Source organism: Lithobates pipiens, unplaced genomic scaffold (assembly GCF_037356315.1).
Source record: "Lithobates pipiens isolate NorthernLeopardFrog02 unplaced genomic scaffold, aLitPip1_a1.2 Scaffold_8, whole genome shotgun sequence".
NCBI lineage: Eukaryota > Metazoa > Chordata > Amphibia > Anura > Ranidae > Lithobates > Lithobates pipiens.
In genome coordinates, this window is record NW_027507903.1 from 54530377 (window position 1) to 54661358 (window position 130982).

The 130982-nt window shown below is 43.8% G+C and overlaps 2 protein-coding genes across 9 annotated transcripts; both read right to left on the reverse strand.

The window, feature by feature from the left end:
• Positions 1 to 570: 570 nt before the first annotated feature.
• Positions 571 to 23845, reverse strand: STARD5 (StAR related lipid transfer domain containing 5). Its single transcript, XM_077473105.1, has 6 exons — positions 23667 to 23845; positions 17941 to 17990; positions 12782 to 12914; positions 5457 to 5574; positions 2566 to 2659; positions 571 to 957 (listed from the first exon to the last, which is right to left on the reverse strand). The coding sequence occupies exons 1-6, from the start codon at positions 23754 to 23756 to the stop codon at positions 810 to 812; spliced, it is 633 nt and encodes a 210-aa protein (XP_077329231.1). The 5' UTR covers positions 23757 to 23845; the 3' UTR covers positions 571 to 809.
• A 10937-nt stretch (positions 23846 to 34782) lies between these two features.
• On the reverse strand, positions 34783 to 118485 carry LOC143963178 (pseudouridylate synthase 1 homolog). 8 transcript variants are annotated; one of them, XM_077472751.1, is made up of 9 exons: positions 118418 to 118484; positions 105711 to 105782; positions 86650 to 86684; positions 81424 to 81458; positions 75311 to 75413; positions 66574 to 66738; positions 56184 to 56315; positions 46012 to 46117; positions 34783 to 36681 (listed from the first exon to the last, which is right to left on the reverse strand). In XM_077472751.1, the coding sequence occupies exons 5-9, from the start codon at positions 75404 to 75406 to the stop codon at positions 36038 to 36040; spliced, it is 1143 nt and encodes a 380-aa protein (XP_077328877.1). In that variant the 5' UTR covers positions 75407 to 75413; positions 81424 to 81458; positions 86650 to 86684; positions 105711 to 105782; positions 118418 to 118484; the 3' UTR covers positions 34783 to 36037. The 8 variants fall into 8 exon arrangements, with proteins under 8 accessions (XP_077328877.1, XP_077328875.1, XP_077328878.1 ...); XM_077472749.1 differs by lacking the exon at positions 81424 to 81458; XM_077472752.1 differs by lacking the exon at positions 105711 to 105782 and having other exon boundaries at positions 118418 to 118468.
• Positions 118486 to 130982: the final 12497 nt, after the last annotated feature.

Sequence of the window (130982 nt, forward strand, 5' to 3'; positions counted from 1 at the left end):
TTCTAATGCCTCGTACACACAATCGGACATTCAGACAACAAAATCCTTTTTTTTTTCTTGACGAATGTTGGCTCAAACTTGTCTTGCATGCACACGATCACACAAATCTTGTCGGAAATTCCAAACGTCAAGAACGCGGTGACGTACAACACGAGAAAAACCAAGAAAGAAGAATCAAGTTCAATAGCCAGTTCGGCTCTTCTGCTCGATTTCCGAGCATACGTGGAATTTTGTGCGTCGGAATTTTGTACACACAATCAGAATTTACGACAACAGATATTGTTTTCTGAAAATTTGAGATCCAGATCTCAAATTTTGTGTGATGGAAATCCCAATGGAAAATGTCAGATGGAGCCCACACATGGTCAGAATTTAGGACAACAAGCTCCGATCAAACATTTTCCGTTGGAAAATCCAACCGTGTGTATGCAGCATTAGTCATATACCTTTCCATCTATGTGTATTGTAAAAGGAAATATAACAGATCTTCGCATTAGAGTTTCAGTTCATAAATAGATCTTTACACATTGACAGCCCATTAACACAACTGAATAAACGTGATACACAATATCTAAAATATGTTTTTATTTTACAAGCATTTCTTTTGAAATCATGTTGAACAGGCATAATTTTTTTTATAATAAAAAAGGTATAAACTATGTGGGTAAAAATAAATATGCATAGAAATTCTTGAACAACAAGTGCCACTGTGTCACAATGGAGTAGTGCAGGTTTTCTTATACAGGGTGTAATTTTTTTAAATCTCTAAACTCATCCAGACTTTATTTTATAATAGGCCATGCTGTGTGTCATATATGTAATGCTTTAACAGCCTTTGCTAAATTGTTGTAAAACTGAGACATGCTGTATGGAAAAAAAGACTCCACCACAGATTTGGGAAGGTAGCCACTAAGATCCGTCTGGAAGAAAGTTAAAACTTGAGTTTTCTCTGGTTCTCTGAAATAAATATATATATATATAAAAAAATGAATACATGGAAACAATAATGAGCGTTGCAATCATTAAATTTTAGCTGCAGTTTGACGAAGACTGAGTAACTGGTTACTGTAGAATACAAGATAATGTATCTCTTGTTTTACTTAAAGTATAACTAAAACTAAAAGTTTTTCTTTTCATTGTAAAGTAGGGAATGGTTGAAACGGTGTCACTTTATTCATCATGCCATACCATCAGAGAGATGTGTGATTGGCCCCAAATTTATTCTGCAGCAGGGCAATGACCCCAAACGTACAACCAATTTTATTAAGAAGTTTCTTTCGGGTAAAGAAAAAAAGAGTAGTGGAAGTCATGGTTTGGCCCCCACAGAGCCCTGACCACCATTATTGAGTCTATCTAGGATTACATGAAGAGACAGACACAGCCTTCATCCACAGAAGATCTGTAGTTTGTTCTCCAAGATGATTGGAACAGCCTACCTGCCGAGTTACTTCAAAAACTGTCTACAAGTGTACTTAGAAGAATTGATGCTGGTTTGAAGGCAAACCAAATCACACAAAATATACTAAATAAAATTAAACAGGGGTATTGACAGTTAAAAGCCTGAGTATACAATTATCTTACAGACAGGGAGGCTTAACTGGAATCTTCAAGGCCCTGGTGCAAGAAACCATGAAGGGCATCCCTGACCTTGGAGACCTTTCCTCTGATCCCGGGGCCCTTACAGAGTTCCCCCTTTACAGTACCTCAGAGTCAGCAGGGTTCCCCTTTACAGTGCAAGGGGGAACTCTGCAGACCCTGATGTAAAGGGGAACTCTGTAGACCCTGATGTAAAGGGGAACTCTGCAGACCCTGATGTAAAGGGGAACTCTGTAGACCCTGATGTAAAGGGGAACACTATAAACCAAAATGTAAAGAGGAATGCTGCAGACTCTAGTCTCCAGAGCCCCTCTCACATCAGAGTTCACAGAGTTCCTCTTTACCTCAGAGCCCGCAAAGTTTTCCCTTGCTCTGTAAAGGTGAACTCTGCCGACTCTGATTTAAAGAGGAATAGAGGGAACTCCGATTGGGGGGAGCTCTGTTTACCAGAGACCTCTTTATATCAGATTTCCCCTTTACACGAGAGTCTGCAGAGTGAAGACACTAAGGTAAAGGGGTTCACTGATGTAAGAGGGGAGTGAAGACACTGATATAAGAGGGGACCCTTATATCAGAGTCCCCCCTACCTTAGGGTCTCCACTATCCCTTACATAAGTGACCCCCACAGGCTGACTGACTTCCCCACAGACTGTTTGTGGTCTAATACTGTCACATATTGACCTCCTGTAAGTCTTTTGGTCCTGCTCTCCCCCACATGCCCCATTCTTGCAGTCGTTTTCAAATTCACCTGACCAGTGGTCCAAGCCCAGCCCAGCCCAATGTCTGAAAGAAAAGGGGGGGGGGGGTTGAGAGGAGGCCTGGGACCCCTTCCACAGATGTCTATGTGCTGTGAATCTTTGATCAAAGTGCAGAAGGACTATTTGGTTTCTGAGTTGCAGGCTAAAAGTTCTTTTTATTCAAGACAATGTAGTGTACAATGACTCATGCTAGCAGACATGTCATCCTTACCCAGGTACAGGAACACAGAAGCAGCCACAAGAATGGTTAAAGCCTCTAACAAAGTGCTGCTGGGGAGGACAGCTTTGGTGTTCAACATTTGTTGCTAAAATGAAAAGAAAAGAAAAATTAATTAATATGAGCGTTTCCCAAACTTAAGTTGCACCGCCATCAAGACTAGGGATAGGCGAGTTTCAGAAAATCTTCTTCTCCAGCAATATCAATTAGATTAGTGTTTCTCAACCTTTTTTTCAGCCAAGTCCCCCTTTAAAGTTATGATGTACCCCATTTTAAAATGCAAATGACTAAACTAAAAGTTTTACATAATGCACATAATTGAAACTTAACATGGTGATTTATGGTGAACAAAGGTGATTTATTTTTACACTGCTACTTACTACTGTTTATCTTCTCCCTCCATTTCTTGCCCTCTTGTAGCTAACAAGACCTCAGTACTGACACAGAGGGGTAGAAGTGGGGCAAGCAAGGATGCTGTGCAGACATTTGATATCACCTGATACCCACATTGTGCCCAAGGTTGTAATGCTGCACAAATAAAACCTGTGGTTTTGTGTAACAAAAAAGGCAAGCTTGATCCACATTGTTGACAATTTGTGTAACAGATGGAGCCCCGGAGGCCACAGCACCCTGTGTGAAAAAGGCTGAACTAGATAAAGAGGTAGATAAGAATGACATGGCTAAGTAACTAAGCTTCCTGCACTATTGTATTGTCATGAGTGGTGTGCGCCACATTAACTAAGCAAATAGACATGTTTCAGGTCTCTACACCAGTTTATATTTTAGAGTGAAATAGAAACTAGTGCAGGTCTTCCCCTAATTAACAGAGGGGCTGTGCCAATTTTCCATGGAGAAAACTGCCACAGATTCCCAGCATATGTGACCTGTCATATGGGATGTGAGCGGTCAGCAGACAGACAGCTCACATCCATCTCTCTGCTCATGCAGTGATTACACTACACCAGCAGAGCCTGTAGGGTTATCAACTCTCTTCCCTGCATTCCACTCTGACCGGGGAGGGGGGGATGGTAGAGAGATTGGAGCTCCAGCTCTCATATTCTCTGCACTGTGTCAATCAGACACGGCAGAGCAGAAAACTGATTTCTCCGAAATAGCAAAGAGGCTTGTGCCCCCTTTGTTAATTAGGGACAGAATCTGTTTAATTTTTCATGCTGTTTAGAAGAGGAGTGCAAGCTTGTGCTTGAACCACTCTTTGTTAAGTCCCCCAGAACGTTAGAAAAAGAGGTCCCCAGCCCTGACCTCCAGAGTTGTCTCCCCCATCCTCCGTTTGTGTTACTGACTGCACATCACAGCTGCATCTTCCATTCTTAATCTTCTTGATTATAAACCATATTTGTTTGCCTGCCCTTGGCCTGTGTACTGTAAATGTGTTTGACATCGTATCAGCTTCAGATGTCTCTGCATTATTTAGGAGGTGCTAAGGTTACCACTACCTTTGTGTAAGTCTGTTCACAGGTGCATGAATAATTCATACACACATACTAATCTCCCATTGTGACATGCAACATCTGCTCAAGAGATTTCACACTCCAAAATGTCTTTTAGAGCTGTTCAGTCTTCACTTTCAGTCTGTAGCTTAAATTGGCACATTCCCTCCAGTGGCTGATAACTAGATAGTTGTAATATCTCAATTCACAATTCTTTGTTGGCCACCCAACAGTATGATGTTTATCTAAATTGTGGACCTAAAGTGTTCTCTGCTATGGGCTCCATCCAGTCCTCTTTGTCAAAAAGTCCTACCATCTACCATCCAGACAGAGCACATGTAATCGCAAGGGTATGCTGTCCGTTCCTTGGAAACACTATTGTATATGATACTGAGCGACATATTAGCATAGATGTCACACCACTTCCTCAAACTCAATCTTTCTAAAAATGGAGCTTATAATATTTCCTCCTCCCCAATCCCCTCCCCGTGACTTTACTATTGAAATCAAAGGGATAACCATTGGTCCCTCCACACATGCCAAGGTGCTGGGTGTAATCTTAGACTCTGATATCTCCTATAGCCTCCACATCCAATGACTGGCTACCTCTTGCCGCCTTAAACTCCACAACATTTCCAGAATTTGCCTCTTCCTGACTAACAACACCACAAAAGGACTTATTCACACCTTGGTTATTTCCTGCCTTGACTACTGCAACTCCCTCCTCACTGGCCTACCTTTACACAGGCTATCCCCCCTTCAGTCTATTATGAATGCTGCTGCTAGACTAATACCCCTTACTAACCGATCCGTGACTGCTGCCCCTCTCTGCCAATCCCTTTACTGGCTTTCCCTACCCCACTGTATAAAATTCAAAATACTAACCACAACATACAAGGCCATCCACAACATCGCCCCCATCTACATCACCAATCTCATCTGCAGATATCGCTCAAATTGTCCCCTCTGCTCCTCCCAAGGCCTCCTGCTCTCTAGCTCCCTTGTCACCTCCTCCCATGCTCACCTCCAGGACATCTCCAGAGCCTCTCCCATCCTCTGAACTCTCTGCCCCAGTATGTCCAGTCTGCCCCTACCTGTTCCCTGAAAACTCACTTATTCTGGGAAGCCTACCCCACCTCCACCTAAGAACTGTACTTGAGTCACCTCCATCAGATCATCCCCTGCAGCTATTAACTTTTGTACCACCTCCCCTTCCCTTTAGATTGTAGATACCAGGGCCCTTCTATGCCTTCTGTATTGAACTGTATTGTAATTGTACTGTCCCCCCCTCTACATTGTAAAGCAATGCATAAACTGTTGGTGCTATATAAATCCTATATAGCAATCCTGTATAATAATACTTTGTTAATACATTGTTATAACTGGACAGTGAAGTCTCAGTTATTTCCTATCAATTATTTATCCATAGGTGCTCACCATTGGATGCTATAGAACCATCTTCATAACTCTTGATCAGTACTACATCTATAAAGTCTCTAGGTGCGATAATGCCCATAGCTGCAGATGGTGTTACTGTTCGGCAGATAGAGATATCCTGTAAAAGAAACAATAACTATAAGATTGAAAGAGAAAAAAATCGACACCGTTTTTTAATGACGGACTAGAACAATGGACCAGAAGAATCTAAATAAAAAATAAATTTGCACTTCATTAGTGCATTATAAATGATTAAGAGCATCAAATTACAGAATTATATGTGATAAACTGGGCTAATTGGGCAGAAGTATAATACAACATGCTCACAAAGTAGTAACATTAGTCAAGGTAAGAAAATCAAATGATGGATTGCCGGTGCCCAAGTCTCTTACTAAACAATATACAGTATATACACACACACACTCACACATACTGTATATGGGGAAATTTGCCCTTTATTTCTTCAGCTCAAGATGCCCAAAAGCAGACTGATTATTATGTAACATAGCTTAATTTCAGACCTAATGGGGTTGATTTACTAAAACTGAAGAGTGCAAAATCTGGGGCATTTGTGCATGGTAGCCAATCAGCTTCTAATTTCAGCTTGTTCAATTAGTCTTTGACAAAAAAAAAAAAAAATATCTGATAATAGATGATTGGCTACCATGAACAGCTGCACCAGATTTTGCACTCTCCCGTTTTAGTAAATCAACCCCAATATGTCAATATTTATTTTGTATAGAGCAAGAAAAAAAAAACTTCTCTAGAACCGGGGGTTCCATGGAACTCTAGGGTTCCTCCAGAGGTTGCTAAGGGTTCCTTGATCAATGAGCATTTACTGCCTCTCAGTTAAGTTCCCATGGACACCATTGATCCTTTGAGCTATCTGTAAGGGGGTAATTATTCCCAGTGGCCACAAGTGTAAGGATCATTCTTCCCATTGACCATCACACTAATGTGACATGAGTTGTAGATAATTATTAGCGGGGGTTACCTGAGATTGGAAAGTTATTTCAAGGTTGAAATAAATTAGACTGAAATAAGTTAGCATAGTAAGAATCACATATACCGCTCGGGCACAAGACCCCTGAGCTCTGACTGATCCCGGGAGCCAGTTCCTGTAGTCCTAGGCTACTCACGTACCAATGAGTAAGCTCCTGAAAATTGTTAGTTGGATTTACAAGTTTTTTGAGGCTTTTATTTGGTGAGCGTTTCCTTTTGGAGCTTTGTATAGATAGTAGAAATGTGCATATATTAAAGAGGAACTTGACACCCCCTGACCTATTTTTCTATCCTATCTTACCACGTTCACGAGTTGTCATTAAAAAACATATTCAACTGCCCAACTAATCCAGCATTGTCTGCTGTAATCTGTGGCTCCACCACTGCACTCCATGCCACTGCCATCTTCTCTTCCTTTGTTATCAGGGGGTCAGCTACCTCTTCCTGTTGACCCCTGTTAAGGTGCCATGGCACATGTGAGCTTTGTGTTGGATATTTCCCAGTGAATTTATAGTGTGCAATGTGTCCAAAGCCTCCTGGTATGCATGACGTGGGTATGGCAGGAGGCCAAATGCACCATCTGACACAGTTTGAACATCTTTGTATCTACAGAAGAGCATCCCTGAAGAAGAGCAAATAATTCTCTTTTCTCTTTTCAAAACACATTGGATGCCTCTGTAACTCATGTACATAATTTTGTTCCGGTATTTCTGCTGTGTCCAATATATACCGTTCAAGCTACAACTGTATTTTGAACCTATTTTTATGGATTGTGATAAAGACTTGTATATTGTATATTTAAAAAAAAAAAAAAAAAAAAAAAAAAGATTGAGAGCTCATTTGTGTGTAGTGTCATTACAAAGTCCCTCACTTCCCTGGAGGGTATTCTGTTTTCAATTACGAAAGGTGGTATTTGCTGGTTTTATGAACTTTTCCAATTCAATCCACTATTCCCTAGACCTCCGTTCATTTTGAAGTAGGAAAAAAACTTAGGCCAAACATTCCAAGATAAGGAATGGGAGAACACAATTAGATAAAGTTATAGGGCTACTCATTGTTTCTTCCACTGGGAAAATGCCACAAAGGTCTTGTATAGATGGTATATGACCCTGTATATATCAAAAATATTTCCTCAAACATTTTCGAGCTTCTGGTATAATTGCGTTGCGCTACATGGGTAATATTCTACACATTTTATGGCATCATTGGAAATGAGTGTTTTCATTAATATCTACTATTACTGAGATTTTCACTACTCCATCTCCGCAGTTAGCCCTACTTGGTCATTTTTATGGATCGATTCCCAAAATAAAAGCCCTGTGAATCAACCTAAACTGGGTCTCCTGCCAGGTTTTATTGATTAGGTGTTTGCAGACTTTTAAATAACCTTCTAGGATCTTATCTCTAAGATCATCCTCTGAGAGGTTCTTGTTTCATCAACCCTGTTGGAGAAGTTCCCAGCCTCGTGGGCTATTGCCCCTTTTGGGCAGTTTTGCTAGAGCCTTCCTCAAGGTCCCAGCTATAGCAGAGCTGGGGGCCTCTACCTAATTACCTTTGGAGCTAACTAAGCAGAATCATTTATGGATGTGGTCTGGAGAACTCATTGAAAAGTACTTGGTGAAAGCTAATAGGTGTGTAGCTGCACTGGGACATTGTGAGTACTGACCTGAGTTCATGATCCTAGTGACTGTGTGACGTTATACTTTTGAGGTGCCAGGGGTAGCCCTCTCTGAGACAGCTACTACTACAGGGTCTCAGTTCTGGCCTTCCCTTTTGTTTGGGGCTTAAAGACTTTTCATAGAATTTTTACCTAGTGAAGTTTGGCCTCCTGTTACAAGTCAGCATTTTTGCATGCCACCCCAACCCCTCTCCTGTTACAAGTTCTACAAGCAATAAACCTTAAAAAAAATCCCCTAGACTGTGTAATGGAGCCAAGGTGAATGGACCATTGCCTGTGTATTTGGTAGCCTCTGCACTGTTTGGGGAAGAACCAGTTAAGATCAGAGGCTCCTGACCTGAGCAGCACTACATGGTTAATGAATGATATAGTGTTTTTTTTCTATATAAAGTATCTCACAAAAGTGAGTACACCCCTCACATTTTTGTAAATATTTTATTATATCTTTTCATGTGACAACACTGAATAAATTCCACTTTGCTACAATGTAAAGTAGTGAGTGTACAGCTTGTATAATAGTGTAAATTTGCTGTCCCCTCAAAATAACTCAACACACAGCCATTAATGTCTAAACTGCTGGCAACAAAAGTGAGCACACCCCTAAGTGAAAATGTACAAATTGTGCCCAAAGTGTCAATTTTTTGTGTGGCCACCATTATTTTCCAGCACTGCCTTAACCCTCTTGGGCATGGAGTTCACCAGAGCTTTACAGGTTGCCACTGGAGTCCTCTTCCACTCCTCCATGATGACATCACGGAGCTGGTGGATGTTAGAGACCTTGTGCTTCTCCACCTTCTATTTAAGGATTCCCCGCAGATGCTCCATAGGGTTTAGGTCTGGAGATATGCTTGGCCAGTCCATCACCTTTACCCTCAGTTTGTTTAGTAAGGCATTGGTCATCTTGGAGGTGTGTTTGAGGTCGTTATCATGTTGGAATACTGCCCTGCTGTCCACTCTCCGAAGGGAGGGGATCACGCTCTGCTTCAGTATGCCACAGTACATGTTGTCATTCATGGTTCCCTCAATGAATTGTAGCTCTCCAGTGCCGGCAGCAGTCATGCAGCCCCAGACCATGACACTCCTACCACCATGCTTGACTGTTGGTAAGACAAACTTGTCTTTATACTTCTCGCCTGGTTGCCGCCACATACGCTTGACATCCATGTCCTTAGTCTGCTTGTCTTCAGCAAACTGTTTGTGGGCATTTTTGTGCATCATCTTCAGAAGAGGCTTCTTTCTGTGACGAAAGCCAAGCAGACTAATTTGATGCAGTGTGCAATGTATGGTCCGAGGCACTGACAGGCTGCCCACCACCCCTTCAACCTCTGCAGCAATGCTGGCAGCAATCATACATCTATTTCCCAAAGACAACCTCTGGATATGACGCTGAACACGTTCACTCAACTTCTTTGGTCGACCATGGTGAGGCCTGTTCTGAGTGGAACCTGTTCTGTTAAACTGCTGTATGGTTTTGGCCACCGTGCTGCAGCTCAGTTTCAGGGTTTTGGCAATCTTCTCATAGCCTAGGTCATCTTTATGTAGAGCAACAATTCTTTTGTTCAGATCCTCAGACAGTCATTTGCCATGAGGTGCCATGTTGCACTTCCAGTGACCAATAAGAGTGAGAGTGGTAAGACCAAATTTAACAAACCTGCTCCCTATTCACACCTGAGAACTTGCAACACTAATGAGTCACATGACACCAGGGAGGGAAAATGACTAATTGGGCCTAATTTGGACATTTTCCCTTAGGGGTGTACTCACTTTTGTTATCAGCGGGTTAGACATTAATGGCTGTGTGTTGAGTTATTTTGAGGGGACAGCAATTTTACACTGTTATACAAGCTGTACACTCACTACTTTACATTGGAGCAAAGTGTAATTTCTTCAGTGTTGTCACATGAAAAGATATAATAAAATATTTACAAAAATGTGAGGGGTGTACTCACTTTTGTGAGATACTGTATTGTATGTCGTCCTGGCGAACTAAAACTATATGATCTTGTATGGTGTGTTGTTTTGTAATTTGTAATATGTAGATTGTATACTTCATGTTCTATTTTCCTGTTCTCCTTCTGTTATAATTATCCAAATCTGATTTTTTTTGAAATTCCTATTGGCTTGCTGATTATATGCACCAAACGCAGGAATGATACCAATGCAGTTAATATTTTACACTGTAAAATGGTTTAACATTTTATTGTAATCTAATATTCCTGTGAACCGAATATTGAATTATGTATGCCGCTCAGGTTCTGAGGGGTTTTAGTCCTGTGCCCACCACCAGGGAAGGAGCCCTTCCTGGCTGTAAACATCAAATGTAAAGTAGAGGAAATATCCCATAAGTAAAGTATGTGGTAGTCTCAGCCTGGGCTCCCTCCAGGTCATGCCTCCAACGCTTTTCACTCCGACCTTCGGAGCTTCAGGAAATCGCTCCCCTCTGCTTGGAATCTCCATCCCCATGATTAAGCTCTGAGATTTGGAGTGAAATGCATCGAAGGGGTGGCCTGGCAGGAGCCCGGGCAGAGACTGCCACATAGTTTACTATAGCGATTTTGCTTCAATGTGCAGCTTAAGGGATACATCCTCTGCTTTAAATCGAATAGGCCTGCAACATAGTAGATTAGTTAGCAAAATTATATTTTTTAATAAAAAAAACCCTGAAACATAAAGCTGATCATTGTAAGCACCCCTGGTCATTAGTAAATGGTTTGTCTCAACCCTCTAAATGCCCCTCTTTCTGGACAGCTCGAGCTGTTAAAGAAAGTTGTAAAATAAAAGGCTAATACCGGCCATACATGATTCCAATTTAGAAAGAATTTTCTTTCGAAAATCGTATCTAAGAATTTTTGTATGAATTTCGTACCATTAGTGGGCTGCAGCAACAGCCGATTTTTGTGCGGAAATTAAATTTGAGGAATCGGATATGTTGGAAATTTTTTGAAAAACAAACGATTTTCTAATCAATGATGGGAGAATCGTGCGAGAAATGTAATAAGAAAAGAAAATTTACAGAGAGAAAAGAAGATTCCCGGCCACAAAAATTCTTTTCTGTAGCAACATGTGGTGAAATTGAAGGCTTGGTCGGCCGAATTTCGAAAATCAATGGTGGCACCATCATTGGATCACAAAAAAATAAAACTTTCTGATTTTGAAAAGAAAATTTGTTTGCAATTCGACCGTGTATGGCCTGCATTAGTGGCCAAATCACCAGGTGAAAATGAAAGAAAAAGGAAAAATACCTAAAAAAAGAAAATGACCCCAACGCCACATCATTTCCAGCATATATGCATTGTTTTTCATGGCTCACAACCCAAAAGATAACTTAGCTGTTCGCAGCTGGGAATCTGATTTATCCTTGACATTATCGGACTCAGAATGGTTGAACATCTTTACACATATCCATAAAGGCTCCTTTAATGTCTCTGTTCAAGAAAACAATTTCAAAATTTTCTCCATGTGGTATCTCACGCCGGTTAAACTTCACAAACGGTACCCCTCCACCTCTCCCTCGTGCTGGAGATGCTCTGACGGGGCAGGATCATTCCTACATATTTGGTGGGCATGTTCTCGCATCCAACCATTCTGGGCTGAGGTTCATCGCTTAATATGCCAAATTACTATGCTCTCCATTGACTTCTCCCCTGCTATGATGCTCCTGCACCACTCTACCATCCCAATGAAAACCTACCATCGCTCACTGGCACAACATTTGTTGAATGCCGCGAAAATGTGTATTCCCCCCCTATGGAAATCATCCACACCCCCTTCAATTTCAGATTGGATTAAGAGAGTCTCCAATGTAGCGGACATGGAAAACTTAATTTCGCAAACCAAAGACACCCCGTCCAAATATTGGGCCACTTGGGCTTGTTGGCTCCATTTCCGTTCATCGGATGAATGCTCTCAACTGGTAACCGGAGTCCCTCCCACCCCTAGACCCTGATGCCTTTCTTGATCACTCAATTAAATTTTCAACTAATGTTTTTTCTTTTTTTCTTCTGTCTTATCTACCCCCCTTCCACACCCTACATATTCACCTTTGTTCTTAAATCATTCACTTCCATATCGATAGGAATTCTTACTGTCCACCGAGTACTTCCTTACTGTATGATACTTCCCTTTCATATATCTTCCCCATAAGTCCCACGGCTAAGATGACCCTTGGAAGCAGTTTCCCGGGTGGTTAAGGAGTTTGATTGCTAGAAGGCATATCCATTTTTTGAATCTCCTTGACCTTGTTTTCCCTGTTTAAGTCTTGCAACTGGAGCAATACTCCGAGTCAACATGTTTAATTTAACCTGTGCTGTTGTATACTCATCTTGATTCAGAAACTAAACCTTCCTGTTGTTTAAACTGTATACAAGTCATTTGTAACTACTACAAAAGTTGTATCACTATTGTACTTTGTTTTGATGATGTTATGTACCGGATTCCTTTCTTGTGTATTTTGAATCCTTCAATAAAAGCATCTTTCTTTGGAAAAAAAAAGAAAAAAAAAAGAAAAGGAATGCAGCTACTACATCTATTAATTGGTAAGCTGCAGTATAATAATTTCTTCTTTTTGAGTTTAATAAAGCTTTAATTATAAGATGTGGTGTATTATGATCCCCTCCCCCATTCTTACTAAAGATGATACACCTACCTCCGTTACTGTTTCTAAAAGTTGAAAATCATCCACATTGCTGTCCCATTTCACTCTCAATCCACCCGGCTCTGGTTTTAAACATTGCCAAACATCTGCTGGCTTCCCAGGCACAATGCCTTCACCTTTATATCTGAACACAGAAACACATTGCTGTTTGATAAACATTTCCAGTATAATTACATTATTTTATATTTAACATTAAAATTATGTTCAATAAGCAGTGTGCAAAAATAGGTAGAGCTGTCAAATGAATCGGATCATAGATATCATATTATAGTTATCACATTATAGGTATCATATTATAGTTATCACATTATAGGTATCATATTATAGTTATCACATTATAGGTATCATATTATAGTTATCACATTATAGGTATCACATTATAGATATCATATTAGAGATATATTATATATATCATATTATAGATATCATATTATAGGTATCATATTATAGATATCACATTATAGATGTCATATTAGAGATATCATATTATATTATAGGTATCATATTATAGATATCATATTAGAGATATATTATATATATCATATTATAGATATTATATTATAGATATCATATTATAGGCATCATATTATAGATATCATATTATAGATATCATATTATAGGTATCATATTATATATATCATATTATAGGTATCACATTATAGATATCATATTAGAGATATATTATATATATCATATTATAGATATTATATTATAGATATCATATTATAGGCATCATATTATAGATATCATATTATAGGTATCATATTATAGGTATCATATTATAGGTATCATATTATAGGTATTATATTATAGACATCATATTATAGGTATCATATTATAGATATCGTATTATAGGTATCATATTATAGATATCTTATTATACGTATCATATTATAGATATCTTATTATACGTATCATATTATAGATATCTTATTATAGGTATCATATTATAGATATAATATTATAGATATTATATTATAGGTATCATATTATAGATATCATATTATAGGTATCATATTATAGATATCATATTATAGATATCATATTATAGATATTATATTATAGGTATCATATTATTTATGGGAGAGGGGGGGATATATACCCTAATGTGGAACAATAACACCTTGATAAAATATAATGTTCTTTAACAAACATATCGAATGAATTAAAAAAAAATCAAATTTCTTCATACATTTAGGCCAATATGTATTCTGTTTTTTATACTAGTAATGGTGGAATCAGCAACTAATAGCGGGACTGCGATATTGCGGCAGACAATATAAAGCCCCATACACACTATCAGATTTGCTGCTGATTTGTTCCTTCAGATTTACCAAAAACCATATAATATGAGGTCATTAATAGGAGTTTCAATTTGTATGCAATCAGTCAGGCCCTTGCACTACATGATTTTGGTAAATATGAAGACAAAAATCAGCAGAAAATCTCATAGTGTGTATGGGGCTTGACACTGACACTTTTGACACTTTGTGGGAACCAGGGATACTAATACAGTGATGAGTGCTAAAAAAAATGCACTGTCACTGTACTAATGACACTGGCTGGGGAAAGGGTTAAACATTTGGGGCGATCAAAGGGTTAAATGTGTGCCTAAACAGTGTTTTTGTGTACTATGTCTGGTGTTTTTACTAAAAGATGTGATGAATTTTATTTCCCTGCACTTCAAGGAAAGAAAATCCATCAGATCCCTGCTGGCAGATCAGAGCTCTGCCTTGTTTACATAGGCAGAGCTCTGTTCTGTGTTTCTCATTGCCAATCAGCGGATGTTGGCGGACATCCTTTGGGGGGCCCCCGCTGGTCTGCTTGTGCTGTGCCTAATCATAGCACAGCCGTGGCACGCGCCCCCTCCCCGGAAGTGCTGGAGTATGTGATCCAGCACAGGAGAGCCGCCTTGCCTGGGCATATCTAAGGCTGCATTCACATCTGAGCGTAGCGTTTTCAAGCAGAAAATCATGCAAATTTACCGCGATTTCGCAGCGTTTTTTTAAGGCGTTTTGCTGCGATTTTATGCAGGGCAAAAGGTTACCAATGTAAAAAGAAGAGAAACGCCCAAATCTGCTCGATTCGAGCGACAAAAAAGGGTCCAATACTTGTTTGAGCTTCAGGCGTTCGGCTTCAGGCAACATGGAGTGGAGATGTGAACCATCTCCATTGAGAATAATAGATTTTTTCCCCTCTAGCGTTCTGTAGCTTCAGGCTTCAAGCTACAAAACGCTCAGGTGTGACTGGGGCCTCGGTGATGCGGTTGGCAAGTCGTTAAGAGGTACACCACTGACTCCATTTACATGCCAGACACCATCTTTGCAGGGATCACACTTGACAAGGCAGCGCCTCTTCACAAATATTTGCAAATGTCGTGCAACTAAAACGATTTCAAAGCAAATTGTTAAACATCATAATCTGCTTATATTTGTAGACTAGCTGCCAAGTGCGTTGGAAAAAACCTTTGTTTTGTTTGCTATGCAAAGTCAATCCAATTACACCTTACTTCGAAAGCTAGTTATAAATTGGGGCAGTTGCCACTTTTTGGCTCGCTGGAGGGTGGCGGGACACAATGGGCACCTTTATCCGCCATTGTACTGTGCTGGGCATCTTGAATGGTGCTTTTTTTTTGTGCTGCATCCAAAACCCATTGAACGTGGGTTACATGGTTTTCAATGGCATAGTTCACACTAGTACTTGCAGTTCTAGTGTGTTCTGGTTCTGCACAGAGCTGTACTGGAACGTGACAAAATGCATCAAAGACACACTGAAAAGCATAAAAAACGCACCGGGACCCAATGCAGTGAAAAAACGAAAACAGAAAAAAAGAAGAAAAAAAATCATCTGGAACATATCTGGAAATGCATCAAAATGTGTTAAAAGCAGAAATGCATCTGGAATGGATCTGGAGTGCGGTTTTTTGTGGTGTGAACCGGCCCTGCAGACATACCCGCCCTTAAAGAGGAAGTAAACCCTGATGAGTTAACTTCCTCTTTGATTCCCTGCAAAGGTAAAGCATAATGGACTACTATGCATCGCATAGTAGTCCATTATGTGTCACTTACCTGACACAGGAGCCAGCAAAGTCACCGCTGTTCCCTGTAGTCCGGCGCATCCATCTTCTCGGTGGGGTCTCGCAGCTCCGTCGCTGTCATTCGGCGAAGCCGCGATGACGTCACTCCCGCGCATGCGCACGGAAGCCGACACGCGCGGCATCTTCGTTGTTGACAATGCCGCGCTCAGTGCGCCTGCGGTGGCTGTCTTCGGGCAAATATCTCCTAAACCGTATAGGTTTAGGAGATATTTCTTGGACCTACAGGTAAGCCTTAATCTAGGCTTACCTGTAGGTCAAAGTGTGTTGTAAGGGTTTACAACCACTTTAATGTATTCATTGCTCTATATCCTCCAACAGAAGACATGGGAAGGAAAGGCGAGAAAAGGGAAGGGAAGGGAAGGAAAGAGGAAAAAAGGGAAGGAAAGGGGGAAAAGGGAAAGGGAGAAAGGGAAGGGGAGAAAAGGGAAGGGGAAGAGAGAAAATGGAAAGGGAGGAAAGGGAAGGGGAGAAGTAGGGAAGGTTAAATAAGAGTAGAAAAGGGTAAGGGAGAAAAGAGAAGAAATGAGAGGGGAATGGAAGAAAATGAAATTGAAGGGGGGCAGAGGGAAGGGGAGAAAAGGGAATGGAAGGGGAGAAAAGGGAAAGGAGGGGAGGGGAGAGAAGAGAAGAAATAGGAAGGGAAGGGAAGGAAAGGGGAGAAAAGGGAAAGAAAGGGGAGAAAATGGAAGGGAAGAAAAGAGAAGAAAAGAAAGGTGAAAGGAAGGGAAGGGGAAAAATGAAATTGAAGGGGGGCGGAGGGAAGGGGAGAAAAGTGGATTGAAGGGGATAAAAGAAAAGGGGAGAAAAGGGAAAGCAGGGGGAGGGGAGGAAAGAGAAGAAATAGGAAGGGAAGGGAAGGAAAGGGGAGAAAATGGAAGGGAAGGGAAGGAAAATGAGAAAAGGGAAGGGAAGGAAAGGGGGAAAAGGGAAAGGGAGAAAGGGAAGGGGAGAAAAAGGAAAGGGAAAAAAGGGAAGGGGAGAAATAGGGAAAGTTAGATACGAGTAGAAATGGGTAAGGGAGAAAAGAGAAGAAAAGAAAGGGGAAAGGAAGGGAAGGGGAGAAAATTAAATTGAAGGGGGGAAAGGGAACTGGAGAAAAGGGAATGGAAGGGGATAAAAGAAAAGGGGAGAAAGGGGAAGGGGAGACAAGAGAAGGAAAGAGGAGAAAAGGAAAATAAAGGGGAGAAAATGGAAGGGAAGATGAGAAAAGGGAAGGGGAGGAAAGGGCAAAAAAGGGAAAGGGAGAAAGGGAAAGGGAGAAAAAGGAAAGGGAGAAAAGGTAAGGGGAGAAATAGGGAAGGTTCGATAAGAGTAGAAAAGGGTAAGGGAGAAAAGAGAAGAAAAGAAAGGGGAAGGGAAGGGAAGAGAAGGGAAGGGGAGAAAATGAAATTGAAGGGGGGGGGGGGGGAGGGAAAGGTGACTAAGGGGAATGGAAGGGGATAAAAGAAAAGGGGAGACAAGGGAAGGAAAGGGGAGAAAAGGGAAGAGGAGAGGAGCAGTTAATAATGACAAGTAATTAAAATGAAGTTATCAGAATCAAATCTCTTTTTTAGCACTTGCAGCATTGTTAAAAGTGATGCATATCAGGGTCTCAAATGTTTGGAATATTTCTTCAAAATGATTCTTATCTTGAAATGTCTAAGCCCTCTCAGGGATCCTCCACTTTTAAAAACACCCCACAGAAGTTCTCTCTGAATGTAAAATGACTGTCTGTGCCCCTATTTATAAGTTTTTGTCTCCTTCTCGTCTAAGTGGCCTTATTAGAGAGAAACAAAATCTCCCCAATGGCAGCTGGATCAACAATAAAAGCCTGACAGGTTCTAACCCTTCCCTGCTCTGTACGAAGCATGTTGGGTTGGAGTTGAGCATTAAAGAGAACCCCACACCACTGCTGGAAGCGCGCTAAGCTGGACATAATGTATGACGATGGCAACTCACTGACGCCGAAACTGCTGGGAAAGTATTTTAAAGCAGATTACCGATTAACTCCACAATCTTCATAAAAATACATTAATAATTAAATACTGTAAACGTTTTTGGCTTCATTACTTACAAGCTACCAGTGAACTCGGATGAAGGTCTCCAGTACACAGCTACTTTATCCTGTACAGCACATAGATGAAGGAAATAAACTGTCAGCACATTTATCTCAGTTGGAACGATTATTTCAGTTTGCGGAATTGATTTCAGTGTCACAAAGTGATTATAATATTTTCATCTTGTTAACCATTAACATTAAATCCTGAAGACGTGGAAGACTAGGTACATACCTCCCAACATTTTGAGATGGGAATGAGGGACACCTACTAGCAAACGTAGGTAGGCATAGGACACGCCCCCTGCCACACCCCCTTAAAGGAGAATTAACCAAAAAAAAGGTTCATGAAATCCACAAGTGCTTTTTTTTACCAATACTATTCCTTTATATTGGCTTTTAAAATTTACAAATGAAGCAATTTAGAATTTGGATGAAAGGTTTAGCACTGGGAAACACTTTTTGAAAGATAAAAAGTGCATTTTATATACAATATATGGATCAGACCAAAATGAGGGACAATGGAGGGGGAAAGAGGGACACAGGGACAGTCCCTCCAAATCAGGGACAGTTGGGAGCCATGTAGGTGAGTGATGTGTAAGTCACAGGACCTCTCCTTTCACACTGGGGCGCATGGCAGGTGCTACAGCACTAAAAATTTTTTTTTTTTTATATCTTACAATATAAACAAAAAAAGATGAAAAATTCTGAAAAAAAAACACGTAACCCTGATGAAGTCACGTGACTGGTGACGATACGCGTAGGAATACAACAGAGATAGGAGGACACATGAAGTGACGTCCGGAGCATGAGCGCGGCGCTCGTTTTGTATTACTTATTGTTTTGTTGCTAAATGTGAGTACCCAGGATGTTTTCCTTTTTATTAATAAATGTGAATATTATTACATACTTCACTATTGGAGTTCCCTCTTCCTTTTATGGTAACCACGCTATACTGCCTGAGTACCTAGTGGGGATTTATCTGCAGTGTTTGCAGCAGTATCCAGCCCATATCCCTGGAGTTACTGATGCTGATTACCTTACAGCAGTAAGGTAAGAGGTGGCCACTGCACCTATTGTGAGACCCGCTAAGGAATTGCAAGATCACCTTTTGAATCACTTACCTTTTCACGGATTTTCCTAGTCTCGGCACTGTGTGGACTCACAGACTGCATGATTTGATGTACATGGTTTGCTGCTGTTGTGGACTTTAGACACATCAAACTTTAATTGGACATTCTTTCATTTTATTTAATGTGTCACATATGCACTTTATGGTACATGGTTATCAGTCACAGTAAGCTAGGAATGTGTCTGAATAATGTGTTTTATTAATTAGTTATGTTAATGCACTTTATTGGATGTTCTTGATAATGTTAAGGCACGTATGCACTTTAGAGGATTCATTTATAGGAAGCGTCTTGTAATCAGTATTGTAGCACATTTTGCACTATATATTTTTTAAAGGGCATAATTTAGGACATAGGCACGCTATCTTTATTAATTATTCACTTATTTATTATTTTTACTGAGCATTGATATGTTTACCTAGTAGCAATATTGTCTGCATATTTGGAGCACAACACCATATATTGATTTCTTTCTATGCTAGGAGGTTGCTGCACGATATTCTATTACAAACATAGGAAAAGCAAAACTATGAACTGAATTATGAGAGCACCAATGAAAATGACTGATGTAATGCACTGATTTTCATTGGTTCCCTCATAATCCCCTCCAAAGTTTTGCTTTTCCTATTCCGTCTTGGGATGTGGCACCAATAATATTGGGCATATCCGATCAATTTGATCTGTTCTCTTACAAACATGTTTGTTTTTTCCATTTCCCGCACTTCTTTTTTAATCTGTGTCTTTGATATCTGCCTGGAGCTTTAAAGATGTAGTACAGATATTATCTTAATTGCATACATACATTTGTCCATGTTGGCACAAAGAATGCATATCTCATACCTGAAGGTACCATGTGCTGAGTGGCTGCCTCTCTGTTCACTTGGGTCGCTCACTTGGCACTGCTGCCATTCACAGAACACCTTGCATTTTTGTAAGTGAATCAGGGGTGTAACTACAGGGGTCACAGGAATTGCAATTGCAACCCAGCTCCATGGTCCAACGGGACCATGCAGCCCCCTTTACACCAGGATAGTAGGGGCAGCATCAGTGGCAGCTGGTGGTATATTTTTTGGGGAGCGGCAAACAATCCACATGCCGCCACCCCCCCTTGGTTGGTTGGGTCACAGGTACCCACCACCCCCATTCCCCCTCTCTCCCAGTCTGTCGGTCATCAGCCCCGCACTTACCCCATCTAGATCATGGGCAGCACTTCACCTGGGCGGCGTCTCCTCCCCCTGGTGCTTCACAGCAGCTTCCCCTGCGTCTCTTCCCTCCTCGGCAGCCAATAGGATCGATTCTCCTCTCTGCCAATCGGGTGACGGGTCTCAGTGACCCGCTTCCTGATTAGCCAATATTAATTCACTATTATCACACAGCTGGGTGGGCTTGGAGCGCAGTGCTCTGTGCCCCTAGTTCACCCTTTTTTTGAAGCCTATTAGAGCCTCTGGATCTAATCATGTTTTTCTAAAAACAAAACAAAACACTGGAATCCATGTGTCCAGCGCCCCGCGTGTAGATTAGGGAGCCGGATGCATGGTTTAGGGGGGTGGCGCCTGCATTGCCACCACTGGGCGGCATATTGAGAAACCAATCCCCTCCATTTTCCGCCCATAGCAGCTCAAAGCCTGCTTCTCTTTTTCTCCACCTAGCAGGTTTTCAGCGCTGCAGGAGGAAAATGGAGGGGATTGGTTTCCCTGCATGTCCCCCCCCCCCCCTTATCCAGGTCCTGCTGCCCCCCCCCACCTCTCCCCACAGTGCTGCCAGTTTCCCCCCTCCCCTCTCCTGCCAGCTGCTGCAGGGGATGTGTCAGGATGGAGAGTGGGTAAGGGGACGGTAAATATGTAATTTACTGGCCCCATCTTTTTCTGAATAGACAGAGTCAGTGATTGGTACTGATCACTGACTGTCCATTCTAAACTGAAGCATAGTAGACATTGTTTATGTCTTTTGTGAATGAACGGAAGCTTTCGTTTGTGAATGATCGGAAGCTCTGAAGACAGCTATTCCCGCCCATTCACTCTGTATTGCTGAGATTAGTGTCCCTTATTTCCTTTCTCTGTCCATCAGAGGTCTGTTAAGACCCCTAAGATTCCACCAAAGTCCCCAAACAGGGCTCCTATAAAAATGCTAAAATGTAATAGAATGGTAATAAAAAAAAATAATAATAATTAAAAATGGTAAAAAAAAGCATAAAAAAATAAATAAATACTGACACCAGTAGTGGAACTACCAGGGTTGCAAAGGTTGCACTTGCAACTAGGCCCTGGCATTCCGCCACCGGGCTTAGAGGGAAGGGCCCCTGGCGTGGGTCATGGTGGCCCTTCATAGTTTCTTGCACCAGGCGATGAAGGTTCTAGTTATGCTTCCAAAGTGTATACAAGATGTTCTCTGATTGGACAATGTGGAGATCACGGCTCGGGCTGTGGATCATCCTCCAGCATCATCACATAAAATGTACAATTAGCTCTGCACTGAATGTAAAGGAAGCAAGAGTGTGACTGCGAGTGCCTTAGAGAGGTGGATTTCTGGACTGGTCACAGTGTTGGGGGAGCCTACAAGAGCACAGAATAAGGTAAGTATTAGTCCTTATTCCTGCATTCCTAGGCAAAAACAGGCATTTTATCCTTGCAGTGTGGGAGAAGGGAAGGATCACTATTTATTAGTGCCCGGAGTTAAGCTTTAACCTTTTACCTGCCACTAATGTATGTCATATGTTGGTAGCAGCGAGGGAATTTACGCACACTCCTGGTGGCTACAGAGCTTGTCACAGCTGTCAGCTTTTAGGTGACCACCGGTGGTTCTGGGAACCCCATGGCAGTTGTCACTGGGTAGAGGGGAGGGAGACCAGCAAATGTCTGTTTGCTGATCTCCTCTACCAAGTAAGAACCCAGAGACAATGGTTTCTGTTGTCACTTGGCCAGAAAAGAAGCTAAAGGTTTTCACACTAGGAACTGCATGTGAATCGCACAGGAACCGCACAGTGTCAACTTGCAATTCACATGCAGTCCCTAGTTTGAATGGGCCCTACATTTTTTTAGCTTCTTTGAATAGGCTGAAATTGCGCCGTACTGCAGCAAAAATAGCCCATGAACTATTTTGCAAGCGCACTAAAACTGGATCGCACGGTCATTTTGTACCATGCAATCTGATGCAGGCAAACGTTTTTTGTTTACTTTGCACTGACACACGCTGCCGATCACAAGAGCAGCGCAATTGGAATGCGGTGCAGGAAACCGGCACAGAGCGTTTATTTCCTGCACAGCATTCTACTGTGAATGGGTCCTAAATAAAAAACAAAAAGTGTAAAAAAAATTAACCCTCCTCCCCCCCCCACCCCAAAAAAAAAAAGATTAATCCCCCCATACAATGCACACGTCATGCTGAGCATCTTTTTCCTTGCTGCAATTTCGTCTTTTATATTTTCCCAAAAAAGTGAGTGATATATTGCATTTGTGTGTCCCAAGATGAACTTGAACTAGTGTATTTTTTTTTTTTTTTTTAAATATGCCCTTGATATATCGTTGTGCCAAACTAGTGTGACATAAAAATTGTAACTACTACTGTTTTATTCTCCAGGGTCTCTGCTATATCATGCTTTGGAGGTTTTCATTCAGCTTCAGGTTTAAGGCCCAGTTCACACTGGTGTGCAAACAAACTTGCCCCCCCCCCCCCTCACTCGCACCAACCGCCACCCCCCCCCTCTTTCCCGCAGGAGATGGACAGGAATCAGAAGTGTTGCGAGCTCCTAGAAGCTGCCCCCGGCCCTCTCGCGGACGGGTCGGACGCCATTCATGTCCTTACCTTAGGAGGTGGTGCTGGTAATCTGGGGGTGGGGCTTCTGGAAGCTGCCCCTCCACCTGCTGCACCTTGCTGTGACACTGGGCTGTTAGTTCTAGGAAGTGGGTCCTAAGACCTGATTAGCCGGGAGTCCTAAGACCCGCTTCCTGATTGGCCAGGAGGAGAATCAGGAAGACAATAGCGATTATTAATTCCCTATTGTCGCACAAGTGGGTGGGCTGGGGGGGGGAGGCAGTGCTCTGCCCCCCCCCCCACCCTTTTTTTAAGCCAATTAAAACCTCAGGCTGTAATCATGTGCCTCAAAAAAAAAAACATTTTAAATCCATGCGTCAGGCGCTTGGATTGGGGGGGGGGGGGGGTAGGGCACCCATAATGGAGAGGCCGCCACTGTGTTCTAATATCAAATGTTAGCAGCTACAGTATTTGTAGCTGCTGACTTTTCATTTCTGGATGGGATCCGCTTTAAATGCATTTTTAACTGTTAAGCATAAAATGGTTGTTGCGCTGAAAGGGTTAAAGATTTCCTACATAGAAGTATGAATGGAGGAAGTGATAGATGATACAATGTAATGAGAAGTGTCATCTGTGATGAATGATCGGATACATTGTTACAGATGACAGTCGCAGTGATCATCATCTAATGACAGGAGGTGGGGGAGGAGAGGTGTACATCACCCCCCCCCCCCCCCCCCCCCAATTCTATAGAATAATGACATTAGAATCGTCTGTGTCCTCCATCACTGCTCTGTATACACAGATCCCCACCCTCTATCAGGAAGGACCCCCCTCCATTGTCTCATCCACACACACACTTACAGATTTCTTGCATTGCTTCCAGCCGCTCGGATCCCTCCTGTAGGACAGTAGCTTATCGGCCGCCGATCGGGCGATCTCGGTATAGTCCATGATTGCAGTAGCAATGATGATAAGGAGTGAGAATTGCAGCAGAAGGTGACAAGTATTCCTGTGTAGGTGGGAGGAGCTACGTGCTTGTCCCTCCCCTCACCCCATCATCCCCCCTCCCCTCTGCTGGAACTACACGTCACTCCCTATGACAGAGGGACAGCCTGCCCGGGGATTGCTCTGTCGTCACACCCGTCACCGGAATTCAATGAATGAATCAAAGATTTGTATTATTTATACCGACAATTACTGGAGAGCCCCACACACCATACAACAGCATGGCAATAAAAGGAACAGTGCTACCCAAATATCCCCCCAAACATTCCATAAATAAATACAAACCTAAAATACATTATAGAGTGTAAAACATAGCAAGTCCCTTACCGATCCAAATCTCTCTATACATATATATATATATATATATATATATATATATATATATATATATATATACACACACACACACTATAGTGCACTCATAAGGGTCCATACACCAATCAATAAATGCCATGGGTAAAAGGAGGCTGGTGATATATATTTATTTTGGGGGGCGGGGAACAGTGCAACCGCAGTCACCCCCCGCGGGGTCACCCACACATGCATGGATTAGGGAGGCGGTGACTCTGCTCCCCCCCCCCTCCATGGACGGATCACCAAATGTTCACGTCCGATGTGATAAAGTGCCCTCGCTTCTTTACCCCCCAATTTGTCTGACCACTAGTTCAAATATGGTCAATCAGGGCAGAGTCCTGTCGGGTCTCGTTCGCAGGCGTACTATGAAGGGTGTATGCCAATATAACAGCCGTGTGGGTGCAGGGCTACAAACAAAGTGGGTTGATTTACTAAGGCTGGAGAGTGCAAAATCTGGTGTGGCTGTGCCTGACAGCCAATCAGCTTTTAACTTCAGCTTGTTCATTTAAAGCAGAGTTCCACCCAAAAATAGAACTTCCGCTTTAAAGGGGTTGTAAAGGTAAGAGTTTTTTCACCTTGCATTCTATGAAAAAAACATCCGATAATACCAGCCCCCCCCAGTTTTACTTACCCGACCCCTTGAAAGTCCCGTGCTCGCCCCAGACATCCTCTTTATCGCTCAGCCTGGCCGTTCTTTGGTTACAGTGGATGGATTGAAAGCAGTGCAGCCATTGGCTCACGCTGCTGTCAATTACATCCAATGACGCGGCGCACCAGAGGGGCGGGATGAGTGATACAGTGAGCCGCTATGGCCGCAGGCTGTATCATGGGAGCGCGCCCAAAAGCACTCCACACCATGCAAGGGAGCTCACATGAAGGTGTTGAGTCATTCCGGGGGGGGGGGGGGGGGAGCAGAGACAGACACAGAGGGACCCCAGAAGAGCAGGTTCATGTAGGTTAATTGTGTAGGTAAGCCTTAACACCAGTCTGGCCAGGCCATGTTTGAAGTTCTGCCTGGTCATGTGAACGGTGAGGTGCACATGCCAGGCCAGAACCAAGTCTGGTTTGATGTTTGGGTATCGGCCCTCTCGGAGCCAATCAGCGGGAGTGCCGGGGGCCCGCTGAGGAATCTGGGAAGGGGTACTTAAACAGGTGTGCGTCACATGTTCGGGGTTTCCGGAGTTGTTTGTGAGGCCCATGGGGTCTGTTCTGGTTCCAGGACCGGGGTAGCCCCGTTAGGGGTCCCGGTCATGGGGTGTTCGACACCCTGCAACATGTTCCTGTCAGTGGCCCCTGAAATACCCGAACGGTCTGGGGTTGGGATATGTCTGTTCCTGAGTCTCGGACCTAGCTGGTCCGAGGCGCAGTAACTGAGGGAGGATTCAAAGTGTCTTGGTGTGCTCTCGGCTTGGAGGGACACCGCAGCTCATGGAAGTGACCGGGGAGGACTCTTCGAAGGAGGGCCAACAAGTGGCATCCTGAGAAGTGCCTGGTTACTGAGTTGGGAAGGACATTGACGAGTCCACACTTTTCCAGTACCACAAAGGAGACGGGAAACATTCCAGGTACGGAGGAAAAGGGTTACTGTTCACCCTTAGTTGTTTGCTCAAGTTTTGAGTCGATGTGCTGACTGCCAGGATCTCTGGCTAGAGGTCTGTTCAGCCATGAAGTGCCCAGCTGCGAGTGCCTACTCTCTGGGTGGAAATAGAGACTTTGTTAAACCTGCAGTTCAAGGTACCTGAGTTCTTCACCCGTGCCCGCTGTTCCCGAAGAGACTGTGTTTGTGAAAGTTCTACTGCAAAATAAAACCTTTTGAAAGAACTTTATCTTGTCAGTGTACAAGTCATTGGGTATCAACCCTGGGAACCCCTAGACGTGGAGGAGCAGGCCAGGAGAAGGTAACCGGTAAGCCCATTCAGTCAAAGCCGCTCTGCAACGGGTTATGTTCGCTACATATAACATGTTTATTTAAAAAATATATATATATATCTTTAGTGATCCTTTAAGGGCGGTGACCCCCTGAAATACCACATTTGGCATGTGATTTTTTTTAGGGGTGGGGAGCGGATAACCTCTTTTTAGAGGGTCCCAGCTCCCACTTCCTCCCGGCACACCGCGGCACCAGAAGGGAGATGACCTCTCCCCCCTCCCTCTTGGCAATCATCTGGGACACGTGACAGGTCCCAGATGATTACCCGGCCAGTAACAGCGCACGGCTCGTGCATGTGCAGTGGGTGCCCGGCTGTGAAGCTACAGCCGGGCACCCACAATTAAAATGCCAGCACTGCAGAGAGGAGGGGAAGAAGAGCGGGGGCTTCGTTCCCACACATCACTGAACCCCGGGACAGATAAATGTCCGATTATTAAAAGTCAGCAGCTGCAAACTATTTTTTTTGAAGCAGAACTCCGCTTTAAGCTTTAAGAAAAAAAAAAACCTGGAAGCCGATTGGTTTCTATGTACACTGTTTGTAGGCGCACACCCGCATGGCTGTCATACTGGGAGCAGCGGCTATGTCCGTGCAGCTGCTCCATCCCATTTGACATAAATGGGTCTGCCTGCCCGGGGCGCATAGAACACCTGTAAATCCCCATGTGGATAACCACAGCCCTCCCACCGATGTATAAGACACACATGTGAACAAGGCCTTAGGCTCACTTTTCTCTAGTTGTGTCCTTTACTATGCCCTGAAAAGGGATCCACAGTGGATCAGGAAACGGTATTGCCAACTTCTAATGCCTGTTTTTTGTTTTATAATTGCTGTAAAGCAATCTTACAGTGCAGGACCTTGCTGTCACTGTGAGCCAACCATTGAGCTTGCAGTTTGGCCTCATTTACTTACATGGGAGAATTTGAAAGGCGGTACAGTATACTGCTCCAAATAGCACCATGTCTGCTTGTAAGTGAGCGGTAAAAACTCGGATCAGCTGCCTGTTTATCCTTTTTTTTCTTTAAATCCGGCTTCACATATGTGTGAATTGGGTGCGGGTTTCACCGCATCCAATTTGCATGACGTGAGTGTGACCGGCTCTTAATGGAGCCAGTGTTCTGACGATTTGTGCCCTTGTCGAAAAGTGCCCTGCGCATGCACAGAACGGAAGGGCACGCCAGCGGATTTCACGATCAGTGGGCGTGATATCACCGTTGGGCATTCGCACATCACAGAAGGCTTTTTGACGGGAGATACCATTTCGCGATTAAATGCTATGCAAACAGCGGAGGGACACTGTATTTGTCATATTGTCCCCCGCTGTTGCGGGTCAAGTTTACAGTGTTCTCTAGGTCTGATTTTGTCGGTGTTGCAGGGTGAGTTTGGCGTGTTGAATGGCAGCTTTTGCCTGTGTCTAAGGGCGGGCTGCAACATAGACAAAACCCTCCCTGCAATAGCGAGGCTCCATCTGACAACTATGGTGTCCCTCAGCTCTTTGCATTGTTTTCAGTTGTGCCCATGAAATGGTATCCCTTGTCGGAAAAAGCCTCCTACGATGTGCGCATGCGCTATGGTGACGTCACGCCAGCTGATCAGGAAATCAGCTGGAGTGCCCTTCCATTTTGCACATGCGTGGGCATTATTCAATGGAGGGCACAAATCAAAAGAACACAGGTTCACACGTGTCAAGGGCAGCTGCGGTTTCCAAAAGGGTCCTGTGTGTTCTTGGGTTCGGTTCAGATGCGCATTCAGGCAAAACCTGAACTTGGCCTTAGCGGCCTGGCAAAAAGAGGTGGATAAAGGAAATTCCCCAATTAAAATGTTGTATTCTGACAGTGCATTAAGATAAAAAAAACCTCTGTGTGTGGCAGCCCCCTTAATACCTACCTAAAACCCATCTCCATCCAGCGATGTTGCACTAGAGCAGGGATATACAATTAGCAGACCTCCAGCTGTTGCAAAACTACAAGTCCCATCATGCTCTGCCTCTGGGTGTCATACTTGTGGCTGTCAGAGTCTTGCTATGCCTCATGGGACTTGTAGTTTCACAACAGCTGGAGGTCCGCTAATTGCATATCCCTGCCCTAGAGCCTCGACTGTACAAGACTCTCCTTCACTGATTAGCTGAGACACAGCAGTGGGCACCACTGGCCAATGAGAAGAGGGGGTGGGGCCAAGAGGCTGCTCTGTGTGTCCATTCAGACACAGAGCCCCGGCTGGGGTGCCCCCCATAGCAAGCTGCTTGCTATGGTGGGCACCCGGCAGGAGGGAGGGGCCAGGAGCACCGGCAAGGGACCCGAGAAGAGGAGGATCTGGGCTGCTCTGTGCAAAACCAACTGTAAAAAGGAGGTAAGTATAGCATGTTTGTTATTTTTAAACAAAAAAAGCCCAGATTTGAATATCACTTGAACATGCAGTTGGAAGTTTATAGTGTCTCCACTGAGGGGATTTCTCCTTGGCTCCTGAGTTACTGAAAACAGACAAAATACCACAATCAAGGAAGGGTGGTTAGAACTACTGTCCAAATGTTACTACTGTTTTAAATGGCATCAGTTCCTGATAACTTCCAGTGTATGTGGCATAAAGCAGAACTTCACTCTCCCAATCAACATTGATTATTCTTAATCCTCATGGTGCTAGCTCTAGTCAATAGAAAATATAATATTTACATGTTTTAAACATTTTCTTTTTTTTGCATCTCTTAAATATCTTCAGGAGGGGTTTTTCTCAGTTGTGCACATGTCTCCTGCCTGTTTTCCATCAGATTCAGGGACCCGTCAGATTTTGTAACAGAAGCAACGTTTATCTTCGCATTCATACACCCACTAGCAGGTTGCCTAATGTGACAGAACACTGTGGTCAGAAGAAGGTGTCAGCGGACATCTTAGTACACCCAGCTATGTTTTCAATTTAAGAATAATTTTTCCAATAAAGTCAACATATATAAATAAATATAGTATACTGACATCTGTGAGGGTTATTTGATGTAAACATTTGAAACAAGCTGGACAGCAGCAGTAGGAAGGTGGCGGAGGCCATGTTGGTACACCCCGCAATGCTGAGTGCTAAAACTTTAGGCTCACAAAATGTAACATCAAATAACCATGACAGATGTCAACACAGTAAGTGAGCACATCCCTCAAATTTTGTAAATATTTTATTGTCTTTTCATGTGACAATACTGAAGAAATAACACTTTGCTACAATGTAAAGTAGTGAGTGTACAGCTTGTATAACAGTGTAAATGTGATGTCCCCTCAAAATAACTCAACACACAGCCATTAACCGGTTCCCGACCAGCGCACGCCGATGTACGTCGGCAGAATGGCACGGGCAGGCATATTGGCATACAGGTATGTCCAATCTTCAATGCTGCCCTGCCATCGCGAGTGCACCGGTCGGGACCCCCGTGAGTCCGGTCGTGGGTCCCGCCGACTCGATCGCCGCGGGCATACCCGCGATCTTCTCACGGGACGGCTGAATGGAGGAAATGCTGTGTAAACAGCATTTCTCCATTCTGCCTAGCAACTAGTGATGCTGATCTCTGCTCCATGTGATTGGAGCAGAGATCAGTGTTCACTAAATGAAAGCCCAACCCCCCCACAGTTAGTAACACACCCCTAGGAACACTTAACCCCTACACTGCCACCCACTGGTTAACCCCTTCACTGTCAGTGACATTTATACAGGAATCACTGCATTTATATAGCAGTGATTATTGTATAAATGACAATGGTCCCAAAAATGTGTCAAAAATGTCCGATGCGTCCGCCACAATGTCGCAGTCACAATAAAAATCGCTGATCGCCGCCATTACTATTAAAAAAATAATAATAAAAAATTATTAATAAAAATGCCATAAAACTATCCCTATTTTGTAAACGCTATAACTTTTGCGCAAACCAATCAATAATCGCTTATTGCAGTTTTTTTTACCAAAAATATGTAGAAGAATACGTATCAGCCTAAACTGAGGGAAAAAAATGTTTTTTTATATATTTTTGGGGGATATTTATTATAACAAAAAGTAAAAAATAATGCGTTTTTTTCAAAATTGTCGCTCTATTTTTGTTTATAGCGCAAAAAATAAAAACCGCAGAGGTGATCAAATACCACCAAAAGAAAGCTCTATTTGTGGGAAAAAAAGGACGTCAATTTTGTTTGGGAGCCACGTCGCACGACCGAGTGTGCAATGTACAGGGATAGGGACAATTGTAGACACTCACTCAGGTTGAACTGGATGGACTGGTGTCTTTATTCAACCTAACTAACTATGACCGCGCAATTGTCAGTTAAAGCGACACAGTGCCGAATCGCAAAAAAGTGGTCTGGTCTTTGACCAGCAAAATGGTCCGGTCTGTAAGTGGTTAAAGGATTTATAAAGGTTATTTAAAAAAAATAACAAACATGTCATACCTCCACTGTGCAGCTCGTTTTGCACAGAGTGGTCCTGATCCTCCTGTTCTGGAGTCCCACGGCGGCTCTCTCGACTCCTCCCCGTGGAAGCTCTCTCCCGAGGGGGTTGCCTTGCAGGTGCGCTCATGTCTCATACCCTCTGCATCCATAGACACAGAGTATATGTCTCGGTCCCGCTCCCCCCGTCATTGGATTTGATTTACAGCAGTGGGAGCCTATGGCTGCGCTGCTATCAATCTATCAAACCACGCCGAGACTCCATGGAGAAGAGGACACCCTGTGTATTAAGGTGAAAAAACGCGAACCTTTACAACCCCTTTAATGTCTAAACCGCTGGCAACAAAAAGTGAGTACACCCCAAAGTGAATATGTCCAAATTGGGCCCAAAGTGTCAATATTTTATGTGACCATCATTTTTTTTCAGCACTGCCTTAACCCCCTTGGGCATGGAGTTCACCAGAGCTTCACTGGTTGCCACTGGAGTCCTCTTCTACTCCTCCATGACGTAATCACGGTGCTGGTGGATATTAGAGACCTTGCGCTCCTCCACTGTCCGTTTGAGAATGCCCCACAGATGCTCAATAGGTTTCAAGTCTGGAGACATGTTTGGCCAGTCCATCACCTTTACCCTCAGCTTCTTTAGCAAGGCAGTGGTTGTCTTGGAGGTGTGTTTGGGGTCGTTATCTTGTTGGAATACTGCCCTGCGGCCCAGTCGCCAAAGGGAGGGGATCATGCACTGCTTCTGTATGTCACAGTACATGTTGGAGTTCATGGTTCCCTCAATGAACTGTAGCTCCCCAGTGCTGGCAGCACTCATGTAGCCCCAGACCATGACGCTCCCATCACCATACTTGACTGTAGGCAAGACACACTTGTCTTTGTGCTCCTCACCTGGTTGTCGCCACACACGCTTGACACCATCTGAACAAAATATGTTTATTTTGATCTCACCAGACCACAGGACATGGTTCCAGTAATTCATGTCATTAGTCTGCATGTCTTCAGCAAACTGCGGGCTTTCTTGAGCATTATCTTTAGAAGAGGCTTCTTTCTGGGACAACAGCCATGCAGACCTTTGATTCCATTTTGCCGCCTTTGGTCTGAGCACTGGCAGGCTGACCCCCTGCCCCTTCAACCTCTGCAGCAATGCTGAAGAGGTTTCATAAATCTATTTCCCAAAGACAATCTCTGGATATGACACGGAGCACGTGCACTCAACTTCTTTGGTTGACCATGGCAAGGCCTGTTCTGAGTGGAACCTGTTCTGTTAACTACTTGCCGACTGCCCACCGTTGATTTTTGGTGGCAGAATGGCAGGCGCTTTAAGGAGTACAGGGGTTGCGCCCACTGTGTCTCTAAGGAGCTGATGCATGTGCCTGGTGGCCGTGATGTCTGCCAGGCAACCGCGATCGCTCCTGGGAGTGAGAACGAGGATTTGTGTGTGTGTAAACACACAAATCCCCGTTCTGTCAGAGGTGAGGAGACTGATCTGTTTTTCCTAGTATATAGGAACCACGATCGGTCTCCTCCCCAAGTCAGTCCCATCCCCCCACAAGTAGAACATACATTGAGGGAACACATTTAACCCCTTGATCGTCCCCCAGTGTTAACCCCTTCCCTGCCAGTGAGATTTATATAATAATCTGTGCATTTTTTTTAGCACTGATCACTGTATAAATTCCACTCAACATGGTCCCAAAAATGTGTCAAAAGTGTCCGATCTGTCCTCTGCAATGACACAGTCCTGATAAAAGCATAGATCACCGCCATTACTAGTAAAAATAAATAAATAACAATAATAGAAAAAAGCCATAAATCTATTCATTATTTTGTAGATGCTATAACTTTTGCGCATCCCAATCAATATACGCTTATTGTGATTATATTTATTAATTCGATTATTATACTTAAAATTGTCGCTCTCCTTTTGTTTATAGCGCAAAAAGTCAAAAAAAAAGGCAGAGGCGAGCAAATACCACCAAAAGAAAGCTCTATTTGTGGGAAAAAAAGGATGTCAATTCTGTTTGGGTACAACGTCTCACCACCGTGCAATTGGCAGTTAAAGCGACGCAGTGCCGTATATCAAAAAATGGCTTGATCAGGAAGGGGGTAAAACCTTCCGGGGCTGAAGTGGTTAAACTGCTGTATGGTCTTGGCCACCGTGCTGCAGCTCAGTTTCGGGGTCTTGGCAATCTTCTTATAGCCTAGGCCATCTTTATGTAGAGCAACAATTCTTTTTTTCAGATCCTCAGAGAGTTTTTTGCCATGAGATGCCATGTTGAACTTACAGTGACCAGTATGAGAGAGTGAGAGCGATATCACCAAATTTGGACATTTTCACTTAGGGATGTACTCACTTTTGTTGGCAGTGGTTTAGACATTAATGGCTGTGTGTTGAGTTATTTTGAGGGGACAGAAAATTTACACTGTTATACAAGCTGTACACTCACTACTTTACATTGTAACAAAGTGTCATTTCTTCAGTGATTTCACATGAAAAGATTTAATAAAATATTTACCAAAATGTGAGGGGTGTACTCACTTTTCTGAGATACTGTATATACGTTAACTTTATTGCGAAAATTACTGTTAGATTAAAGTCGGAGCTGAGTGTACTAAGATTTCCGCTGTCATGTTCAAACTACAGCAGACATCTGTCAGATTAGGCAACCTGCTAGCGGATGTACGCATGCGCAGGTGACGAAACATCACTTTCATGACCAAATCTGACGAAACATCTGCATACTTGAGCTACGGGCAGATGAATTCTAGGAAGTACATGCTACATGAATCATCTGCCCTTACTCAAGATGGCCATGGCCAGAAATGCTATGGGGGTGTTTATCAAAGTGATTCCTTAACAAAATAAAAAGCAGACACATGAATGGATGGGGGAGTTTTCTTTGAATATTAAAATTTTATTAAATTGTGTTTTTGGTTTGTGGTGCTCAGATGCTGTGAAGATCTGCTTTAATCCCCCCCCCCCCCCCCCAGCAAGGACAAAACCAGGCAAAACAAAAAATAAAGACTGTCACTATTCCCTATTGCCACCACACTTTAAAAAAAAACTTTGCCTGGAGTCAGGCTTTAAAGCCCTATTCACATCAATGAGCTTTGCCTGAAATGTGTGTGTTTTTAATGCATTAAACTGCAGTTAATTATTTATCAGCGTTCTATATTTTATGCCCACTATTTTGAGAAAACATTTCAGACGTCTGTCTGACTGTGACAGTGCACAGTATGTCAAATTGCACTAAAATATGCATTAAAGTGTGTTAATGTGCATGCGCATGTAGACATAAACGTAGAAACATATCCTGGTTGTAAACTCTTGACCTGTGGTGTCTTCAGACAGAATTTAACCACCTCAATACTGGGCACTTTCACCCTCTTCATGCCCAGGCCATTTTTTTAGCTTTCAGCACTGTTGCACTTTGAATGACAATTGCGCTGTCAATTAACAGCGTACCCAAATTATTTTTTTGTAATTTTCTTCACACAAATAGAGCTTTCTTTTGGTGGTATTTAATCACTGCTGTTTTTTTTTTTTTTATACAAAGAAAAAAGTTTTTCTTAGTTTCTGCCATTAAATTTTGTAAATAAGTTATTTTTCTCCTGATGTGACCGATAGTCTGCACTGAAGGGCACTGATTATGTGGCACTAATATGCCGCACTGGTAGGTGGCAGTGGTGGACACTGATGGGCAGCCTGGATAGGCAGCACTGACTGGCATCACTATGGGCACTGATTGGTGGTACCGATGGGCACACTGATGGGGCTTTCCTGTAATCAGGGCACTGATGATCAGTGCCCTGATCACTTGCCCAGGTCTCCCCTGCGAGGAGATGCCGCCGATTGGCACCCCTTGCCACACACTCTGTCAGTGTGAGGAGAGCTGATTCACGGCACTTCGGTATTTACATGTGACCAGCTGAGATTGGACACAGCCGATCACATGGTTAAAGACCCACGGCTCTTTACAGAGATCAGGGTCATGCTGTGTCTTAGCAACATGACGTAGCCAGGGTCGCTAAGCTGCGCCCCCCCCGACGCACGATGGTGGCCGTTCCGGGACGCCGTCATATGACATCCTCCCAGAAAAAGATCCGCACTGTCCCTCCATCATCTGACAATAAGCTCTTTTCAATTTACATCAATAAGCATGAATATCCAAATCAAAAACATTAAATATGGAGAGGACTTTGTTTTTAAAGGGTTAGTTCACCTTTACCAAAAAACGCTAAAGAAACAGAAGAATAAAAGAAGGCTCCTCTAAGCGCAGTACCATAAGATTTATTAAACAGAATGGTTAAACACGCTCTTATCCGCATATGCCAACCAGCAGCTTAGCGGAGAATGGAGTGACTGGGCAAAGTGGTCGGCATGCTTCCTTAGCCAACATGGAACACATGCCCTTGGAAGAGACGTCAGAGGGGCGGGATGCATTTTGGGAGCAAGGCACGGTGCTCCTTTATCAACCTTATTGATATCTGCTCCAGGTTTGCTTCTATCTCCATGAAGTGTTGCCAAAGTGTCTTCTAGGCATCTGCCCAGCTGCTCTTCCCCTTTTATCTCTTTTGATTGGTTGTCTATTCTATAAGACACCACCAGAGGTCCTCCTCATACAGAGCACCCTATACTCCTCTTTATCCTTTACCAAAAAACTGCTTATGCAGGTAAGGTGTTCATGTAGATAAAATAAGCTGTGCAGCTTTGACTAAAGCTGGGTAATGCCTTTGATATTGTTGCAGGCCATTTATGCGCCTCCCAAAGGCTTGCTGAAAATCTCCAAGACAGGAAATCATCTTGTTCTGTTGCTAGGATGTTGCTAAGACACTCCCAGCCATGACTGCTCCTCCACACCATCTGGGAAGGAATCCCTCATGCCCATACCAGTGTAGTTCACCGTCTACCACTTTCAGTTCAGAGCTATTGGGAATGGGAGCGAGTGTGCATCATGTGATGTGTGCAACATCCAAGGAGCAAGGCAGGAATGGATGATGCCATCTCTAGGAGTGTTTCAGTTAGGCTTTGGGGGGGGGGGGGGTTCCGCAAATGGCCTACACCTTTAGCAAGGGCATTTTTTAACTTTGGTCAGGGCTGCATAGTTTGTTTTTTTATCTACAAGTGCCCCTTATGCTGGGTACACACTTTTCATTTTTTTTTTCATTCAACCCAGTGGGCTGAACTAAAAAAACTGAAGAGCCCCAGAGGAGTCACTGTACTAACTATGCAATGTTAATATGAGCTATTGTGTTCGGACAGGGGATGGGAGGCCCCCGCCAGAACAAACCGGTCAACTCTTGCAGCCAATGGCTGAGAGCGCTGATTGGATGCCGTTTGGCAGATGTCGGACAGTTTCTGTTGAACCAGGCAATATTTGGCCCATGTGTATGGGGCTTTGTCTGCATAAGGAACTAACCCTTTAATGTTAAAAAAAAAAAAAAAAAAAAAGAAAAACGTTACACACATACATTACAAGTTTCCATTGTGATAAGTCTGCGGATCATACTTCTTGTTTGCATCATTCATAAAATCCTTTGCAACCAGTAACACATAGAAAGATCTTTCAATTCTGCTTCAATAATGGCCGGCATAATCTTCTCCTCCCTGATGGCTTCCCTAACAGGTAAAAACTCTTCCCAGGTTATTGGGTCATGTAATGTGCGGTCATGGAAATGCTGATTGTAGCAGTCAAAGTGCGTAAACTCCAGGACCAAGCCTAACCCTGGAGCTTGAGGAATCTTGACCTTGTCCATCTGCACAGAATGAGGGAGAAGGTCAGGAGAGACCAGGCCTCGTGCCACCATAATAACAAGACAAACCATTTTCCGAATCTGGTGCTGCATGAAGCTATTTCCCTTTACCAGGATACGTGCGAATTCCACACCATGATGAAGAAATGGCTCTGAGCAACAGACATTCATTATATGTCTAAGGGCACTCTTGTCGGTGGCCAATTTTGAATTTGTAAAGTTGTGGAAGTTGTGTGTTCCTTTATAGAAAGAAAGAAGCCTATTAATGACATGGAAGTCTTCTCGAGGTAATCTGAAGCTGGAGTCAGGAGAAATGCCACCACTTCTTGACAGTGCAAATGTAGGCAATGTGTAAGAATACGTCCGAGCATTACACATATCCTTGGCACTGAATCCCCTGGGCACTCGATTAATGCCTGATCATGAAAAAGAAATAGTCAGCATGGGAAATGGAAAGACATGCAAGCCATGAAAACACACCCATTACCCAAAGAAGATCACATACTTCTTTCTCAGAAATACAATATTTACTATTTATACTAAAAATATATGTGGAAGAAACACGAAAGGCAAGTTCACACCAGAACGCGGTACTGGGAACTTGCGTCCCGTGCGCATTTCCCACATTGTGTTAAAATTTGCATTGCACTTGCAATCTGCAGCGGGTGTCAGTGCAATGATAACGACACCCCAAACACAGGTCACAGACACAGTGCAATTGCCTGCACCGGATCGCATGGTACAGAAGTATCATGCAATCCAGTTGTTCTGTGTTTTTGCTGCGGCCCAGTGCAATTTCATCCAGACCGCAATGAATCCTGTGTCATCCATGGAGATAAAATGGTCCAAAAGGGGTGTATTTAAACACCTGACCTCCTTTATGACCAGGCCATTTTTTGCTATTCGGCACTGTGTTACTTTAACTGGTAATTGCTCGGTCATGCAATGCCCTACACAAACAAAATATATATAATTTTTTTCATACAAATAGCGCTTTCTTTTTTCTTTTTTTTTCTTTTTTCATCAAAACCTTTTTTTACTCACAAGAATAATGGGTAACTGAGTTACAATAAGAGGGTAAAAATATTCCCCCACAGCTGAATTGTACACAGAGTCAACATGTACATACATATAATGCAGTTACCTAGTATTAGGCACGTATAGTATTGTTTTTAGTAGAACTTAAAACAAAACTCCTTAAAACAATAGAAAAATAAGACAAAATAAAGTAAAATAAAATAATATAAGAAATAGGATCCTTCCTCCAGGCTTGTCTGTAGGCCATTTTACCGCGTAAGTTACCATCTGCACAGCGTATGCATTGTTGGGGAGGGCCTTAAGCTCAGGAGAAGATCCTATCATCAGCATTAGGGTCTATAACTGCAACAGTCTATCCATTAGTAGCTGAGGGGGAGCAAGGTTAGGGTTGTCCAACCAGTTCTGCCATATAAAGGTCAAATTGTTTGGGAGCATTTCGGTGTTGGTATGCCAACTGTTCCCTAAGAAAGCATATGTGAGCGTGTGTTGCCCTTTCACTGCATCCTCACCAACATAGTGGGGAAGTCTCTGGGAAGGTTTTACGTAGGACCACCAGCGTGTAGTGCCACCTTGTCATCAACTTATAGTTTACCTCCGCTGCTTTAGAGGCCATTGACGATGTATGTGCCAGTTGGAGAATGGTGGCCGTTTGGGTATCCGTTAGATCTTTTTGGAGGTCTTTTTTCCCAACTGAGTAAGAATGTAGGTTTGCTGGTGGTTCCTGATGCTTGTATGGCGTGGTAAAAATAAGAGACAGGTCTCTCAACCGGTTTGTCTTCACTGAACGCCAACTCGATGGGCATTAATTCTGAAGTAATGCGGATAGGTTTTGGAAGTGATGAGACGAAGGCTGAAAGTTGTCGGCATCTCCAAACGTCCATGGGAGCTGCGGATACTCGATCGAAGAGTGTGGAGAGGGGCACAACGCCCGATGGGGTGGAAACGGGATGGAGCCCAGTGACCAATAATGGGGTTTGGGGTTTATATTCCCTGGTGGGAAGTAGTTGTGTTCCGTTAATGGCATAAGTGGGGAGTTGTAGGCCCACTTTTGTGCCTTGCAAAAAGAGTCCCATACCATCAGGGATGAGTGTGTGAGTGAAGAAGTAGTATAGGCTAGGGACCTGAATCTTTTAGGTATCCATAGTGGAGTGTAAAGGTTTGCTTTAGTTGGTTAGCTATTTTGTTTGGGACCATGATGTTCAATATTTCTGACTTATTCATATTGATTTTAAAATTTTAAATGGTACTAAATGTCGAGAACTCAGACATAAGATTGGGAAGGGTTATCTGGGGTTGTTGCACATAAAATAGTATGTCATCTGCAGCGTATTTGTGTTTTACTTTGCCTACCGTGACTCCCTGTATGTTGGGGTTTTGCCTAATTGTTGCCAGGAACGGTTCCAGGGATATGGCAAAAAATATGGGCGAGAGGGGGCATCCCTGGCGGGTACCATTATACCAAATAGAGATGGCCTTGTGGTTCACCCGGCGGTCGGTTCGTGGTGAATTTTGCGTGTTTGTGATTCGCCAAACCGGCAGACTTCTGACGCTGTTCGCACGGCAGACATATGTGTTTACATTGTAAAAGAACTTTGACCCATGATGACACATCCATCATGGGGTACAGGACAGCCAATTGAAACATTTCAGCACATGGACAATTGGACATTCCCCCTACCTTATAAATAGACCTGATGTGGCGACCATTTTACATTCTGTCTTTTGTCAGTGTAGGGAGAGGTTGCTGTGTGGAGCAGGGACAGACTGTAGTGACACAAATCGCTAGCTATTAGGCCCACAAAAGTCCTTTTAAGGACTGGTATAGGTGTACAGTATATAGGGTTCTGGTGCACTGCTGTGCTGCTGATTGCTGAGTGCACTGCTGACCGATTCTGCAGCCGTCTTTTGTCAGTGTAGGGATAGGACGCTGTGTGGAGCAGGGACATTCAGTTTAATCATTAGCTATTACTATTAGGTCCACAAAGGTCCTTTTAAAGTGGTTGTAAACCCTTACAAACCACTTTGACCTACAGGTAAGCCTAGATTAAGGCTTACCTGTAGGTCCAAGAAATATCTCCCAAACCTATACGGTTTAGGAGATATTTGCCCGAAGACGGGCACCGCTGTCTACAGCGCATGCGCCGTAGACAGCGGCGCGCAGGTGCACTGAGCGTGGCATCCTTGATAACGAAGATGCCGCGCAATGCCCGCGCGTCTCGGCTCCCATGCGCATGCGCGGGAGTGACGTCATGGCGGCTTCGCCGAATGACAGCGGCGGAGCTGCGAGACCCACCGAGAAGATGGATGCGGCGGACTACAGGGGACAGCGGTGACTTCGCTGGCTCCTGTGTCAGGTAAGTGACACATAATGGGCTACTATGCAATGCATAGTAGTCCATTTTGCTTTGCCTTTGCAGGGAATGAAAGAGGAAGTAAACTCATCAGGGTTTACTTCCTCCTTAAGGACTGGTATAGGTGTACAGTATATAGGGTTGTACACATATAATATACTTTCTTTCAAATATAGAAAGCCTATTATACTTGACTGCTGACCAATTCTGCAGCTGTCTTGTCAGCGTAGGGACTGAGGGACAGTCTGCAAATCCCTAGCTACTAGGTCCACAAAGGTCCTTTTAAGGACTGGTATAGGTGTACAGTATATAGGGTTGTACATGTATAATATACTTTCTTTCAAATATAGAAAGCCAGTGCTCTCTCTCTATCTTGGTGCTGGTGTGGTGTCAGTGCTCTCTATCTCGGTGCTGGTGTGGTCTCAGTGCTCTCTATCACGGTGCTGGTGTGGTCTCAGTGCTCTCTATCTCGGTGCTGGTGTCAGTGCTCTCTCTCTCGGTGCTGGTGTCAGTGCTCTCTCTCTCGGTGCTGGTGTCAGTGCTCTCTCTCTCGGTGCTTGTGTCAGTGCTCTCTCTCTCGGTGCTGGTGTCAGTGCTCTCTCTCTCGGTGCTGGTGTCAGTGCTCTCTATCACAGTGCTGGTGTCAGTGCTCTCTATCACGGTGCTGGTGTCAGTGCTCTCTATCACGGTGCTGGTGTCAGTGCTCTCTATCACGGTGCTGGTGTTAGTGCTCTCTATCTCAGTGCTGGTGTCAGTGCTCAGTCTCTATTGCGGTGCTGGTGTTAGTGCTCAGTCTCTATCTCAGTGCTGGTGTCAGTGAGGGAGATAGCAGTGGAGAAGGCAGTGCCAGCACCATGGCTGAGGATCAGCACTGGACTGGCACCTACGGACCACCGCAGTGGAGCCCTGCATAGGTGGGGGTAAGGGCAGGGCAGAGGGAGGGGCTCAAGCACAGGTTGGCACACTGGGACACTGGCATAGGACTGTGCTGCCCTGACTGTGGCTCTGATCTTCATAGCCTGGCCTGACCCTGCCTCTCCTCCATGGCCTTCATGCGCTCCTAAATTGTCAAAATTTCACAGATAAAAAAAGAATGCTTATCGTTGTCGCTCCCAGATTCACTTAATACTTTTGTTATGTCAGTGTCCATGTTGTGGGACTATGTGTGCACAGCTAGTAAGTATTTTGTGGCTGAAAATATGACCTGGAGGTTTTTAAGGTTCGCCTGCCATTAAAGTCAATGGGGTCTGCCGCAAACTTTGCGGTTCGCAAACTTTTGGCCGCGTTCGCGAAACATCCCATCGGATGTTCGTCCATCACTAATACCAATGCCATTAATTCGGAGTTGAAGGGCAATTGTATAAGGCAGAAATTTGTAACAGCAGGGAAATGTTTATTCCTAGATGGGACAATGTTGCCATGAGGTACTCCCAGTCCACCCTATCAAACACCTTTTCAGCATCTGTTGACAGCAGAAGGGGGTGCTGGGAGGACCCCCGCACAAAGTTTATCAGGGACAGGGTTCTGAGGGAGTTATCCCGCGCCTCGTGCCCTGGTATGAATCCTGTTTGATCCCTAGATACCCATTGGGGGAGCAAGGAGAGGAGCCTGTTAGCAATTGCTTTGACGTATAATTTGGTGTCAATATTCAACAAAGAAATGGGTCGGTAACTCCCACAGACACTGGGGTCCTTTCCAGGTTTAGGGAGCACCGTAATATGGGCGTGGAGTGTTTTGGGTCGGTTTCCACCTGAGCGTGTGGCATTAGCATAGGAGGTCAAGTGAGGAAGCAAAATATCTGCAAAAGTACGGTAGTAGGCTACCGTAAAGCTGTCTGGCCCGGGTGCCTTCCCGTTGGCCATATCCTTCAATGCTAAGTGCATCTCCGTAGTGGTAACCTCTGGCCTGGGCCTCTTATGAAAGCTTGGGTAGTTTCGCCTGATCCAGATAATTCTGAATAAGCGTAAGCCTAATATTGCGATCCTCTATGGTCGGGTGGACTTTATAGAGCTGCTGATAGAACGCCCTAAACTCTGCAGCAATAGCCGTTGTTTCATGTATCAAGCCATCCGAAAGGGGTTTTGATTTTAGTGATAAAGGTAGCATTTTTTTTTCTGTTGTAGTGAGCGAGCCAACATCCTGCTGGGTTTGTCCCCCATTCATAAAATCTTTGGGATACTAGGCGATATTGTTGCTTATTCTCCAAATGGAGGAGGGCCTTTAATTCCTCTCTTTTCAATGTAAGCCTTTGAAATACTGCCTGGGAAAGACTGGCTTTGTGTTGTTGTTCTAGGGATTTTATATCCTTAACTCAGATTGTAGGTGCACCTTCTCCCTTTTCTTTCTGGACCCTAGTTCAATGAGTTTACCCCGGATGTGCGCTTTGTGTGCCTCCCAGAGTACTCCAGGTGATACTTCGGGGCATGTGTTGGTAATAAAGTATTGGGAGAGCTCTTCACCCAATAGTTTCTTAGCTTCCTCAGTGCCAATGAGCGTTTCATTAAGATTCCAATTGATCTTTCTAGAGGGCAGCATGGTAATTTTGATCCTAAGGGTAATTGGGGCATGGTACGAAATGGGGGAGGATTCAATATGTGCCTTAGGTGAAAGATAGAGGTGGTGATGGTCTAGAAAAAAAAAAAAAAAAAAGAGGTCGATCCTGAAATAGGAGTGGTGTACTTGTGAATAATGGGTGTAATCTCTCGCCCGTGGGTGCCCAATCCTCCATACGTCCACAAGTTGTGCATCGTGCAATCACCTGCGGATGTACAGCAATTGCCTGTGCGAGAGATTTGATCTCCCCTGGGATGTGTCAAGAGTAGGTTCTAGTGATACATTAAAGACTCCGGCCAGGAGTATGCACCCGTGGGCGAAATCTAGTAATTTTTTAAGGGTGGAGGTTATAAAACTTGCTTGGTCTCTATTGGGTGCATACAGTGTAGCTAGGGTGCACGACATACCGCCCAGGCTGCCCCTCAGGAACAAAAATCTACCATTTGGATTATCCAACATAGCATCAAGTAAAAATGAGGTACCCCTGCGGAACCCAATGGCGACCCCTTTAGCCTTATGTACATCTGACAGACTGTAGTACCAGGTGGGGAAGTGTGCAGAGTAGAGTTTCACAGGAGGTAGTTTGTGTAAGATATGTTTCTTGTAAGAAAGCGACATCACACTTCAGGCGTGTTAATTCCCTATAGAGGTTATATCATTTACAGAGGGAGTGGAGGCCCCTCACATTAAAAGATAGTAAATTGACCATCACCATTGGATCCATCAGAGGGGACTCATGTACAATATTAGACACCATAGACATACCGGAGGCGGAAAGGGGTGGACAGGAAGGGAAGGGCTAGGGGAGGGATGAGGCAAAGAGAGGAAAATGAGCAAGCATAAAGATTTAGAAAGAGAGAAAAGGAAAAGACCATGAACATATTGAAGTATGCTCAGTAAATAACTTTCCTGGGGGTGTTCCACATGTGCATGCATTCATCTGCAGTGCGTCTGAGGGGTGCCCACGAGGCAGGAGGGGGACCAGGCAGGGGCACGTGGAGTTCCGGGGGACCCTCGTACGGGGGAGCGAAAGAACCTGGACATCGAAACCACTACCACCAGTAAGCAGCAGTTGTGTCCCCAAGCTCCGAAAAGTACAGTAATCATTAACCCCTATATATATATATATATATATATATATATATATATATATATATATATATATATATATATATATATATATATATATAAAACCATTAGCTTCCCAACTACAAACAAACATCTCAAAAACCTGGGGCCACCAGTGTGAGTCAGACTGACTAAACCCAGCCACCCACATATGAACAGCTACTGTTGTCTCTATCTACTGTGCGCAAAAAACAGTTGTACACATGGGGGGCTAGGAGAAGATACCAGGTAGTGGGGCAATATGGAATACTTGCGGTTCGCAGAATGTCAGTAGGCCTGAACAAGAATAAAGATATCGGGGGAAGCTGCAAAAGGCTTCTTAAGCTTCCACTCGTTAACCGAATTGGTGAGATGCCCCAACAGTGGGGGATGAGCGCTGTTTCCGGTCCACCTTCTGCTGCCACCTCGGTTCCGAGTTACCCGGGAGAGATGGTAGGGTGTCCTGCCATCCTGCCATTTCCGGGGGAGAAACATCCAGGTCGTTTCAAAACGTATCAAGCTCCTCTGGGAACCGAAGTACTGCTGTCTTGCCATCTCTGTTAGCAATCAGTGCTGCTGGGAATCCCCAGCGGTAATTGATGGAGGCGGCTCTCAATTTTTCTGTCAACGGCTTTAGGGCTCTCTGACGTTCCAATGTCTCCCTTGTCAGGTCCAGGTAGAACAAGAGTGAGGCACTGTCAAAGTCCATGGGGGCAACCTCCCTGGCCTTTTTCATGATGAGTTCCTTTTCAGGAAAATTGTGGACCCTGCAAATCACGTCACGGGGAGTCTCTGAGGTTAGGTTGCGGGGTCTGAGGGCCCTATGTACCTGATCAATTTTCAGCAGGTGGTCAGCCGACCGCCCTAGCAAGCTATTGAGAATACCACAGACCGACGGGAGCAGCAGGGAGTCCTCTGCTGCAAATATTATTCCGCTTGGTACTGTGTTCCTGGTCTTCGAGTCTGTATAGCAGCATTCTGTGTGCAATTGTGAGGCTACGAGTGGTGGCCTGCAGGCTTCGGATGGCCGCCACGTGGCGGTCCAGGCAGTTCTTCGATTCTTCCACCTGTTTCAACACCTCCGACAGGTCTGAACACACAGCGGAGACCTCCTTTTTTATGGCCTGCTCCAAACTCGAGAGCATAGACGCCAGCTCTGATTTCATTGGAAAGCCACAGACTATGGCCGCCACCTCCGACTGTTTGGATGTGCTTTCCGCGGAAGATGCAGGCGAGCAGGGTCTGGAACCAGGCCGATAGCGGGAGGCGGGGACTGCACTGGAGCCCACGCCACGAGGAGAACGGCCTAGGCCATCCATGTCGGCCAGATCGTCCGGCTCCGCAGCCAGAAAACGTGTTATAGAGCCTGCAGTGGTGTTTTTCTTCGGCTGAGACTTGCTGCTTTTCCACATCCTTTCCAATGGAACGGGTAAGGAGAGTAGTTGTTTCAGGGCTTAAAATGTGCTATCAAAGCCGGAGCTCTGGAGGCTTGCGTCCCCACCGCTGCATGTCCAGACTGCGCCCACCTAAAACATGGTTTTAAAGCTGAATTCCAGGAATTGGGCAAAATGTACCCTTGCAGTGCCCCCTTCCCCCACACTCTTGCTTTGGTGTGTATGTCACTCTGAGCAGCAGCTTTTTTTCACTTAAATAATTTTCCTATTAGCGTTTTAATTTCCATTTATCTTTTTTGTATGCCTTTCACTGATGTTTGTTATTTAAAGGGACAGCATACTTTTAAATGTCTCTCATTTTCTATATCAACGGGCCTATCAGTGGTCATGGGAGAGAGCCGATCCCAATGCTAATGTTCTAACTGACTTTTGTGTTCGCATATTAAAAGGACCAAAGTGCTCAAAGGAAAATGGCATCACAACCATGCCCAGGCCCAAATGTGGCGTTTTCGATGTCCTGCTTCTCAACAAAAGTTACGGTCAAACCAGGACCTCAATAACCTTTATGACCCCAGTTTGAGTCAAGAACCACAAGCTGTGCAGTTTTAGCATTTTGGTGCCAGAAAAATAGCAAAATGACAACTCAATCTCCAGAAACAGCACATAACATGGGCCCTGGATCTGAATGAACAGAGCTGGTGTCTTCTACTGAAATACTGTATTTATCGGCACGCTTTTTTCCCCTTAAAATCGTGGGTGCGTGTTATATGCCAAAACGCTGCCTCGGAGGGGAAGGAGGGAATGAGCGCCGCCGAAATAGACAGAGCCGAGTGTACTGTGTACTCAGCTAGGCTCAGCTCCACTCGCAGTCACGCCCAGTCCCACCTCCTAGCATTTACGTCCGGCCATTGGACTGGTGTTGTGTCCGTCATAGGAGCTGGGCCAAGGCGCAGGACTGGGCGGGACTGCGAGATGAGCCAAGAGGGGACAAGTACACAGGACATTTGGCTCTGTCTATCTCAGTGGCAGTAACATTTAAAAACGATCATGCTGCAATTTTGGGCAAGGCTGCAGATGGACGCTGATCCTTCTGCAATGATGGGCAAGGCTGCAGATGAACACCAATAAGGCTGCATTGATGGGCATTTAAAATGTAAGTTTTTTCCTTAAACTTCCCTCCTAAAAGTTTTTTTACCTTAAACTTCCCTCCTAAACTTAGGGTGCGTATTATACGCTGGCACGCATTATATGTGGATAATAAAGGCAATGTTTCAGTGTTCTAGATGTGTGGTTTGATTTTTACCTAGTATGCGGATTTCTGGTGGAAGGTAGGAATTGATTTTCTCTATTGGATTTGTGCAGGAATTGAAGAGCTTCAGTGAAACAACTTGAGCCAACGCAGAAACACTCTATAACAAAGAAGAAACATTGTAACCAGTTAGTAAATATTTGAAGTGCTTCATTAGCGTGGAACTAAACCCTCTTATCCTTTACAGCCAAGGTAAGTGCCACCTTAGCCTTTGTTTAGCTCAGCAAATGCCATAGTGCTCCATATGTGATCAGCTGTGACACCAATCCATAGGCACACCAGCAATTGTGAGTTATCACCCGATGCATGCCTTGAATGTAATAATTTTGGGAAATAGTGAAATGAATGGGTTTAGTCCTGCTTTAACCACATGCCAACCACCGCACGCCGATTTATGTCGGCAGAATGGCACGGGCAGGCAAAAGAGCGTACCCGTATGTCCCTTTGAATTTCCTGCCTAGTGGGCACACGCATGCCGCGGAGATGCTTATGTAAACAAGGCATTTTCCTGTTCTGCCTTGTGACATGACAGATCTACTGCTCCCTGTCATCGGGAGCAGTGATCTCTGTTATGTTGTAGTGAGCCCCCCCCCCCCCACAGTTAGAATGGCTCCCTAGGACACACTTAACCCCTTGATCACCCCCTAGTGTTTAACCCCTTCCCTGCCAGTGACATTTATACAGTAATCAGTGGCTATTTTTAGCTCTGATCGCTGTATAAATGTAAATGTTCCCAAAATAGTGTCAAAAGTGTCCATTCTGTCCGCCGCAATGTCGCAGTCAGGATAAAAATCCCAGGTCGCTGTCATTACTAGTAAACAAAATAATAATAATAATAAAAATGCCATAAATGTATCCCCTATTTTGTAGACACTATAACTTTTGTGCAAACCAATCAATATACTAATGTACACTCAAGCGGTTAAGTGGATGTAAAAACTGATGTAAACGGATCCGTTTTTTCTTTGAAAAAATGTGACTGAACCAATGAAACAAACTGAAGAATGTGTGAAAGGGACCTAAGATGGCAGCTTCCTTGGCTGAAAAGGAATGGAGGGTTTAGTTTCACTTGAAATGTCTGCACATCAATACAGTATATGATAATGTATAGTTATATAACTGCCACATACAGTATGAACGATTTCTAGAAAATTTCTTGAATCAATGTGAGAATATATATGTAGAAACCAGTTCTGCGTAGCTAAAGAATGACTTGGATTACAACAATGGAGTCCATTACTATGTTTCTGTCAAGTGACAGGGAAGACATGCTTAGAAATCAGTTCTATGTAACCTCTGTGCTCCAGAAGATATATATATATATATATATAAAAACAACAACACAATGTCTTGGCACAAGCACACAGCATATTTTAGAACTCTTTGGGGGAAATTAATAAAGAGTGGTCCAGAAAAAAAAAAAGCCTGCACAACTCTTCTTAACTGAAAAAAAAAAATGTGCAGATGCTGCTCCTAATTAACAAAAGGGACACAAGCCTTTTTCCCTTTTATTGGTTGAACTTGACTGACTTGTGTCTTTTTTCAACCAGACTAACTATATAACTATGGGGGTTATTTACGAAAAGGCAAATCCACTTTGCACTACAAGTGCAAAGTGCACTTGAAATGCATTTGGAAGTGCAGTCGCTGTAGATCTGAGGAGGATCTCCTGACGTCAGCAAGGAATTCTCAGCCCCGCCAGCCCCTACAGACAGCGGGCGGGGCTAAGAATTCCCCGCTGACGTCAGGAGAGACAAGAGACGCGAGAGGATAGGGGCGGGCCAGGCCGGGCAGGGCAGTCACATGAGTGGAATGTATTGTATTGTGAAATTCGGTATGATGTTCCATATTTTTTTTTTTTTATCACATACAGTGGGGCTCTTCATTGATTGTAACACAGAATTTATTAAAACACAGTAATTTTACCAATATGCTCCGAGCGCTCTCCCAGGAGGGGATGGGCGGGGCATGTCAGGATGATGTCCCCTGGCAATTGATTTTCTGGTCGTATGCATTGATGCTGCATCAGGGACACCCGAATCGCGATGCAGCAATTAATTTCAGCCCGAAGCCTCCGTTATCTCCCCCTTCTCTTCGTGGCGTCCACATTGTGAGTGTGGGCGCCTGGCTGTGACAGTTTGCGGCTTTACAGCTGGGTGCGACTTGCGCTGCGCTCTGTCAATGGCCAGGCAATGTTATAGGACCTGTGACGTGCCCTAGAACATTGCCAGGAGGGAGGGGTTGCCTAGGAGTCTCCTAGGCGGCCAGAAGTCGGAAGTGGGACAGGAAGTCCCACTCCACACCAGGTAAAAAAAAAAAATGACATGCCAATTGTGGTCTCCATAGCGCGGTATCGCAGAAGCTGTGGGAAATGTTCTAGCTGCAGGAAGGAGCAGGGCATCAGGTAAATATATCTCTTTTATGGTTCCACTAGACATAAATGAGCATTGAACCCTTGCAATGCAGGCAAAGCCCCACTGCAAGGAGTATTTATTTTATTTATTTATTTATCTGAGGTGGTTTCTGTTCTCCTTTAGACACACATGTATGGTGATCTGACCTTTGGAGAGACGATTCTAGAGGGGATATCAAGACTCAGCCAAACCTTTGTGAAGTCTGTTGGGAACCTGACAGTGTCTGGTCGAAGACTGAATGTGGTTAGACAGCTTATAACTTGGTGGTCCATTTCTGAGGGTAAGTAATCCTTGGTGGAGGATCTTTTTACCACTTATAGAAGTACTCTTGATATACACCTGGGATGCTCTCCTTGGATTTTTATGGATCATTTTGAAGGACTTTTATACATTTAAAAGCACTGCATAACATTTCTAAAATTTTATCTCCCCGAATTTGGGTTTTATATTTTTATATGACTTGTACATTAGTGCAAACTTGTTTTTTCATGTTTTAGTTATTATATTAAAGTGGTTCTAAAGCCTCAAAGCCCAACTCCAGGCAAATTTTTTTTTTTTCCCTATACAGTAAGGCTGTGCCCGCACTGCATGGGTAAACTGCTCATTTTGTCTAGGGGTGAAGAAAGAGCCTACACTCGCCCGATCCTTCAGTAAACGGTGCTCTCCCACGTCCAACAGTTGACTGTTCCTGATGTCTTCATGTCCAGAGCCAGTCTATGGGCATGGTGATGTCAGGAACAGTTCACTGGACTGCAGGGGGGGGGGGGGGGGCGTTGAAAATGAGATAAAAAGACCGGTCTTGCCCTGGGATAAATCATAGAATTAGGAGGGTATAGCTCGGCTCTATGAATCCCTAGACCATGGGTGCTCTCAACCTGTGGCTGTTGTGGAACTACATTTCCCGTCATGCCTCTGGCAGTCATGCATGTAACTGTCAGCCTTGCAATGCATTATGGGACTTGCCTGAAACAGCTGGAGGGCCGCAGGTTGAGCATCCATGCTGTAGACCAAAAGACACAGTTAGCCTACCTAAAAAATAAATTGCCCTGAGTTCAGCTTTAAGGTTTTTTTTTTTTTTTACCTTAATGCATCCTGTGCTGTACTGCAGGCACCCCCCCCCCCCCCCCAATTCTTACCTGAGCCTGATCTCGATCCCTTGCAGTGCATGAGAGCAGCGGCTCTCTCCCTCTGTATTGGGCAGATCGATAGCAGCAGAAGCCATTGGCTACCGCTGCCGTCAATCAAATCCTGTGACAAAGGATTGGGGCTGAACTACCCTGTCAGTGTCCAAAGAAAGACACTTTCTATGGGGGGAACTCGGCAGGGGGTGGTGGGGGTGTGCTACCAGAAACGCCAACGGGGGAACCCAGAAGGAAGAGGATGGGGGCTGCTTTATGCAATACCATTTATTATTTTAAGAAAATAAAAATATTTGAATCTTTATTACCACTTTCCATTATTACCACTATGGAGATCTGTAAACTAGCCACTAGAGAGACTTCAGTGGCCCAGATCAATTACCCTGTGACCCCCAGTTGTTACAAACTTTTAAAGACAAGATAACAGCCACACATAGTTTGCTGAAAGCCGGAGAATGAGCAATTATTGTGTGGCAGTGCAAATAGACATATAATTACTATAACTATACATAGAAAGAGTTTTTAATACATGAACACATTTTCATAAGATAATTCATGCCACGTCTAAAGCTTTTGCATAGTTACATGATTACACATTCCTTTTACATAAATAGCTGTATTAAAAAGCTGACAGCACACTCCTTTTACACTAGAACTTGAGCCTGGAGTGCTACCTGGGGGCCCCTTAAGTCTTTTTACTTTATATGGACCTATCAGCAGGCCTGAGCACTGAGCTCAACACCTATGCTGTTAGTCAGCTGTTTAGTTGATCCCCGAGGTTCATTAAACAAATAAGTGTACATGCGTCTTACAACCATATGTGTGGGGGGGTCTTCATTTTGGCAGAAATCCTCTTAACCCTTAAAAGGTCAGACCATTCAAAATGGATATTGCAGTTCTTTGTAGCTGCTGTTAACCATTTGTTTTCTGCATCTCCCACAGTCCTCAGGGTGAGATCTTTGCACACATTCCCAGGTCTGCAGACCTTTCTTGTCTAACAGCATGGAGAAGTGAAGGATTGGATAAAGTAAATGTCCCCTAGACCCAAAATTTTTATGTTTCACAGAGTTGGGCTTTAAAGCGCACCTTTAAGACCATGTTACATCCATATGTAGGGTTCAGCATGTAACATGGTGCCAAGCGGAGATCTGTGAATGAATGAACTACAAGTCCTGTCTTCCACCATGGCAGATGGACTTGTAGTTCTCAATGAAATACAAATGCAGTGATTACTGCACTCATAGTCCATTGGTACTTCCTTTAGCACTGTAACCGGAAGCCTGCACCGTGATACACATATAGAGCTGGAGGAAGAGTCAGCAGGAGCATTGCATTGCACAATTCGATCCTTGGACTGCGGTTGCAAGACTTTGCAGGCTCATTTTTCAAAAACGGTAATAAAGTAAAAAATTTTCTGTAAGTATATGCACATTTTATTGTTATAATGGTTTTGCTTTTTTGCAAAAGGTGAACTTTTAAAGTAGGGCTTTTTTTTTTACCACTAGTTTCTACATGATACAAGATGTCAGCCGGCGGAATTCAGAGGTGGAACTCACAGATGGAGTAAACCTTTAAGACCTATTTTTCAAAATCAAGTAATGTTATGTTAAAAGAAAAGTTTAGAATGAAAAAAAAACAATCATACTCGCCTATGTGGCTGCAGCATCAAACCGATGCCGCAGCTTTCCCCTGCTAAGCTCTAAGACAACCAAGCAATCACGTGACCGCTGATCACTCTGTTCTCGGTCTTCACTGTGCAGAGAGTGGTGATTGTCACCGGATCTCTGCTCTGCCCCTTCAGAACTCACTGGAGAGCCAGGCTTGCACACTGAGAAGTTGAGCCAGCTGTCGATCAGGCATCTGGATGGATCCTGACATTAAAGTCGGGATCCTTGCAGAGCCTGGACTTGCTCTGTGATGATCAGTCAACAGCAAACTTTAGCTGTTGGCTGAATCTGGGTCACAGGAGTGCAGAAATAAATATATTTGTGACCCAAATATATGAATATTATATAAATACCCTGTGACCCACATGAGAAGTATGGCCCAAAAACCTTTCGCCATACTACTCTTAATAAACCAGGGTGAGCAAAATCTTTTAATTTAAAAATATTTCAGTTAGAGCGTATGGAGCTTCCTGTTCACTAGCACTACAACACTGAGAAGTGTATAGCTGCCAAAGTAGTAAACCCCAAAAATGAACAATGGTATTATCCTTATGTATTACATACCAACTAAAATAGGATGGAAAATGCATGCAAGAAGTGAGTCAATCGTAACATAAAAGCCAGGAGATTTGTAAAGAAACAAGGATGTGGATTCACTGGAATGTGTTCTGAAAAATGAGATGCTGACACTTTTTGCACAGTTCAGCACTCCTTATCAACACAGGATTGCTGCAGGAACCGTCCCCATTCATCTCTAATGATGCTTTTATGTACACACTGCATGGGAGTGTTTAGCTACAGATATTATTCACTGACAGAGATGAACAAGGCCTGTCATTAATACATCTGTCTTGGAAGTGAACTGTTGGGAGCTGAACCTTCTGTAATTGCAGCAAGCCCTCAAAGGCAATGGAAAGACTTACACCGGCCATACATGAATTGAAATTTGCCCGGTTCAGCAGTGACTGGCCGAATTTTGATTCATGTATGGGCAAGGTTGACTGTACCCAAGTCAATCCATTGATCAACTTGGGTACTACCAGCCTGTTGGATTTTTCTACATGCGATTAGTGCCAGCAGCTATAGCCGCTAGGCAGTAATCATTGCACAGTGCATTCGGAAAGTATTCACAGCGCTTCACTTTTTGCACATTTTGTTATGTTGCAGCCTGGTAAATTCATTCAATTTTCCTCAAAATTCTACAAACAATACCCCATAATGGCAATGTGAAAGATGTTTGTCTGAAATCTTTCCAAATTTATTAAAGATAAAAAACCAAAAAGATCACATGTACATATTATTCACAGCATTTGCCATGACACTCAAAATTGAGCTCAGGTGCATCATGTTTGCACTGATCATCCTTGAGATGTTTCTTCAACTTGATTGGAGTCCAATTGCAGTAAATTCAGTTTATTGGACATGACATGGAAAGGCACACACCTGTCTATATAAGGTCCCACAGTTAACAGTGCACGTCAGAGCACAAACCAAGCCATGAAGTCCAAGGAATTGTCTGTAGACCTCCGAGACAGGATTGCATCAAGGCACAGATCTGGGGAAGGGTACAAAAAAATGTCTGCAGCATTGAAGGTTCCAATGAACACACTGGCCTCCGTCATCCATAAATGGAAGAAATTTGGAACCAGCAGGACTCTTCCTAGAGTAGGCCGCCTGGCCAAACTGAAATATCGGGGGAGAAGGGCCTTAGTCAGGGAGGAGACCAAGAACTCGATGGTCACTCGGACAGAGCTCCTTTGTTTCTCTGTGGAGAGAGGAAAACCTTCCAGAAGAACAACCATCTCTGTAGCACTGCACCAATCAGGCCTGTATGGTAGCGTCCAGATGGAAGCCACTCCTCAGTAAAAGGCACATGACAGCATGAGAAACAAAATTCTCTGGTCTGATAAAACAAAGTTTGAACTATTTAGCCTGAATGGCAAGTGTCATGGTGGTGGCAGCATCATGCTGAGTGGATGTTTTTCAGCGGCAGTAACTGGGAGACAAGTCAGGACCGAGGGAAAGATGAATGGAGCAATGTACAGAGACATCCATGATGAAAATCTGCTCCAGAGCTCTCCGGACCTCAGACTAGGGTGAAGGTTCATCTTCCAACAGGACAATGACCCTAAGCACACAGCCAAGATATCAAAGGAGCAGCTACGGCACAACTCTGTGAATGTCCTTGAGTGGCTCAGCCAGAGCCCAGACTTGAACCCGATTGAACATCTCCAGAGAGATCTGAAAATGGCTGTGAACCGACACTCCCAATCTAACCTGATGGACCTTGAGAGGTCCTGCAAAGAATAATAGGAGAAACTGCCCAAAAATAGGTGTGCCAAGCTTGTAGCATCATACACAAAAAGAATTGAAGCTGTAATTGGTGCCAAAGGTGCTTCAACAAAGTATTGAGCAAAGGCTGTGAATACTTATGTACATGGGATTTTTTTTGTTTTTAATAAATTTGCAAAGATTTCAAACACATTTCTTTCACATTGTCATTATAGGGTATTGTGTGTAGAATATTTAGGAAAATAGTGAATTGAATCCAATTTGAATTTTTAATTGAATTTTGGAATAGGGCTGTAACAGAACGTGAAGAGCTGTGAATACTTTCAAGATGCACTATATTCTTGCCAGCCATGAGGCATTCCCACGCCCCCGGCAGAATACAATAGCGCTGTGGTTGGTCAGTGTTGATGGAGGGAACTGAGTGACTTGCTTAATCTATGGCTTCCCCTAAGGGCTCGTTCACACTAGCGGTACCCCCTTTAGCTGTAGAGGCAGCAGCCAGAGGTATACCAATGCCACAGCCAAGATGCTTTCCTTTGTGCAAGGAATTATACCCCCTGTTGCTTTCGGCAGGTGTAGCAACGCATACGGTTGTGGTGTGGTAGTGTAGCATGCAAGGGTTAAATCAGGTGATGAAGAGGCAATACGTCTCCTTATCACCTGTCTAATGTGAAACAAAGCTCCATGAAATGAGCTCTAAAAAAGTATTATGAGGGCAGAATTTCTTTACTCATTGTCTACATGCTTTCTTAGCCCAGAAACAAATAATAAGCTGATCATTCTACACAGAAGATTTGTCCAGCAAAAATAACAAGCATTTTAGTACTAATGGCTATAAACCTCCTGCTTACTGGGCACTAAAAACCCCCTCCTGCCCAGATCAATTTTTAGCTTTCAGCGCTGTCACACTTTAAATGACAATTGTGCAGTCATGCTACACTGTACTCAAATTACATTTTTATCATTTTTTTCACACAAATGTAACTTTCTTTTGGTGGTATTTAATCACTACTGGGTTTTTATTTTTTGCTAAACAAACAAAAAAAGTCATAAATAAAAAATAAAAAAAAATAAAAAAACAAAACATGTTTCATAGTTTGTTATAAAATTTTGCAAACAGGTCATTTTTCTCCTTCATTGATATTCGCTGATGAGGCTGCACTGATAGGCACAGATAAGATGGCCCTGACGAGTGGGACTGATAGGTGTCACTGATTGGCACTGGTAGGTGGTATTGATAGGCAGCACTGGTGATGAGACACTTATTGGTGATATTTATAGGTGGCACTGATGGGTGGTACTGGTGGGCACTGGTAGGTGGCACAGAAGCATCTGCAGAGGCTCTCCATGTACGGGACTGATGTCCCTCTCACAGCCGCCGGTGATCGGCTTTTTTTTTTCTCCTTACGCTACAAGCCGATTACCAGCTCTGTTTACATCACATGATCAACTGTCATTGGTTGACAGCTGATCATGTGGTAAGGGGTCGGGATTAACCCCTTACTCCGATTTGTGATCAGCCAAGTCTCATAGACTCACTGATCGCAGAGCGCACCGCGCGCGCCCTGCAGGGGGCGCGCAGGCCGCTTGAGCATGGAAGGAAGTCTATGGAAGCCCTCCCGGCAAATTAGGTCCGCGCTGTAGCCGTCTTTCGGCTATAGCATGGACGGGAGGTGGTTAAAGTACATCTAAAGGTAATTTATTTTCTTAATTTTCCATAAGCTGCAGGTTTTATTGCTGTGTGTGTCCGCGGTAAGGAGATTCACCCACTCAGTTTGTCCTTGACACCACTGAGACAAAAAGTGATGGGGAATCCAAAAGATTACTGTTATAGAATAAAAATAAAAGGAATATCTTCTAAAGGGGACATTTGTTTGGGTGACAACTGCCTGAGTGCTTTTCACTCACTTTGGAGCAAGTTCCTCTCACTTCCTGTTGTGTCTTCAAGACAGGGAGTGAAGAAAAAATCTCCACAATAGGATAAAAAAAAAAGAGCAAAAAAACAAACAAAAATAAACAACAATGAATGCACAACATTCAGGCTAGGTTCACACTGAACGCACAGCAATTGCTGCGTTTCACGCTTTGCACCGCATAGCAAACGCACTGTTGCTCATGCGTTCTGCTGCCAGTGTCATATAAAAGTTAATGTCACCTCTAAAGCAGGTCGCAGAATCAGATCGCATGGATATGCATGAATCGGATTGCACGAGTATGTACACCCATGTGATCTGGGTCCAGTACAGCAAAAAAAAAAAAAAAAAAAAAAGTGCCTACACCTTTTTCGTGTGAATGTGGTGCAATACAAGCCATAGAAAATGATGGGCTCAAATTGCACCACACAGAATCACATGTGATTTGCACAGAAATATGGTGTGATTCCTGTGCGAAGCACATGTCACAGGATAGTTTGAACCAGTGTTGTACCATATAGTGTCCGGCCATGATATAGGCGGCGTTCATCCTCGGAATCTGTGTTGCTGTGTACTGCGCATGCGCAGTACACAGCGGACACTATCGGATGGAGGACCTTATATGATAAGACACCGGCCCTTAAGGTATAATAGAGTATGTGGAATAGGATTAATACCCCAACTGCGAGTCTTGAATTGCGAACCCAAAATAAACCTGTGAAATTATTACACATTTTTTACCTTGTCAGTGCGAGCACAGCGCTGGAACCGCAATTCCTTAAAATCGTAAAAACACTTCTCTGGGACACACTCCGCTTTTATCAGTGCCGAAATCAGTGTATTTTCAATAGTTGGAAAACCACACTTATTCATCTGTACAAAACAAAATAATAAAGATTAGCGTAGATACTGAAATGCTTTTGGACCCCTAGTTGAATTTGACATCATTCATTTACATGTAAATAAAAAAAATAAAAAAAGACCTAAATAAAAAGTTTATGTCCACGGATCGAACTTGGGATGTCCCGATGACCTGCTAATACTTGTAGTGCCGCTCTAAGCAAGGGGAACGAAGGGGAATGTATATAGTCCCGCTGGTGCTCAGAAATAGAGTGCCGATGAAAATATCACCATCCAGTAGCGCATTGCATACTTAGAAAAACCTAAGTCCTGGTGGGTGGGATGACACATTTCAGAGGGCGTGGCTTGTAGAGTGGTGCAAGACTCATGCATGTTAACCACACAGACTGGTTTGGGGTGCCCTGATGTCCCTTCCCCTCACCCAAGGGCATTGCTAGGTGGCATAAAGAGCAGGTGCTTCAGCCCGAAGTCCGAACCCGGCACCGTGTGGGAAATGTTACCTACCTGACACGCACTGACCTACCTGACACGCACTGGCCCACACTGACATGCACTGACCTACCTGACCAGACTTCAGGTGATGTGACCTCCTCCCGCAGCTTAGCTGTAGTGTGTGGTGCACCCATCACAGTAGAGTAGTAGACAGAGCCCATCATGGACATCTCGCGGTCCCGGCATTGGACCAGTGGGACGTCCATCATAGGCCCTGCAGGCTCCAGAAGGCGGGACCTGCGATGTCACTCAGTCACGCTCGGGGTCAGAACGGTCCCTGCTTGGCAGTGGCACTTGGGCTCGGGGCTAATAAAAAGAATTGTACATGCCCAAGCCTCTGGGCTTTTTGGGGACCCACCCGGGGCTCCAGCCCTCCTCAGCCCCCTTTCCCGACGCCACTTCCCCCACCCCCTTTTATTCCAAGTTCCTAGACTTTGGTCTTTACACATTCTCACACTTTTATCCTTTTATTTCCTCTACATCTTCTATTCTTTAAATGTTCCCCTAGTTTTCTATAACAAGGACTTTTCCAATTTCTTGTCTCTTCCTCCTCTCAAAAGTGGACTATTGGACTATGTCCCTCAACTGGTTCTGTTTTTGCATTCTGGGCAGTCTCTCACCAGCCATCTTTCTTTTTAAGTACCTATGGGCCACTTTTGTAACTAGGACTCATTGGTCTGGGTCCATGAATGTGCAATCTTCTTTAACATCTCATTTCAATGCCAAAAAAGCATTAAAATATAAAAACAGTTACCATACATGTGTTTTTGTCCCTTTATTTAAAGTATATGTAAAGCCAATAACTAAAGCCTCTTATAAGATTATTGTAATTTCAAAGGTTATTGTCAATATATATATATATATATATATATATATATATATATATATATATATATATATATATATATATATATATATATGTCTCAGTGTCTGTCAATTGAATATACAACTCCTTAAGGGTGTCCTGGCCCTAACCCTCTTCCCCCCAAAAATACAAAAAAGGACTGTTAAAAGAAATAAAACCTTTTTTACATCCAAGAAGTGTCTGGTGCACAATAACTTTCACCATCTTTGCATCCACTATGCCTCACAACTAGAGGTCGACCGATATATCGGCCGATATTTGCCGTTTTTTAAATAATCGGCATGGCCGATTGTGCTGATAAAAAGCCGATATAGAACTGCAGCGGGACTTTGAAATTACTTCTGTATAGAAGTCAGTGTAAGTTGCCTGAGTCGTCATAGCAACACTTTCCTCCTCTCTGGGCAGACTGCCAAGAAAAGAACAAAATGATACAATGTTTACACTTGAATGAATGAAGTCATCTCTGTGTGTAGAAGTTCTCAGTTTAACCATTTAAAGACTTAGGGCCGGTTCACACTGCAGGCGAGGCGAGGCGACTCCGACTTGCCTCGCCGCGACCTGCCACGGCCTCAGCGGCGACTTGCAAATGACTTCTGTATAGAAGTCAATGCAAGTCGCCCGAGGTCGCCCAAAAGTAGTACAGGAACCTTCGGAGGTTCGACTCGAGTCGGAGCGACTCGAGTCGCTCCTCTCAGAACGGTTCCATTGTACAGAACGGGGGCGACTTGCGAGAGCGAGGCGAGGCGAGTCGTGTCGCCTCGCATCGCCCGCTGTGTGAACCGGCTCTAAATCTATTCTGACACTTGTTGCTTACAAGTAAAAATCCTGTATTTTCTGCCAGAAAATCACTTAGACCCCCCAAAAATTATATATATATTTTTAGCAGAGATCCTATGGAATAAAATAGCGGTTGTTGCAATATTTTATGTCACGCGGCATTTGCACAGAGGTCTTTCAAATGCATTTTTTTGGGAAAAAACTACACTATTTAAAAATAAAATAAAAACAGTAAAGTTAGCCCATTTTTTTTTTTTTTCGTCCAAAAGTTTTGACTACCTGTTTTTATTTAATACATAGGTTTTTTTTTTTTTTTTATCTAAATCATACATACAAGTAAACTGATTGGAGGTTTGTTTTGTTTAATAAATGTTTAAATGTAAGAAATTTTCTGTATCACTTATGAAGGCTGCTTTCACACTGGAGCGTTGATGGTAAAACGCAAGTTTTAGCGGCTCTTTACCATCATTTTAGCGGTGCTATTTGGCTGCTAGTGGGGCACATATAACCCAGCTAGCGGCCAAGGAAGAGGTTAAATGCGCCCATGAAGCACTGCTGCCAAATCGCATTGCATGCGCTTCGGCAGTGGTGCCCATTTATATCAATGGGCAGGAGAGGTGGAGGAGCGGCATACACCACTCCAAACGTGCTGCTTGCAGGACTTTTTTTTAAGATCCTGCCAGCGCATCGCCTCAGTGTGAAAGCACTCTGTCTTTCACACAGACTGCAGGGGAGCCATTTTACAGGCACTTTACAGGCGCTATTTTTAGCCCAAAAGCGCCTGAAAAACGCCCCAATGGGAAAGGTGTGTTAGATCAAGGGGGATTAAAAAAAAAAAATAATAATAAATAAAAAAGGTAAAAAATAAATAAAATAAAATCGGCCTAACATATCGGCCCAAAAAAATCGGCATCATATATCGGCTATCGGCCGCCATGATTTCTAAATATCGGCATCGGCATCGGCCAGAGAAAAACCCATATCGGTCGACCTCTACTCACAACCCACTACATATTGAAGGATGTCAGCTATCTTGGGCCTTGGAGGTCCTCATTAGACTGGAAGAGGCTAAAGACTTTGCTACATTCATATAGACAGGAAGTGGCTGAAGGATTTATAATATATATATACATACACAGTGCTCACCATAAATAAGTACACCCCTTTTAAAAAGTAAGATATTAATCGATATCTCAATGAACACAAGAACAATTTTAAAAATTTTGGCAAAACTGAGTTCTATAGAACATTTATTTAGCTCATTACATGAAAGTAATGTTAATAATATATCTTAGATGACAAAATTTTCAGTTTTACCCAAATTAGTTGATGCAAAAATGAATACACCTCACAACAAAAACTACTACATCTAGTACTCTCTATGACCTTCATGATTTGTAAGGACAGCACCAACTCTTCTAGGCATGGAATGAACAAGTTGGCGACATATTGCAACATCTATCTTTTTCGATTCTTCAAGAACGATCTCTTTTAGGCTGGGTTCACATTGCAGCGATGCGGGAACGCCGCAAATCCGCGGCGGGTTCCCGCATTGCATGCCTCCCGGCGGCAGTTCACACTGCCCTATGCGAACTGCTGGGAGTGTTAGTGAAATGTTAATGACACCCCCAGATCAGTTCGCATATCGCAGTGCGATCTGCAAACTCGGACAGGAATCGGATCGCATGGTGTGAACACCCAAGCGATCCGATTCTGCTGCGGACCAAAAAAAGGGTCCTGTGCGAGTTTGGGGCGGGTGCGATGCGAATTCAGCCATACTATCTGTATGGCTGAACTCGCATCGCACAGAGATCGGATGTTATTTGCACTGCAGTGTGGTGCGAATCACATCCGGTTCTCGTAGCCGCAGCAATGTGAACCCAGCCTTAGAGCCTGGCAGCTGGATGGAGAATGATGCTCTACTTGTCTCTTCAGAATTTCCAATAGTTGTTCAATTGGGTTCAGATCAGGAGACATGCTTGGCCACTGAATCACTTTCATCCTGTTCTTCAGAAATGCAACAGTGGCCCTGTTGCATTCTCATGTTGGAAAAGTGCAGGATGACCAAGGGCATGGAGTGATGGTAGCATCTTCTCTTTCAATATAGAGCAGTACATCTGTGAACACCATCAATGAAATACAGCTCCCTGACTCCACCAGCACTCATGCAGCCCCACAGAAGGACATATCGTCTACAAAATAGGAGATCGATTTATGTCTTTTTTTTTTTTTTTTTACTAGTAATGACGGCAATCTGCGATTTTTAGTGGGACTGCAACATTGCGGCGGAGAGATTGGACACTTTTAACACTTTTTGGGACCAGTGACACAGTAGGCACCATGCATTTTTCTTTGAACTCCTCACCTTTGTGATGTCATACAGCTTTGAAGCCATCAGTTCCAAAAACATTTAGCTTAGTCTCATCACTCCAGAGTACAGAGTCCCAGTAGTCTGCACGGCGGGGGACCTGATGCAGACGGCCAGTGGGCGCAATGTCTGCCGGCCACCCGCGATCATGGGCACGAGAGCCAGAACGGGGATTTGTATATGTAAACACATAAATCCCCGTTCTGAGAGGAGAGACAGATCTGCTGTTCCTAGTAATATCAATATGTCTCCTCCTCCAGTCACCACACTGTCCTCACAGTAAAAAACACACACAAGGGAACACAATTAGCCCCTTGATTTCCCCTTAGCGTTAAACCCAAAATTGTCTTTTTTTGTTTATAGTGTAAAAAATAAAAACAGCAGGTGATCAGCGGTGATCAAATACCACCAAAGAAAGATCTGTTTGTGGGGAAGAGGGACATCAATTTTGTTTGGGTACACCGGTATGACCGCACAATTGTCAGTTTAAAGGGTGCAGTGCCGTATTGCAAAAAACGGCCTGGTCATTAAGGGGGCAAATCCTTCTGGGGCTGAAGTGGTTAATGAATAATTAGACTGTAGTTGAATTCTTGTTAATTAGGGTTTTGTTGTCTAAAGTTTAGCTTTGCTCTTAAGACTTTCTTTTGGGTGTATTCGTTTTTGCAACATGGTCTTGAATGAATTTGTAAGGACAAATTTTTTTTTGTGTGCACAAGTTAACAAATCCTGGTTGCAATCAATGTGGTACACACACACACAATTTGTATATATATATATATACACACACACACACACACACACACACACACATATATATACACAGCGGGTAAAATAAGTACTGAACACATCACCATGTTTCTAGGTAACTATATTTCTAAAGATACTATTTTTTTTTAAATCAGATCTTTTTCATTCTATATGCAAAAAACATTAAAACAATACAAACAAATTATTCAAACAAAATCACATTAAACCAAACACAACCCAAAAAAACACAGACCACCCACACCCATCCTGTTCTTGGAGTATATATATATATATATATATATATATATATATATATATAGATATATATATATATATATCTATATATATAAAAAAACAAAAAAAAAACAGTATCTAGTATAGCAAAATACATAGTACAGAGATTGGTTTATACTGATGCCAGAGGCATGGACTGAAGCCACCTTGACCAAGTAGCATCAAGCTTGCTCATGGAATTCCTTAGGGAGTATGTATGATTTTCAAACAAAATAGTCCTATTAAGATCTGTAATCCAATCAGATACAGTCGGCGGATAGGGAGAGGTCCACTTAAGAGCAATCTGTCTACAGGCAGCAAAAAGTGCGTGTATAGTGTTACCAATAGAAGAGGTATACGTAGACGTGTCACAGTAGCCCAGTAGACATGTAAGTGGTTCAACCGAAATGTTAATATCCAGTAGCCCGTTTAAAGTACCAATCCCCTCCGCCAAATATCTTTGGAGTTTGGGGCACCGCCACAAAAGGGGTATTACCGTACCTGTGTTACCACACCTAGCAGAGGCTGGCTCAGATCTCAGTCCAATTGCATACAAAAATTGAGGCATTCTATAGACCAGTGATGGCGAACCTTGGCACCCCAGATGTTTGGGAACTACATTTCCCATGATGGTCATGCACTCTGCAGTGTAGTTGAGCATCATGGGAAATGTAGTTCCAAAACATCTGGAGTGCCAAGGTTCGCCATCACTGATATAGACCATATGGTGGATAAAAATCTGGGCCAGTCTGTGTGATGGAGAAAGAGACAAAGGTGATATTGACATGAAATTTTGACCACATGTCGGTAACAACCCATGCAATCCATACACACAAAGAAACCAAAACAAATAATTCAGAAATGAAGTTAAGTTATGTGTAATAAAATGGAATGACACAGGAAAAAAGTATTGAACACGCTTAAATGTATTTAATATTTTGTATAAAATCCTTTGTTGGTAATGACAGCTTCAAGACGCCTCCTGTATGGAGAAACTAGTTGAATGCGTTGTTTGGCCCATTCTTCCATGGAAACAGTCTTCAAATCTTGAAGGTTCCGTGGGCCTCTTCTATGAACTCTGATCTTTAGTTCTTTCCATAGCTTTTCTATTGGATTCAAGTCAGGTGATTGGCTGGGCCATTTTAGCAGCTTTATTTTCTCGTTGAAATCAATTGAGATATTCCTTGGCTTTGTGTTTGGGATTATGGTCTTGCTGAAATGTCCACTCTCGTTCCATCTTCATCATCCTGGTAGATGGCAGCAGATTTTTATCAAGAATGTCTGGGTACATTTTTTCATTTATTCTTCCTTCAATGATATGAAGTTTGCCAGCACCATATGCTGAAAAGCAGCCCCACACCATGATGTTCCCACCTCCAAACTTTACTGCTGCTATGGGGGTGTTTTTGGGGCGATTTGACCATTCTCATCTGACCAGACTATATTCTCCCAATATTTAACAGGCTTGTCTAAATGTTGTGCAGCAAACTTTAAACGAGTTTTAACATACGTTTTCTTCAGCAATGGAGTCTTGCTTGGTCAGCGTGCATTACTTATTGTCTTCTTTGAAACAATTGTACCTGCTAATTCCAGGTCTTTCTGAAGCTCTGCACAAGTGATCTTTGGCTCTTGGACAATTCTTCTGACAATTTGTTGCACTCCACTATCAGAAACCTTGAGAGGAGCACCTGGTGGTGTCCAGTTTATGGTGAAGAGATGTTCTTTCCACTTCCAGATTATGGCCCAAACAGTGCTCACTGGCTCAGTGCTCACTGGAACGTTCAGAAGCTTAGAAATCCTTTTGTAACCTATGCCATCAGTACGTTTTACAACAAAAGAGATTGCAAAGGTCTTGAGAGCTCTTTGCTTTTACTCATCATAAGATGTTTCTTGTGTGACACCTTGGTAATGAGACACCTTTTTATAGGCCAAACTGAAAAAGCTGATATTAATTTGTACAGACAAGGAGCAGGATCGCTTTCTAATAACTGATATATTTCAGCTGGTATCTTGTCTTTTCATGCCATTTTGCACCTCCCTTTCTTCATGCATTAAAGCGGATGTCCACCCTAAAGTGGAGCTTCCGCTCATTGGAACCCTCCCCCCCTCCGGCGTCACAATTGGCACCTTTCAGGGGGGAGGGGGGTGCAGGTACCTGTACAGTACAGGTATCTGCACCCACTTCCGGCATAGATATCTGCAGAATATACGCCCCTTTCCGCAGATATCTACACCCCCTTTCCGAAGGTCTCCCGCTGTCTGCTGGGAAACACACGGATCCCAGAGACAGCGGGGACCATCCTTATTGCGCATGCGCGAGTAGGGAACCGGGAAATTAAGCCGCAAGGCTCCACTTCCTGATTCCCATAGCCAAGATGGCGGCGGCAGCACCCGAGAGACGATCGAGAGATCGACTTTGGGTGCCGACATCGCGGGCGCGCTGGACAGGTAAGTGTCATTATTTTAAAAGTCAGCAGCTGCAGTATTTGTAGCTTCTGGCTTTTTAAAAAAAAATTAAAAACGGTGGACTCCCGCTTTTCCCTGTGTACTTTTTTCCCCTGTGTCATTCCATTTTATTACACATAACTTAATTTCTGTTTTGGTTTCTTTGTATGGGTTGTTAACGAAATGTGACAATAGCACCTTTAGAAATACACTATATTGTCAAAAGTATTGGGACACCTGCCTTTACACCCACATGAACTTTAATGGCATCCCAGTCTTAGTCCGTAGGGTTAAATATTCAGTAGATCTATCACAGTGTTAATCAGAGTCAAGTTGCTATCTGTAACAGGAGTCTGTTACGTTGTCAATCTTTCAATTGTTCAATTTTTCAATCAAGCCCACTTTGTATGTATTGGCATGTATATATAAACCATTGTCATGTGTTCAAAGATTTAGCTATGAGTAAGCACCAGTACTTATGCTATGAAACATTTTAGCAATCTACTTCATCGTTTGCTGTATGGATTTTCACCAATAAAGATATTATCGTTGGAGTGCAGCCATCCGGATTCAATCTTTCTTATTAGGGTTAAATATTGAGTTGGCCCACCCTTTTCAGCTAGAACAGCTTCAATTCTTCTGGGAAGGCTGTCCACAAGGTTTATGAGTGTGTCTATGGGAATGTTTGTCCATTCTTCCAGAATCACATTTGTGAGGTCAGGCACTGATGTGGATGACAAGGTCTGGCTCGCAGTCGCTGCTCTAATTCATCCCAAAATCGTGTTGAGGTCAGGACTCTTTGTAGGCCAGTCAAGTTCCTCCACCCCAAACTCCCTCACCCATGTCTTTATGAACCTTGCTTTGTGCACTGGTACACAGTCATGTTGGAGCAGGAAGAGGCCATCCCCAAACTGTTCCCACAAAGTTGGGAGCATAAAATTGTCCAAAATGTCTTGGTATGCCGACACCTTAAGAGTGTCTTTCACTGGGACTAAGGGGCCAAGTCCAGACCCTGAGAAACAATCAAACACCATAATTCCCCCTCCACCAAATGATTTAAACAGTGCACAAAGCAAGGCCTATAAAGACATGAATGAGCGAGTTTGGGATGGAGGAACTTGACTGGCCTGCACAGAGTCCTGACCTCAACCCAATACCTTTAATAACCTTTAGGATGAATTTGAGCGGAGACTGTGAGCCAGTCCTTCTCCTCCAACATCCGTGCCTGACCTCACAAATGTGCATCTGGAAGAATGGTCAAACATTCCCATAGACCAGTGATGGCGAACCTTGACACCCCTACATTTCCCATTATGATCAACTACACTGCAGGGTAAATGAGGTCTGGGGTGCCAAGGTTCGCCATCACTGCCACAGACACACTCCTAAACCTTGTAGACAGCCTTCCCAGGAGACTTGAAGCTGTTATAGCTGCAAAGGGTGGGCCAACTCAATAGTGAACCATACAGACTAAGACTGGGATGCCATTATAGTTCATCCACCTCCAAACTTTTGACAATATAGTGTACATAGGACACAAAAGAATGAGGATTTCTTTTTTAGGGAACCAATGGAGGATCATTTTAGTGTTGACACTTAGTTCATGTCACCACACAGCGGTGAGCTGTGTTGCGCTTCCATCCAGTGCGCTGTGATAAAATGCAGCTTGCCTGCATTTTATTGGAACGGCAATGGTTTCCTATGTGCCACAGTGGTGAGTGGTGTTCTTTCAGTGTCAGCCACCACTGTGGCTATATTCACTATAAGGAGAACTACTGACTTTTGTGTTTTGAGAAAACAAATAGTTGTGAGAAATCAGATTAAAAGGACAAGTGTGGGATATATATAAAAAACAAAAAACCCCAACCTTACATAACTCACCTGTGGCTGCAGCATTGGTTATAACTCACCTATGTGCTGCAGCTGTCCCCCCACCAGGTAAAAGACTGAGAAGTGAGGGATCACATGACCACTAATTGCTCAGTTCTCAGTGACCACTCTCTGCTCTGCCTATCCAGTTCTCACTGGAGCACCGGGCTGTGGAGGGTCGGGAGCAGCTGGCTCAGTGCGCTGCCGGTCAGGTATCTGGGTGGATTCTGACATTATTGCCGGGATCCCCGCAGAGCCTGGACCAGCTTTGGGACTTCTGCTGTCAGCTAAATATGGGTTACAGGAGTGCATAAATAAATGCACTCCTGTGACCCACATGAAAAGTAAGGCCAAACAAGCTTTGGCCATACTTCTCTTAACTATTTGAATAACTGTACAATTATATCATATATTTTCAAGATTTTCTCACCTACCTGCATACCATGATATCCAAAACCACAGTAAGCAATTAAAATGGCAAATTTCTTCCTCTTTTGTTTTGGAGTCTTTTGTATATTCTCGGATACATTCTCCTCATTTAAATTGATGTCTCTTGATGTCTGATTATGTAACCCATCTTGGCCTGTCACCATCAGCTTCTAACAAAGACAGCACAATACATCATACACCACTTCCAGAATTTTTATTGGTATAAAATACAATACACTGCAGAGTATTAAAGGAGTTACAAAGGTTACATTTTTTTTAAATAAAACAAACATGTTATACTTACCTGCTCTGTGCAAAGGTATTGCACAGAGCAGCCCCGATCCTCCTCTTCTAGGGTGTCCCACTGGTGCTCCTAGCTCCTCCTCGAGTGCCCCCAGAGAGCCCCTTTCCATTGGAGCACCCGTACACTCCGAGTCCCGCTGCTGCATCCATTTGCACAGATGGCGGGACTTGGCCCCGCCCCCAGCTACCGTGTGACTGGATTTGATTGACAGTAGTGGGAGCCAATGGCCCCTGCTGCTATCAATCTATCCATTGAGGACAGAGACAGGTGCTGGAGCCACTGGGCTCCTGCACATCGCTGGAATGGATTGGGCTCATGTAAGTAAAAGGGGGGCTCTGGGGGCAGTTGCAGCAAAGAAAGTTTTTCACCTTACTGCAGAGAATGCATGAAAGTGATACTAAAGGATAGTTTTTAATTTTTTTTAAATAACAAACATGTCATACTTACCTCCACTGTGCAGCTCCTCCCCGCATTAGATAGCCTCCTTGGAGAAGCTCTCTCCCAAGGGGGTTACCGCGTGGGCTCACTCCCGAGTCCAGCATTCGCCGTCCATAGAGGCCGAATGCAAGACTCGGCCCCTCCCCCCACGTCATTGGATTTGATTGATAGCAGCGGGAACCAATAGCTGCTCTGCTATCAATCTATCCAAATCAAGAGCCGAGAACCTGTGGGAAGAGGGAAGGCGGGGATGCGCCGACATAAATTCGGAGCTCAGGTAAGTAAAATTGGGAAGGGGGGGGGGGCGGCGATGACTGACAGGTGTTTTTTCACCTTAATGCATAGGCTGCATTAAGGTGAAAAAACACGAGCCTTTACAACCCCTTTAAGATGAAAAACCATGGGACTTTACAACCCCTTTAAAGCGGAGGTCCACCCTAAAATGGACCTCCGCTCATCGGAATCCCCCCCCCCTCCGGCGCCACAATCGGCACCTTTCAGGGGAGAGGGGGGGTGCAGTTACCTGGATAATCCAGGTAACTGCACCCACTTCCGGGCTAGCTCTCTGCGGAAAGGGGCGTACGTTACGCCCCTTTCCGCAAGCGCCCGCCCCCTTCAGCAAGTGCCCCGCTGCCTGCTGGGAAACACACAGCTCCCAGAGGCAGCGGGGACCGTCCGGATTGCGCCGCGCGGCTCGCGCATGCGCAGTAGGGAACCGGGAAATGAAGCCGAAAGGCTCCATTTCCTGATTCCCATACCCAAGATGGCGGCGGCACGAGCGAGCGATCGGCTTCGGGTGCTGACATCGCGGGCACGCTGGACAGGTAAGTGTCACTATTTAAAAGTCAGCAGCTGCAGTATTTGTAGCTGCTGGCTTTTAAAAAAAAAAAAAAAAAACGCGGAGTCCCGGTGGACTCCCGCTTTAAGATGAAAAACCATGGGACTTTACAACCCCTTTAACAAAGACAGTAATGCTTCATTCAAGGCTAGTGAATCACTGCTTGTTCCGTAAATGTCTCGTCATCCAGGATGCCGGGGTGTAATTCAGTATAACATCATCCAGTGATTAAGGTATGTTATATGAGTAGTGCACAGAGAGCTATGCTGGTCGAATATAGCCCAACATTCACAACTGATGTGATCGAGCTAAATTGCATAGCCCATATATTAGACATCTATAGCTAAGTTTGATGGATTTCATAATAAAAAAACAAAAAAAAAAACTTAAACATGAAGTCACCTCTGCGTAGGTTTCCCTTCCCTGGTTCCTCCCTTCATCCTCATCAACATGCAAAGTACGTTTTAACCACTTAAAGGCCGCCCATTACATATATACTGCAGCAGGGCAGCTCTATTGCTTAAAACAACGTACCTGTACCTTGTTTCCTGCAATAGATACTGTCGGCCGCTGCATGGAGGAGTAGCAGATGCACGTCTCTGGCAGACCCGATGTCCGCTGGCCACCCGCTATCGCGGTACAGAGGCAGAACGGGGATCTAAACAAGACAGATCCCCATTCTGACAGGGGACAACATGGAGATCTGCTGTTCCCAGTGTTTAGGAACAGCAATCTCTGTGTTGTTCCTGTCAGCACTTCCCCCACACAGTAAGAAAACACACTGAGGGAACACATTTAACCCTTTGAGTGCCCTTTTAACCCCTTCCCTGTCAGTGTCATTCATACAGTGATCAATGCATTTCTTTTTTTTAGCAGTGATCACTGTATTGGTGTCACTGGTCCCCAAACAAAATGTGTCACTTTGGGTCAGATTTGTCCGCCGCTATGTCGTAGTCCTGCTAAAAATCGCTGATCACTGCCATTCCTAGAAAAAAAAAAAATGTAAAAGTCCATAAATCTATCCCGCAGTTTGTAGACGCTATAACCTCTGCGCAAATCAATCAATATACGCTTATTGGGATTTTTTTTACCAACAATATGTAGCAGAATACAAATTGCCCAAAAATTGAGGAAGAAATCAGTTTTATTTTTTTTATTTTTTTTTATGTATTATAGCAGAAAATAAAAAAGGTTTTTTTTTTTTCCAGAAATTGTTGGGCTTTTTTTGTTTGTTTATAGCGCAAAAAATAAAAACCACCAAAAGAAAGCTCTATTTGTGGGGAAAAAAAGGACATCAATTTTATTTGGGTATAGCGTCACATGACTGTGCAGTTGTCAGTTAAACTAATGCAGGCCGTATCGCAAAAAATGGCCTGTTCTTTAATGGGGTAAAACCTTCCGGGGCTGAAGTGGTTAAAGAAAACCACTTTATTTTAGACTTTGTGATGTCATTACTGAGTCTTGTGTTATTTATTCAATGTGGGTAGATCATGGCTAATGTGAAGGGCTGCAGGATGCTTTACATAGTTTGCTGAAAAATCACAGCACCCAGCCTTAGTATTCCTCTCAAGAGCCCTCAGACCTAATGCAAGTGGTGGATTGGCTCTTCGGAGGATCTGCTGTAACATCAGAATGGTTTGATGGGGTCATATCAGCGTGAAGGGGTTATATGCATGCAGACTACCCTAGTTAATGCTCAAATGTGATGCTGAACCTTGACTGAAAGAACTAAAATCCAACACACAAAAGTGGAGGAGCAGGGACAGAAAGGCTGGGAAGGAAAGGGCTAAATGATGCTAGACTTTCTCCAGAAAGGAACTGAGGCAGGCGTCTAATGCAGAATGAGAGAAGCTCAGAGTGCATAGTGAAATCAGAGTACAGGGAAGGAGCGCGTACAACTGTGTAAGACTGAAGAGGCAAGGCTGTAGTTAAGCATTATAGGTACTTTTAGATGACAAATTATCGTTCCGTTTAATCTGGATTTTTTGCAATGTTTATGGGTAGACATCCCTTGTAATCTCTCTCTAGGAAAAAAATGGATTGACTGTTTTTGATTTTTTAAGTTAACCGTTATCCTAGGTAAAGATGGCGGAAGTGGTGTCTGCTCACAGTACAGAGGTCTAGGTTCTTCCTCTATATAATGGTTATCCAAGCAGTGTAAAGGCCACACATTACTGATGCTCTTTTCATAGATAGATACGGGTGAGTTGAATTCCTAAATGCGTTTTTTGCCTTTCAAGAACTTAATACGGAGCTAAACTTACATTTCCTTCAATGGTACCCGTCCCTTGCCAGCATCATCTTCTGGGTGCTGGTCTTGTGCAGTAGTCAGTTATCCCAGCACACAGGGACCATGCCAGTGATATATGTTGAGCTGTACATGCACAGCTCTATTTAAATGCCTGACAACACTGTAAGCAAGCAGGTAAGTTGTATTTTATTGCAGAAGACATGTCTTATCTGCAATTAAGAGTTGGCCTGCTCACAGTTTGTGACAATGGAACTTTAGATTTGCTTTAAGATCTACCCACAACAGTTCCATCTCTGTGGCCCTCAGTCATAAGGCCCAATTCACAGAGCTACAATACTAAGATACAAAGATTTCTTAATAATAATAAAAAAAAAAAAGAATTGTCAGTGTCTTCAGCTGAGTCCAATGAAATTTGAAAATAACAGTCACATGGCTAAAATAAGGATCCTTATTCTTGTGTTAAAGCAGGACTAAAAAAGGAGAAGTAGGGACAAAGTTCTCTTTGCCCCAATTCTCCTGTGGGTCATAGGAGTGCACTTAGTTCTGGACTTCTGTGACCCGTATTTAGTCGACAGAGAGCTAAAGTTTGCTGTTGGCTGACATCACTCAGCCGTTCCAGACTCAGGAGAGATCCAGACTTTAATGGCGGGGCCCACCCAGATGCCTGAACCGACACCTGGCTCAGCCTCTTAGTGCACTGCTGAGAGCCTGAGCCAGCCACTCCCACCCCCTTCACAGCCCGGCGCTCCAGTAAGCACTGGAGGGGCAGACCAGAGAGCCAATGAATGACAGTCACTGGCTCTCTGAAGACTGAGGACAGAGCAATCAGCAGTTTTTAAAGCAGACCTCCACCCTAAAGTGGTAGGTCCACTCATCGGGAACCCCCCCCCCTCCGGTGCCACAATTAAGGGGGGAGGGGTGCAGATACCTGTATAATCCAGGTATCTGCACCCACTTCCAGGACAAGCTAGTCGCAGATGCCCCACGCCCCCCCCGTTGTGTTCTTGGAAACACACAGTTCCCAGGACACAGCGGGGACCAGTGGAGAAGCGCAGTGCAACTCGTGCATGCGCAGTAGGGAGCTGGGATGTGAAGTCGCAACGATTCACTTCCCGATTCCCTGACAGAGGATGGCAACGGGGGCAGCTGAGAGACAAGCGATTGCTCGTCATCTGCTGCTGACATCGCTGGACCCTGGAACAGGGGAACAGGTAAGTGTCCATTTATTAAAAGTCAGCAGCCGCAGTATTTGTAGCTGCTGACTTTTAATATTTTTTTTTAAAGGTGCAGCTCCATTTTAATCAGTTCTTAATCTTACAGAAGGCTGGCAACTGCAACATTAGACTGATGCTGTTTCCACCCGAGTATGATTTTTTAAAATCCCGCACTTCTCTTTAACCACTTCCCGACCGCCGCACGACGATGTACGTCGACAGAATGGCACGGGCAGGCAAATGGGCGTACCTGTACGTCCCTGCCTTCCCGCGGGTCGGGGGCCCGATCGGGCCCCCGCCCGGTGCCTGCGGCGGTCGGTATTCGTTCGCGAGCGATCCGGGATGAGGGGGCGGCCATTCATTCATGGCCACCCCCTCGCGATCGCTCCCGACGAATAGAAATCCTTCGTGACATCACTTCCTCTCCTGTAATGTAAACACAGGAGAGGAAGTGATGTAATCTCTCCTCCGTGTTGGTATTTTTCGTTCCGACACCGAGGAGAGAGGATCGGTGAGTTGCACCAACACGACACTTCACAGTAGAACATGCCAGGCACACTCACACCCCCCCGATCACCCCCCCATTTACCCCTGCCCCCCAGTCACAGTGACACCAATGTCTTTTTTTTTTTTGCATTGGTGTCATTTGTGACTGTAATAACTGTTAGGGCAGTTAGGGTTAGCCCCCTTTAGTTCTAGGGTACCCCCCTAACCCCCCAATAAAGGTTTAACCCCGTGATCACCCCCCGTCGCCAGTGTCACTAAGGCTGGGTTCACATTGCAGCGGTTTATGAGAACGAATGTGATTCGCACCGCACTGCAGTGCAAATCACATCCGATCTCTGTGCGATTCGAGTTCAGCCATACAGATAGTATGGCTGAATTCGCATCGCACCCGCCGCACCCGCCGCAAACTCGCACGGGACCCTTTTTTTGGCCCGCAGCAGAATCGGATCGCATGGGTGTTCACACCATGCGATCCGAGTTTGCAGATCGCACTGCGATATGCGAACTGATCTGGGGGTGTCATTAACATTTCACTGACACTCCCAGCAGTTCGCATAGGGCAGTGTGAACTGCCGCCGGGAGGCATGCGATGCGGGAACCCGCCGCGGATTCGTGGCGTTCCCGCATCGCTCCAGTGTGAACCCAGCCTAATAAGCGATCATTTTTCTGATCGCTGTATTAGTGTCACAGGTGACGCTAGTTAGGCAGGTAGGTATTTAGGTTCGTCGCAGCTTTTTATAGCGCCAGGGACCCCCATATACTACCGCATAAAGCCCCCTGATTGCCCCCTAGTTAACCCTTTCACCAGTGATCACCATATAACTGTTACAGGTGACGCTGGTTGGTTAGTTATTTTTTTATAGTTTCAGGGCACCCGCCATTTATTACCTAATAAAGGTTTAACCCCCTGATCACCCGGCGGGTGTCATTTGTGACTGTAATAACTGTTAGGGCAGTTAGGGTTAGCCCCCTTTAGTTCTAAGGTACCCCCCTAACCCCCCCAATAAAGGTTTAACCCCGTGATCACCCCCCGTCGCCAGTGTCACTAAGGCTGGGTTCACATTGCAGCGGTTTATGAGAACGGATGTGATTCGCACCGCACTGCAGTGCAAATCACATCCAATCTCTGTGCGATTCGAGTTCAGCCATACAGATAGTATGGCTGAATTCGTGTCGCACCCGCCGCAAACTCGCACGGGACCCTTTTTTTGGTCCGCAGCAGAATCGGATCGCATGGGTGTTCACACCATGCGATCCGAGTTTGCAGATCGCACTGCGATATGCGAACTGATCTGGGGGTGTCATTAACATTTCACTGACACTCCCAGCAGTTCGCATAGGGCAGTGTGAACTGACGCCGGGAGGCATGTGATGCGGGAACCCGCCGCGGATTCGTGGCGTTCCCGCATCGCTCCAGTGTGAACCCAGCCTAATAAGCGATCGTTTTTCTGATCGCTGTATTAGTGTCACAGGTGACGCTAGTTAGGCAGGTAGGTATTTAGGTTTGCCGCAGCTTTTTATAGCGCCAGGGACCCCCCATATACTACCGCATAAAGCCCCCTGATTGCCCCCTAGTTAACCCTTTCACCAGTGATCACCATATAACTGTTACAGGTGACGCTGGTTGGTTAGTTATTTTTTTATAGTTTCAGGGCACCCGCCATTTATTACCTAGTCTCACTAGTGTACCCCTAAATTTAGGGGTGTCTACTTTCCAAAATGGGGTCATTTGGGGGGGTTTGTGCCATCTTGGCATTTTATGGCCTTCAAAACTGTAATAGGTAGTGAGGAGTGAAGTCAAATATTTACGCCCTTAGAAAACCTGAAGGCGGTTCTTGGTTTTCAGGGCCCCGTACGCGGCCAGGCTCCCAAAAAATCCCACACATGTGGTATCCCCGTACTCAGGAGAAGCAGCAGAATTAATTTTGGGGTGTCATTTCACATATGCCCATAGCATGTGTGAGCAATATATCATTTAGTGACAACTTTGTGTAAAAAAAAAAAAAAAAAAAATTTTTTGTCATTATTCAATGGCTTGAGGCAAAAAAATAAAATATTCAATGGGCTCAACATGCCACTTATCAATTTCCTTAGGGGGTCTACTTTCCAAAATGGGGTCATTTGGGGGGGGTTTTGTACTGCCCTGCCATTTTAGCACCTCAAGAAATGAGATAGGCAGTCGTAAACTAAAAGCTGCGTAAATTCCAGAAAACGTACCTTAGTTTGTAGATGTGACAACTTTTGCGCAAAATAATAGATATACAATTATTGACTTTTTTTTTTTACCAAAGACATGTGGCTGAATAAATTTTGGCCTAAATGTATGACTAAAATTGAGTTTATTGGATTTTTCTAATAACAAAAAGTAGAAAATATCATTTTTTTTCAAAATTTGCGGTCTTTTTACGTTTATATCACAAAAAATAAAAATTGCAGAGGCAATCAAATACCATCAAAAGAAAGCTCTATTTGTGGGAAGAAAAGGACGCAAATTTTGTTTGGGTACAACATTGCATGACCGCGCAATTACCAGTTAAAGCAGCGCAGTGCCAAATTGTAAAAAGACCTCTGGTCATTTACCAGCAAAATGGTCCGGTCTGAAAGTGGTTAAATCTGTTAATTTAACCATTCCCTAAAACAGTTACATTCAAGGCATGGGATGAATGATAACTGTCAGGCTGGGTTCACACTAGGGCACAGAGCAGCTCAGAGCAGGGGTCCGGTGCGTGTCCATTCACCAGTTCAGGTCCAATTTCACCCTGTGTGTGAACAATCTCCTGCTATGCAAATTGGATGCAAGGAAACATGCATCCAATTCACAATAGTGTGAACCCAGCCTCACAGTTGCTTGTGCTCTTCACAGAATTGTCAAACCATCAAAACGGCTGGTGTGATAACTGTTCACATGTGAAGCACCATGGCAACTGCTGATCAAACAGAAGCTAGTTTCCTTGGCCGTAAAGTATAGGAAGGTTTAGTTCTACTGTAAAGCTTTGTGAATTGAGTCTATAGAGTTGTATCTAATAAAGCAGGAGGCCCCCTTTGTAACCGTCTCAGAGGGTGGAGGGAGCTAGAAAATGAGTTAAAAAAAAAAAATCTCTACCAGAGTATATTCATTCTTCTTATGAAATATAAATACTATGGATTATTTCCTGTTAAATGAATATATAGTATTTAAGATTTGCAATACCTGGGTGGGATCACTAGCTGCCACACTTAATGAACGGAACAAGACATTCCTGTAGAAGCTTCTTCCATGAACTCCTACGACTGTGATCCTCCCCATTTTCTCCCTGGTGACATAAGAACAACTTTATTAAGCATTTCAGTTTAATTTTTCATTTTACAGGTCATTTGTAAAAGGTAAGTATTCTGAAACAAAAAATAAAAAAAAGTCTACAATGAATGCACATTACAACATCAAAAAACTTGCTTGCATTTAGTTTATTATCTAAAGCCTTTTCCTGTATCTCACAATGATAGGATTTGTAAATACATGCCAGTTCAAAAGTTACCTCTTTGTTTCCGTACTAGCATGGGCATTTTATGACAGTGCCAGTCTAACATTAGATGATGATGGAATAAAATCGGTTGTAAAGAACATAACCTGAAACTAGCCTGAGCATTGTGTGTTCTGTCTGGCCTTGCTTACACCAAGCACCTACGAGACTGAGCAGTGTTCATCCAAATGCTTTCCTACCAGGGGGATCAATAAAAGGCAGTGAGCTTGTAACATCTGACATAAGGCTGACCCTGCAGGTAACATTCTAGGCAGTGCAATGCAGCAGGAAGAACTAGTGTGCAATTTAACTGGCCTTTAGCCCCGGTTCACACTAGAATGCAGTGCCGGAAACCCACCTTCCACATGCGCAGTGTTCAAAACACACTGGCCTTGCGATCAGCAGCTGGTGTCACTGCAAAGTTAACGACACCCCAAACGCAGTGCGTTTGCTGCACTGGATCTCATGGTACAAAACTACCATGTGATCTGGCCGCAGTGCGTTACACAAAGTAGTGCATGCACTGAATCGCATGCGATTCATAGTGTGAACTAGGGCTTATAGTTGGAGGAGGTGGGGCACGTAGCAAATATCAGGTGCACAGTGTGCAGTTGCTTTTATGTATGTTAGTATAACTATGGCCTTCCATTTAAAAAAAGACTATGGGCTACAAATTACTTTCTCGATGGTATCAGGTCCTGGTATTACTAAACAAAAAGGTATCCATAGGCATCAAAGATGTGCTGGAGATGTCGAAAGGAACCAGGAACCCCCCCCCCCCCCCCGCATGTTTTTTGGAAATTGTAATTTCTTGGACTCATTTAGGTCAGGTGTTAAGAATGTAAGTTTCCAATTGAGGACTGTGGACCTCAGAACAGATACTATGGGTTATTTGTTGTATGTCAATTAGGGCTGAGCTCCGGCGTGTTCACATACTCCACGTGTAGAGCCCGCCAGGAAGACGGCGCAGAGCTGCGCTAATTACTGGCAGTGAGACATTGCCCCATCTCTGCAGCCATGCATCGGGGCAATGTCTCACTGCCTGTGATTAGCACAGTGCTGCGCTGACTTCCTGGCGGGCTCTGCACATGGACCATGCGAACACGCCAGAGCTCATCCTTAATGTCAATGCTGTACATATGCTGAATGCAGCATGAAGCTGGCTGCTGGGGAGATCACATGACCAGACTGGAGTGGCCTGCGAGTGGATAAGTACTAATTATAAGCTTCTACAGGGAAGCCAATCGTCAGTAAATTTACTGATAGTTTCTAAAAAAACTGTGATTTTTACAACTGTTTGTAAGTACCAGGGGCTAATAATTTGTTGTGCTGTGTTGACTTTTTAAGTATAAACCAGGAATATTTCTTGTTATGGGTATTGTCAGTGTTTCCATATTGTGTTTATACTGTTTAGCCACTTCAGCCCCGGAAGATTTTACCCCCTTCCTGTCCAGAGCACTTTTTTCGATTCGGCACTGCGTCGCTTTACCTGACAATTGCGTGGTCGTGCGACGTGGCTCCCAAACAAAATGTACGTACTTTTTTTCCCACAAATGGAGCTTTATTTTGGTTATATTTTATCACCTCTCCGGGTTTTATTTTTTTTGCTATAAAACAAAAAAATAACGACAATTTTAGTTTTTGCTATAATAAATATCCCCAAAAAATATATTTAAAATGTATTTTTTTCCCTCAGTTTAGGCCGATACGTATTCTTCTACATATTTTTGGTAAAAAATAAAAAAATCGCAATAAGCGTTTGATTGGTTTATAGTGGTTACAAAACAGGAAATAGTTTTATGGCATTTTTTATTGATAATTTTTTTTTTTACTAGTAATGGCAGCAATCAGTGATTTTTATCGTGACTGCTACATTATGGCGGACACATTGGACAATTTTTACGCATTTTTGGGACCATTAATACAGTGATCAATGCTAAAAAATTGCATTGATTACTGTAAAAATGTCACTGGCGGTGAAGGGGTTAACCACTAGGTGGCGCTGTAGGGGTTAAGTGTGTCAGGGCATGCTGAGACTGATGTCATAAGGGGCGGGGTCACCATAGCAGAGATGACAGAAAGAGAAGACATGGAGGACAGTGCCGAGACAAGTAAGTGGTGGGCGGGGGGGGGTACACCACTGGCAGCATTTGATAGGGAACAGTAGCGGCAATTGACGGGGCACACTGGCGTCAATTGATGGGGTACACTGGCCGCAACTGATGAGGCACACTGGCCGCAATTGATGAGGCACACCGGCGGCAATTGATGGGGCACACCGGCGGCAATTGATTGGGCACACTGGCGGCAATTGATGGGCACAGTGGCAGCAATTGATGAGCACACTGGCAGCAATTGATGAGCACACTGGCAGCAATTGATGAGCACACTGGCAGCAATTGATGAGCACACTGGCAGCAATTGATGAGCACACTGGCAGCAACTGATGGGTACAGTAGCTGTGTTTGACGGCACAGTGGCGGCAATTTATGGGTACAGTGGCTGTGTTTGATGGGCATAGTGGCTGCGCTTGATGGGTTTTTTTTTCAGTTTGTTTGCGCGCCCCCCCCCCCCCAAAATTTTGAGCACCAGCCACCACTGCTAAGGACCCTGTTTCAACTGAAGAAAAACAGTCCCAGAGTATGGTGCTGCCACCACCATGTACCATGTGAGTATGGTGTTCTTTTGTTGATGTGAAATGTTGTTTTTGCACCATATCTTTTGGAATTATGGCCAAATAGTTCAACCTTGGTTTCATCAGACCAAAACCCATTATCCCACATGCTTTTGGGAGACATTTTAGATGTGTTTTTGCAAATTTTAGCCGGGCTTGGATGTTTTTCTTTGTAAGAAAAGGCTTCGGTCTTGCCACTCTACCCCATAGCCCAGACATATTAAGAATACGGGAGATTGTTGTCACATGTACCACACAGCCAGTACTTACCAGATATTCCTGCAGCTAATTTAACCACTTGGCGCCCAAGGTATGTCATATGACGGCCTTGACTTTCAGGAGTTATATCTGAATGATGCCTGAGGCTACAGACATCATTCAGATAACGGCATTTTCAGATGGCGATTCCCTGCACCATAAGAACAATCATAGCAGCTGTTCCGCCGCTTGATCGTTCTTAAGGGAGGCGGGAGGGGACGTCCCCCCCTCCCGCCGCCCTCGGGTGCTTCTACCAACTCACCGCTTTCATCAGTGAGTCAGACACAGGATCCGCCGGCCTACGGATGGTGATCATAGAGATTTCCGGCGGACCAGATGGTCGCCAGAGTCTCTATGATCGTTCGGAGGCCGGGCGTGAGGTTATGACGTCACGCCCGGCCTCTGCATTCAAATAACGGCGCCGCCTTGGCTGGGAAGCCGTGATCTTTTTTTATTTTTTATTTTAGGCTTCCCAGTCTAGAGGTGAGATATGGGGTCTTATTGACCCCATATCTCACTGTAAATAGGTCCGATCATGCCATATTCCTATTACAAGGGATGTTTACATTCCTTTTAATAGGAATAAAAGTAATCCAAATTTTTTATTTTATTTTTTAAGTGTCAAACTAAAAAATAAAAGTAAAATTAACAATAACATTTTAAAAAAAAATTAAAGCGCCCCTGTCCCCGTGAGCTCATACGCAGAAGCGAACGCATACGTAAGTCCCACCCACAAATGAAAACGGTGTTCAAACCACACATGTGAGGTATCGCCACGAACGTTAGAGCGAGAGCAATAATTCTAGCCCTGTAACGCAAAACATGCAACCAGTAAAAAAAATTAAAGCGTCGCCTATGGGGATTTTTAAATACCAAAGTTTGGCGCCATTCTACGAGCGTGTGCAATTTTGAAGTGTGACATGTTGGGTATTTACTCGGCGTATCTTCATCTTTCATATTATGTAAAAAAATTGGGCTAACTTTACTGTTTTTTTTTTTTAAAGCATGAAACAGTTTTTTTTCAGAAAAAAAAAGCGTTTGAAAAATTGCTGCACAAATACTGTGCGAGATAAAAAGTTGCAACAACCGCCATTGTATTCTCTAGGGTCTTTGCTAAAAAAAAAAAAAACATATATAATGTTTGGGTTGGGGGTTCTATGTAATTTTCTAGCAAAAAAAATGATGAATTTTACATGTAGGAGAGAAATGTCAGAATTGGCCTGGATGCAAAGTGGTTAATGTTGCTGTAGGCCTCTTGGCAGCCTCCCTGACCAGTTTTCTTCTGGTCTTTTCATCAATTTTGGAGGGACGTCCAGTTCTTGGTAATGTTGTCCGCCACAGCGATTACCTTTTGTATCAATTAACCCTTGCTTTTTAGATTATAAGCTCTAATGAGCAAGGCCCTCCGATTCCTCTTGTACCAAATTGTAATGTAACTGTAATGTCTGCCTTTATTTTGTTAAGAGCTGAGCAAACTGTTTGCGCTACATAAATCCTGTATAATAATAATGTCACTGTTGTGCCATATTTTCTCCACTCGATGATGACTGTTTTCACTGTGTTCCGTGGTATATCTAATGCCTTGGAAATGCTTTTGTATCCTTCTCCTGACTGATACCTTCTAACAACAAGATCCCTCTGATGCTTTGGAAGTTCTCTGCAGACCATAGCTTTTCCTGTAGGATGCGACTAAGAAAATGTAAGGAAAGACCTACTAGAACAGCTGAATTTTATTTGGGATTAATCAGAGACACTTTAAATGATGACATGCGTGTACTGACTCCTATTTAACAGTCTTGAATGTGATTGTTTAATTCTGAAAACAGCTACATCCCCAGTTCTAAGAGGGTGTGCACACTTTTGCAACCACATTATTTTTTTATTTTTTATTTTACTCCCCCCCCCCCCCCCCCCCAAAAAAAAAAAAAAAAAGATTTCAGTTTGTTTATCAACTAAGGGCCGGTTCACACTGCGGCGCGAGGCGAGGCGACACGGCTCGCCTCGCCTCGCTCCCGCAAGTCGTCCCCATTGAGTACAATGGAACCGTTCTGAGAGGAGCGACTCGAGTCGCTCCGACTCAGAAAAAAGGTTCCTGTACTACTTCGGGGCGACTTCGGGGGCGACTTGCATTGACTTCTATGCAGAAGTCCTCTGCAAGTCGCCGCTGACCCCCCCTGCAAGTCGCGGCGAGGAAGTCGGAGACGCCTCGCTGCGGCTCGCAGTGTGAACCGGCCCTAAGTTGTACAGTTTATAGGTAACATTAAAGGTGGAAAAAGTTCTGAAATGATTTAGCTTTGTCTCGTTTTTTTACATGACAGAAACCTGACATTTTAACAGGGGTGTGTAGACTTTTTATATCTACTCTAGGTGAGTGTTTGGGTCATGGTCAGTATTTATTTAGTTTCTTTTTAATTAGCATCGGGTCAGTGTGTTTAGGTAGGAATAAAAAAAATGCAGAGAGGAAAATAAATAAATAAAAGCGAGTAAAAAAAAAAAAAAAGAATGATTAAAGAAAAGATAAAGGAAAACCTATATCAAAGCTTGATCTAGGTCAGTACCAGGGTCAGTGTTTGAGTCAAGTAAGGGTCAAAAGGTCAAGGTCGGTATATTTTGGGCAGCTTTTTTTTTTTTTCCAATACATTTTTATATTAGTATCAGTGTATTTTAAGGTGGGATAAAAATACAAAAAAATGTGCACTATTGGTTCTGGGCTGTACTATGGGTACAAATAACATACACATATGTGGTATCACTGTGATTGCTGGGAGCAGGAGAATTTATTTTAAGTTGTTCTTTGGTGATAGGTTATGTTAGTAAGAAGAAATGCAGGTAAAAAAATAAAAAATATATTTATATATATTTTTTTTTTACTTTTTTGGGCCAGTTTTTCAGGAAGAAGGCCCAACCTGAAAGAAAAAAAGGTATAAATTCACCTGGATACACAAAATAGTTGAGATAAAATGTACAGTTTTATAACGCAGGTCAAAGTTGCAAAATTGTGCTTAAGCATTAACATTTGTTATAGGCATAACCATTAGGCAAAGGGGGTTAAGAAAGAAAATTCTATTCAAGTATGTTCTTCTAATTTAGATAAAGTCCCTTGTATTGCTCTCAGCTTCCTCAAAATACCTTTTTTTCCCCGCTGTGATCCAACTTCCAGTTATAGGGTGGCTATATTTGTTCTCCATGGTCCCCCTGTATGTAGGAACAGAGCCCCCCTCTCTCTTGCCTACTCCCAAGATGGACTATGGGATTTGTAGTGTGCATAGAGCAGTGCACATGATCGCAACTAATGTACACTGCTCATTCCAACCAATGGGAAGTGAGGAGGAAAAGGAGGAGATGGTCATGAGCTCACAGAGGATTTTAACAGAAAGACAGAAACCCACAGATAAAGTGTTTGTTATCCCAGCATTTCATATTTTTGACTATAAATACTTCATTTTTACTCACTAAACTGCAACTCAATTTATAATATTTTTATTGTGTTTTTTCTGGATTTTTGGTTTATATTCTATCATTTAAAATACACCTATGATAAAAATTATAGACCCTCCATTCCTTTGTAAGTGGGCAAACTTACAAAATCTGTAGGGGATCAAGTAATTATTTTCCCCACTGTATGAATAAGGAGGAAATGGTATTTATAATGTTGTTTTTTTTTTTTTTTAATATGTATACTCAAATGTTTTGCCTTTTATTTCTATTTTAAACTGAATGGGTTGTTTTACAAGCTGATCGTGTGCAATCACTTTAAACGATTTAAAAATAAATAGATTACAGTCCCATTAAAGAGGAAGTAAACTCTGATGGGTTTTATCTCTTTATTTCCCTGCAAAGGTAAAGCATAATGGGTTACTACAACTGAAGGTTTTTAACCACTTGCCGCCCGCCCTATAACAGATACACGGCGGCAAAGTGGTTTCAAAATCCTGAACGGACGTCATATGGCGTGATCAGGATTTGAGCCGCTGCGCGCCCCCGGGGCGCGCATCGTGGCGTTCGTTGTTGCAGGGTGTCAGTCTGACACCCCGCAACTATGATCTCGCTAAAGAGTCTCCGACGGAGACTTTTTACCATGTGATCAGCCATGTCCAATCATGGCTGATCACAGTGTAAATAGGAAGAGCCGGTGATCGGCTTTTCCTTACTCGTGTCTGTCAGACGTGAGTAGAGGAGAGCTGATCGGCTGCTCCTCTGACAGGGGGGGTCTGTGCTGATCGATTATCAGCGCAGCCCCCCGGGATGCCCACACTGGACCGCCAGGGACGCCACCAGACCACCAGGGATGCCCAGGATAAGGTATGCCACCCTAGACCACCAGGGATTCCAGTCAGTGCCAAAATGGATGCCAATCAGTGCCCATAATGGATGCCAATCAGTGCCCACAATGGGCATCACTGATTGGCATGCATTATTGTTTGGCACTGATTGGCATCCATTAGTACAGTATATTATAATACAATGCCGCCTATCAGTTCCCATCTGTGCCGCCTATCAGTGCCCATCCGTGCCGCTTATCAGTGCCCATCCGTGCCGCCTATCAGTGCCCATCCGTGCCGCCTATCAGTGCCCATCCGTGCCGCCTATCAGTGCCCATCCGTGCCGCCTATCAGTGCCCATCCGTGCCACCTATCAGTGCCCATCCATGCCACCTATCAGTGCCAATTTGTACCACCTATCAGTGCCCATCCGTGTTGCCCATCAGTGCCGCCTATCAGTACCACATATCAGTGTCCATCAATGCCACCTCATCAGTGTCACTTCAATGGTGCCACCTCATCGGTGCCCATCAGTGCCGCCTTATTGTCCATCAGTGTAACCCCATCAGTGAAGGAGAAAACTTACTTATTTACAAAGTTTTGAAACTGAAACAAAAAAAAAAACTTTTTTTTTTTTCAAAATTTTCAGTATTTTTTTATTCTGTTTAACCACTTTCAGACCGGACCATTTTGCTGGTAAATGACCAGAGGTCTTTTTACACTTTGGCACTGCGCTGCTTTAACTGGTAATTGCGCGGTCATGCAATGTTGTACCCAAACAAAATTTGCGTCCTTTTCTTCCCACAAATAGAGCTTTCTTTTGATGGTATTTGATTGCCTCTGCGATTTTTATTTTTTGCAATATAAACGTAAAAAGACAGCAAATTTTGAAAAAAAATGATATTTTCTACTTTTTGTTATTAGAAAAATCCAATAAACTCAATTTTAGTCATACATTTAGGCCAAAATGTATTCAGCCACATGTCTTTGGTAAAAAAAAAGTCAATAACTGTATATTTATTGGTTTGCGCAAAAGTTGTCACATCTACAAACTAAGGTACGTTTTCTGGAATTTACGCAGCTTTTAGTTTACGACTGCCTATCTCAGTTCTTGAGGTGCTAAAATGGCAGGGCAGTACAAAACCCCCCCAAATGACCCCATTTTGGAAAGTAGACCCCCTAAGGAAATTGATAAGAGGCATGTTGAGCCCATTGAATATTTTATTTTTTTGCCTCAAGCGATTGAATAATGACAAAAAAAAAATTTTTTTTTTTTTTTTTTTTACACAAAGTTGTCACTAAATGATATATTGCTCACACAAGCTATGGGCATATGTGAAATGACACCCCAAAATAAATTCTGCTGCTTCTCCTGAGTACGGGGATACCACATATGTGGGACTTTTTGGGAGCCTAGCCACGTACGGGGCCCCGAAAACCAAGCACCGCCTTCAGGCTTTCTAAGGGCGTAAATTTTTTATTTCACTTCTCACTACCTATTACAGTTTTGAAGGCCATAAAATGCCAAGATGGCACAAAACCCCCACAAATGACCCCATTTTAGAAAGTAGACACCCCAAGCTATTTGCTGAGAGGCATGTTGAGTCCATGGAATATTTTATATTTTGCCACAAGTTGTGGGAAAATTACAAACTTTTATTTTTATTTTTTCACAAAGTTGTCACTAAATGATATATTGCTCACACATGCCATGGGCATATGTGAAATGACACCCCAAAATAAATTCTGCTGCTTCTCCTGAGTACGGGGATACCACATGTGTGGGATTTTTTGGGAGCCTAGCCGCGTACGGGGCCCCGAAATCCAAGAACCGCCTTCAGGTTTTCTAAGGGCGCAAATATTTGACTTCACTCCTCACTACCTATTACAGTTTTGAAGGCCATAAAATGCCAAGATGGCACAAAACCCCCACAAATGACCCCATTTTGGAAAGTAGACACCCCTAAATTTAGGGGTACACTAGTGAGACTCACAGGTAAAAAAGCACCTAGGCTGTCAGCGACTGTATCAAAACGCTACAAGAAAAACTGTTAGCGATCGCAGGGATCAGGCCTGACTCTGCGAACGCTGCAGTTATGTGTGTTGTGTTTTGTAAGTGACAGTGATCGATCGATACTGCACTTGGGTGGGCTGGGCTGGGCTTGGCGGAGGGGCTAAACGCAGGTGCTAGCAGGTATCTGGGCTGATCCCGCTAACAATGCTTTTTGGGAAACCTAAACTGCTGGCGACGCTAATATAGATCTGATCAGATACTATATTACTAAGGGAGGTGTATGCTTTGTGCGTGGGTGTTAGCGGTACTGGCACTAACCTGACGCTGCCTGGGGCGACGCAGACCTTATCTGACCCTCAAACTTATATCACCCGCCGGGTGATCAGGGGGTTAAACCTTTATTAGGTAATAATGGCGGGTGACCTGAAACTATAAAAAAATAACTAACCAACCAGCGTCACCTGTAACAGTTATATGGTGATCACTGGTGAAAGGGTTAACTAGGGGGCAATCAGGGGGCTTTATGCGGTAGTATATGGGGGTCCCTGGCGCTATAAAAAGCTGCGGCGAACTTAAATACCTACCTGCCTAACTAGCGTCACCTGTGACACTAATACAGCGATCAGAAAAATGATCGCTTATTAGGCTGGGTTCACACTGGAGCGATGCGGGAACGCCACAAATCCGCGGTGGGTTCCCGCATCGCATGCCTCCCGGCGGCAGTTCACACTGCCCTATGCGAACTGCTGGGAGTGTCAGTGAAATGTTAATGACACCCCCAGATCAGTTCGCATATCGCAGTGCGATCTGCAAACTCGGATCGCATGGTGTGAACACCCATGCGATCCGATTCTGCTGCGGACCAAAAAAAGGGTCCCGTGCGAGTTCGCGGCGGGTGCGATGCGAATTCAGCCATACGATCTGTATGGCTGAACTCGCATCGCACAGAGATCGGATGTGATTTGCACTGCAGTGCGGTGCGAATCACATCCGTTCTCATAAACCGCTGCAATGTGAACCCAGCCTTAGTGACACTGGCGACGGGGGGTGATCACGGGGTTAAACCTTTATTGGGGGGGTTAGGGGGGTACCTTAGAACTAAAGGGGGCTAACCCTAACTGCCCTAACAGTTATTACATTCACAAATGACACCAATGCAAAAAAAAAAAAATGCAATTGGTGTCACTGTGACTGGGGGGGCAGGGGTAATTGGGGGGGTGATCGGGGGGGTGAAGGGGGGGTGTGAGTGTGCCTGGCATGTTCTACTGTGTAGTGTCGTGTTAGTGCAACTCACCGATCCTCTCTCCTCGGTGCCGGAACGAAAAATACCGTCACGGAGGAGAGATTACATCACTTCCTCTGCCTGTGTTTACATTACAGGAGAGGAAGTGATGTCACGCCTCACTTCCATTCGTCAGGAGCGATCGCGAGGGGGTGGCCATGAACGAATGGCCGCCCCCTCATCCCGGATCGCTCCTGTACGGATACCGACCGCCGCTGGCACCGGGGGGGGGGCCCGATCGGGCCCCCCACCCGCGGGAAGGCAGGGACGTATATATACGCCCATATGCCTGCCCGTGCCATTCTGCCGACGTATATCGTCGTGCGGCGGTCGGCAAGTGGTTAAAAACCGTAGAGGTGATCAAATACCACCAAAAGAAAGCTCTATTTGTGGGAAAAAATGATAAAAATTTCATTTGGGTACAGTGTAGCATGACCGCGCAATTGTTATTCAAAGTGCAACAGCGCAGAAAGCTCAAAATTGGTCTGGGCAGGAAGGTGTTTAAGTGCTCGGTATTGAAGTGGTTAAGGAAGACTCACCAAGCCATAAAGTAGTCTGTTAGAAGTTTGTACACCTAGGCGAAAAAAAAAAAACATCAGCAAGGCTTAGTTAAATGGTCATTACAATAACTGTACAATAAATAGTTTTCCTTATTAAAATTCCATAGAAAAGTTTTATTCTTAAAAAAAAGAAAAAGAAAAAAAAAAAAAAAAATTCCATAGAAAAGTTTTGTTCTTAAAGCGGAGTTCCACCCAAAAGCGGAAGCTCCACTCATTTGCCCCCCCCCCCCCTCATATGCCACATTTGGCACCTTTTCGGGTGGGAGGGGGCTGGCAGGTACCTGTCCACACTTTCGAAAGATCTTGCCGAGGCGAGATCACTTGGAAATTCGTCCCCCCTCCTCCGTCCCCAGCCGCTGGGCCATTCAGAAAATGCAGCGTACTTCGCCCATGCGCAATAGGGAACCCTTACCACAAATGATGGAAGCAGTACACGAGAGCCAATGAAAACGTCTGGGGTGCCGACATGGCTGGACTCCAGGACAGGCAAGTATCCTGATGTTAAAAGTCAGCAGCTACAGTATGTGTAGCTGCTGACTTTTAATTTTTCCATGGAAATGGTGGAACGCCGCTTTAAAGTGTCACTAAACCCACATCATAAAAAACGATCAATAAATGGTGCATTACATTCTGTTCATACTCACTATGATATTCTTTTTCGGTATACTGCAAAAAACCTTGTTGTCCCTGCTGCTCTCTATATCCACCTTCTGTCCATGTCCCCAATTCAGCTGGGGATTTTGCAGAGCAGTGTTGGCAGCTCTGCACATGCTCAGTTTTCAATGAGTTTCTATGCTGAGTATTTCCTCCCCATCACATCTGAGCATATGACTATAGAGTCACACGTGTGGGTGTATACATAATGGTAAATGACAACCCACTATAAAGGAAAGGGATGGTCGGCACTCAGGATGAAAGTCCACTCCCTCCTCCTCCATGTCCACTCACCTCCCTCTTATTCTAAGACACAGGCTGGAGGGGCGTAACACAGCCTGTAAATCTGCCCACACCATGTTATTTCCACAAAAGAATAAAGATTTAATTTCAAGTATATATTTGTATGACAAACAAAATAAAGTTTATTCATATTAATGATTTGATTTTACTCTGTATCCTAAAGGCAGTTTATTTTTATTGTTAACATGTGACCAGAAGCAGGGGACTAGAAGCTCCTCCTGCTTATGTTTCCCTGCAGGCAGGCTGGGAAAGAGCTTGGTCATGTGACAGCTGTATAGCAATTAGGAAAAAGGTACTTAGATTTATTTATTTTTGTTATTAAAATAGTGTCATCGTTCACATGCAGACATAGAAGAGACAATGTAAATTAAACATTGTGTGTTTAGTATCACTTTAATATTATTATTATACATGATTTGCAGCCAACAGCATGTTTGAGCCTTACAATATAAAGGCAGACAGTACAATTATAATAGAGTTTAAGAAAAGAGGGTCAGGAAGGTCCGATATGGTTCTATATCATTTAATATACGGTACTGTGTAAAAAGAATTTTAGTACGTTATATCCGAATAGCCGGCATTAAGGAGGATAGGCGGTGTGCCGAGGTAAACCAGTCCGATTTTGTTAACCTGTGTTCAGACTAGTCCAATGAATTAAAAAAAGAATAAGATGGGGCTTGAAAGAACTAAAAAAAAAAAAAAAAAAGAAACGCTAAATAAAAGATTATGCTGGGAAGCTTTAGACTAAATTAAAATTTCAGAAAGCTAACTCATTTGAGTATTGATTATCTATTAATAAAGAAAAAGTAAGCATTGAATGCATAATTGTTACATTGCACAGCTGTCCCCAATAATAAATGCAATGCATCAGTCAGAACTATGAAGACAAAACCTCATGAAGTCAGAATTAGAATACTGAAACATTTAGATGTAAAGCATGTGTAACAGATGAGACAATGCTTCCACTAGGGGAATGGAAGGCGTTATTGTGTACATATATCCAAAACATTCTATTTTCGTTTTGGATAGCGCAAGGAAGCCGTAAAACCCATGTAAGGTTTATTTTTTGTGGTCTGTGTCCTGCTGGGGTGATTTGCCTTAATTTTCTTTTCCCGGAGCCACAACAGGAAATGAGAGGAAATCTCTACAAAGTGAAATGTCAAGGGAACTCATGTCCCCATTGGAAGATTTACCCTCTATTCTTGTTTTGGTGGCAATGCAAAAAATTGCCCATCACATCACGCAGAAGCGCACAAAAAAATGGATTGAGATGGACAAGAGAGAACCCGTAAGAGTAGAGGAGGGCTATATAGTTGAGCCAAGAAGTCCAAAAAGTATCAGCAGACCAAGGAAGGGTCTAAAGGGGAAGTTTTGCTTGATGCCCTCCTACTCCCCCCCCCCCCTTCTTTTCTACTCTGCATACTTATTTTTGTGGGGGAGCACCGGTACCTGGTTTTGACATTATTTGTAGCTGCTGACTTCATTTTTTTCAAACATGGCAAAGAACCGCTTTAAATAAGAATTTAAAATGCCTGGGAATCCAGAAGGCAGGCCCAATTTATCAAATAAATATAAATAGATACATAAAAAAATGATCTAAGATGCTGATCTTACATTTTACACTTCTCCTAGTCTGGGGTTGGCAGGGGACAGGAAATCCTTCTGGGAGCTGGAAATCTCTGTGTAGCTGTGCCAGGATTTGCCATGGGCAGTCCAGCCAGATGATCTCAACATATTTTACTAATTTCTGAAATGCCATGAGAGCTTACAAACCAAGGCTCCATTATGGAATCTCAACTTTAAATGGAAATCTGGCATCACTATCCATTGTGGAAATACTGATCATTGTGAGGAGGAGCCTCATAGGCTATCGGGCACTTGACCAAGTGCCGACTTCCTAGAGCAATGATGGCGAACCTCGGCACCCCAGATGTTTTGGAACTACATTTCCCATGATGCTCGTGCACTCTGCAGTGTAGTTGAGCATCATGGGAAACGTAGTTCCAAAACAGCTGGGGTGCCAAGGTTTGCCATCACTGTCCTAGAGAAAGCTGAGATTTTAACAGAACGTTCTAGGTTTTGGGGTACAGGATGAAGATGAACACACCTGGAAGGTGCTTTCCTTTGGATAAAGATAACTGTTTAGGGTAGTGGTAGTCAACTTTCTTAAATTTAGGGGGCCAAGAATGCAGCCCCTCTCATCATTAAAAGTAAATCAGGGAATATAATGCTACAGAAAGCTGTCAAAAAGACTGCAGACATGCAACAAGAGCTTGTCACAGAATATGCTTCCCGATTGTGTGGGAAGGTTGCAGCACCTTTACACTTGTTTTCCTCTGCACGTCACAGTATGCCTCTGCAGGGAAAACAGTTGCTGCAAGTCTGTCTGAGTGAGACCACCAACGTTACATACATTTAGATAAAGAAAAAAAAGAGACCAGGGACACTCATAGAAACTATGGCCCAGGACATATAGCTGCTGCTATAAAGAGACACGTGGCTTAAATTCAGAAAACTTTAATAATTATAAAAATATATAAAGTACAATGAAAATACCCTCTCCCCCAAAAGTAAAAAAATGGGACAACATTGTCTCACAAAACCACCTAAAAAGGACATCACCCCAACCCGATAGATATGCAAAAGCCGACCTAACAATAACTTGCATGTAAACTTGAATGTATAGGTAAGTGGCTGAGCAGTGAATATTAGGCTGCACGTATTGCAATTAACATAACAGTATTATGCAGTTTATTGTAAACCACTCGGAGGTCACTGAATGCTCCAACTTGCAGGGAGGTAACAAATAGCAACGGCCAAGTGTGATAGAATAAAGCTATTGGAATTAATATGCAATATGTATGTTATGGTCATCAGAATTTCTTTTTAAAACGAGTATGTTCTATTCTAGACAGTGATATTCGTTCTCTCCTCTGCTATCTTTGAATACCTTTATTGTGTCCTGAAGAAGCCTAATGATGAAACGCGTCGATACACAAGGGTCCACTGTATACTCTATCATTATACATGATTTTTAACCTTTGAATGCTCTATTCATGTATTGTATTTTCATGATAAACAGTGTTATTTTTCTATACTTTGCTATTTGTTTCGAATGCCTCCAAAGTCCAACCTAAGGATAATAAGCAAGTATCCCTTTCTTTTTTTGTTCCCTAAACCTATGGATGTGACAATGTGAGTGCTTTCTTTCTTATTCGATTCAGAATTAAGCAATACCATTCAAACACGTTAAATAGAAGTCTGTAAACATCTGCCATCATTTAAATTGCCTCTGATTAATCCCAAATAAAAGTTCAGCTGTTCTAGTAGGTCTTTCCTGACATTTTCTTAGTCTCATCCTACAGTAATGCGCATCCTTTCTGGTCCGCAGAGAGCTTCCAAAGCATCAGAGGGATATCATTGTTAAAAGGTATCAGTCAGGAGAAGGGTACAAAAGAATTTCCAAGGCATTCAATATACCATGGAACACAGTGAAGACAGTCATCATGAAGTAGAGAAAATATAGCACAACAGTGACATAACCAAGAACTGGACAACCCTCCAAAATTGATAAAAAGACGAGAAGAAAAACTGGTCAGGGAGGATGTCAAGAGGCCTACAGCAACATTAAAGGAGCTGCAGGAATATCTGGCAAGTACTGGCTGTGTGGTACATGTGACAACAATCTCCTGTATTCTTCATATGTCTGGGCTATGGGGAAAAGTGGCAAGACGGAAGCCTTTACTTAAGAAAAACATCCAAGCCCGGCTAAATTTTGCATAAACACATCTGAAGTCTCCCAAAGGCATGTGGGAAAATGTGTTAGGGTCTGATGAAACCAAGGTTAAACCTTTTGGCCATAATTCCAAAAGATATGTTTGGCGAAAAAACAACATGCACATCGCCAAAAGAACACCATACCCACCGTGAAGGATGGTGGTGGAAGCATCATGCATTGGGACTATTTTTCTTCAGCTGGAACAGGAGCGTTATAGTCAAGGTAGAGGGAATTATGAACAGTTCCAAATACCAGTCAATATTATCACAATACTTTCAGGCTTCTGCTAGAAAGCTGAACATGAAAAGGAACTTCATCTTTCAGCATGACAACAACCCAAAGCATACATTCAATTCAACAAAGGAATGGCTTTACCAGAAGAAGATTAAAGTTTTGGAATGGCCCAGCAAGAGACCAAACCAGAATTGAAAACCTGTGGGGGGATCTGAAGAGGGCTGTGCACAGGAGATGCCCTCGCACCGACAGATTTGGAGTGTTTTTGCAAAGAAGAGTGGGCAAATATTGCCACATACTGATAGACTCATACCCAAAAAGACTGAGTGCTAAAATCAAAAGGTGCTTCAACGAAGTATTATGCTCCGTACACACGATTGGACATTGATCGGACATTCCGACAACAAAACGTACAACGCGTACGACGAGACGAGAAAAATTAAGTTCAATAGCCAGTGCGGCTCTTCTGCTTGATTTCGTGCATGCGTGAAACTTTGTGCGTCGGAATTGTGTACACACGATCGGAATTTGTTGTCGGAAAATTTGAGATCCAGATCTCAAATTTTGTGTGACGGAAATTCGGATGGAGCCTACACACGATCGGAATTTCCGACAAAAAGCTCCCATCGAACATTTTCCGTCGGAAAATCCGGCCGTGTGTACGGGGCATAAGTTTAAGGGTGTGCACACTTAGGCAACCATATTATTAATTTTTTTTAACTTCCCTCCACCTAAAAGATTTTAGTTTGTTGTTCAACTGAGTTGTACAGTTTATATGTTGCATTAAAGGTAGAAAAAGTTCTGAAATGATTTACCTTTGTCTCATTTTTTTTACATCACAGAGACCTAACATTTTTAACAAGGGTGTGTAGACTTTTTATATTCACTGTATTTTTGATTAAAGAAAAAAATAATCTTGCAAATAAATCTTGTAGAAACAGCACAGCTGAGAGACATCCAACCTCCTTGAGGACAGCAAGCAAAGCCAAGCATTATGGTTATAAGGGGGCTTAGGTCAAGCTTAGGGTCTGGCCTTAGTTTTTGTTGGCTAGTGTTCAATCTCCTGCAGGTAGCAGTGTAACCCCTGAAACATGAAATGCTGTGTCAAATTAATATTTTGTGTCATCCTCAAAACTTTTGGCCACGGCTGTAGAACACATGGGGCATAATGGGATGTAAGTAGGGCGATATTCGGATATACAGATGGTGATTAGATAAGCCCTATGCAGTATATATATATATATATATATATATATATATATATATATATATATAATTGTGTGAGGCCATCTTGCAACTTGGGGTAACCCATCCTACAGGTGTCTACTGTAGAACCTCATGCCATTCTGTGTCTTTCAGCCCCTCTATAAGACAATAGGTCATTTTAGCAGGGGATACAAAGCATACTGTAAAATGTAGAAGTCAGCTTTTTGGTTTCGTCATCATGCAAAGTAAACTTTTACTTACGGAATGTGGTTAAGCTGGGCTAACGGTTCCAATTATGTGCACACAAATATCCCCCCCCCCCCTTTTTTTAACATCTTCTTTGCTCATAATTAGGGATTCACAAAGTGCATTTTTACCACATTCATTGACTAAGTGAAAATTAAATTTTTAAAAGGTAAAAATTCCCTTGCAATGAGGAAATTCTCAACTCCTTTAGAAAATGAACCCCTACATATTCATCTTTGTGCGTGTTTTGATGTGGATATGTGCAAAGGTCATGAATGAGGACCCAAGGCTGTAAGGTTTAGTTCACACTTGCAATTGAGCAGCATTTTTAGTACCCTCTAAAAGACGCAAAGGATGCCAGGAAGGTTTGTACACATGCCATGACCATGATGCTTTGCCTCCTATTGCGGCAAAAAAGATTATCCCCCTGTCCAAGTGATTGGTGCTGTGCAGCAACAGTGAAAGAAAATACTGTCAGCTATATCTGTGATGCTCTATGAAAATCTATCCAGAGAGGATCGGGGTTTCACAGACCCATGCAGGTGTAAATGGGCCTTTGAAATGTCTATGGAATGTTTTCCTTTTTTAGTTGCAAGCTGTGTTTCAAAATTTTTGGCAATCACTTTGCCTATAAATAATTTTTTTCACTGTAGCTTCTTTCTTGGTTTTGTTTTTGGCATTTTCTGTAACAGATGCCTTTGAACATTAAATGGCGGCCCGAGAGACACTCCTGTCCAGACCGTCACCCTAACGTGCACATCCTCACCGATCGGCAGTCATCGGTTGCTGAGACCGCAGGCGTCCCAGCAACCAATGACTTTGCGTGTGTGCCCTCTTCCCGTGCTGCTCGTAATCTTGCAGCTCCTGGCTCTCACTCCCTGCCTGCGCAAGGTGTGTGACATCACGTGTGTGCCCTACCACCTTCAGCAAAGTTCTTGGCGCAGCTCCCGCCCATCATTTTATGTTAAGGGACATGCTGATGGGCACATTTAAATAAATATAATAAAGATAGTTGTTTGTCTTCCAAAGACAAGAGCAAATGTAAAGCTATCCTAGTTCCAACTGTCCACATGTTTATTGTCGTAACTGAAAGTTGACAATATATATTGTTGAGATTCGGACCTCGGCCGCAAGAAAATTTTTGTGACAGGATCCTCTTGAATTTTAATTCAATACCCCTGCCTTAAAGATCAGCAATACAGGTAATATTCATGGGTTCCTGGGCAAAACAAAGAGGGTGCCCATACAGTTCTGCACATTGTGGGTAATGTAGGATGCCTTTACTGATGCAATGAAGAGCATACATACTTGATACATCTTGCACTCGGCCGCACAAAAGCAGCAGCGGCCATCTTGTTACACCCAGCCTGAACTATGAATGAATGAAATACTTGTATAGCGCACAATACAAACTGAATCGCCTCTATATAGGTTGGGTGTAACAAGATGTCCGCTGCTGGCTTACTGCGGCCGAGTGCAGGGTGTACCAAGATGGGCGTCGGGATGTCCAACCGCCAACGTCGACACGGAGTATCACTTCTGCTGTTCCGCCCGCTGACTTCCGGTTGCACCGGGTTGCTTTCCCGGGTATCGGATCTGGCATCGGGAGCATTTGTGCAAGTACAAGTACCCGCACAAATGCTAGGTATCGGTCCCGATACCTATACTAGTATCAGTATTGGGATAAACCTAATGCTATATATCTAGGAACCAAAGATGCTACAGGACATTTCAGGTGCTACTTAAAGTGGCCATTAAGCCACTGTCACATCTATATAGAGTATATCACAAAGTGAGTACACCCCTCACATTTTTGTAAAAATTATAGATCTTTTCATGTGAAACACTGAAGAAATGACACTTTGCTACAATGTAAAGTAGTGAGTGTACAGCTTGTATAACGGTGTAAATTTTCTGTTCCCTCAAAATAACTCAACAAACAGCCATTCATTTCTAAACTGCTGGCAACAAAAGTGAGAACACCCCTAAGTGAAAATGTCCAAATTGGGCCCAATTAGCCATTTTCCCTCCCTGGTGTTATGTGACTTGTTTGTGTTACAAAGTCTCAGGTGTGAATGGGGAGCATGTGTGTTAAATTTGGTGTGATTGGTCTCACTCTCTCATACTGGTCACTGGAAGTTCAACATGGCACCTCATGGCAAAGAACTCGCTGAGGATCTGAAATAAAAGAATTGTTGCTCTACATAAAGCTGGCCTAGGCTATAAGAGGATTGCAAAGACCCTGAAACTGAGCTGCAGCACGGTGGCCAAGACCCAAGACCATACAGGACATGTTCCACTCAGAACAGGCCTCGCCATGGTGGACCAAAGAAGCTGAGTGCACATGCTCAGCATCATATCCAGAGGTTGTCGTGTACTGTGGTCTGATGAGACCAAGATAAACTTATTTGGTTCAGATGGTGTCAAGCGTGTGTGGCGGCAACCAAGTGAGGAGTACAAAGACAAGTGTGTCTTGCCTACACAGTCAAGTATGGTGGTGGGAATGTCATGGTCTGGGGTTGCACGAGTGCTGCCGGCAATGGGGGGCTACAGATCATTGAAGGAACCATGAATGCCAACATGTACTGTGACATAACTGAAGCAGAGCATGATCCCCTCCCTTTGGAGACTGGGCCGCAGGGCAGTATTCCAACATGATAATGACCCCAAACACACCTTAAAGATGACCACTGCTTTACTAAAGAAGCTGAGGGTAAAGGTGACAGACTGGCCACGCATGTCTCCAAACCTAAAACTTATTGAGCATCTGTCGGGCATCCTCAAACGGAAGGTGGAGGAGTGCAAGGTCCCTAACATCCACCAGCTCCGTGATATTGTCATGGAGGAGTGGAAGAGGACTCCGGTGGCAAGCTGTGAAGCTCTGGTGAACTCCATGCACAAGAGGGTTAAGACCAAAATATTGACAGTTTGGGCCCAATTTGGACATTTTCACTTAGGGGTGTACTCACTTTGTTGCCAGTGGTTTAGACCAGAGGTCTCAAACTGGTGGCCCTCCAGCTGTTGAAAAACTACAAGCCCCATGAGGCATTGCAAGGCTGACAGTTAAGAGCAAGGCTCCCAAAGGCAATGGCATGATGGGACTTGTAGTTTCGCAACATCTGGAGGGCCACCAGTTTGAGACCCCTGGTTTAGACATTAATGGCTGTGTGTTGAGTTATTTTGAGGGGACAGCACATTTACACTGTTATACAAGCTGTACGCTCACTACTGTACATTGTAGCAAAGTGTCATTTCTTCAGTTTTGTGACATGAAAAAATATAATAAAATATTTACAAAAATGTGAGGGGTGTACTCACTTTTGTGAGATACTGTATAATCCTCTTTGTTTCCCAACGCTATGTGCCACAGTGTCTGCGTTTTATTTTTAAAAAAATGTCGGCTATACCCGATTTCAGAGCACCGCTCACCGCTCACTTGACCGAACGCCTCTCTTGATGTGACAGGTACAGCAGTAGGGGCCGAGGATCCTTTGCTGACATCAGTCGGGAGGAGGGAAGGAGAGAGGCAGCTGGGCACATGAGCGCCGAGTGGTGCTCTGAAATCAAGTACAGCCAGCATTTTTTTTTTTTAGAAAACACAGACACTGTGGCATATAGCATTAGGAAACAAAGAGGATTATATGAAGAATCAAAAGTAATTTCAGCAGCAGGAGGGGGCGGGCATTATCACTAGCTGACCAGCAGGGAGGGAGACAGGGAGTACAGAGAAGAGCTGTGGATGATGGAGGCACATAAACTGACAACGGTGTCAGGGCTCAGCAGCCATGAAAGACCGTTTCAATTTACAGGGGTGGAGGGCAGAACCAGGCAGGATCAGACAGGTATTTCAGGTGTTACAGTGGGCCAAATTCCACAGCACAAGCACCACGCTGTATAACATGTTTTAAAAGGAACAGGATCTGTCTGTCTTTTTTTTTTTAGATTAACACACACTTTAACCCTTTCACTGCCACAGAGGTGCCCACAGGTGGCCAAGTCAGTACAGCGTATGGACCTCCTTTCTCCCTTTCCTATAAGCTTATGGTCACTTCAATGACCATAAGCTTAAATCAGAATTGTTCAGCACTCTGTGCTGATTAACCCCTAAAGTGACTATTCCCCCACACACATGCTGCCACTTCCCTGTCCCCTGCCTCTCTACCCCCATCGCACCCTTCCATCTAAAATGACTCCCCCCACTCTTCTTTCCTATCCCCTTCACCCCACTTCTTCCCCCCCAGCACTAATTACCCCCCCACCTGATGATCCGACCCCCCCACAAATCCACTCCCCGCAGTCACCCCATCATTAGCCGGCATCCCTCCTCTTCTATTCCCGCTGGCTTCAGATGCTGCATGAGGCTGGGGGGGGGGTCCAGATGTGTCCATCCCCGCCAGTCAGATCACCCCCCCATCCTTATCACCACTGCCCCCACACCCCCGATCCATGGCCGCTCTGAGTGGCATCTCTCCTTCCCCTGTCACCGCTTGTATCTTATATGTTCAATTTTCACCATTTCGCAAAAAAGTGCAATTTAAAAGTTACAAATATTTGTTAACTCAAAACAGGTTAAGCTTTTATATTTAGTAGGAATTTTGTAAAAGTTGCTGCGCTTATCTGCTAACAATGGTTTTAGTGTATTTTTTTTTAAATGTATTGGCTTGATAAACATTTGCGCAAATACCGCGGGGTCTAAAAAAAATCACTGTCACCTTCTTTTTATTCTACTGATCATGTGCTTTCAGAAAATATATGATTTCACAAATTCTGAAAGCTATAAGTGAAAAATAAAAAAGCAAAGGAAAAATTGCAAAAATGGTCTGGCCACCTGAGGGTACAAAATGGAGCACAGGGCCTGCCAGCGAAAGGGTTAATACACACAACATGTAAATCTAGTTGATTTTATTATGACATAAACTGCATTAAAAACAATCTCAAAGGACAACATTTGAGGGTTCAGAATTGGTATCAACCTATATTACAAGGAGTTACAAATGATTTCTAGGGGCCCCCGAGGCACATAGTAAACAATGTTCACTACCGTATTTTCCGGCGTATAAGACGACCTTTTGCATGTAAAAAAATTGGCCAAAAAGCAGGGGTCATCTTATACGCCGGGTCAGCCCCTCGGATGCCGGCTGGGTGTTCGGTAATACTGTATGTAGCTTCGGCTACATACAGTATATACCGCTGAGCCAATCCTGGTGAGCGATGTATTCAAATGAATACAAAGCCTGCTCGGATTGGAGTAACGACCTCTGCCAATCCGAGCAGGCTACTCTGTAGCCTGCTCTGATTGGCTTGGAGAGTCAGAGCGGCGCGGGCTAATGATGTTACAGCCTCTGCCAATCCAAGCAGGCTTTGTATTCATTAATAGAATACATCGCTCACCGTGATTGGCTCCAGCAAATGCAGGAAGAAGGAAGAAATATGAAGCCTCGGAAGCCTCGAAAGCCGGGTCGTCTTATACGGTAAGTACAGTTTTAAAGGCGTTTTTGTCCTGTAAGTTTAGGGGGTCGTCTTATATGCCGGGTCGCCTTATACACCGGCAAATACGGTATGTCTTTTAGTTTCAGTTTGTGAATGAACAGGAAGCCTCTTTACTGAGCACATCGGTGCTGCAAACTGCAAAAGGAGATTGAGGACTCTGTGACATCGATCTCTTTATCTCAAAAGTTAAACATCAGGGGTTTAGACCCCTGAAATTCCACCAAAGCCCCCTTCCACCAACAGAATTGTGGGTGCACATCATGGTGTATATTACCTGCATTTTTGTTTTGCATAAGCCCTGAAGTCCTTTGTTACAATGGAGCACATTGCTTTTTTTAAAAAGCTTTTTTACAATTACATTTATTCAGCTCTAAGTGTGGCAGCATCATTTTATTGCAATGCATATCAATGCAGCCCTCACAATGTACTGCGGATCAAGCGTCACCACAACATATGGTTGTGTGACGTAAACTATTCGATTTTTAGTGCAAGTGGCTTATTTATAGTTTTGCGTTCCTTCAATTTTTACAATTTCACAAAATGGCACAATTTCAAAAACATAACTTGATGCAGTTTTAACTTTAAGCTCTTCTACACACGGTCAGACATTCCGATGGAAAATATCCGATCGGACCGTGTTGTCGGATAATCCGACCGTGTGTGGGCTTCATCTGACTTTTTCCGTCGGAATGTCCGACCACCAAAGTTTGAGAGCTGGATCTAAAAAATTTCCGACAACATGATCCGATCGGACTTTGTTTGATCGTTTGTAGAGAATTCCGGTCGGACAAAGTGCCACGCATGCTCAGATCACATTCCTAGACCAAAGCTATTGGCTACTAGCGTGAACGTAGTCCCGTCGTAACTAAATTACGTCATCACGTTACGAACGATCGGATTTTCCGACAACTTTGTCTGACTGTGTGTATGTTGCACCAGTTTCGGACAAAATCCGTCTGAAAAAATCCGACGGATTTTGTTGTCGGAATGTCCGACCGTGTGTACAAGGGCTTAGACTTGCTGTGTTCATAAGCACCAACAATAGATTTAACTCATCACAGATAACTAATTGTGCAACTAAAATCAGAAGTACCCTCTTTTTTATTCTACTGGTTTCGTGCATTCAAAAAATATATGGTTTGGAGGGTAGTTTACAAAGTCCTAAAGCTGTAAGTGAAAAAAAAAAAAAAGACTAAAAAAGTGAAAGTTTGCAAAAAATGGTGCACAGGTCTGAGCAGCGGAAGAGTTAAACCATGCCCTAGAATTCATTACACACCACTAACAAACCCTCCTCCACAGTAGAATCACATTGGTAAGTGATTCACTTGTGCAACAATAGATACAGCCTTTAAGCTGCCAAAAAATTTATTTATTACAGATCAAATGGCATTATAACAGTACAAAAGTTGTAAATGCAAAACGTCGATTCACAATCCACTATAAACATTGAAGTGAAGATGCACGACATAAAAATTTCAATTTACTAAAAAGAAAACTAAAATTGGGACAGACAAAGAATATATTATCAAGTCAATCAAAATAAAATATATGGAAGTGCTTTGCAATGTCTGAATTACATTAATAAATATGAAATCCAAATTTTATGGAAGTACAGTAAGGCTCAGTTCACATGCGTTTTTTGGTGATTTTTGTAGAAACGCACTTTAGTTAATTTAACGTGGTTTCCTATAGGACACGTTCACAGCTATGCTTTTTTCAGCCACTGCATTTTTGGAAAGGGTCAGGGACTTTTTTTTTTTAAATGCAAAACGGCGCTTTTTTTGCTATTTTGGTTCAATAGACTTCAATAAAGAAGCTGCAGAAAAGCATGCAGTGCATTTGTTGCCACGATTTGCATTTTTAATCTGCCCAAAAACAAATTGGACCCAAAAAAAAGGCTAAAAAAAGCAAAATGCAAATCACTGGAAAAAATAACGTGTGCAAAAACACACAGTAAAAAGCACTACAGAAACGACCAAAAGCAAACTGCATTAGGTGTGAACCGAGCCTTAAAGTGGTTGTAAAGTCAGAAGGTTTTTTATCTTAATGCATTCTGTGTGCAGCACCCCCCCCCCCCCCCAATACTTAACTGAGCCCCATTTCTATCCAACGATGTCCATGAGTGCCTCAGCCACTGGGACTCTCCTCCTGATTGGCTGAGACACAGCAGCGCTGCCATTGGCTAACTGACTTTGATAGCAGCAGGAGCCAATCAGGAGAGAGAGGAGGTGGGGATGAATTGGGGCACAGGGAGCTGTGACTCAGCTCGAGTGCCCCCATAGCAAGCTGCTTGCTGTGGGGGCACTCAACAGGAAGGAGGAACCAGGAGAGCCAAAGTGGGAAGAGGAAATGGGAAGAGGATCTGGGCTGCCCTGTGCAAAACCACTACACAGGGCAGGTAAATAGAATGTGTTTTTTTCCTCTTATAATAACATACTTTACAATCACTCAAGGTATATGTAGTTTTGAGTGGGAAAGGTTTATATCCCCATCAAATAGATCATTGCCATTTATGATCCTGATGGGATGAGTTTGAACTCATGTCCTGTCCTTATAATTACTGTTGTGAATACTAATGCTTGCTAAAGAAAGTGGCAATTTTTTGGATTTCTATTGCAATTTGTGGTTCCTACCACCAAGCACTATGTCACTACAGGACACAGTAAGCGATGGAGAAGCCAGCAGATTAAAGAACAGTACAGGACCAGTATTCCCACGTGTCAGTTCCTGAAGGATTGTCCTTGAGCGATTTCAATTTACTGCTACAGTGATCAGCAGCATGATAGGTGACCAACTTCGTTACAGAGAACCCTTTGCCTTAGGTGTTAGTTTTTGCAACAGAGTTAAAGCGATTGTAAAGTCTTGTTTTTTGTTAGTTAAAAATAACAAACATGTTATACTTACCTGCTCTGTGCATTGGTTTTGCACAGAGCAGCTCAGATCCTCCTCTTCTCTGGACCCTCTTCGGTGCTCCTGGCCCCTCCCTCCAGTTGAGTGCCCCCACAGCAAGCAGCTTGCTATGGGGGCACCCAAGCTGAGCTACAGCTCCATGTATCCTTTCAGACCCTGCCCCACCCCCCTTTCTCTCCTCACCGGGTGACTGACTTTGATTGACAGGAGTGGGAGACAATGGCGCTGCTGTCTCAGACAATGAGGAGGGGAGTCCCGGGCAGACAAGAGACTCCTGCAACATCGCTGAATAGAGATGGGGCTCAGGTAAATATTAGGAGAATCAGGGCGGCTGCTGCACACAGAAGGCTTTTTATCTTAATGCAGAGAATGCATTAAGATAAAAAAAAAAAACCTTCGGACTTTACAAACCCTTTAACTTAAAGTAGAATTCCAACCTAAACTTTAGTCTTAAAAATGTCCCCTTAACACCTATACTGACTAATCTGTGTGAAAAAGATTTATACAACTACCCATTTTCAGCTCACACTGGTCCGATCACGTGATCCGGCTCCCCTGCAAGGTCCATAAAGACATGGATGACCGAGTCTGGGGTGGAGGAACTTAATTGGCCCATACAGAGTCCTGAACTCAACCCAACAGAACATCTTTGGGATAAATTAGAAAGGAGAATGCAAGCCAGGCCTTCTCATCCAACATCAGTGCCTGACCTCACAAATGTGCTTTTGGAAGAAGAGTCAAACATTCCCATAGACACACTCCTAAATCTTGTGTACAGCCTTCCCAGAAGAGCTGAAGCTGTTATAGCTGCAAAGGGTGGGCCAACTCATTATTGAATCCTATGGACTATTAAAGTTTATTTGCGTGTAAAGGCAGGCGTCCCAATACTTTGAGTAATACAGCATGGGTAAGCATATGCATCTTTTTTACACAGATTAGTGAGGTCTGGAATTCTACTTTTTACTTACTATTTAATCCATCAAAGCTGAAAAAACTTTTATTGTATTGCAAATTTAGAGCCTAACAGACCACCATGTGGATATGTCTGTCTTCAGAGTCCAAAGTGTAATAGCAGGCCTTATTCAGGTCTATTCAAGCCAAATTACATTTTAAATCGTGACCAATACTTCAAAAGCAGATTTTTCTGGACGAGTCACAGTGGCAATATTCTGTAGTTCCCTATCACAGCGGGAACGCCATGGGTAAGATCTGTTGCCTTTGACCAGTTCCAGCACATCCTGCATGATCTCATTAATAAATTCCTGATTAGTTGGCTCAAGTTCATTTTCAACCACCCATTCTTTTTTCGCTTTACTGTTGGAGAGTCTATGATGTGCCGACCCAAGTTCTACACCGTGGCTTGTGACTCTGCGCACTACAGGCTGCATTCGCCCAATGTTTTTGTTGTGGTCCAAGGCAGATAGTTGTATTCTTGCTATCAGGCTGTCAATTGAATAGTGATTTTGCTTAGATTGGTATTTTAAAGCCGTGTTGTGAAACCCCTCCAGTTCTTCTGCGTTGGAAAAATGGGACAAATGTTCAATATTCTTTAATAAGCGGGGATTTAAGACTATTCCCTTTAAGGTACTGTGGGCGGTTGAACCAGGAGTAAGCCATTCTCGAGTTTTTTCTTCCTCCCTGCTTAGTGGAGCATGTTGGCACTCCTTATATAGTGTGCCCGTTTTCCATCTGTGCTTGTTGACAACATGATAAACAATGGATATCCATTGTTCCCGCATCAGCAAAGGATTCTGATTACATGTCTGGGCACACCACCAAAGGTGCTTTTTTGCGGGAACCACCCAGTGTGCTAGATCTGCTGCGTTTGATCTCTTACTCGCAGTGGCAATTTTGCTGCCAATCGACTTTGCCACGTGCCACACATCAAACTGATGTGTTATGTCCTTGTAAAGGTCACACATCAATTTCCGAATGGACATGTGGAGATCTGTGCAAACTATTTTGATGTTTATGTTGCTTGCACGCAGTCTTTGTAAGCAAACATGGAATGCCTTTTTTTCTAGTATGTCTGCATTTGTGCCAGGCTGATGTTGCTCTATTTGAAAATCTACCATTTTTTTGGATTTGCTGTCCAGGAAGCTGTAGATGCAATATTTGGCACTATGCCTTGGATAATGAAATAGTCTGTAGCTGGATAGAGCCACTGGGTTATTTTGCATCCCTTCTAGAGTCTCCAGGTGGTTTTTCTCCCAGTGATAATTTATTGTTGGAAATAGATATTTGTCCTGGTTGGTAAAGTGAGTTGACTTACTGATGCCAAAGATTCCCATAAAATTGAGCAAACGTTCCACCCTCAGGAAATTGGAACCACTACAAAGAATACCAGCAGAAAGCAAAAGGTTTCCCACAGGTGTCCTATCAATAAGTGGCTGACTCCTCCACAAGTGGAACTTGTGTTTTTTAGAACAGTAAGCAGTGACACTTATTGCGGTGCCAATTCTATATTTCTGAAGTTTTACAATAGATCCCGTACAGTTCGTTCTGGCCTTGCACTTGCAGGAAAGGAGAAGCTCATTCAAACATGATTCAAAGACGATAAATTTATTTTCTTTAACGTGGTCTCTGTCATTGGGCGTATCATTAAGTAGGCTGTAAGAGTTGTCGGGGTCATTTGGATCGATAAAGATATCCTCAGTTCCTAACTTTCTAAAATCATCCTCCTTTTCTTTAGTGGGCCTGTAACTTTCATCTAGGTCTCTTCTTTGCATTGGAGGACTTAGTTCTGAATCTGAAAGGGGAACTCCTTGTAGTTCAGAATCAGAATCACAAGAGTCATCAGTTGAAGATGAACAGAGAGGGGATTCGATGTTTACTTCAATCAGGTACTCGGGATCCAGTTCCAGGCTTGCTGGATCAGCGAGACTGCTCTCAGGTACATGACCAGTCTGCTTTGATGAGACATATGAGCGACGAGTAGATGACTCTGCTGATGCGTTTCCCAAATTGCACTGGATACCAATAGACCGATGAGGTGGTCTACGGCAAACCTGTGATTTTTTGTTCTTTGTTCCAAAACTTTTTCTAAACTGAGTGGATTTGTGAAGTTGCCCTGGGAAATATTCTGTACACGTGCCTACACTCTTTGCATGCCTTTTTTTTGTTTTTTTTTTGCTTCTCGAAGAATCCCCATAAAATGCTAGCTGCGTTTCTTCTGTGCATGCAATGGAGGGGACAACCTCCTCATACGTTTGTAAACATACGCTATCAATGGAAGAGAAGTCTGTTATTGTCTCCGATATAATTAAGACAGGAGATGAACTCTCTTGCTCAGCCCCAGAGGAAATGGAAGCAATTTCTGTGTCTTCAAATTCCAAAGGCTGGCCAATGGTTTCACCAGAGATGGCGGTGCTCTCACCCCCCTCGAGCTTAGGTCTTTTGGCATAGGCATGGTCTGGTTCACAGTCATCTTGAAGGAACAATGTTGGTATGGATCCTTTTTTTAGAGTCCATCCGAATGGACGTTTTTCATAACAATCCTTTGCAAAGTGCTTGCTGCAGATCCTAAATGAGCCCTGCTTTCTTTCTTTTACTTTTCCAATGACCTGTTCAATTTCATCTGGAGGAATGCCAAGCTGTTGAAGCCATTTTTTTGTTAAACATGGATCTTTTGGAAAAACGTGGAGGCTGTAATCTTCATCCTTTCTTCCCCACCTTGACAGGCATCCTCTCACATAACAGCCAGGCATCTATTTGAAGAGAAAGAAAATTGCCAAAAGGTACCAAAAAAGTACTGGTTGCATTGAAGAGTCATACAAAAACCAAGATACCAACTGATTGATTAGACTAATGATGTAGAATATGAGACAAAACAGAAATATTCGGAAGTATTGTAACAATTTTTCATGTTCAATATTTTTATTAGATTGACAGAGCAGCATTCAGTCATTATTCAAATCAATCCAGATGTATGTAGCTACAGGTATACACTCTTACAACAACGTAGGTTCAAGAAAAATTTCCAATTTAGGTTAACAACTTAAAAAAAAACAAAAAAAAAACAAGAATGTAACAATTTTTCAGTAGAAGAATTTAGACTCCTCAGTTTTTCTATGTATTTAGGCAAGTGTGAATAATGTTTTTCTCTTTTGGGTTTTCACTAGTTAGTAATATTCAATTAATTGCAAACCTACTAAAACATATTTCCAGAATTACCGACTGTCTTCCCAAAAGTTATCTGAAAGCCAAAGTGTGCAATTACCTTGATGCTGATGAACTGGGTAGGAGTTTTCGGATACTCAAAAAATTTGCACGTCAGAACCACAAACAAAACCTGTGAAGATGGATGTGCAAAAAATGAGTAAACCTCAACTTTGGATATTGGCATGGAATATTTTGTCTGTCAAAAGATGCATTTCAGAAGTCCACAGTAACTGACCAGTTCTTATACTTCTTCACAGGGAAGCACACATGGTAATTCCATACATTTCACAAACTTGCACCTTGAGTACAATTTTAATCAATAATACAGTGCCTTGAAAAAGTATTCATACCCCTTGAAATTTTTCACATTTATCATGTTACAACCAAAATGTAAATGTATTTTATGTGACAGACCAGCACAAAGTGGCACATAATTGTGAAGTGGAAGGAAAATGATAAATAGTTTTCAATTTTTTTTTTTACAAATAAATAAATATGTGAAAAGTGTTTGTATTCAGCCACCTGAGTCAATACTTTGTAGTACCACCTTTTGCTGCAATTACAGCTGCAAGTCTATTTGGGGATGTCTCTACCAGCTTTGCAGATCTAGAGAGTGAAGTGTTTGCCCATTCTTCTTTGCAAAATAGCTCAAGCTCTATTAGATTCGATAGAGAACGTCTGAACAGCAATTTGCAGGTCTTGCCACAGATTCTCAATTGGATTAAGGTATGAGCTTTGACTGGGCCATTCTAAACACATAAATATGCTTTGACCTAAACCATTTCATTGTAGCACTGGCTGTATGTTTAGGGTCGTTGTCCTGCTGGAAGGTAAACCCCCACACCAGTCTCAAGTCCTTTGCAGAATCTGACAGGTTTTCTTCTAAGATTGCCCTGCATTTGGCTCATCCATCTTCCCATCAACTCTGACCAGCTTCCCAGTCCCTGCTTAAGAAAAGCATCTCCACAACATGATGCTGCCACCGCCATGTTTCACAGTGGGGATGGTGTGTTCACGGTAATGTGCAGTGTTCGTTTTCCGCCACACAGCATTTTGCTTTTAGGTCAAAAACTAAAATTTTGGTCTCATCTGACCAGAGCACCTTCTTCCATGTTTGTTGTGTCCCCCCACTTGCCTTCTCGCAAACTGGGCTTCTTATGGCTTTTTTGCCACTCTTTCATAAAGGCCAGATTTGTGGAGAGCACGACTAATAGTTGTCCTGTGGACAGATTCTCCCACCTGAGCTGTGAATCTCTGCAGATCCTCCAGAGTTGACATGGTCCTCTTGTCTGCTTCTATGGTTAAGCTTTCCTTGCCTGGCCTGTCAGTTTAGGTGGACAACCATGTCTTGGGAGGGTTGCAGTTGTGCCATACTATTTTCATTTTCAAATGATGGATTGAACAATGCTCTGTGATATTTTAAAAGCTAGGGATATTTTATTTAGAACCTAACCCTGCTTTTAAACTTCTGCACAACTTTATCCCTGACCCGTCTAGTGTGTTCCTTGGGCTTCATGATGCAGTTTGTTTACTAAGGTTCTCTAACAAACCTTGGAGGGCTTCGCAGAACAGCTGTATTTATACTGAGATTAAAATTACACACAGGTGGATTCTATTTACTAATTTGATAACTTCTGAAGGCAATTGGTTCCACTACATTTTAGTTAGGGGTATCAGAGTAAAGGGAACTGAATACAAATGCAAGCCACAAAAAATTGTAAAAAAATGTAAAAAATTTGGAAAACCATTTAGCATGTTCCTTCCACTTCACAATTATGTGCCACTTTGTGTTGATCTATCACATAAAATACATTTACGTTTTTGGTTGTAACATGACAAAATGTGGAAAATTCCAAGGGGTATGAATACTTTTTCAAGGCACTGCATATTGTTTCCTTTCATTAATGTACCAAAAATTTAAACCACTTGCAGCCTCCCGTTCACAATGTACCGCAAACAAGCGGCTTCTGTAGGCATAGCGACATATCCATGTGTCGCTACCAACCATCGGGTTTAGGGCAGGTGCATGATTTTACACAGCAGGAGCCTGTCAGCAAGTCCCAGCCAATGATTCATGGTCAGGACCTGCTGTGTGCAATCACAGCCCAGAGCCCTGTGTTGGTAAACAATACAGAGCTCTACATGAAGGGAGGGCCTCAAAGTTTATCATCCCTGCAAAGCAGGGATGGGAATCTAAAAGATCAGTTAGTAAAAGGCACATATTTAAAGAATAACTAAAGGCAAAACCTTTTTTTTTTTGTTTTGGCTAGAGTGGAGAGGGAATAGAATGCTGGTCATGGTTTTATTGCTGCCTGTGCCCTGTTGTCCTGTTTACCTTTATCATTGCACGTAAGAGAAAAATCACAAATTTTGGGTTGTCCTAAGAAAAATAATAAAGGGGAAATCTTCCAAAAGAGACACTAGTTATGGTGACCTGGGGGTCCCCAAGGAAATCCCTAAATTTGCAGGGGTTTCCTCTCAATTCCTGTTTGGTTATGGGACAGGAAGTGAAGGAAATTTTCTGCAATGATACACAGATGGTGAAAAAAAAGAAAATCTCACAGGGGTTAAAACCCTCCTTTTCCCAAAAGGGGAAAAAAAAGTTGGCTATAGTTCTACTTTAACCACTTTATCACTCTAGATGTTAACCCCTTCCCAGCCAGTGTCATTAGCACAGTGACCGTGTATATTAGAACGGATCATTGTATTTGTGTCACTGGTGAGGTCAGTGACCCCCCCGTCGCAGTTAGTGTCAGATTGATTGCCGCAATATCGCAGGCCCATTATGCATCGTTGATTGCTGCCAGTAGTATTAAAAAAAAAAAAAAGTCAAACTATATACACACACACACATTATCTCACAAAAGTGAGTACACCCCTCACATTTTTGTAAATATTTTATTATACCTTTTCATGTGACAACACTGAAGAAATGACACGTTGCTACAATGTAATGTAGTGAGTGCACAGCTTGTATAACAGTGTAAATTTGCTGTCCACTCAAAATAATTAAACACACAGCCGTTCATGTCTAAACCCCCTAAGTGAAAATGTTCAAATTGGGCCCAATTGGCCATTTTCCCTCCCCAGTGTCATGTGACTCGTTAGTGTAACAAGGCCTTAGGTGTGAATGGGGAGCAGGTGTGTTAATTTGGTGTTATTGCTCTCACTCTCTCATACTGGTCACTGGATGTTCAACATGGCACCTCACGGCAAAGAACTCTCTGGGGATCCTGAAAAAATAATTGTTGCTCTACAAAAAGATGGCCTAGGCCAGAGATAGCAAACCTTGGCACCCCAGATGTTTTGGAACTACATTTCCCATGATGCTCAACTACTCTGCAGAGTGCATGAGCATCATGGGAAATGTAGTTCCAAAATATCTGAGGTGCCAAGGTTTGCCATCGCTGGCCTAGGCTATAAGAAGATTGCCAAGACCCTGAAACTGAGCTGCAGCACATTGGCCAAGACCATACAGCGGTTTAACAGGACAAAAATAAAAGTGGTCAGCCTTCGCGCCGCTAAGTGGTAATAAGTGACTAAAGTGGAACAAAATCCAAAATCAGATATAATGAAACACAGATGCTGTGAAAAAAAGCCTGAGTGATATAAAGTGCAAATGCTAACTAAAAAATGCAGCAGGACAAAATAGTGAACACAAACTATCAAATAATGAATATAAAGGGGTGGGTCCTGCGCAAATCGAGCCACTCAAATAAAAATACACAAATTCAAAATAATATAAATATGTGCATACATACAATGCCGTGAAAAAAATATAGTCCAAAAAACAGCACGCATAAAAATATATAAAAAATGGAAAAAAGGTTTAATGATAGAACAATAATAGAATGTCCGCTACTCAAGGCTCCCAGAACTCTCACCTTTAAACGAAGTGAATAAGCAAATCAAACAAACTCCAGGATTCTCTTATTTCATTCATAAATAATAAATAATAGCCATCAGGAAATCCAAAGGAGGGATGTAATGATACAATTCCGCCACTAGAGGGCCAGTCCCAGCTTACAGAATAGGTGAAATGGATCTTCACTTCTATTTCACAGTGTATGGCTCAAAATAAGAGAGAGGAGGGGGAGAGAGAGAGAAACAGGAGACTTCCATAGTGTAGTAGTTTAAAAAACGGCAGGTAAATTTATTGAAAAGCAGTAAAGACTCTCACATTTTAATTGCAAAAACAAGCACAATCAGGAAGAGGGTATAGTGACAACTTCCTCCCGTCTTACTCTACTTCCGGTTCGTCCTCTGGCCAATCCCTATGCGTTACGTCATGTGACTTCTTCATGGGGATCTCCATGAAGAAGTCACATGACGTAACGCATAGGGATTGGCCAGAGGACGAACCGGAAGTAGAGTAAGACGGGAGGAAGTTGTCACTATACCCTCTTCCTGATTGTGCTTGTTTTTGCAATTAAAATGTGAGAGTCTTTACTGCTTTTCAATAAATTTACCTGCCGTTTTTTAAACTACTACACTATGGAAGTCTCCTGTTTCTCTCTCTCCCCCTCCTCTCTCTTATTTTGAGCCATACACTGTGAAATAGAAGTGAAGATCCATTTCACCTATTCTGTAAGCTGGGACTGGCCCTCTAGTGGCGGAATTGTATCATTACATCCCTCCTTTGGATTTCCTGATGGCTATTATTTATTATTTATGAATGAAATAAGAGAATCCTGGAGTTTGTTTAATTTGCTTATTCACTTCGTTTAAAGGTGAGAGTTCTGGGAGCCTTGAGTAGCGGACATTCTATTATTGTTCTATCATTAAACCTTTTTTCCATTTTTTATATATTTTTTATATATTTTTATGCGTGCTGTTTTTTGGACTATATTTTTTTCACGGCATTGTATGTATGCACATATTTATATTATTTTGAATTTGTGTATTTTTATTTGAGTGGCTCGATTTGCGCAGGACCCACCCCTTTATATTCATGGTTTAACAGGACAGGTTCCACTGAGAACAGACCTCACCATGGTCAGCGTCATATCCAGAGGTTGTCTTTGGGAAATAGACGTATGAGTGCTGCCAGCATTGCTGCAGAGGTTGAAGGGGTGGGGGGTCAGCCTGTCAATTGTTGCCAAAGGTGCTTCAACAAAGTATTGAGCAAAGGTTGTAAATAGTTATGTACATGGGATTTTTTTTTTTTTAATAAATGTAAAAAATATGAAACTTCTTTCACACTGTCATTATGGGGTATTGTTTGTCGAATTTTGAGGAAAATAATGAATTTAATCAATTTTGGAAAAAGGTTGTAACATAACAAAATGTGGAAAAAACAAAAGCACTGTGAATACACCGGAGGTGAGGGGGTTTCGCGGGGTGGGGGGTTTGAGGGTTTTTCAACTGCACTTTTCTACGGTAGTGTTACACCCTGCGTGGTGACCAGAAGAGTTGTCTGTAAAACGTTAAACCCAAAACTCTACCTGGAAAAACTTAAAGTAAAGACCAAGTGGCAATCTTACAATCCTGGGAACACAAAACCTGTTTCCAAAGTGTCCAAGAAGCCCTCAGAATCCCAGTGGGATGAGTTTTGACAGGAAAAGTGGGAACCTTGAACGATGGTCTGACAGATCCACCTAGAAATAGTGTCACACCCTTCCTAAGCCCATCCAAAATAGCAGAGAATCTGTAGTCTCTTTTCTGAATTCTGGAAGGGTCCAAGGTACAGCTAGAAGTAACTAGATCAGGTCAACCTACCACCTGAGCTAGTCTGGAGCTATGAAAGGCACTGGAATGCCCTCCATGATCTTGCGAATCAGATGAGGAAGAATCATCAGGGTGGAAAGTCATAAATAAGGTTGTACTGATTCCACAGATCTACCAGTGCAATCCCTCTGCCAGCAGATCCCAGGACCTGGAGAGAAATCTGTTCACTTTATCAGTGGATGCAAGAAGAGCCACATATGTTGACCTAGCCCCACCTTTTGCACAGGTCCCAGAACACCTCTTGGTTCACAGGCACTCTTCTGGATCCAGATACTATCAGCTGATAAATCGACATGCCAGTTTTCCACACAGAAATGTACTCGAGAGAGACTAGTTAAGGCTCACATAGCATTACAAACACACAGATAGAATGGAGGCCAAAAAACAAGGGGGTAGGGACTGAAACTTGAGTTTCTAACCCTGAGAAATACTGCCTCTAGTGTGAAAGGAGTCTAAAACTGGTCGTAGATGGATCAAAATGTGGCCTCTTCAGCAGGAACCACCCAAATTTCAATCCATCTGTGGCCATTCCCGCTTGACAGAGGTTGATCCAACAACAATAGAATTCTGTTGAAATGCTGGTGAGCATTTATGGTCACTCTTAGTGTGTAAGATAAGGAAAGTATTTACTTCCGCAGAACCCCTCTGGTACCCTAAAGGCAGGATAACGCCCCCAGAGGCAGGGAGTGAGCCACTAAATACCCTAGGCATGAGTTCATGGATATAATGGGGAATCTTGGGTGCCAGTCAATTTTTGTCTTTCTTAGAATTTAAATATCAAACTGAGGAGCAGGCAGAGGGAGTGAGGGTTAGGGGTCCCAGATACCACAGCAGATCACTTACTGGCTCTTCAGATCCAGAACAAAGTCCAGCTCCACAGTGGCAGAACCTTTAACCACTAGCCGACCAGGCTTTTTCTGAACACTTCTTCCTTACACGATTAAACCAGTATTTTTTGCTAGAAAATTACTTATAACCCCCAAACATTATACTTTTTTTTTTTTTTTTTTTTTATCAGAGATGTAGGGAATAAAATGGTGATTGTTGCAATTTTTATGTCACGTGGTATTTGCTCAGCAGTTTTGCAAGCGCATTTAAATAAAAAAAAAAAAAAATACAGTTTAATTAATAAAAAAAATAAAAATAATAATTATATATATATATATATATATATATATATATATATATATATATATATACATATACACACACACACACACACACACACACACACACATATACCCCCATTTTTTGTAAAATGTGAAAGATGATGATTACTAAATAGATACCTAACATGTCGTGCTTTACAATTGGGCACGTTTGTGGAATGGCAACAAACTATGGTATTTAAAAATCAAATCTCCATAGGCGATGTTTTAAACCAGGGGTTGACAAATTTGCTTGGAATCTAGGAGCCAGCTAAAAAAGTTAGGAGCCGGGTCCGTGACGGCGATCTGGACCTGTCCCTGGCCTGACATGGAGACAAGTGAGGGGAAGATAGCCCCAAGCCCCTCACCCGTCTCCAAGTCATTGCCCCCCATAGCTCTTAAAGGGACATTTTATTTATTTTTTCAAATGACAATTTTTTTTTTTAAATTGCATTTTAGTGTAAATTGAGATGTGAGGTCTCTCTGACCCCAGATCTCATATACAAGAGGACCTGTCATGCTTTTTTCTATTACAAGGGATTTTTACATTCCTTGTAATAGGAACAAAAGTGACATTTTTTTTTTAAAGAACAGTGAAAAAAATTAAAATAAAAGTTAAAATAAAAAAAAAAATACAGAGACCTCCTCTGTAACTTAAAAAGTGCAACCTGTAGAATTTTTTAAATGTCGCCTATGGAGATTTTAAAGGGTAAAAGTTTGTCGCCATTCGATGAGCGGGCGCAATTTTGAAGCATGACATGTTTGGTATCGATTTACTCTACGCAACATTATCTTTCACAATATTAAAAAAAAATTGGGCTAACTTTACTGTTGTCTTATTTATTTTTTTTTTTATTAAATACATTTTCCCCAAAAAAGTGCGCTTGTAAGTCCGCTGTGCAAATACGGTGTGACAGACAGTATTGCAACGACCACCATTTTATTCTCTAGGGTGTTAGAATAAAATATATATATCATTTTTAGGGGTTCTGAGTAAAGGGAAGGAAGGGAAAATTAGCATTGCATCCATTAGCATTGCTGGTTGTAATTCCAACGGCCACCACAAGAGGGCGCCAGATTACAGAAGGAACCATAGGATCGTAGAAGGCCTCAAAGCCGGGGGCTAAATTACCGGCCGGCGGCGGCGCGGCCCGACGCGATCGCGCCGGGGGGGGCCGCGGAGACAGCATACCCCCAGCTGTGCTGCCCCAGGCGCCAGGTCTGGAATTCTAGTCGCAAATGCGACCGGGCGCCCGGGTTTTGTCGAGCCCTGTTTTAAACAGATTATCAGTTTAGACATACAGAGGAGGTCTAGCGCTAGAATTATTGCTCTCACTCTAACATTCACGGTGATGCCTCACGTGTGGTGCGAACACCATTTATATGTGTGTACGACTTACGTATGCGTTCGATTCTGTGCGTGAGCACGGAGGGATGGGGGAGCCTTAAATTTTTCTTAAATTTTACACTGTCATTATTATTTTTTTGTATCACTTTTTTTCCTATTACAAGGAATGTAAACATCCCTTGTAATAGAAATAGACAGGTCCTGTTTATGAAGAGATGTGAGGTTAAAAATAAAAACCCAAATCTCTCCTTTACCTTTAAGATTAAAAAAAAAAAAAAAAAAAAATACACAAAAAACGATTTACTTCTATTCTGGACCGGAAATGATGTCATGATGTCACTCTGGTCCTCCAAGGCCATAGAAGTGATCAAAGAGGATCTAGTCCTTGATTGCCTATGGCAGGGCTCGACAAACCCCAGGCGCCAGGTCGCCAATGCGACCAGAAATCGCGACCTGGCGCCTAAGCTGCCACCAGCCCACTCACTATCGATGCCCCAGACATGCAGCAGCATTAACACTGACTGCCATCCTCCTCCCTCCTTCACACTCTGCAGCACCGCGCTGTGTGTGAAACTGACACGCAATGGAGAGAGGAGGATCTGTCAGCCTGATGTCGGGGTGGGCGGGACCCGGCCGGGGTGGGGGCGGGACCCAGCAAGCTATCAAACACCAGCCAATGGGATCTGGGCGGGCCGCTACGTGTATGTGGCCCGCCCCTTTTCTTAAGCAGCCCAATCGTTGGCTGGTGTTTGATAGCTGCTGAGTCCCGCCCACCCCGGCCGGGTCCCACCCACCCCGACATCAGGCTGAAATCTGACATATCCACCTCTCTGTTACTTGTCAGTTTCACACCCGGCAGGGTCCCGCCAGCTCCTCTGTTACATTTCAGTAACAGAGTGCTCCGTGTGAAACCTGCCAGTGCCAATCACTGCCACCTGCCACCAATCAGTGCCAACCAGTGCCACCTCCAATCAATACCACCTGCAACCAACCAGTGCCACCTGCCAGCGCCAACCAGTGCCACCTGCCAGCGCCAACCAGTGCCACCTGCCAGCGCCACCGCCAATCAATACCACCTGCCACCAACCAGTGCCACCGCCAATCAGTGCCACCTGCCACCGCCAATCATTGCCAGTGCCAACCAGTGGCACCTGCCAGTTCCACCACCAATAAGTGCCACCTGCCAGCGGCAACCAGTGCCATCTGCCACCGCCAATCAGTGCCACCTGCCACCACAAATCAGTGCCACCTGCCACCACAAATCAGTGCCACCTGCTAGTGCCAACCAGTGCCACCGCCAATCAATACCACCTGCAACCACCACCCAGTGCCACCTGCACCCAATCAGTGCCACCTGCTAGTGCCGAGTGCCACCGCCAGTCAGTGCCACCTGCCACCGCCAATCAGTGCCACCACCAACCAATGTCACCTACCAATGCCACCTGCCACCACCTACCAATGCCACCACCAATCAGTGCCACCGCCAATCAGTGCCACCTGCCAACACCAACCAGTGCCACCGCCAATCAGTGCCATCTGCCATCACCAACCAGGGCCACCTGCCATTTACCAACCAGGGCCACCTGCCAGTGCCAATAGTGCCACTTGCCAGTTCCAAACCAGTGTCACCTGCCAGTTCCAAACCAGTGTCACCTGCCAATGCCAACTAGTGTCACCTGTCGGTGCCATCTGGCAGTTCCACGTGCCTTCCAGTGGCAACCAGTGCCAGCCAGTTCCATCTGTTGCCAGCCTTACTCTTTCTGGTCAGCCCATACCCCTGATGTAACAGCGTTTCAATGGAGTTATTGACTGGGTGCTCCATTGTGAGTTAGGGATAGGGGGTGAAAATGAGTGGCCTTACCCCGGGAGCTGAAAAAAAAAAACTGGCTCCTAACTTTTTTAACTGGCTCCTAAATTCAAAGCAAATTTGTCAACCCCTGGCCTATGGGAGTGGCCGGCTGTCTCTCAGGTGAACTGGCGGAAACAACAAGCTCAAGAAACACTGGCGGCGGGGGGGGGGGGGGGGGGGGGGGGAGGGGGTGACGCTTGAGAAAGCCATCCACCGACTACAAAAAAACAATACCGGGGTTATAGCTGATATCTTCAGCCATGATCCCGGTAGGCCACTTGCAAACTGCAACGTATATAATACACATATTGCGGTCAGCAAGTGATTAGGCTGACCCGGCAACACTGCAAGCGCTTTTTCAGATTCTGGTGTATTCTCCAAGCAAGTCTCCAGGCCCTCCTGAGACGACCAGCCTTCATCCTACCTCTCTTTCAGAAAAGGGCCTCCCCTGGATCTTCCCTCCTTGGCTTGGCTTCCTCCACACTGGGCAGGACAACCTCAGGACCACTTCAGTATACTAAGGCCCCAAATAGGCTTCGGGGGCCCAATCACAGAGCTCCCACTAGTAGCACCTACTCAAGCCTTAGCCTGAGGCAAGATACCTACCACATGGCCTGTCCCAAATATATATACATCCTTCCCCAGCACGTGGCTATGAACCTCCTGGACTGGCTGGCTGAAGGAACTATAAACATTCATAACTCAGCCTGTTTGTGAAATCTCATACTATGGCCTGTGGTACCAGTGACACCTACTGGCGACAGTGAGAAATGCACAACCCAGCTGAGTTTGGGAAAACCCAAATACAAAATATACAATTAGTCTGAGCCGTCTACAGCCAGATTTAAAGCAGGGGGCTACACTTTTTTTTCCCTCGCCAGTGATTTTGTTTTCTGCTTTAATATAGAGATTTGCAATAGGGAGGGATGACGCAATAAGCAGATCTCATAATTCGGTGGTAGATCCATCGGCTCATCCGCATGGGCACAGAGTCCAGTACAACTCATATGATTGTCTATGTGCCTGGAAGGTGGAGATGTTCTGTATTGTCACAGCCCACAGCCTGTCACATGTCAATGACAGATGTAGAGGCTGTACACATCTCCCCGCACACCCGACTGATAACACCAGTACAGGGACATACACATGGCCCCAGTCCATCTGCACCCAGGGCTGTGAACCCGTCCCTGTACGGGTGTAAATGCTCTGTGTGCGAGGAGATCACAGGGGGGACATCACCCATCTCCTGACTGTGGTGCCTTATGCTCCATTCACACCTGAAGGTTTTGTAGAAACACGTGTTCTTGCATATTTTTTACAAAATAAGCTAAAACTCCCCCTCCCCCCCTTCCTGGGGACAGTCCTTATTAATGACATCCCAGATACGGTAAGCAGACGTCCGTTTTTCCGCTGGCAACAAATGAACACTGAATAAAAACACGCTGAACTAAACACACTAAGAAGCCACATGAGAATCTTTGCTGTGTTTGTCGTGTGTAGTTCAGCCCACTGAAATGAATGAGATGCCTTGGGGGCATCGCGTGAAAACATGCAAAAAAAAAAAAAAAAAATAGATAAAAAAAAAAAGTACAAAACAAAAACAAACGCATTTGTGAAATGTTAGGTATGATTGGGGCCTTAGATCTCTGTAGTCATAGGTGGGCCTAGGCGCGCTAAGACGAGGATGGGGGGGAGTTAGGTGTGCTAAGACAAGGGGGGCTAGGCGTGCTAAGATGAGGGGGGCCTAGGCGCGCTAAGACAAGAAGGGGGGAGTTAGGTGCGCTAAGAAGAGCGGGGGGCTAGGCGCGCTAAGAAGAGCGGGGGGCTAGGCGCGCTAAGAAGAGCGGGGGGCTAGGCGCGCTAAGAAGAGCGGGGGGCTAGGCGCGCTAAGAAGAGCGGGGGGCTAGGCGCGCTAAGAAGAGCGGGGGGCTAGGGGGCGCTAAGAATAGCGGGGGGCTAGGCGCGCTAAGAAGAGAGGGGGCTAGGCGCGCTAAGAAGAGAGGGGGCTAGGCGCGCTAAGAAGAGAGGGGGCTAGGCGCGCTAAGAAGAGCGGGGACTAGGCGCGCTAAGAAGAGCGGGGACTAGGCGCGCTAAGAAGAGCGGGGACTAGGCGCGCTAAGAAGAGCGGGGACTAGGCGCGCTAAGAAGAGCGGGGACTAGGCGCGCTAAGAGGGGGGTTGGCATTCTAAGACGAGAGGGGTTAAGTGTGCTAAGACGAGGGGGGGGCTAGGTGCGCTAAGAAGAGGGGGGCTAGGTGCGCTATGACAAGGGGGGTAGGCACGCTAAGACGAGAAGAGGGAGGCTAGGTGCACTAAGAAGAGGGCGGCTAGATACGCTAAGACGAGGGGAGGGGGGCTAGGTGTGCTAAGATGGGGGGGACCTAAATGCACCAAGATGGGAGGAGCCTGAGTGCGCTAACATGCCAGGAAGTACACCTCTACCAATAGACTGTCACAGAAATTGCCATTTTTCAGGTAATCTCTGAACCACAATGAACTTGTATAGCTGCTTCCTATACCACAGCCAAGGCTCACTCTTGCAATTCAGTTTCACTTTAAACATACAAAACCCGCCTACCCCCCTCCATACAAAGTGTTTGTATGAGAGCCATGTGTATTAAAGTCACTTCCATCCTCCTCCCCCCCGAATAACAAGCCATGCCAGTACACAGCACTGAAGACCGCAACACTCACTCTGATCGGCGGAACTCAATCATTCCGGTCCGAGGTCCGCACCAAATCCGGCCACACCGCTTCCGGGGTCAAACAGCGTGCGCCAATCACAGGCCGCCTACAACTCCCACAACGCCCCGCTGCCGCCCTTTGAAGCGGAAACTTTATTAGATTAAAACATTCACAGCACTAACATACAACTGCAGTCGTTGTGTACACAGAATTTGTGTGATCTTGGCGGGGAGGAGATGAGCTGAGGGGGATTCTGTGATATGGGGGGAGAGGAGATGATGTGGGGGGCAGTTTAGTATCTGGGGGTGTGATAAAGGGAGAAAGTAATATGGGGGTGTATATGGCGGACCGCGGTGTCCCCATCTTCCCATATCCTGACCCCGCCTGGTTGATGGTGACCTGTGGTTGGCGGCCTCGTTCACACAGGCAGCGGTAGAGCCAGTCACATACGATACACACGGCTGTATCACCGTTACATTTTTTTCTGTAAAGGTGAATTTACACTTCAATGGTGGCCATATACACTTCCATAAATTATCAATTTATTTCTCATTTGATCTTCTCCTGATAGGAATAATTGATCTATAGTCGGCTAGCCATTTGAACGATATGCCACACATGGGAAGTGGATTGCAATAGATAGGTTGAAGATCGATCTTACATTTTCAATTGCATTTCTGTTTTCCCTGAGCAATCTCATCATCTGACCAATTGAAATACAATCTATGTGACCCCCCCCCCCCCCCCGTAGAATGTCGCAGGCTGTCCCCGGAGCCCACGCTTTGGGGATGGTCTGTGATGTTGCTTCGAACAATGGATCCCGTGTTAGGCTCCCACTTTGGCACTTATTGCAATGCATTGAGTTAGCCACAGAGTGCTATACAGGGCCTGGGTCCATCGCAATAGAAGCCGGTCACTGCAGACCCCTTGGGGGGGGGGGGGGATATTCCCCCCATAATGTTTAGAGCCTGGACTTTACAGTCCAGAGTTGTGAACAGGTAAGAGGGGGTCATCCTGTATCTCTGACTGTGGATATATTTGGTATGTATTCCCTCTACAGCAGGGGTGTCAAACTGGTGGCCCTCCAGCTGTTGCGAAACTAGTAATAATAATAATAATACATTTTATTTATAACGCACTTTCCATCAAAAGATCTCAAAGTGCTACATGGTTACAGTCAAAAACATACAACTAAAATACATAAAAAAATGTGCTAAAAATAAAAGTCTTTAGTCCTTTTTTAAAACTATAGATTGAGAAACCCTCAAACTATCAGGCAGAGCATTCCACAAACAGGGGGCAGGAGCACAAAAAGCCCTATCTCTTGTCTTTAATCTGTTTTTTGGAATTTGAAGAAAATTTAATTGAGTTGAACTAAGGGAACGAGATAAATTTTGCAATCTAAGAAGTTCCTTAAAGAGGGATTTCACTGTAAAAAAAAAATATTAAAAGCCAGCAGCTACAAATACTGCAGCTGCTGACTTTTAATAAATGGACACTTACCTGTCCCAGGATCCAGCGATGTCGGCAGCCGAGGCCGATCGATCGCTCGGCTCTTGGCTGCTGCCGCCGTCATTCTAGGTGAGGGAATCAGGAAGTGAAGCGTTGCGGCTTCACTTCCCGGTTCCCTACTGCACATGCTCGAGTGGCGCAGCTCAATAGGAATGGTCCGCGCTGTCTCTGGGAACCGTGTGTGTCCCAGCAGACAGTGCGCCGGGACAGGAAGAGGCATAGACTCCCGTGGCAGTCTATGCCCGGAAGTGGGTGCAAATACCTGTGTTAGACAGGTATCTGCACCCCCTCCCCCTTGAAAGGTGCCAACTGTGACACCGGAGGGGGGAGAGTTCTGATAATCGGAAGTTCCACTTTAGGGTGGAACCCCACTTTAAGATAAGGTGGGGCATGTTCCGTATATGCATTGGTGTGTAAGAGAAACCTTATAGCAGAGACCGGGAGCCAATGAAGAGTTTGAAGAATTGGAGTAATATGCTCATGTTTCTGCACTCTCATCAGGATCCTAGCTGCAGAGTTTTGAATAAACTGAAGCCTCTGGAGACTCTTGGAATCCCAATGAGAAGTGTGTTACAATAATCCAGTCTAGAGGAGACAAAGGCATGAACCAACCTTTCGGCATCAGAAAGGGAAAGGATAAGACGAAGTTTAGAGATATTACGGAGATGATAAAAATAGGTCTTACATAAATGATTTATATGTACTTCAAAAGGGAGTTGAGAGTCCATTTTTACACCAAGATTAGTAACTGTAGACGAAAAAGGGATTTTAGAACCAGAAAAAGCAATACTGGTTATCAATGATGATTTAATCTGATGACGTGCCAATCATAATGACTTCAGTTTTAGAACTATTTAATTGCAAAAAGTGTTGTTCCATCCATACCTTTTACCTCCTCCAGACAGGCAGTGAATACTGAAAGGGGTGACTGCACAGATCATGCCTCTGCCTGTGGGAGTCATGCTTGTAACTGTCAGCCACTAAATGCCTCATGGGACTTGTAGTTTCGCAAAAGCTAGGAGGGCCACCAGTTTGAGACCCCTGCTCTACAGTGTAAACTTTTCAAAATTGGCACTACAATCCAGCCACTCAGAGCTCAGTGCCAGGTGGATGGCCGGGTGTTACATTACACCATTGGTCACACATTGGCTTGGAGAAGTTTGGCTAAAGCTATTTTGATTATACTTCTCCTGTAGGTGACATGAGTGCAGAGAATATTTATTTGGTTCCAGCCAATCCCTGCGGGAGCGTGTCCAGTAGGTGGCTAGAGAATGCATAAATAGCCAGAGGCTTGTGCAGGAAGAAAAGTTCCCAGCCTTATAGGCTGCTACCTTTCTGGGCAGCCCAGCTGAAAATTGTACTTGTTCTCATCAGGGTCCCAACTGTGGCAGAGCTAGAGGCCCTATTCTGCTGCAACCTCTAAAGCTAAGCAATGTATTCAGCATCTGATCTGAAAGAGCCACTGAGGACTTTTCTGACTGATATTGGAGGGAGATCTAAGTAGATGTAATGCCGGCCATACACGGTTCGAATTTCTAAAGTTTTCTTTTGAAAATCGTATCTAAGAACAGCCAATTTTGGTGCTGCAATCAAATTTGAGGAATTTTTGAAAAACAAACTATTTTCTAATCAATGATGGGAGAATCGTGTGAGAAATGTAATAAGAAAAATAAATGCACATGTGCAAGAAAAGAACATTTATGGAGAGAAAAGAAGATTACTGGCCACGAAAATTCTTTTCTGTAGCAACATGAGGTGAAATTGATGGCTTGGTCGGCTGAATTTTGATAATTAATGGTGGCATCATCGGATCTCAAAAAAGCAAACTTTTTGATTTTGAAAAGAAAATTTGTATGAAAGTTGACCATGTATGGCCTGCTTAATTAGTGAGCACAGGCCTGAATGCAGGATCTTAGTCATAATGCCCAACTGTCCCTGATTTTGAGAGACTGTCCCTGATTTGGAGCAATGTCCCTCTGTCTCTCTTTCCTCCTCATTTTGGTCTAATCTATATACCGTATATACTCGAGTATAGGCCGACCCGAATATAAGCCGAGGCCCCCAATTTACCCCCAAAAAAACTGGCAAACTTATTGACTCGTGTATAAGCCGAGGGTGAGACATGCCTGTCCATCCCTGTGTGTGTGTCCGTCCATCCCTGTGTGTCCGTCCATCCCTGTGTGTCCGTCCATCCCTGTGTGTCCGTCCATCCATCCCTGTGTGTGTGTGTGTCCATCCATCCATCCATCCCTGTGTGTGTGTGTCTCCATCCATCCATCCATCCATCCCTGTGTGTGTGTGTCTCCATCCATCCATCCATCCATCCCTGTGTGTGTGTGTCTCCATCCATCCATCCATCCCTGTGTGTGTGTGTATCCATCCATCCCTGTGTGTGTGTGTGTCTCCATCCATCCATGTGTGTGTGTCTCCATCCGTGTGTGTGTGTGTGTGTGTGTGTGTGTGTGTGTGTGTGTGTCCAGCCTACCTGTGTCCCGAGCCTTTGTCCCGAGCCTCCGTCCCGTGTCGTGCCTTGCCTTCGTCCCGTCCCGTCCCGTCCCGTCCCGTGCCGTGCCTTGCCTTGCCTCCGTCCCGTGCCCTCTTCGTCGGCGGCCATTGTAAAATTCAAAAGCCGCGCCTCCTCCTTCGCCTGTGATAGGCGGAACACTGAATTTCCCAGCAGCCTGTGTTCCGCCTATCACGGACGTCGTATCATCCTCGTCCGTAGTACGAGGATGATACGACGTCCGTGATAGGCGGAACACAGGCTGCTGGGAAATTCAGTGTTCCGCCTATCACAGGCGAAGGCGGAGCCGGAGGCGCGGCTTTTGAATCATAGAATGGCCGCTGTCTGTCTGCTCGACACGCTGATCGAGCGGGCAGACAGCGATGACTCGAGTATAAGCCGAGGGGGGCACTTTCAGCCTCAAAAAAGAGGCTGAAAATCTCGGCTTATACTCGAGTATATACGGTAGTTGTATATAAAATGCACTTTTTGTCTTTCAAAAAGTTTTTCCCAGTGCTAAACCTTCCATTCAAATTCTAAATTGCTGCATTTGTATATTTTAAAAGCCAATGCAAAGGAATAACAGTGGTAAAAAAAAGCCTTTGTGGATTTAATTAACCTTTTTTTTTGGTAAATCACTTGTGGCAGGGGGTGTGTCTTATGCCTACATATGTTTCCTAGTAGGTGTCCCTCATTTCCATCTCAAAATGTTGGTTGCTGACTTCCCTAGCATAATTCCCTAGCATATCCCTCTTAACCCTCTTGTATTGAATTGTATTGTTACTCCATTGTCTCCCTTTTTATTGGAAAGTGCTGCATAAACTGTTGGCACTATATAAATCCTGTATAATAATAATATCCATAATAGTGCTTGCCTAGCCTGTGATGGTACTGAAGGTGTCCTGATGCTATCTAGTTTTTGGGCTTTTTGATGGAGAAACTGCCCTGAGAGATAGTAAAGACTGTTCTCAAATTATTGCAGTGTCTATGGGGTACCCCACAACTCCCTGCACCCTATCCAAGTTAATTAGCAATACATTTTAACCACTTGCCGCCTGCCATATACCAGTATGACGGCAGCAAAGTGGTTGTGATATCCTGACCGGACGTCATATGACGTGATCAAGATAACACAGTCTGACACACCGCAACTCTGATCGTGGTATGGTCTGACAAAGGCTTCTTACCACGTGATCAGCTGTTACCAATCGCAGCTGATCATCGAATGAACCAGGATGTGCCGGTAAACGGCTTTCCTCGGTTCACACTGATAGGGAGAGCCAACTGGTGGCTCTCCCTGTCAGAGGGGGGTCTGTACTGATAATCAGCACAGCCCCCATAAAAAGGTGCCCATCAGCTGCCAATCAGTGCCCAAAACCTGCCAGCCTGTCCCCATAATAAGTACCTAACAGTGCCCACAACAGTGCCAATCAGTGCCCAAAAAAGTACCAATCAGTGCCCCATCAGTAACGCCTGTCAGTGCCCCATCAAAGTGCCACTCAGTAATGCCTTTCAGTAGCTCCTCATCAGTGCTGCATTTTTTTTTTAATTGTCGCTCTTTTTTTGTTTATAGTGCAACAATTAAAAACCGCAGAGGTGATCAAATACCACCAAAAGGAATCTCTATTTGTGGGAAGAAAATTATAAAAATTTAGTTTGTGTAGCATGACCGTGCAATTGTCATTCAAAGTGCGACATTGCTGAAAGCTGAAAATTGTCCTGGACAGGAAGGGGGGAAAGTGCCTGGTATGGAAGTGGGTAAAAAGGCAACCTCTGGACCAGGGATCTCCAAGCTATGGCCCTACAGCCTTGACTGTTAATTGAACCAGAAGAATGACTGTTGCTATGTGCCTGCCTGCTATTGCACTAATCCGGGGAAGGAACCTGGGACAAACAAAAGGCCCTTTCGGGGGTGAGCGCTACATCCCTTTATGCTGGGACATTTTCTATTCCCACCAGCCACAGGCCAGCCCCCCTAAAGTCCAAAAGCCAGTAAACTGGCCCTTTGTTTAGAAAGTTTGGAGGCCCCTGTTTTAGAGAATGATCTAATACAGAGTAGAGATTACCTTAGTCCATTGTTCCATAGTCTTCCTCTCCGTGGGTTCTGGTTGTAGAGATCAGCCCCCATAGCCACTCTTCTTGCCAGTCTCTGACCAGCTCTGTCGGCGTTTCCCTCTCCGATGTTATCATGTATAATGCTGTACAATGCAAAGCCAGGTTGTCAAACATCCCATGGCCTCAGCAGAGGTTATACCCATATTGCGCTCTGCGGGCAGTACCACCGCCAACTGCTACCCATCCTATATCCTTGTGAATAGATGCCACACTTCAATGCCTAGAAGATACTGCTCTACTATCCCCTGAAATGCAATACGCAATTGTAGAGAGTGCCACAAGTGTGAACAAGCTCTAAAGGGGTTAGTTCACCTTTCTAGTAAATTCCATTGTGCAGTCAAGTCAAGGGGCCCCAGTAGGTTGGAAATCATAGTGCAGTGTATAGAAATAGATTTTCTCTAAAATGACATACCAACCTGTAGGCGAACTGCAAAGCCTGGTCAAAAAAGTAGCATTCTAATTGATCAGCGCTGTTTATCATATGAGCTAGGACAGTAGCTTTATTGGGCTTAGGCTGCTGTGACAGCAGAAGGGAGATCACACTACGCATGTGCAGATTTCTGGACAAGGGAGAATATACTACACATATGCGGACAAACCATGCAACAGCTCCAAGGGGGTTATTTACGAAAGACAAATCCACTTAGCACTACCAGTGCACCTGGAAGTGCAGTCACTGTGGATCCGAGGGGGACATGCAAGGAAAATAAAAAACAGCATTTTAGCTTGCACATGATTGCATACCTCGCAACATTTTGAGATGGGAATGAGGGACACCTACTAGCAAACGTATGTAGGCATAGGACACGCCCCCATAAAGGGGGAAAAAAAAACAAAAAAAAGGTTAATTAAATCCACAAGTGCTTTTTTTACCACTGCTATTCCTTTATATTGGCTTTTAAAATTGAAAAATACAGCAATTTAGAAATTGGATGAAAGGTTTAGCACTGGGAAACACTTTTTTAAAGATAAAAAATACATTTTATCTACAACTATATACTGTAGATCAGACCAAAATGAGGGAAAATGAGGTGGAAAGAGGGACAGGGGAACATTTCTCCAAATCAGGGACAGTCCCTTGAAATCGGGGAAAGTTGGGAGCTATGTGATTGGATGATTAAATCAGCAGAGCTTCCCGAGCTTCCTCTCATTTCAGATCTTCCCTTCGGATCTACAGCGACTGCACTGGCAGTGCACTTGTAGTGCAGAGTGGATCTGCCTTTAGTAAATCAACCCCTATGTCTGTTCTCTGTTCTTGTGTTCATAGGGGCTTGCGCAACGCTCCATCTGTCCTAGCATATACAGGATGGTGCCCGTCACTCAGGATGCTCCTTGCAAAAGCCGCGGTTGGCCTACAGGTATGGGTTAAAGGAAGCTCATTTTCTCTACACTGCATCATGATTTGCAAATACAGGGGGCACTTAACTGAACTGCAAAATTACCCAGAAAGGGTAACTACACAGATGGCAAATATAAAACTTACAGCAATTATAACCCTAACTTACTCTATCCAAAATTTAAAAAAAAGTTTTGCCTTTAGTTCTACTTTTTTCTTTTTCTACTATTTTTTAAAACATTTTTCTGCTAAGGCAAAATACAAACTGAGGTTATAACACCATGTAAGACACTTATGTCAACGGTAAATGCTTATTTAGACGTGCGGTTGGAATGGGCGGTAAAAACACACAGTCGGCACACGTGTGCAAAGGCAGCAGATGGGGAAGTTTAGACACTGTGGTCATAATGCTTTGTTTTGCATCCTCTGCAGAATTTACACCCCCTATCGCTTTCGGGAGGCAGTATCGCAGTCAAACACGGCCCATTTAAATGAATGGGGATGCGCCACAACAGCCTGTGGTTTTACATATCACATCATCACCGCCTGTCAAACACCATTTTGCCGCACATGTAAACTTAGCCTAAAAGTGACTAGAATATAATCTATAATCTTGCTCCTTTTACAAAGATCCTTCTACCTGTCAAAGTCTGATGGGTTTAAATATACTGTAGTTGGAGCTGTGCAGAGTGGTTGTCGTGTTTAGAGCCCTATGTGTTCATGGATGTGTGCCTGTAATGCAGCATCCGTCCGCAATTTATTTCAGCCTGTCAAAGGCAACCTGCAGACAGGGGGGCTGGATGTTGTACCTGTGCCTACCAGGCACACCAAAACATTAGGATAGGATGCACAGGGGCTAACTGCCTGGTGTACATGTGGCCTAAAATTTACATTTTATAAGTGTTCTAAAAAATAATGAGAGCAATCTCTTTTTGTCCTTCAATGCCTATTTCAAAGGCTTTACTGGTTTACAAAAATCAAAATTTTCCTCCTAAATTCTAGGAATTTGCTTTAAAGGGGGTTGTAACAAAGCATTGTTTTAGGCAACCAATTTTGATCATCTGTGAACCACTTTCTAAAAATCAGCTCACCCTAATGCTAGTGTATGCATAGTTGCCAACATTGTAAATAAATTTATAGGGACACTTTTTTGCCTGTAGGTGATGTCTTATTATAATTAGGGGGCAGATCATTTGTCCAGAGGCGTGGCTAGTGGGGGACGAAAAATGTGGCGCGTTGCTGCGAAAAATGGGTTTAAGTGAAATATTGGGTGTGGCTTAAAGGGGAGTGGCTCAAAGTGGTGTGGTTAGAGTCTGGGATGAACGAAATCCTACACCACAATAGAAATGTGTATTCCAGAAAGTTTAACAATCAGCAGATAAAGATAGCGCTTCAATCATCCCAGCACCATGGTTGTTATGGTATCAGGATGATTGAAGCGCATTATTTCTATTATTACATTGTAATATAAAATTAAATCATTCAACTCACCATAATGCAGAATCAGTGGGACCCCTGAGCGTGTCACCTGCCATGTCGACTGCCACCAGATGCCACCTTATATCTGGTGTCCCCAACTGCAGAGCCGCTCCTTACATCAATGTCCCCAGCAGCGGAGCCCATCCTTACATCTGGTATCCCTAGCAGCAGAGCCCCTCCTTACATCTGGTGTCCCCAGCAGCAGAGCCCCTCCTTACCTCAGTTTCCCCAGCAGCGGAGTCCCCCTTTACATCTGGTGTCCCCAGCAGCAGAGCCCTTCCTTACATCCGGTGTGCCCAGCAGCGGAGTCCCTCCTTACATCGGTGTCCCCAGCAGCGGAGTCCCTCCTTACATCTGGTGTCCCCAGCAGCGGAGTCCCTACTTACATCAGTGTCCCCAGCAGTGGAGTCCCTCCTTACATCAGTGTCCCCAGCAGCGAAGTCCCTCCTTACATCTGGTGTCCGCAGCAGTGGAGTCCCTCCTTACATCTGGTGTCCCCGGCAGCGGAGCCCCTCCTTACATCAGCCAATAGGCTTCAGTGTGCAAGAGAATTGTCTACTTGTACACTGAAGAGAGAAACTGATTGGCTGCCCCTCCCCTCTCCATGAACTCACCGGGAAATAGACCTTGCGGCGGCCATCTTTTTGTAGGCCGCCAGCCGTTTTTGCCTAAAAAATTCCTGATTTCCCAGGACTGTTGGCAAGTATGGTGTATGTGACTAAAATGACACACAATATCAACCCAGACCAGAGGTGTAGCTTGAAGCTTATGGACCCTGATGCAAAAGTTGACCTGGGGCCCCCCCAATACCACCTGCCGCTTCCTCCTGCACATTTACACAAGGTAGGGGCAGGCAGACCACACTCAGAGGGGTCGGACTGGGCCCTTCCTGGGGTGGCTGGGTGCTGGACAGAGACGGTGAGGTGAGTACTGTGCTTGGGGGGGGGGGGGTGACTGAGCAGAGAATGTGCCTGGGGGAAAGAACTTGCTTTGTCACCCTGTGTAGGTGAAACCAGCCCGGACCTTCTGAGTCTACTAGATCACCTACACAGTGTCACAATGTATAACCTAATATAACAGGGATACCGCATGGAGCATGGGCAGGGCCGCCATTGTAACCCCTCAAGCTGCCTAAGACCCAGACATATTTAGAAAATGTACACCAGAACCAGGACTCAAGTCCTGTGGGAATGCATGGGAACGGAGTTCCTGTACTTTTTCCATAACAGGAACTCAGTTTCCGTTAGCAGCCGCGTCCTGCAAGACTTTGAAGTATGTGAGTTGTGTGGCAGGTGCTACACCAGGAGCCGCCGACACAGCTCGCAATAGCAAGTGCTGCACACCAGGGGTGGACTGACCATTCAGACATTGCCAGTAGGGGGCCCCATGACAGCTTCCTCTTTGATCTACCTGTCAATCACAGCTAGCTGACAGGTAGATCAGGTCCCTGCTGCTAAGAGATTGTATTTAGTCAGACCTCTCGTGATGTGCTCCTCCCCGCTGACCCCTCCTGATTTTCTGTCTCCTTATCCTCCCCCCCCCTTCAGTCTCCTGCATACTTGCTCTGTGTGTCCCGCTGAATCCCCCCCTCCTCTATCTTCAGTGCCATATGATAAGAGAACCCAGAGGAGGAGCACAGCTATTCTGCTCACAGGACATGCAGGGAGAGAGGTGAGCTGAGGGAGGAACATCAGTTTGGGGGTGGTAAGCTGATCACAATACCTGGCAAAGTTTAATGCCAGGAGGGAAGTTTATGTGGAAATATGTGAAGGGTTGGAATAGCAGCGAATGTGTGTTGGAGCCCTGCAGAGTTTGCAGCCCCCCCGAGCTAACATACATCTCCTAAGCAGGAACACATCACTATCTCCCCAAGCATTCTGTCCAGATAATGTGCAGTTAATTTATGACCTTTCCGTTTAACCCTGTGTTATCCAAACTCTGTTCAATGAAAAGTGTAAACTCACCACATAAACACTCTATATACAAAATACAATTCCCCAATAAAGATCAGAACATGATGTTCACATTTGCATGGAAGCACAATTGAATGAATGCTGATTATTCAGAGAATTACCGTATTTATGTTTATTGAGGATTGCTTTTTTTTTTTTTTTTTTTTTTTTTTATGTACTAACAGTTAAGCTTCATATACACAATAAGAAAATAGGATGAAAAATACCACTTTTGAGGTGTTCGTGCATATGAGCGTATCATTTTTTTTTTTTTTTTTGGTGGGGGGAGTGGATCTTGGGTGGGAGTTCCCACACTTTTTTCCCCAGGACTTGACCCCTGACCAGAACCATCTTCCGGGAGCCCTACAAAATAATTCTAACAGCATAACCATGCACTTGTAATACTTGTGTGTATTGGAATATAAATGCATGCCTGTAGTATATACTGTATATGGATACCTATAAGTCCTTTTTGCTCAAGCACTTTTGAGTTGGGTTGTGTTCTCTACTGTGCGTTAGCATGCAAAATTGTTTTCTCAAGTATAAATAGCATTTGGGGATTTTGCATTTAAACTCTGCTGATGTTCCTAATACATTTTTTGCGATTGGATTAATGTCTGTAATGTACCTGCATGCTCACTTCCAGGTCATTGGCAGATAAATATGTATGCTTATTGAGTGTCCATATTTAGACACACAGTATGTTATCTTAGTTAAGGGCCCTTTCAGACGTGCGGATCCGTAACCAGCCATCCGCTTGCTCAGCGGGGTTCGCTCCGTTGATCCCTGCTGAGCCAGTGGATGACAAGTCCACACACACTGCAGGGACGGACCTGTCAGAGCGACCACTCTCCTCTATGAGGGGATCGGATGATTATGGACCACCTGTCTGTTTTCATCTGATTCGATCTGCCAGATGGATGGAAGATAGGACATCTATCCATCTGGATTTTGCAGAACGGATCGGATCAGCTGTCAGCGGACATGTCACCTCTGACATCCATCACTCCATAGAAGATGTATGGAGCAACCGTTCAGATCCGCCTGAAAAAACTGACAGGCAGATCTGAATAGTCCGCACGTGTGAAAGGGCCCAAACACTGTTTGGTTTCATCATGTACACTATAAAGTTTGTCAAGCTGCAAGCGCTTCTCCAATCAACTTCCAGTTCTTTCAACTTTTCTCCAAACAAATCTAGTTCCCAAGCCACATTAATGTAGAGATTAGCATCCTCTACCTAGGTAGGTGCTAGAGGTTAGGATTTTTGTAGTGCAGGTCAATTTAGGCAGGCCTAGCTGGTAGCCTGTTTGTTTTAATCTGTGTGGGCTGGGAGTAGCTCAGGGTAGCAGCTGTGACTCACAGACAGCATCACTTCACGGTTACCTCCTTCTTACTTCTAGAGGATTCTAGAAGAAGAGGAGGGGAAGAGAGGTGGCAGTGTTTAGGGTGTCTCAGAGAGCCCTGACCAATCCCCAACTAGGATTGGCAGGGGACAGGCCTCCTTGAAATTCCCAGGATCAGCCCAGGCGGGTGGAAGAACTGAGGATGGAGTACTAGGCTGTCAGGGGCCTATGAGGGAGCTCCCTCAAAGGCCCTGATTTTGGAGGGGAGGTAACCTTGAGCTTGGGACTCGGGTGCAGAATGGATCCTTTCAAAAACTCATGAAGAATTTGAACA

Coding starts and splice junctions, on each gene's coding strand:
- STARD5 (XM_077473105.1), bottom strand. CDS start 23,756: ATGGACTATACCGAGATCGCCCGATCGGCGGCCGATAAGCTACTGTCC. Junction 12,915..17,940: donor TCCGAGTTCACTGGTAGCTT/GTAAGTAATGAA, acceptor TTCTGTGTTCAG/ATATAAAGGTGAAGGCATTG. Junction 958..2,565: donor TTCTGTGTTCCTGTACCTGG/GTAAGGATGACA, acceptor TATTTATTTCAG/AGAACCAGAGAAAACTCAAG.
- LOC143963178 (XM_077472746.1), bottom strand. CDS start 105,198: ATGCCTGGCTGTTATGTGAGAGGATGCCTGTCAAGGTGGGGAAGAAAG.